This window comes from Equus przewalskii, chromosome 10, assembly GCF_037783145.1.
Source record: "Equus przewalskii isolate Varuska chromosome 10, EquPr2, whole genome shotgun sequence".
NCBI classification, from domain to species: Eukaryota; Metazoa; Chordata; class Mammalia; order Perissodactyla; family Equidae; genus Equus; species Equus przewalskii.
The window spans coordinates 29,026,319-29,170,497 of record NC_091840.1 but is presented as its reverse complement, the minus strand read 5'-3'; the positions used below and the strand labels follow the sequence as shown (position 1 = coordinate 29,170,497).

Sequence of the window (144,179 nt, the reverse complement as noted above, 5' to 3'; positions counted from 1 at the left end):
TCAAGATAATTTACTACGCCAGTAAGAAAATTAGGTATTCACAGCAAAGTTAATTCTTACCTTCTAGGTGTTTTCTGCTTTGCAGGGGAAAATATTATGATTAATGCCTCTTAACCTAATGATTATTTTGAGCTATGACGAAGGTAAAGAAATATGCAAGATTTTCTTGAGCTGAATTACTATCAAATAAAGACAGTTAAGCACAGTACTTTCTCCTTCACAGTTCTGTAAACTAAATTGAAGTAAAGAACATCAAAGCAACTTCTAAATGTGTTTTGTTCTCAAGTCACGTGATAGGAGCACCCTCTCCTTGTTTGATGGTGTGATTCTTAACATATGGTGTTTGCTATTTCCAGTAGTATTTCCAAAACTTGAAATCAGAGAAAGTGGCAGTTTTGTAGAGTGTCAAGCTGGCTCAGGTATGAAAAAGCATTGTTTCCACATCTGGTATAATGGATCTGAAACAGAGAGGTGAGTGGAGGGTGGAAAATTCTTATTAGTTTCTCCCGAGTCTGGCTCCCAGCAATGTCACTTGTGGTTTATCTATCTCAAAATGTTTGAATCAACTTTCTGGATCATGGTCTAGTAATCCAGGCAAAAACACATATGCTTGTTTACCCCGAGGAATTGTCAAATAGCTTGGACTGCCCTCCTAGGACTTCATATCCTCCTCATTATGTTTCACAGTCTGCCAGGCTAGCGTCTCTTGATCTTCAGAGCCCTGGTTTTGGTTTTTCAGATGTGCTTTGGCTCAACAGCACATTCTACCAGGCAGTGCAGATGAAAACTCCTTAGTTAAAATATTCAGGAGAGAAGGGAGAATTAAGCCTACAGTAGCATTTTCCAAGCTGACTAGAAAATGCTAAGAATAAAATTTTGTGGTATTTTTGCTCCTAGTAATTTTATTTGGAATTTATGAGGAGAAACACTAATACTTATTGAATGCATAGATCATTTGTTTTTTAAGCACTTCAGCTTCATTCATTTCACAAAAGATTATTGGGAGGCTGTTGTATAGCAAGCCATGTTCTAGGTTCTGGGGTTCCCGTGGTCATCTAAAGAGACATAGCCTTTGCTGTCATGGAAATTATGTTCTAGAAGTAATAAAAAGAAAATAAGTAAATAATTAAGCAAGAGAGAAAAAATAAACAGGTAATCTTCTAAAACAAAACAGGTTTGCAGGTTATTTGTGCCTGGGTGGCATGAGTCAGGAATATACCAGCAGCTTCCTTAAAAAGAGGGACCTGGGGATGGCTTGGCAGCATAGTGTGGTTAAGTTCGTGCACTCTGCCTTGGTGGCCCAGGGTTCACTGGTTTGGATCCCAGCTAGGTATGGACCTAGCACTGCTCATCAAGCCATGCTGTGGTGGCATCCCACTTAAAATAGAGGAAGATTGGCACAGATGTTAGATCAGTGACAATCTTCCTTAAGCAAAAAGAGAAAGATTGGCAACAGATGTTAGCTCAGGGCCAATCTTCTCATGCAAACACAAAAAAAGAGGGACTTAGGTTCTTTGGGGCAGGCTGAACAAATGGGTCAGGCTCCCAATACTTAATGATGCTTCTGTTTGACCTGGTATGACCTGATGACTAGAATCCTAATCTCTCCTCCACCACAGAAGGAAGGACCCATTTCTCTGCAATCCGACAGGCTGTTGAAATAAAAGACTGCATGGGTATGCATCATACTCCTTGAAGGTTGAGTAGGGGATCTCTTTATTCCATCTTGTAGCTTTTTCTTCCTCACTACATCTTAAGAGTATAGGAGATGAAATTAAGGCTTGGCTTGTTTCACCCATAGGTTTTGAGTCTATTTTGTCCTCTGGCAGATGAATCTTTAAAGTGCTTACAACGTGCTTACTTGCCTCTTTTCCTAGGCAGATTTTTTTCTCTTATAGCAATTAAAATAATAGAAAGTTATTCCTTAATAGGACTAATATGCCCATGCATCCTAAGAAGGACCAACCTAAAGCAACTACAACAATTCAGCTGATGCAATCAACCTGGTCCTGTGAATGGGCATCTCCACGTTGATGAATGCCCTCTATTTAATTAAAATATATTGATCATGGCACATTTGTCTTTATTGGAATGGCCATGCATGGTCTTTTGAGGAGTTATTGTTTATTGGTTTGAGAAACTAATAGGCGGCTTTAAAATAATATGTAGGCTTTCAAATTTATTTTCTGTCTTCTAAGTAGTTACATATTGCTCTCAGGTAAAATATGCTGTCTTGCTTGCTTAAAGCTTCCTGCCCTCAGAAGATATGTAGGCTGTAATAAACACTAATTAGTTTGTGTGACCATTCAGCAAGCTGCTTTGGAAGAATTCAATGATTCGCCGTACAAATATCAGCTCTTTAATGGAGCGTCTGATGTGAAGGGATTACAGATTTATAAAGGATGTGGACTTAAACCAAAGTTATTAAGTCGCTTGTGATCAATTCACCTGATGTCACAAGGAAAACAATTTAAAGAGAAGCTGTCCTAAATTAATATGTTAGCAGAGGTCACACTTACCAGAATTGGCAATTGTGCTTGGTTCGTTCTTTAAGTGGAAACTGGCTAATAAGAAGGAAATTATAATTCACTTTTTGAAATAATTCTGGAAAAAAAATGCACCACTAATATATTTTTCTGAACACATTAGCATCTAGCTTGATTGCTCAAATATCAAATGAAACATCTTCCAAGTACAATATCTAAGCTATATAAGGTAAACAATATTTTATGGCACATTATATATGCATAGAGAGCTGTAAAGAGCCCACACCCTTACAACATGACCCATTCTTACTGTCTACCCCAAAACACTATCTGATAAATATCCCCAAATTTTAAGATGTCCCTTCTTAAATAAGTATACATCATAACTGTGATAAAGACTATGGGAAGCAATCTGGTTTGCTGTTACAACATATAAGAGGGGGACCTCACATAACCTGGAGGGTCAAGGAAGTTGTCACTTGATTTAAGAGATAAATCATCTCAACCCCAGCCAAGTAACGCTCCTCCTTAGGCTTATGTAGCAGTTACCGTTTACTGGCTACCTAAAAGCCATTTAGAATACCTTCCCCCTTGCTGCCTCTCTTATAGTGAGTGGTGATAATGTTGCTCAGATCCAGCCTATGAGTCAAGAATAGAAATCTAGGAAGATGTGTTTTTCCAATCAAAAAAAAGATGCAGCTGGCAAAGCTCTCCCTTCTTTTTCTAGCTTTCTGCTTTTTTTTTTTTTTTTTGATGAGGAAGATTGGCCCTGAGCTAACATCTGTGCCAATCTCCCTCTATTTTGTATGTGTGACACTACCACAGCATGGCTCGATGAGTATAGGTCCACACCTGGGATCTGAACCCACAAACCCTGGGCTGCTGAAGAGGAGAATGCGAACTTCAACCATTATGTCACAGGGCCAGCCCCCTGGTTTTCTACTTTTAACATGGCTGGTAAGGCAGCTATCATGGTCTCCTAAAGCAATATGTAGGAGAGTATGGACAAGGAAATTGAGAGATGTTGGCTAGAAGATTGTCAAGCCACGAAAACAGCAGCAGGAATTGCCTACCTCCCAATTTCACATTATTGATGTTCATTTTCCTATTTATATGAGCCTGCATCAGATTTCCTGTTACTTGCAGAGGAAAGCATTCCTAAAGTTTACAACTACAGACCCAGTATAGGCCACAGTGTGATTGACTCTAACTATCCGACGTAATCTTAGGCTGCATTAGTAGAAATAAATATGTCTACATGACAGATATTAATATCCTAAGAGCTGTTTATCAATTTTCCAATTCAACATTGGAGGAAGGAAAAAAAGCCGATAGAATAAAGGAGGTGGGGGAGGAAGGGCACGAATAGGGGGTGATTGTACGGTGAATTTAAGTGTTTCAGTTGAGCTTTAGGACGTTTCATTCTTGTGAAAATATTTTTAGAATGAGATTTTCATATAAATTGTATTTTTGAATTACAGGTATAATAAAGTTTTTTTAAAAAACCAATAAAAAAAGAAGGTAGTGGCTTATATTTTATATCTCTAAATTTCCTGAATGTTGGGGCATTACAGTTTCTCGGAAGTCGGGTCATGGGGATTTGATCCCTGATTTCATTATTAGTTGTGTAACCTGGGGCAAGTTACTTAACCTTCTTGAGCCTGAAGTCTTTTCACTTGTAAAACCGGAAGATTAAGAGTGCCTGCCTCTGACCATCACTGTGAGGATTACCTGAAATTAATTTAGCCGAGTGCCCGATGCGCTGCAAATGCTCAGGTAGCGTCAGCTGTGATGACGTGGACGCTGCTGTCGTACCCGTACAGGTAGTAATGCTGTGGTAGCCTTCTTTATTCTGTGGTCAGTGTCAGTATCTGCCTGTGGTTGTTCTCATGTATCCACTTTTCTGGATGGGTGGGTTGTTTTTAAAGGTAAGGGAATCGGTAACCAAGGGTTCAAGTTAAGAGGAGTAATGAGACTCAAAGTCTTCAGCGGAGTATCCTCCGGGTTCCATTTTATCCCCTTTCCCAGTATATTCAGTATGTACTAATCATTCCTGCAATTTTCTTTTTTCTCCCTCAAATTCCTTTATTCTGATTACTCAGTATACATAATGCACATGCATCTTCTAGAACATTCAGGGGAATAAATGTATATAAGATATGGCCCCTGCCACCTGGAACTCACAGGTTACTGAGAGACATGAGATAGGTGCAATAACTCCAGTATAAACAAGGATAAATGCTGGATGCCTGACCCCTCGGAAGCTCTACAGGAAGCCGGAAGAAAGAACGGATACCATCAAGGCTGGTCTTGGAGAACTTCGCAGAAAAGTTACATAATTGAATTACAGTGATTAGAGTCTAATAGACACACATAATATTGGAGGAAATAACCCAACATTTTGAAAGAATAAAAAGGGTAAGGAAAGGAGTGGGGAAAAGAGAGAAAGGAGTCAACACAACAGTGGCAATTAATGTTCTCCCTTGGAGCTTCCTACAAACGTATTTGGTATGAGGAGGAGAGCAGACCTCATACCTGAGGTTTTCTTCTGAACAGATAAATCTTTCAAAGAGTTTGCCACATGCTTGTTTACCTTTTCTCCTAGGCAGAATTTTTTTCCCCACTGAATCTTCCTTTGTAAAGCAAGAGAAAGTTGATGAGGCCATTTAGTTTGTCAAAAATCTACCTAAAATGTAGAAATTGAAAACACATCTGCCAAAAATGCAAATGGAGTTTAATTAAGGTAAATTATTGTGTGATAGATCTTTCACACTTTGGGGGAGAAAGATTCTAATATTGAGCTTGGCTCTATTTCAACATAATTTAATCACAGATTTCACTTTGAGGCTTTATGTATAAAAGAAAGTCAAATCCATCATTTTATACTTTTTATTTTTACAGTGTCTATTTTTCTTCTGGGAGCATTTGTCCATTTATCACTTGATATGTAATACGCAAGCAATTATGATACATGAATAATTAAAATTAAATGTTCTGCCCTCAAGAAGCTCACCCTAAGTGGAAAAGATAAGCTAAAACAACACCCTGTTATATTTTCAATGATAAAAGTTTTAAAGGATGCAAATATAGCATGTCTAACCTTCTTTGCAGTATAATCTTATTTGGAGGTGGGAGGAGTGATGCATTGGGGGATCTTGAAAGCCATCTTGAAGTAGGTGCTAACTGAGCAAAGCTTTGAAAGGTGAGCAGATATTTTACAGGCAGTGGAGGTTGCAAGAATGGTGTTGAATGGGCAGATATAAAGGCATGGAGGAACTAAATTGCAACATCTGTTTAGGAAACCATAAGCAGTTCAGCTCATTTGAGTAAGAGGAGAGCGGCAGCAAATGAGGCTGAATAGGTGGACAGAGCCTCAAGAACACACAGACAGTTCTGCAGGCAGATCTTTATACTTAAAGTAGATGGGCCAATGAAATTAGCTCAATGGAGCTTCAGGCTTAGAGTGAGATGCTCACTCTGGATGAGCTGCTTTGGGGATGGCTCGGGTGTAAGTTCTTGATTGTTTAAACCAAAATGAGTGCATAGGATATGTGTGTGTATAATTTTTATTTCATTTAAGAATGAATCCTGAAAAACTTTTATTGTTATAAATTTACATCCAAACCAACATTCATCAACATTGTATAATAACTGTGTGGTGTTCCATTGTAATGTATATACCAGAGTTTACATATACTCTCCTCCACTGTTGGACATGGAGATTATTCAGATTTATGTTATTATAAGCAATGGTGTGATACGTGCTTTTGAATTGGCATAGTTTTTAGGATATGTTTTTAGAAATGAATTGCTAGGATAAAATTTCAAAATTTTTATAATATTGACAAATTGCCATTTATTTATGTTATATATCAACTTATATACCGTACAGCACTATATCTAATAGAATTTATGTATTTTTTCTCTTTCCAAAATAAATTATTGCTTTCTGTATTATAAATAGGCATAAGTTATTGTTCTAGTTTGTCTTGTAAACAACAACTTTTCCCACAAAATCTACTGATAAAGAAAATGTTATTAAAAAGACCTTTTAGGGGCCGGCCCGGTGGCACAGCGGTTAAGTTCGCATGTTCCACTTTGGCGGCCCAGGGTCCACCGGTTCAGATCCCAGGTACAGACATGGCACCACTTGGTAAAAGCCATGCTGTGGTAGGCATCCTATGTATAAAGTAGAGGAAGATGGGCACGGATGTTAGCTCAGGGCCAGTCTTCCTCAGCAAAAAGAGGAGGATTGGCAGTAGTTAGCTCAGAGCTAATCTTCCTCAAAAGAAAAAAGACCTTTTAAACTGGACCTTCTTTAAACACCAAAAACAATATCATAGCAAAAAAAAAAAGGAATAAAAAATATTCCATTAAACTTTATCTTGGAAAATGCGACTTAAAAAGATTCTATAAAGTAAATATATTTGAACTTATATTTAACTGAAAGAGATTTTATTGTAAGTATTAGGCGGAACAAAAATGTTTATGTTTTCGTATTTAAAATGTATTATAGCACAAATTTGATTTTTGTAGCAAATTCACATACAATACAACAAAATCATACAAAATACAATAGTTACTTTCATCAGTTTTCTCAAAGGCATCTCTATCTTTTGCTATTCACCTTCATTCTTTTTCAAGTGGCTAGCTTGCAAAAAATATCATTGAGTTTCTCCTTTTTGATCTGGTCTGATTTTCTAGATTCTTATTTAATAAGCGTCAAGATTTGGAATATGGATAATAAGATTAAGGATCTTTATTATTATTTTGCAGGTGATTCCAGCAGTTCTCCAACCCTTCCATTGCTTTTACAAAATCCACTGTCTTTGACTGAATATTTCACTTGGTTATTGTTTGGTATTGTATACGCCTTATCCAGCAGTCAGCAAGAGACTTTACCAGAGAAACATGGAAAGAATTGGAGGCATACAATTCCCCTCCTAAGTGGCAGCAATGTTACTGTAACTTACTCATTGTTATATAAATAATCTTTATAAACATAAGAAAAAAATATATATACAGTTCACCTTTTTTTTTTTTTTGAGGAAGATTAGCCCTGATTTACATCTGCCACCAATCCTCCTCTTTTTGCTGAGGAAGACTGGCCCTGAGCTGACATCCATGCTCATCTTCCTCTACTTTATACATGGGATACCTGCCAGAGCATGGCTTGCCTAGTGGTGTGTAGGTCCGCACCCGGGATCCAAACGGGCGAATCCTGGGCCACCAAAGCAGAATGTGCAAACTTCACCACCGTGCCACCAAGCCAGCCCCCACAGTTCACCCTTTTAAACCCAAGTTGAGTAACATATCATAAACATTGTTCTCTACCTTGCTTTACTCTATTAAAATATGTCTTGGAGATCTTTCCATAGCAGTATCCAAAAAGCTTCCTGATTCTTCTTATAAGCCAATATTATACCAAAAGGCATTTAAGATATTTTGAATCTTTTGCAATTACAGAAAAAATATTGTGATTAATAACCCTGTAGATTTATCATTCTACATACGTGCTAGTATATTGGTAAGATCCAAGGAAATGGAATTTCTGACTCAAAAGGTATGTGCCAACCTGCCCTTCACAAGAGCCATAAGGATTTATCCCCCTAACCCTACAGTGGGAGAAAGTGCCTGTTTCCCACCTGCCCCTAATCCAGTATATTATCTTTTTTATTTTTGTCACTCTCAAATGTGAAAAATGATATCTCAATATTCTTGTGATTTGCATTATTAAGAGTGAAACTGAACATCTTTCCATACATATCAGAATAATTTAATGTTCTTTTCTCTTAACTTTCTGTTTAGATCCTTTGTCCACTTCTAGATTGGACTTTTGGTCTCTTCTTACTGATTTAATAAGAGCAATCTTTATATATTAAGGAAAAAAAAATCCTTTGTCTGTGATTTAAGTTCCAAATATTTTTTTTCAGCTTCTAATTGGCCTTTGTACTATTTATAATGCTTTTTTAATGTCAAAAAGTTGTTTTATGTAGCAAAGTCAGCAACATCAGAAACAGCTTTAATTCGTATCTTCCTCTTTTACCATGGATAGCATATGGAAAGATAAGCATAAATCACAAAAGCAAAAGATGTGAATTAGATATAAAGAAGGTTTAAGGAAGAGGGTTATCATTTGAACTGATTTTGCAGAAGGTTGTTGAGTAGCCTACTCCAGAGATATTTTAGATTATAGTAAAAGAATGGTCATAGTCTTTGAGTGTATCCAGCCTGAATTCAGCTAGATTAGATGATGTTTTATGATAACACGTGGCCCTGTAGATAAGAGCAGTATTCAAGTAAGTATTGAATAATACAGCACCCTCCTCAAATTCCACAGAGATCCTTTGGTTTATTTTCCCCAATGTACCAATTAGGAAATGGGGACAAGAGCTGAAGCAACTTGTCATGCTTCTCACAGTGAATAACTGGCAGCATTGGGACCAGTTCTCTGAGACATGGCCACACTGCTGTTGTCATCAGCCATATCTTTGCTTCTCCTCGACACAGAGTGCTTTCTCCCAAGCTGAAACCAGAAGTAAAGTAAACAATGATGAGCTCAAGAAAGTCACACCTGCTGAAGCCCAACTGGTTGGAAACTTTCATTTTAAAATTTCCTGTGATTTGGCCTTTCGTAACATTCAAATCAACAAAAGAAACACACATATACAAAGAACTTGAAAAGTGTGCTTTTGAGATGAAGTTCTCTAAGCAACACTTTGGTGTTCTCATAGCATTGATGTGTCCTTTTCGGCTAATTAGCTGACTTAGATAAAGAAAACGCTTCTAATAAAAATGTGTGTGTAGAAAATAAAAGAATAAAAAGTTAAAGGCCAGCCCTGATGGCATTATGGTTAAAGTTTGGAGCTCTTACTGCTACAGCAGCCCAGGTTCAGTTCCCGGTCATGGAACAACACCCCCTGTCTGTCAGTTGCCATGCTGTGGCAGCGGCTCACACAGAGGAACTAGAATAACTTACAACTAGGATATACAACCACGTACTGGGGCTTTAGGGAGAAAAAAAGAGAGGAAGATTGGCAATAGATATTAGCTCACAGCAAATCTTTCCCTGCAAAAAAAGAAGTTAAAACACTTCAGGGCTTCATTCACCTCAAATCTATTTCTTAAAAAGTTCTTGGGTTGAAAGTCTTGAATACATACTTGAACATGCACTTACATAAGCTTGTACATATCTTAAAAAATATCCATAAAACTCGATCTGAATTAGAACAAGTCACTAACACTACTTTAGGACAGTAGTTACCTGTAAGGGGTAAATATCCAGACTTAACATTTATTCTAAAGTCAGAAATATCTCAGAAATAACTGGTGAGGGATAGGCTCAACATAAATTTTATAACTGAGTCCTAGGCATGCCAGCAATCTTGCAATGCACATTAAAGGAAACCCTTATTTCTTACACAGAGTTTGTTTACCCGTTGAGAATATTCAAGAATGTACAAGAAACTTTCATTCTTGGTCAAGGATGCCAGATTCCTGAAAAAATATTAAGTCAAAGTATGGAAATAGATAAATGTAATGATTCAGTGGACAGAAGGAGAAATGGCAGACATGCCATAGAATGAAACTATAACAGATGGTTAGTAAGAGAAGTTCTGGTAGATAAATTGGAACAACTATAATTGGATGTTGACTGGTAGGGAATGGGTAGGAGTTAAGAAAAAAAGTGGGGGAGGAGGGAGGGAAATAGTTTGTAAAGCACAAAACAAATGAGAGTTCATACCGTAGCTATACACACTAATGAAAGCCAGAGTAATGGAGGTCAGGCCAAGGGTTGGGACACGTGCGTGTGACAGCATGGGTGAGATGAAGGGGCTGCTAGGGCTTCATAGTCTACTTTCCTTTCTTCACAGACAAACACCACCAATTTAATTTTCCAAATGCCAGTTCTGTTCTTTGCTGCCCACAATACCTGTTTTTATTCTACTATTGCATTTTCATTTCCTTAGAATTATTTTTTATCTAATGTAGTCTCTTCACTTATCTGATTATACATTTCATATAGATTTCGCTTCATATTTGGTAAATACCAAATCTTCTTAATGAAGCTACGTTGTTTAAGAAAAAAGTTTAATATTAAAATTATATTAAGGGATATTATCTTAATCTCATTCTTAAGAATAATGTGAGATTTTCCTTTTTCTGCAGTAATTTCTCAACAGCCCTAAAGCTGAATGTTTGCTTATTCATCATCAGATACGAAGTGATCTTTTCAGACCTAATGGTCAACATTTACAAGAGTGAATGGATTAGTGTTTATCTTCCTAACTAATCAAGGGAATGTAAATTAAAACCAAAACAAAGTACCATTACACACCCAACAAGATGACACAAATTTAAAAGCCTGACAAGGCCAAGTGTTGATGAGGATATGGAACAATGGGAACACTTTAATATTGCTGTACAAATTGGTATCACTGCTTTTGAAATTAGGTATTTTCTAACAATGTTGAATATATGATCAAGGGCTCAGTAATTACAATCTTAGATACAGAAAATTTATATACTTGGACATTGGGTCATAAGTAAAAGGATGTTTATGGGCCTATTCATAATGGTCTTGGATTTGAGACAAGTCAAATGTCCTTTAACAGAGGAAAAGATAAATACATCGAAGTATATTCCAACAATAGAATATTTTACATCTAGGACATTAACAAACTACACTTACAAACCACAACATAAATGAATCATACAAATAATGTTGAATGAAAGAAGCAATAAAAAATAATACATACACTAGGATTCCATTAACAAAGTTTAAAATAGGAAGACAAATTAATTTTTCAGCGATGCATACATTGCTGATAAATATCTGAAAAAATAAAGAAACGATCCATCACAATGTCAGGAAAATGGTTCCTTCTGTTAGGTTGGGGAAATGGAAAAGCTGGGGACTTCTGGAATATTTGCAATATTCTATTTCTTTATACAAGTAATGGGAACATCAGTGTTTACTTTGTACTTATTCACTAAACTGACATTGTGTTTTATGTACTTTTCTCTATATATTAAAAAATAAAAGATAGATACAACTAAATATGTATTAGAATGGCCAAAATCTGGAATACTGATAATACCAAATGCTGATGAGGCTGTGGAACAACAGGAACTCTCATGCTTTGCTGGTGGGAATGCAAAATGGTACAGCTGCTTTGAAAGACAATTTGGCAGTGTCTTACAAAACTAAATATACATACAATCCAGCCATCATTATCCTTGGTATTTACCCAAAGAAGTTTAAAATGTACGTCCACAAAGAAAACTTCACACAGATGTTTATAGCAGTCGTTCATAATTGCCAGTTCTTGAAAGCAGCCAAGATGTCTTTCAGTAGGTGAGTGGATAAATAAATTGTGGTCCAACCACACTATGGAATATTATTCAGCACTAAAAATAAATGAGCTATCAAGCCATGAAGAGACGTGGAGGAAACTCAAATGCATATTACTAAGAGAAATAAGCCAATCTGAAAAGCCTATGTACTGTATGATTCCAACTCTATGACATTCTGGAAAGGGAAAACTATGGAGACAACAAAAAGATCAGGGATTTCTAGGGATGAGGAGGGGGGAGAGATGAATAGGCAGAAAACAGAGAATTTTTAGTGAAAATACTCTGTATGATATTATTATGATGGATATATGTCATTATATTTTTGTCCAAACTCATAAAATGCACAACACCCAGAGTGAACCCTAAGGTGAACTATGGACTTTGAATGATTATGATGTGTCAATGTAGGTTCATCTTTGGTAAAAAATACACCATTCTAGTGAGTGATGTTGGTAATGGGGGAGGCTGTGCATGTGTGGGGGCAGGGGGTACATAAGAAATCTCTGTACCTTCCTCTCAATTTTGTTGTAGACCTAAAACTGCCCCAAAAAGATAAAGTCTTTAAAAAATAAAATAAAAGCAAGAGTGCATATACTTCTTTGATCCTATTCATTATCAACTTAGGAGACATGAACAGATGGATAAATCGAACAAAGTAATCAGCGATGCAATAAACGGTAATTATTTGTTGATGTATTCAGCTTTGCCACTGAACCTCACCTGACATTGACCTGGAGTTCAGTTTGATTCAAGTGTCCAACTCTCGTGCCCAGCCCTGGGCCTTGTAATGACCAATGGTCAAAAATACGAGCTAAAAGTACGTGTGAATGAGTAAATGAATTTTGGCATAATTGTCTGTGTTCAGCTATTATGAACTTTAGGAAGTGTGTGTGTGAGATGAGGGAGAGGCTTGTTATTTCTGTGATAGTACAACCAGATCTAATTTAGGGTGTAATGATAGTCAACAAAGTAAGAGACTGCAAAGTGTCAGCGAGTCCTCCATAGCATGGAAAGACAGTGTTTTCATGCATCAATAAACAAATTCTATTGTATATATGTAGAAGTGGGATGGATGGAGATGTCAGATAAATGAACACATCCAGAGATAAGCTGAAAATGAAAGCACAAGGCTACCTGTGGATAAGGGGAATTTCGGGGATCATCTGCAGAACTGGGAAGTGGGGATGGGTAAAGCAATAGGGAGCATATGCTCAGCTGGACAAGTTTAGAATCATTTTCTGCTAGGAAGCTTACACATCCCAAGCGGATAGCCTTGGACCCATGCAGAGGAGTGTTTAAATATTTCCGAGAGGAGGCAGCACATGGTGGCAATTGTTCCAATTTCACTGGTTTCTGGATAGCATGTCCATAATAATTGGTTCTGTTTGTAAATAATATGAAGATAAATCTGTATTATGTTGCTTAAAGTACTCAGAAACATTCTGGAATAATATTCAAAATATTATTCGCTTTTCTCTTCTCCTTTCCTGAATATATTCATCTTCTCCTTTCTTCCTGAATAATTGTAACCTAAAGTCAGTAGGTGGAGTGGAGCAAGGTAGACATTGGTTGGGGGTGGGGAGCCCAGTGGCTTAGAATGGGGGCAAGAGGACATCTGCACAGGAGGGCTGCCTGGCATGGATAGCAGAGCCCCAGTAGGGTGAGCAGGGTGTCCCCTCTGGGGGGCTACTTGGTGTGGAGGGTCAAAGTGTAAGCAGGACAAGGAAGGCAATTTTGTGGAAGGGAGGCTGGGTGAGGCACTAACACCCAAGCTGGGTGAGGAGAGTGTCCATGCAGGAGAGTGGTCAGTCACCTCATGTCAGAGACATGCGGCCTGAGAAGGGTGTCTGAATCATCATGAGAAAACACACAAACCCAAATTGAGGGCCATACTACAGAGTAACTGGCCTGGCTGTTAAAGAAAGTCAAGGATACAAAAGTCAAGGAAAGACTGAGGAACAGCTCTGAATGGAATGATGGGGAAGTGATACGCCAGCTCAATGGAACAGATGATTTTGAACAATGTCCTATTGTTATAAAGGAGATTATTGGGACATTTGGTGAAACTTGAATGGAGATTGAGATAATAATATATCAATGTTAATTTTCTGCTTTTGATGGCTATACTGTGGTCATGTTGGAAAATGCCTTTAGTTGTAAGAAATCCACACTATAGTGTTGGGGCTGATAGGGTATCAGGTCACAACATGCATTGCTGATGAAACTCAAGGTCAGGGACCAACTAGTGGTTGTGGAGGGATTTGAACCTACAGCCGTCTGGTTCCTTTCATTGGCTCTCTCTCTTGCTCCTCTAAGAACTCAATACCTGGGTACATTGTGGCCACTCTCCATCTCAGTTTCTCCAACTGGGAATGTTCACCATAAAGAAAAGCTGAAGATAAAACATGAGATTAATGTAGGGACGTTTACAAATGGCACATGTCATTAGGTATGGCCAGGCTCAGCCCAAATGTAACCACCTCAGACAGATGTCCCCTGGTGTCTGTTTCCCCCTGTTGGATGTAAGTTCCATGATAACCGACACTGTCTGCTCATTTATATCTTCCATAGCCAGCACGGTGCCTGGCACAGAGGAGGTCCTCAATTAAATTTGTTGGATAAAGAGAAAAGAAAGAGAGTACAGTTTACTTCAAGAGTATAGTTTACTCCATAATTCTCCAGACGTCTCCATTTTGAAGTCATCCAATATCTGATGGTCATTTACCAGCAGTCTTCCTGGAATAACTTGAGCTTTTGTGCACCTTCCCAGTTGTAACCCCCTGAGAAGCCTGCCATTGACCCTGCCATTTCAGAGCCTCGAACTGGGGAAATTCTCTTGCCCTGGCTCTTCATCAAACTAGAGCAAGAATAAAGCTAAATATGTTATCGTATGCATTTTCAATAACAGCAGTATCTCTCTTTGGTCCTGGATGACCCACATTATGCTTCAACACTGTGGTGGGAAGGGTAGAGGTGGAAGTCAGACAGATAGAGGAGCCCAGCTATGAGCATTCCTTCCCTGAAAGGTTAACACTGTTCTCATTTACAGCCTGAAGAAAAGAGACAGAGTTTTGTCTCTCATAGCTGGATTCACAGAGAAGAAGTTGAATTACTGGATTTCGAGAGTATAATCGTCTCCACGGCAATGGAACTCTATTGATGATGGTGATTTCACTATTGCATCAAAGATGCACATATGATTTTTATTTGTTTTTTTGGAAGGCGACAGATTTTTATTCTGATATTCCATATTGGCACCAGATAAAAGGAAAAACTCAAAGTTAGTGATTAGGTAACAGACGTTTTGAACTCAATGTTCTCTCTTGTTAGTCAGCCCCAGTGAGAAAGTTGCTCTCTTTTTAGGTTTAATTTTGAAGCTTTCCTTTTCTCACATTCTGATGTGGTAAATGGCTGTATCCTATTTCTATCAAACTGACATGATCAGTCAGCCTTCAGATCCCTAACATGTTTGCAAACCATCTGTTACATTTACTAACAGAGTGAAACAAAAGCTCTGGCACTTGACAGTGTTTCAGATATTAACTTTGAAGCCTCACGAATTTGCTTATATCTGCTGGCATGTTACAGTCAACTATCTACATTCCAGAAACTCACACAGAACCTCTACCCAAAGCCCTATTATTACTTTCCTAAATGCTATCATTAGCATGCAGAAGGCAATCTGCAACCAGCCCATCGCCTTTAACACAGAACAGTGTATCGCTCCTGGAAAGGGAACTGGATTGGTAAATATTTTATTCTATTCTTCTTGAACATAAACATGCAATTATTCAAATCCACCCCCTATGCTTGTACACTTGAACTGTGTTATTTGCCAGAGCTCCATAAAGTGATGTCAGATGAATAGAATTAGGGAATTAGAGGGTAAACAGCATTTGGCAGTAATTTGGGGGGACATGATACTTCGTGCTTAGCTAATGGATTCTCTACAGTACAGCAGAAAGTATTGTTATGAATGGAAAGAGATGAGCAATTGGACAAAGCTTTTCATCATTTTATGACTGTTTCTTTGCCAGAGAGTCCAACTGAGTAAAGCATAGGACAAATATATTGTTAGCAAAGGGCAGCCATGAGTTATGATGGTACCAAATCTATACATTTATACAGTGCGCCACTGTTTACAAAGCATTCCATTTGCATAATCATACTTATTCCTTTCAATGACCCTGCGAGGGGATAGAACAGTTATTCTCTACTTTTTATAGAGGAGGAGGCAGACTCAGACAAGTGATAGGTTTTACTTAAAATCCCTAAATTAATAAGTGGGAGAGCTAGAGTGCGGTGACCAACCATTCTGGTTTTCCTGGGATATGGGTCTTCAGTTTCAACCTTGGGACCAAGAGGTTTCGTGGGTTGTGAGACTTTCTTTGTTAAAACTAGGAAAATCCTGGACAAACTAGGACAAGTTGGTGACCACAGTGGAGGAAATTGAATCAAAGAGTTCTGACCTCATTCTCTTTTCCTTCCATAATACTTCAGAGTTTCAATGGTCATTATCAACTCATTTTACTCAATGTATTTTTGATCTCTCAGGCTGGGAAACTGAGGCTTCTAAGATTGAAGTATTTTGACATGGTTTTCACAGTTTTCATTGTTTTAGACTGTGCACAACAAACCAGGATTCACCTTCGGTTTTCGAATTGCATTCTTCCTTCACAAGAAACCTCAGGAAATGTGCCAAGGGAAAATTTCACTTCAAAACCTGCAGTAAAATTCTGCAATTAATCAGAGAAAAGAAGTAATTTGTAATGCACAGCTTTCATTTGGAAACAAACCACATTATTTACACATTGTTTGGTCTCAATGAAATACTTGTGCTGCCGCAAGTCCATTAGATAGTGATAGTTTACACTGTGAGCAGGAAATTAATTCCAGTAGGAGCCCTGATGTCCAGATTCTCATTTTTCACTGCCAAGTATACTTTTGGTGTCAAAAGCTCTGCATATAAACCACCACTTTCCATCAGAATGCTGTCCTAGCACAAGGTGACATAATCAGGAGGCTTGAAAAATATTGAGGTCTGGCTTCCCATCTAAGTGGGATTCAGAAAACTACAAATTCTAAGACTTTGAATGTTACTAATGCTGCTGGAAGGCACCCTGTGATGAGAAACAATCGAAAGAGATGAATCTTGACAAACTCAGTTAATTTACAGCCTTTGGTTTCTCTGATTCCATCAGCTATATCAACAATTTTTGACATGCTGCATTCAGAAGATATTGTTTCTAAATCGTACTCACATAATTTTACGAGTTTTTAACAGATTGTCCAACTCATTAACACTGAATATATAGAAGCATAGAGATAAAAATGATTAAAGTGATGTGTTCTCAATAAAGAAATAAAGATCTCTGTGGCCAGCCCAGTGGTGTAGTGGTTAAGTTCACGCACTCTGTTTCAGTGGCCCAGGGCTCACAGGTTCAGATTCCAGGTGTGGACCTACACACCACTCATCAAGCTATGCTGTGGCGTCATCCCACATACAAAATAGAGGAAGATCGGCACAGATGTTAGCACAGGGACAATCTTCCTCAAGCAAAAAGAGGAAGATCGACAACAGATGTTAGCTCAGGGCCAATCTTCCTCACAAAAAAAAAAAAAGCAAAAACAAAGAAAGATTTTTATTGCATTCTGTTTTTTAAGAAAGTAATACAGCTCTAAATCTGACAAAACACATAAAAATTGTATGCTGAAAACGACAAAATGCTGATGAGAGAAATAAAACAAATTTAAATAAACAGAGAGACAAACTGGTTCCACGGAATGGAAGACTTAACCTAGTAAAAATCAGTACTTTCCAAAGTGATGTCAGGTCCAGTGCAATTACCATCAAATCCCAAGCAAGAGATTTTGTAGGTATAAACAAGATTATTCTAAAATGTACATGGAAATGCAAAGGAACTGGAATAGCTGAAATAATTTTCAAAAAGGAGAATTAAGTGAAAGGAGTCACGCCACCAGATTTTATAACTTCTTATGCAGCTACAGCAATCAAGATCGATATTGGTTGAGGGATCAATGGAATAAAGCAGAGAACTCAGAAATAGATCTGCACAACCGTATCCTGCTGATTTTTGACAAAGAGACAAAAATAATTTAATGGAAGAAAGACAGTTTTTTGGCAAATGGTGTCAGAGCAACTGGACATCCATAGTCCAAACAAAACAAACAAACAAAAAGCCCTGACCTAAACTTTATAATTTGTTTTTTAAAAAAACCTCCACAAATATGTGGAGATTAAACAAAATGCTACTGAACAACAATTGGGTCAATGAAGAAATCAAAAAATACCTGGAGACAAATGAAAATGAAAATAGGACATGCCAAAATCTGTGAGATACAGCAAAAGTGGGTCTAAGAAGGAAGTTTATAGCGATACAGGTCTATCTCAATAAATAAGAAAAATCTCAAATAAATAATCAAACGCTGTACCCGAAGGAACTGGAAGAAGAACAAACAAAGCCCAAAATCAGCAGAAGAAAGGAAATAATAAAAATTAGAGCAGAAATAAATGAAATAGAGACTAAAAAATAATAGAAAAAATTAATGAAACCAAGAGAGGGTTCTTCGAAAAGATAAACAAAATTGGCAAACTTTTAGCTGGACTCACCAAGAGAAAAAGAGAAGGCTCAGATAAATACAATCAGAAATGAAAGAGGAGAAATTACAATGGACACCTCAGAAATACAAAAGATTATAAGAGAATGCTACAAAAAGCTATACGCCAACAAATTGGACAATCTAGAAGGAATGAATAAATTCTTAGAATCATACAACCTTCCAAAACTGAATCAAGAAGAAATAGAGAATTTGAATAGACCAATCACCAGTAGGGAGATTAAAACAGTAATCAAAAACCTCCTAAAAAATAAGAGTCCAGGACCAGACAGCATCCCAAGTGAATTCTAACAAACATTCAAAGAAGACGTAATACTTATCCTTCTCAAACTCTTCCAAAAAATTGAAGAGGAAGGGAAGCTTCCTAACTCATTCTATAAAACCAACATTATCCTGATACCAAAACCAAACAAAGTCAATGCAAACAAAGAAAATTACAGGCCAATATCACTGATGAACATCGATGCAAAAATCCTCAATGAAATACTAGCAAATTGAAGAGAACAATATATTAAAAAGATCATACATCATGATCAAGTGGGATTTATTCCAGGGATACAGGGATGGTTCAACATCTGCAAATCAATCAATGTGAGACACCATATTAACAAAATGGAGAATAAAAATCACATTATCATCTCAACAGATACTGAGGAAGCATTTGACAAGATACAGCATCTATTTATGATAAAAACATTGAATAAAATGAGTATAGAAGGAAAGTACCTTAACACAATAAAGGCCATATATGACAAACCCACAGCTAATGTCATTTTCAATGGAGAAAACTGAAAGCTATCCCTCTCAGAACAGGAACCAGACAAGGATGCCCACTATCACCACTCTTATTTAACATCTTGTTGCAAGTCCTAGCCAGAGCAATCAGGCAAGAAAAAGAAATAAAAGGCATCAAAATTGGAAAGGAAGAAGTGAAACTGTCACTATTTGCAGATGACATGATTTTATATATAGAAAATTCTAAAAAACCCACCAAAAAACTTTTAGAAATAATAAACGAGTTCAGTAAAGTTGCAGGATACAAAATCAACATACAAAAATCAGTTGCATTTCTATACACTAACAACAAAGTGGCAGAAGGAGAAATTAAGAATACAATTCCATTTACAATTGTAGCAAAAAGAATAAAATACCTAGGAATAAATTTAACCAAAGAGGTGAAAGACCTATGCACTGAAAACTATAAAACGTTGTTGAAAGAAATTGAAGAAGACACAAAGAAATGGGAAGATATTCTGTGCTCTTGGATTGGAAGAATTAACATCGTTAAAATGTCCATACTTCCTAAAGCAATCTACAGATTCAATGCAATCTCTATCAAAGTTCCAACCACAAGTTTTCACAGACATAGAACAAAGAATCCTAAAATTTATATGGAACAACAAAAGACCCTGAATAGCTAAAGGAATCCTGAGAAAAAAAGAGCAAAGTTGGAGGTATCACAATCCCTGATTTCAAAATATACTACAAACCTTTATTAACCAAAACAGCATGGCACTGGCACAAAAACAGGCACACAGATCAATGGAACAGAATCAAGAGCCCAGGAATAAACCCACACAGCTATGGACAGCTAATTTATGACAAGGGAGCCAAGAACATACAATGGAGAAAGGAAAGTCTCTTCTATAAATGGTGTTGGGAAAACTGGACAGCCACATGCAAAAGAATGAAAGTAGACCATTATCTTACACGATACACAAAAATTAACTCAAAATAGATTAATGACTTGAATGTAAGACCTAAGCCATGAAACTTCTAGAAGAAAACTTAGGCAGGATGCTCTTCACCATTGGTCTTAGCAGCACGTTTTTAAGCACCATGTCTGACCAGGCAAGGGAAACAGTAGAAAAAACAAACAAATGGGGCTACATCAAACCAAAAATCTTCTGCACAGCAAAGGAAACCATCAACAAAATGAAAAGACAACCTAACAATTTGGAGAAGATATTTGCAAGCCATATATCTCATAAAGGGTTAATATCCAAAATATATAAAGAACTCATACATCTCAACAACAAAAAAACTAACAACCCAATTAAAAAATGGGCAAAAGATCTGAACAGACGTTTCTTCAAAGAAGACACATAGATGGCCAACAGGCACAGGAAAAGATTTTCAGCATCACTATCTATCAGGGAAATGCAAATCAAAACTACAACAAGATATCACCTCATGCCCTTCAGAATGGCTATAATTAACAACACAGGAAATAACAGGTTTTGGAGAGGATGTGGAGAGAAGGGAACTCTCATACACTGCTGGTGGAGTGAAAACTGGTGCAGCCACTATGGAAAGCAGTATCCTCAGAAAATTAGGAATAGATCTACCATATGGCACAGCTATTCCTCTTCTGGGTATTTATCCAAAGAACGTGAAAACCTGAATACTTAAAGATACATGCACCCCTTTGTTCATCGCAGCATTATTCACAATAGCCAAGACTTGGAAGCCACCTAGGTTCCCATCAAAGGACAAATGGATAAAGAAGATGTGGTGTATATACACAAGGAATAATACTCAGCCATAATAAAGGATGAAATCTTGCCATTTCTGACAACGTGGATGGACCTTGAGGGTATTATGCTAAACGAAATAAGTCAGAGGGAGAAAGTCAAATACCATATGATCTCACTCACAGATAGAAGATAAAAACAACAGACAGACACATAGATACAGTGGTTGGATTGGTGGTTACTAGAGGGGAGCGGGGAGGGAGGAGGGCAAAAGGGGGGATTAGGCACATGTGTATGGTGATGGATTGTAATTAGTCTTTGGGTGGGGAACATGATGTAATCTACACAGAAATCAAAATATAGTGACGTACACCTGAAATTTATATAATGTTATAAACCAATGTAACTACAAAAAAAAAAGACTAAAAAACAAAAACAAAAAACCCCAAACTTCAGAATGAATCACAGACTTAAAGGTAAAAGAAAAGCTATAAATCTTTTAGAAAAAAAAAAAATAGGAAAAAATCTTGGGATCTACAGTTGGGTGAAAAGCTCTTAGACTTAACACCGAAAACGTAATCCATTTAAAAAAATGATAAATTGGCCTTCATACAAATAAACAAAAACTTTTGCTCTGAGAATTGCCCTGTTAAGAGGATGAAAGCAAGGTACAGCCTGGGAGAAAATATCTGTAAACCACCTGCCTAGCAAAGGCCTAGTGTCTGGAATATATAAAGAACTCACAGAACTCAAGAGGAAAAATGTCAAACACACCCATTACAAAATGGGCAAAAGATTGGAGGAAACATTTCATTGAAGAAGATATACAGATGTCAAATAAGTACATAAAAAGATATTCAACATCATTAGTCATTAGGGAAATGCAAATAAAAACCACAGTGTATATTGCTATAGCCCATCGAAATAGCTAAAATAAAGAATAATGACAACTCCAAATGCTGTCAAGGATAAAGAACAGAGTAGTGTTTGCCAGCAGTTAAGTAGGGAATAGGGGCAGGAAGGAAATGGGGATGGCTATAAACGGGAAACATGAGGGATCCTTGTGGTGATGAGAATGTTCTGTGTCTTGACTATATGAAAGTTAACCACCTGGCGGTGATACTTTACTATAGTTTTGCAAGATGCTACCATTGCAGGAATCTGGGTAAAGGATACATAGAATTTCTCTGTATTATTTCTTAAAACTATGTGTGAATCTACTCTTATCTGAAAATTTTTTAAAAATGCAAAAAAAAAAGGTTCAGTCATAATCTTACAACATGTTCCATAGCATAACCAGGGCGACGGAGCCTCAGGTGGTTTTAGTCACACAGACTATCCCAGGTAGGTACTCGGTACTCGGTCCTTGATCTGAGGTGGTGCTTTCTTCCAGATGGCAATGAAAGAAGAGGATCAGTGCTGAGTGGGAGGCTGTGATGTTTAATTTCACGTGTCAACTTGCCTAGACTTTGGTACCCGGGCCTTTGGTCAGACACTAGTCTAGATTTTGCTGTGAGGTGTATTTTAGACGTGATTAATATTTAAGTCAGCAGATTTGAGTAAAGCAGATGATTCTCCATAATGTGAGTAAGCCTCATCCAGTCAGTTGGAGGCTTAAGAGAAAGGATTGAGGTCCCCCAAAGAAGCAACTTTACTTCCACGTCACTTTTGGCCTCAAGACGGCAATATCAACTCCTTCCTGGGTCTCCAGCCTGCTGGCCTGTCTGTAGATTTTGGACTTACCAGTCCCCGCAATTGCATGAGTCAATTCCTTAAAATAAATCTCTCTTCTCTCTCTCTCTTTAGATACATAGAGAGTGAGAGAGAGAGAGAGAGAGAGAGATCAATCTCCTTTGGTTCCATTTCTCTGAAGAACCCTAGCTAATACAGAATCAGCCTAAGGAGAACTTTTGTAAAAATAAATACCTTGAATGCCCTCAAGTCCTCTGTGGTCACAATGTCTGCTGTTTCTCTGAGTCTACCCCCTTCCTCAGTGCAAGTTCTCACTTGCAAGTGACTTCATTCACGTCAGGAACAGTCATCTCTAAGGGATTTGATCAGCCACAGCCAACACTTCTAGTCTATAATGGAGATATGGAGAAGGCCAGTTATTCTCAGGACTTATTGATCTTTTTGTCAGGTTTTTCTAAATACCTTTCTGAGTTCAGCGGAGTTTCCTTAGGGAACAAGTAAACCCTCTTTATAATCAAAGTCGTGGAAGGGATTACTTTGACAGAGAGGTAGAATGGGGAAGACCTATTGCAAACAAACAGAGACAAAGAAAACCCACCAGATGTATTTCTTTTAAGACGTATTCACATGTACACCCTTGGGAGCTTGTGTGCATATACACGTACACACTTGTGCGTATCCAGGAGGAAATGCTATTCCACTAGCTCTAGCCTGGAGGAAGAGACGTTGTTCAAGTGAAGGACACTCCTTCCTTCCTGAAAGAAAAACACTCAACACTATGTACAAACTAAAACCAAGAGCTCCAATAAGTATATATCATTTAAATGCTGAGGATCTCTCTTCTCTAGCAGGTGGCAGTAAAGGTTATGTTTTTATCTATATAAACAAAATGTTGCTAAGAAACATCTTCTTTCTAGAACATCTTGCCAGTTGGTTCTGAAAGGAAAAAGTCAGGCAGCTCTGGAAGAGCGGGCAAGAGAACAAAACAATAGGGATTTTATCCATGAAGCCGAGGATAATAACAGTAACTACCATTTTTGAGTGCTTACGTCAGGCAGTAGTCTCAGCACCTTATACGCATCTTGAACCTCACAACAACCCCATGAAGTACATACTATTAATAATCTCCACTTAACAACCTAGAAACTGAGGCTTTGTGAGAGTAAGTTATCCAAGATCACGACTTAGGAATTGGCAGAAAAAAGAGTTGAATCCAGTTATCTCTGACTCCTCCCCTAAGTCCATATTCTTAACCACTATATCATAATACCTCTCAATAATTAAATTGACCAAAAGTGGTTAAGTGCCTGTATTGCTGTGTACATGGAGTAGATATTCAAAATTAATACATAGCACCTCTGCTCTCTTTTAGAAGCCCATGGATGATTGACTGGATTTATGAACGATTCTTTTCAAATGTAAAAATGACTGGAAGCAATGATTAGCCTTAGGTAAATTTCTTTGCAGTTGACTCTGAAAACAAGATACTCAGGCAATTAAGGGAATCCAAACAGGGCACAAGTAAACACAGTCAGGCGAGTCTACTTGGCTTTCCACCTACCTGCCTTTGTAAACAAAGACGGAAACGTCCTCTTTCCTTTCAGCTCCTCTCATAGGAGTTAGGCAAGTGTAATGGTTCTCTACTCTCAGGAGGTCTGTCCACCCACTGGAACACGTAATTGGTCCCCTTCATATATGGGACTGCTCCCTGGCTTTATGCATTTGTAATCTTGGTTAGCTGGAGATGACTCCTGTGTATATCTCTGAGTAAACAGAAAGCAGATCCTGAAGTCACATCTTTCAAGAACTATAGGTACTGCCTGTGATAGGAGATAGCGGTGGGTGGTGGGAGGTTTCATGTCTTACAATCTGGATTGATTTCACTATTATTCAAAGGTATTGCAATAGTAAATTCTGAGAGAGTTGATGTGATTTGCGTAAGAAATAAGGAGTACTTCCCAAGGGAATGGATGCCTCATCACTTGGAAAAGGCAGCGGAGTAGAGTGAGACCCTATTCTCCTTACATAAATGGCTGGTGGTCAACAGGTACTTGGGCATGGCTCTACCAGTTGTTTATAGCTAGCAATCCCCTGATTAGTTAGTATCTATGCCTATAGTTAAATGTTTTGAATGTGAGTGAATGCTGATAGTGCTTCTGTAGCCAAAGGTAGCATTAACCCCAGATGAGAGTAGATTACTGGCTATGAAGCAGTGGTTAAGCTATAAAATATGAGGACTTTAACGAGGATGACAATTGCATCTGCCCTGTTACTTTACTTCTATTCTGCTAAAGGAGTTACACTCCCTACTTAGATCAGAAAAACAGCTCCCAAAGTCCCCTTCTTCTCACTTACAGCACAGAGAGAAAGCTATTGCTACTTATTGTCAAATGAAAAAAGACACTGGTTCCAGAAACAGTTAGGGGCACTAGTGCAGCAGACAACTAGCAGAGTGGGAGCCACACCGGGAATGGAAGGGGAGCAACACACATTGTGTGAGACACTGGGAAAGCAGAAGAATCACGTCACTGTGACACATGCAGTCAGTGATTCTGGTGATTTTTCTCCAACCCAAATCAGAAAGTGACAGTGAGGAATTCTAGTCTCAGGTCATTTGGGGACTTTAGGACATATATGTTGAAGAATAGTTAATATTTACAGCTTTCTTCACTGCAATAAAAATTTATTTTTAAACCAGTATGGTTTAACTTGGGGATGCTGTGATCAGCATACTGAGTTGTCCACTAGGGTTATTTCCTAGTGTATCTGAGTGAATGTTCAAAGACAATAAAATGCGTCACTTCATAAAGTAACTTGGGCCATGGTCATTCATTCTACCAAAATCTTGCATTGTAAAGCTGGTCCAACTCATTTAAAAACTGAGAGTTACGTGGCCAGGATAAGCTGATACTGATGCATCAGTGTTTGATTTGGTATCTTCCAGGAAATTACGTAATTCCTCTTGTGAATCTGCTCTCCCTCTTTTCTCATTCTCTTTTCAATCCCACTGATGCCCTCTGTATTTATATGTTGATCATGCTCACGATCCCTTTATCACCATAATAGAAACCTAGGATCGCATTTGGAATAACATGAAATCATCAAACTGTGCTAAATGTGGTGGAATTGCAAAAAATTCTTTTAACAGTGGTGTGTAGCATAAGCAGTCTAGAGCAATGGAAGAGGGTGGGCTTTGGGGTCAGTTAGACTTGGCTCTGTCAGCTAGACCTCATGCTGTTACATTTGTAAAATTGTAAAGAAAATTGTACTTTATTTATTTATTTATTTATTTATTGAGGAAGATTAGCCCTGAGCTAACATCTACTGCCAATCCTCCTCTTTTTGCTGAGGAAGACTGGCTCTGAGCTAACATCTATGCCCATCTTCCTCTACTTTATATGTGGGACATCTGCCACAACATGGCTTGATAAGTGGTGCGTAGGTCTGCGCCCAGGATCTGAACTGGCTAACCCCAGGCTGCTGAAGTGGAGCACGTGAACTTAACCACTGCGCCACCAGGCCAGCCCCAAGAAAAGTGTAATATCGTGAAGATGAAATGAGACATGTGTGTGTGTGAAGCTCAGAGAACAGAGTCTGGCACGTAGTAAGTGGTCAACAAATGAGAGTTATTTAAAGATGATCAAATCTTGCTTATTGAAAAATCATGAAACATTTATTCTCGTTTAGTTCTTCCAAGATTGTTACTGCGCCTTTAACATGCCACTTTACATCCCTAAGGATTAATTTCCTCATCTGTAAAAAGGTAGTTCAATTAATCAGTTCCAACGGTTTGTGATTCTAGTGACTATGACTATTAACTATTTCCCTCTGGGAAATACAGAATCAATATCAGAGGGGATTTGCAACAAGAGAGAATTCTGAGATGATTCACAGAATCTAGAAATGGGACCAACAAGAGTTAGTTGTTGAGGTATTTTGAAGCCCAATAATGTAAAGCATTAACTCATAAGTGCCTGTAATTAAAAGGATGAATGAAAAAGACAATGAAGAATAACAGGATCTTTTCCTACTTTCCTGACCCTCTGCTTTCTACTATAGCCTTGACTTGGATTTCACGATTTTTAGCTATGGTCCTAAACAAACTCCTTAACAAAATGTAATCCCAGCAAAAGCAAATAAAAACAAAACAACAAACAAAATCTATAGAGAAAAAATTTATTCAAGAGGCTTCCATTGCTTCCTGGGATCCCATAAGACAAAAAGGCACTATATTCATTCATTCATTCATCCACTCATTCAACAAATATGCATTGATTAATTACTGTGAACCAGGCACTGTGCCAGGTGCAGAGAACATTGGAATGAACCAGATAACCATTGCTCCTGATACATAAATCTTGGTCCAGTTGAGTTACAGAGGAGTCCATCAACAAGTCAATGCAACAGGTACTGTGAAAACAGAAATCAAGCACCACATGAGAGCATGCAGGAAAAGCATATTGTCTAGATGAGCAGTTCTCAGAGAGGGGTGGTTTTGTCTCCTTAGGGACATTTGGCAATATATGGAGACACATTAGGTTGTCACAATTTGGGGGCTGGGGATGCTACTGGCTTGTGGTGGGTAGAGGCCAGAGATGCTGCTAAATGTCCTAAAACACAGAGGACATCCCCCACATCAGAGAATTATCCATCCCCAAATGTCAGTAGTGCCAAGGAGGAGAAACTCTGATCTAAACGTAAGGGTTTAAGGAAGACTTCCTAAGGCAATGATATTTAATCTGAGAATTGAAGGATGAGAAAGCGTCGGCAATCCATTGAATTTAGCAAGTAGAAGGCTGCTAGTGACCTTGGCAGGGAACAGTTGGAAGTGGTTTGAGGAGTGAGTGGGATGTGAGAATGTGGAGAGCCAGAAACAATTCTTTTAAAAAGCTTCGCCAAGAAGGAAGCAGATAGTCCCGAAGCCAAAGTGGGAGTGGGATGCTGATGGATAATTATATTTTGTTTGCTTTGGTTTTAAAGATGGGCAAGATTTGAACATGTATAATGCTGATGGGAAAGAACAAGCGGAGGAGAAGATATTAAAAATACAGGGGTAGAGGGAAAATTGAATGAGGCCTCCATATATTGTATGATTCCATTTATATGAAATGTCTAAAACAGGCAAATCTATAGGGACAGAAAGTAGATTAGTGATTACCTAGGGCGAGGGGCCGGGGGTGGGTGGATTGCATTAATGGGAAGTGACTGCTAATGGGTATGGTTACTTTGGAGAGGGGTGTGAATTGATTGTGGTGATGGCTGCACAACTGTGTGAATATACTAAAAACCATCAAATGGTACACTTTAAGTGGGTTGGTTGTATGGTATGTTAATTATGCTTCCATAAAGCTGCTATTAAAAAAATAGAGTGAGGTGTGGGGCAGGCAGAATGTGGTTCATCGGAGAGAGAGAGTGATGATTTTTAGGTAAGAGAAGGGATGGCTTTTAAGTGACATTAAAGGAAGGGAGTACCTGACAGGTCCTGGGGAAGACTGAGACTTAAGGTGGCAGGAAGCTGAAGGAATCTGATGCCTTTTTTTTTGTGAAGTATATGTATAGAATAGATGATCAGCTGAGAGTGAGTGAGGGGGTGGCAAGATGGGATTTGAGAAGAGGACACAGGTTTAATTGCTGCCATGAAGAGTGGAAACTGATGAGTAAGGAGTCAAAGATCTTGCCAGGGAGCATCGCAAGACTAATTGAATATGGAGACTGTGAGTTCATAGTGGCCCCAATCTGCCAGGTCATGTTACTTCCACCAGCAGCCTTGCACACCTGGTAGTCATAAGACAGACAGTAGCTATGACTCAGACTCCAGGTCTCATCAGGGCAGTGCCATGGAAGGACGATGGGAGGACTGTGCTGAGGATAACAGGAAAAGCGAGGTTGAAGTTAGGGCCACAAATCTTAACTGTGAAGTAGTAATCCCCACATTTTTTTTTTTTAAGATTTTATTTTTTTCCTTTTTCTCCCCAAAGCCCCCTAGTACATAGCTGTATATTCTTCGTTGTGGGTTCTTCTAGGTGTGGCACGTGGGATGCTGCCTCAGCGTGGTTTGATGAGCAGTGCCACGTCCGTGCCCAGGATTCAAACCAACGAAACACTGGGCCGCCTGCAGTGGAGCGCGCGAACTTAACCACTCGGCCATGGGGCCAGTCCCTAATCCCCACATCTTAAGGAGAAGAAATTGTAATATGAGAGAGCTGAAATTCCATTTGTAGAGTAGGCCAAATTCTTATGGCCTACTGTGTATCTCCTGTAGCACCTGGAATCGTAGTAGTTCAGATTTACCTGGCACACGGCAATTTATAAAGCATATATGAATGCTTCATTTTGCCTTTCCTAAATAAGGGTGTCAGTTATGTTTTATGTCTATTATTATTTATGCATGCAACCATTATCAAATATGGAAAAGGACCCTATTTTTTCGCCCCTGTGTATCCACCCTCCTAACACATACACACGGAGTCTTGGCACAGCATACGTTTCATGAATGAAGTACAAGTTTGCTGAGCAGAGATGACTTAAACAAGCTCAGAATTTGGTACCAAATCATCTATATTCAAGTATTAGTCACATCTCTTCAAGTTGTATAGATTATGGCAAGTTGTTTAATCACTCCTGACCTGGATGTATTAATATTTACAGCGAGATTATGTCGCTTATCCTAGTTTTCACTTCTTCATACGTGTTTCCTGGAAGGATTGCTATTCAGAAGCATAGGCCACTCATCCATCATCATCCTAGCTGCTGCCTTACCGTGTGGTCTAGCCTCTCTGCTTTGAACATAGTATTTGATTCCTTTTCTTCTTTGTGTTTTTTCTAAAAGCAAAAATAATTACCCCAGTTGCCTGTTACCTAAACAAAAGGCGATGCATTATTTTTTACTGAGAGGAATTGCTATACAGCATTAAGATGCACATCAAGTGAGCCAGTCCCAGCTGAGCTCTTCTTACATCGGCAGGCTTCTCGCCAAGGTCTCGCTCCCTCTGCAGTAACTGATGCGCAGCTGTCGTTGGGCCAGGATCAGGCCTCCAGCGTGTAGCCAAGAAAAGAAAGTCAGAAGCTGGTGCTCTGCTGGTGAGGTGATGTATTAGGCTGTACATCCTGAGCCCGACTTCTCTGACCTGCTTCTTTGTTTGTAACCATTTTACAGTGTCTGTAGAACTGGAAGGTGCTCATGTAACATGAACCAGGGTCTTTGTTAGTGAGTCCAGGCTTGTAATAACATGGCCCTTTCCATGAAGGGAAAGGAAGATAAAGGTGGTGAATTCAGCTGTGGGCATGGATTTGGAAGGCAAGGTCAGGAAGGTGATAGCTACAGTCACAGGATACTGGTCAGCATTCTAAGCCAGAAAGCTTGGTTTCTAACAGGGAGCCAAGAGGACATGTCACAACCAAAGAGTGCAGAAGGGAGAAGAAGAAGATGTCGCCATTTCTTGTCTTTGCTGAGTCTGGCTTCCAAATTCTTTGCATTAAAAACTAGAGTTATTTCCCTGGTTATAAAAACCCACTTTTGGAGCCACAGGGGAGATATGTCTTCCTAGCATTTAAAATAACTAGTGACAACCTTGTGTGTCTGCATGTGAGTATATGTGTGCACCAGAAAGTTGAAAGAGTCCTCATGGAATAAATTATGTGAGAGCGCTTTGAAAACGCAAAGCGTTATAAACTTGTAAGGGATTATTATTTCTTTAATTGAATTGAATCTTCCATACATCCACTTCACTTTCTCTCTGCCATCCTCCCCATCCCTATGCTGAGCTAATTGTCATATTCCTTTCTAATGTGCCAGCTAACAATAGCTAGAGGTGTTATCTCTCCCTGGGGTGTCTGGATACATGCTCTCATATTTATTTAATTATAATTATTCTTTTAAAATAATGAAAGTAATATACACTCATTATAAAAATTGGAAAATACGTAAAATAATGAAGAAAATAAAATTATCTGTTATCCTCTCACATCAAGATTATCATTTTTATGTCATTTTTCCAGTTTTTTTACTATAGATAGTAGCACATAAAACATATATATTTTACACATTGTGATCATTCTGCACATTAATTTTGAATATAGCTTTTCCATTTTAAATTATATGGAGAGAATTTTATCTTGTGATTAAATGTTCTTCAAAAATTACTTTCAGGGCTTCATAAAGTTCATCAAGTGAATATAAATCATTTTGAAACTAATTCTCATATCAATGGATATTTTTATTGTTCCCAATTTTTATTTTTTAAAGCTAATTAACATTTTATCATAAAGTTTTGATTTGTTTTCTTCAATTTCTACTTATGTTTTTTTTTAAAGATGTTTTTATTTTTCCTTTTTCTCCCCAAAGCCCCCTGGTACATAGCTGTATATTTTTAGTTGTGTGTCCTCTAGTTGTGGCATGTAGGACGCCACCTCAACATGGCCCAACGAGCAGCGCCATGTCCACACTCAGGATCTGAACCAGCGAAACCCTGGGCCTCTGACGTGGAGTGCACAAACCTAACCACTCAGCCACGGGCCAGCCCTCTACCTACATTTTTAGGATCACGCCTGCAAATGGTATTATAAATTAATGGAATGTCAAATGTGTGCATATTTAGTAGGAAATTCTTTAAGGTACAAATGACACAGTCTGGAGTGTGAAATTTTAGACCTTTTGTCAAGAGTAGCGATGAGGAAGATGTGTAGGAATCAAAGTTTCTCATACTGATCTAGTCACATCCTACCCACCAAAGAAAACACAATATATATCCTTGGCATAATCCAAATTTATCTGACTTAACTGAAAGCTTTATATGTGTTCTTCAATGACATTCTATTACCTTGGTATGGCTTCAAGACTTCTCAACCTACAAGTTCACTTTGGATAAATTATTATGAGTACTTGGCCTATATATCAACGCATACATTATGCAATCTTCTTCTTTTTAAGACGTTCAATCCCTCTGCAACTAGGAACTAACATTATTTACTATTTGTAGCTTGCACAATATACTCTCAGACTTATAGCTCCTAAAGGTGATAGAATGTGTTACTTGTTTATTATAATTGCCTCTGGCTAGGTTGAGAAGCTACATATCAACAGAATAAATGCTATTTTCAAAGTATCTCTTTGAGTATTCTATTTGTATGTTGATATTACATTGATGATTTTCAGTTGCCCAAGGTTAAAGAGCTTAATCTCCCCCCTCCTGTTGCACTCCTGAACCACTCATCTCTCCCCAACACACATTGTTTGATATAGCATAAACTTAAGTAAATAAAATGTGGGAAAGTGAAAATACTGGAATTCTCGACCTGTTATTTATTTCAAGATGACTCTATCTAAGTAACTGTTAGGGTCCGGCCTCTAAGGCCTATTGGCCATCTCACTCTTTGGCTGACATTTCCTTCTCCCAGGCTGATTCTGCTACTGAGTGTAGCAAGTTAATCACACTTTACCTAACCATGCATAGGTAAAACATGATTAAACTGAGCAGTGGAGTCGGGGTACACATACTTCAAACTTGACAGTAGTGATGGTCTGTCTGTGAGATATATTGCAGCTAAACAAAAATTTTGATATTGTTTCTACCTCGTCTCAAATAGAACCCTGACTTATGTTTCACAATTTGGTTAATTCATTACATATACCTTTGACAGTTCTATCTTATTTTGATCAGTTACAAAGCCTTTTCCCTGAAGGGCCACTGGATCGTTGCCTCAGGATGTTAATTGCATGAAATTGGGACAACCAAAGGCCCAAGTGGACCAGCAGATCTTTCTACTTTTATGGATAGGGAGCAGCTTCTTACGCGTTTTCCTAGGCATTTGAATTCTGCTGTTTGCTGGTCTCTTCAAATTCCCTTCTGTGGGCCAAGTGTATATTCTCGCTCTGGTTTCAATAAATACCTGCTGACCCTTGTCCTGTCTCAGTCCTCGGAATATGGCAGGATCAAAAAGCCTGGTCATGCTGAGACTGGGGAGGGATGTCTGATGTCAGAGTTTGATCCCAGGTTGGCAGCAGAGGGAATTTAGAGAGTCACTAAAGTCATGTCTGTGGCATGAATCGAAGGTGGAGTCAGACCACAGTAGACAGAGAATCAAAGTGCAAGATGTGACAAATCTGAGCAAAGCTGTGCGTGAGGATGAGTGTCCTTGGGCAAAACTGAAGTCTAAACCTACCAGAATTGACAAGAAAGTCAGTATGCTGTATTAGGGAGAGCTGGGGAAGATTTAAAACACAATTCTTGGACTGTACCTTGTTATGGCAACGTATGAATTTTGAAGTCCCATGCTCTCTGAAAGTCCTCAGCCGATCTTGAAGGCACACTGTTTTGAAACCAATGCCTATCAGTCCGAAACCTGGTATTTGCACTCTGAGTCAATAAGCAGGATCAAACCCCCCATCTCCCAAACTGGTCTGGTCGAAGCTTGGTCTCCAATGCTTTATCTCTCTGAGTTTGAAGGAAAATATGGAGGAAGCTATAAAAATGCATCAAGACAGCCAAAGGAGAACAAATAGAGGCTATTTTAAGTTTTCTATAGCAAGTGCGTCAACTACCGTCACGTGTTTGGAAGAGACTCAAAAACAGGTAAGGGAGTGGAAAAGCTTTATAGTGAAAAAAAAGAGAGAGAAGGCTTCAGGTATGCTTTTATTGGAAGTGGCCGGCATGGGGAAGCTGGAGTCAGGCTAACTAGAAGCATGGCATCGTACGCGATTGCTTTGTAGAGCATAGATAGCTTTCTTGGTTGGTCCTGAGTTGGAAACAAGCACAAAAAATTAGGGAAGCCGGCAGTCATTTGCCAAGTCCTGACTGTTTGAGGCCAATTACTGCAGAGATTTCTGGGCCGGTTGCTGCAGAGGTTGTGGGTCAAAGTTTTATTGTCCTATATGGTCTAGTCATTGTCCATGTATATATTCAGTCTTTCAAAGTATATATATTCTAAATTCTTGTTAGGCAATTTTGTTGTATTCATATCTTAATGTGAATTAATTTCAGTTAAACCAATTGAATGTTAAGGACAATATCTTCCTTCCAAGAGTTTATAATCGAGTGGGGGAATAAATAAGGATTAAATGGTAAATTCTACAAGCAAAAAGCTCTAGGAATCCTAGTATGGCTATCATGTCTACTCAGTTTTGCTGAGTGGATAAATTTAAAAAGGGCTACATGGGGTAGGCAGAATTTGAGCTGAGCCCATAAGAATGTGAGAACAGCTCTGTAACATGGAGCTGGGGAGATGGCCTCAGGGTTGAGAACAGTTGAGTAGAGAAGTAGGAACCCAAAGACAAATTAACTGACTTCACTAGTTTGTATTGATCTAAGCAATTCTTTGTTTTGAATCTCGTTATTGATCCTTAACTCCTACACTGCAAGCTCTTGTTCTGGATTCCGTTCCCTCATCATATTGTTCAGCTCTGATTCATCACCTGTCACTTTATCTATGAAAATATGTTAATGGTAAGGCTTCAGTATACCTAATATTGCTTAGGTAGATTCTTACCAAACTTTTTTCCTAGAAAGAATGGAAAAGTCTTCAAAGTATTCCACTAATGCAAGGGTTGGCATGAATCTTCTGTAAAGGTCCAGATAGTAAAATTCTTGGCTTTGCAGGTCATACAGTCTATGTTGGAACTACTGAAATTTACTTTTGTAGCACAAAAGCTTCAACAAAATTGGTGTGAACAGATTTGTCCCACACCATGTGCTGAATTTGGCCCGAGGCCTATGCTATAGTTTGCTGATCCCTGTATTAGTGGGTGGAAATTTTCTGAGAGAGATTGGCTTTGTTAAAGCAGAAACAGGAATTGAAAGAATGCCATAGCACTGGAGGCATTCCAGAAAGATTCCAAATATATGCACCAATTGCCTTTATCTTTCTATTTCCATAATAAAATACACAGTTCCTTATAAAGAAAAGCAACGAGTTAGAATATTCTTTTCTTGTGAAAGATACACTTAATTCAATTACATTTAACAAATGTTTACAGGGCCCCGACTGCTGTTGTGGGTGCCAGGAAGAGTAAGACATAGTCTTGCCTTTAAGGATCTGAAAGGCGGATTAATAGTGAAACAAGACAAGCATCAGGATAGAAGTATAAACACAGTTTATGGACGTTTATGGCGAGAGGTTAGACAAATGGCCACATCATTCTTTTTCTTCATGATCATTTGAGATAGAATTAGACATTTAGATAGAATTAATGAATGAAAACATGGGAATGCCAGACTTAGACAAGAAAATCAGGACGAGCTGTAGGAAGTAGAATATGGTCTGCTTTAAGTTCTCTCAGGTCTCTAACCTATCATCTCTCAACCTTCCTCTTAATTTTTCCCCTATGTATCTGACTTCTTCTCTTTAACCAATATGCCTAATATTGCTTAGGTATATTCTTACCAAACTGTGCCAAGAAAGAATCTGAAGAAAAGATCTTTCACCATGTCATCAGTTGTTCAATCTGGAAGCTTAATAAGTCTCTTTTCTTGAATCCATTAATGTATTTTCTCTGCATCCAAAAATATGTTTATAATCTCTCTACTTTCCTCCATCTACACTTCCAGCCCATTAGTCCCAAGTTATTATCTCATGCTTGCATTCCTGAAAAAGTACCCTGATTATTCTTACTACTTCCACTCTTGCCTAGTTCTGATCTCTTCCTCACATAGTGGTCAGAATATATATATATATATATATATATATATATATATATATGTAGATTTAATTGAGATAATATTGGTTTATAACATTATATAAATTTCAGGTGTACATGATTATATCCCCCCCCTATATCTACACAGAAGACTGCATCATGTCTACCACCAAAAGTCTAGTTGCCGTCTGTACAAATGTCCCTCTTTCCCCCTTTCCCCCTCTGCCACCCCCGTCCCCTCTGGTAACCACCAATCTGTTCCCTGTATCTATGTGTTTGTTTGTTTATCTTCCACATATGAGTGAGATCATATAGTAATTGCCTTTCTCCATCTAACTTATTTTGCTTAACATAATGCCCTCCATGTCCATTCATGTTGTTGCAAATGGCAAGGTTTAATCTTTTTAGTGGCTGAGTAGTATTCCATTGTATACATATATCACATCTTCTCTATCCAGTCATCCATTGTTAGGCACTTGAGTTGCTTCCAAGTCTTGGCTATCGTGAATAACGCTGCAATGAACATAGGGGTGCATGTATCTTTTCAAATTAGTGTTTTTGTGTTCTTTGGATAAATACCCAGAGGTAGAACAGCTGGATCATAAGATATTTCTCTCTGAGCTAACATCTGTCACCAATCCTCCTCTTCTTTTTTTTGCTTGAGGAAGATCACCCCTGAGGTAACATCTGTGCCAGTCTTCCTCTATTTTCTCTGTGGGTTGCCTCCACAGCATGGCTTGATGGGTGGTGTAGGTCTGCACCCAGGATCCGAACCCATGAAAACGGGCTGCTGAAGTGGAGCACGCCAAACCCAACCACTATGCCATGGAGCTGTTCTGAATTTTTAATTTTTGAGGAATCTGCATACTGTTTTCCATAGTGGCTGCACCAGTTTACAATCCCACTATCAGTGTATGAGGGTTCCATTTTCTCCACATCCTCTCTAACACCTATTCCTTGTCTTTTCAATAATAGCTCAGAATAAAATTTTTTTAAATCATAAAATGGTATATTTTAACGCCCTACCTGAAAGCCTTTGAGACCTTCCACTTATGTTCAGGCATACTAGCAAACTTTTAATTCTTCAAGCTTGTAGCAGTCTTCTCTACCTGAGGACCTTCAACTGTGTTCTTCCCTCTCTTTGGACCACTGTTATTCTCACTTTTTGCATGACTGATTCTTTTGCGTCTTTCAGGCCTCAACTTAATTTTCTTTTTTTTTTTTTAAGATTTTATTTTTTCCTTTTTCTCCCCAAAGCCCCCGGGTACATAGTTGTGTATTCTTCGTTGTGGGTCCTTCTAGTTGTGGCATGTGGGACGCTGCCTCAGCGTGGTTTGATGAGCAGTGCCATGTCCGCACCCAGGATTCAAACTAACGAAACACTGGGCCGCCTGCAGTGGAGCGCGCGAACTTAACCACTCGGCCACGGGGCCAGCCCCGGCCTCAACTTAATTTTTAATGCTTGAGGGACTCCTTCCCTGATTACACTGTCACCAAACCCTTTTTGTTCGTGGATTTCATAACAATATGTCTTGCTTAACTCTTCATTAGCCTGAGAGTCTCTGAAGGCAGACATAGACTATTTGGTTCACTGTAGATATCCAGAACCAAATACAGTGCCTGGCAATTAGGTACATATTAAATAGTCATTCCATGAGTATTTCTTGAGAACATCCAAGACAGTTGCAAACGCAGTTTAGGGTTGTGAGATATTGAGGAGTGGTAGATGTAAATTTGGTAGTCACTTGCATGGAGATGATTAATTAGTTGAGACTTGGAAATGAATGAGATCATCCAAGGAGATGAGAAAAAGGCTGAGAAAATATTTAGGGTGTTTGTATGACTTTGAGTAAGTTTAGTAACCACCTTGTTTGCCTGTTTTTTGGTCTCTCATGTAGGTATAGCATTACACATCCTGTAGGCTTGAACTGAAGGTACGTTCATAGGACCTGACACAGAGTAGGGCCTCAATGAACATCATTTCCCTTTCCCTTCTCGTTGTAAACTACTACCCGCCATGACATAGAAATGGAACTAAATATATGATTGTATTTATGTCACTAAAGGAGAATAGAATCTCCTTCAACAAACGTTTAATCAACTACCTCTAATTTGTCATCTACTATGAATATCAAGTTTTACGCCAACTTCTGAGAAATTTTTTTTTTTTTTAAAAAGAGTTTATGGGGGCTGGCCCAGCGGCATAGTGATTAAGTTTGTGCACTCTGCTTCAGCCGCCCGGAGTTTACAGGTTTGGATCCCGGGCGCAGACGTAGCAGTGTTCGTCAAGCCACACTGCGGTGGCACCCCACAAAAAATAGAGGAAGAATGGCACCGATGTTAGCTCAATGACAATCTTCCTCAAGCAAACAAAGGAAGACTGGCAACAGATGTGTGTGTACACACACACAAAAAATGGTTTATGGTTTATGGTTTGGAGAAGCTTACAGACTTTGGGGAAAAATAAAACAGATAATTAATATATAATAGGATAGCACAAGAGCAAAGGTGCAATGTTAACCATAGGAAAGTGTTTTGCTCTCTCCAAGAACTTGGATATTCCAGCAGGATCTTGTATAGTCTTGTCAGAAACCTGGATCTTTCCTTGGCTTCCATGTAATAAGAATTACATCTTTCAAGACTGTTGTTAAGTGTCAAATAGGTTAAAGCAAAGGACTTGATATATTCTAAAGGGCTTTCGGTGAGGATTTATCAATGTAAGTCAAAGGAAGTTCTTTAAAGCCATTGCATTTGGTACAGGACTTAGTATCAGCCCAACAGAGGAGTTATAGAATTTTCCTCACATACCCATATTACCTGGGGTTCCTACCATCATGAAAATGCTTGTGTATAAACAAAATGATGGCCTCGTTAACTAGAATCCCCAATTAAATGGAATTTTTAGGCATGCTGTTCTTCAGAGAATGAAGAAAGTGATAATGAAGCAAATGATAATATAGAATCAGCAAGGAAAATAGCTCCAAACTAGGTCTTGGAAATAGTACACGTTCAGATTAATCTTTCATTTACTTTTTACTTAGTTTTTCTGTTCTACACAGCGAACACTTTGAGAATGGTGACCCTTAGGCAATAAGAAAGCATCATCAAAGTACATTTCTGCATGTTCACTATACATACAGTATAGCAAAGGCAGAAAAATGGGTAGTTATATTTAGCACAGACTTTTGAACAACGCAGTCTGGGAGAAATGCTATACCGATCATCTTTTAGTTAAAAACTTTGATTTATCAGCACTGAGAATTATAAGTAATAAGTTTTAACAGAGATGGATTTTAGACAGCTTAGAAAAGGAAAAACACTGCATCACTTGATCTCAAATTAGATCTCCTGTTTTTTTCTTTAATGTCAGCAGGTTTTTAAAAAATATGTTTTAATATTAATAAAAATATATCATTTAAATAAGTTGCCATTTAAGTACAGTATCTGGGTGAAATGATTATTAGGTGGAATATCCTTGACAAATTAAGACAAGCAATCTTGAAGCAAGAGAGAACCTAATTTTAACAATCTGACTAATGTCATTGGAACTTCTCTGTTAAGTTGTATTTTCATGTTTCAATCACATGTGAATGTTCATTGAATATTTCTTTTCCTATTTCAGACTTCTGCCTTCTTTTGTAATAATGCTGTCTTTGCTATTATCAATTCTAGTTTAACAGTTTTTGTGAAAGATAAATATATCTTGGGCAAAAAAAAAATATATCTTGGGCAAAGGATACTGAATTTGACCAATTTAGAATTGAATTAATATTAAGTGAATTTATATTTTGTGGAAATGTGGCAGCAAAATCCAGCCAGTTAGTCCAGCAGGTGGCTCCATAGTACTGCCTACTGATTTATGACTTTATGTTTAAAGGGTTGTCAATATAAGTAATAAAAATTCAAATGGAGCATTTTTAAATGCGCCTGAGTTCTCCTGCCTCTCGGATTCTAATAAGCTGCAGCCCCAGTGCCAGTTTGCCACGTGATTTCTTTGTTGATACAGTCTCTTCATTTAAGAAGCAAATGACACAAAGAAGTCTGCTAACAATTCGACAAAATTACAACTAAATAACTACCTTTGTGATTGTTTGGGAGGACTTAACTGACACTACACGTTGCTTAAATAGGGACAATAAATAGCTTGGGGGTTGTTTTCTGCCTGATTTTTTATTTAAGGATCACAAAATTCTTTCAATACTTTGCATTGTTATCAATCATTAAGAGGAAAAGAAAAATGTGAGAACTAGGATTAGAAATTGCCTGTTTTTCTTCCTATTTTACTTCCCGTGACTAATTGTCTGTCTTTTTTTTTTTTTTTTTTTAAAGATTTTATTTTTTCCTTTTTCTCCCCAAAGCCCCCCGGTACATAGTTGTATATTCTTCGTTGTGTGTCCATCTAGTTGTGGCATGTGGGACGCTGCCTCAGCGTGGTTTGATGAGCAGTGTCATGTCCGCGCCCAGGATTCAAACCAACGAAACACTGGGCCGCCTACAGCGGAGAGCGCGAACTTAACCGCTCGGCCACGGGGCCAGCCCCACTAATTGTCTGTCTTTGCCTCAAATCCTTTAATAAAGAAATTTGCAGATAATAGAAAGTACTTGTTCTTTGGTAATTTCCTCATTGTTTCATGGGAGACAACATGATAGGCTGGAAAGAGTCAGAGAGACAAAGATAAGGATTTCATTTCAGGTCCAGCAAGTATTAGCTGTGTAACCTGAGAAACCTTCTGAACTTGGTTTTTCATCTGCAAAGTGGAGTTTGCAGATATCAATCTGGAGGGTTGTCAGAAAGATCAGAGACAATTTCTGTAAAATGTTTGGGATATGTTCAATGTTCAACAAATTATAGTTATTATTTTCATAAGCAGTCATTTAATTCTCTCCATAATCCCATTTTCCTGCAATTCATTATTTCAACTAGCTTTGAAATGTGCAGAGCCAGACATTATTAATTCCATTTGCTGATGAGAAAAAAGAGAATCAGAGAGTTTTAAGAGACTCACTTCTAATCACACATCTAGTTTGTGTAAGGTTCATTATTACGTTACTGTCAAACAGAAATCAGCAAATCTGGGTCAACTGCTTTGTCTTCAATCTAAGATTTTGTTTTGTTTTTCATTTCAACCATTGCTAGTAATCATAGAGATATTTAAGAAAATAAACTTTAGCTTTGAGGACAAAGAAATTAATACAATTTCTCAGAGTGAGAAATTTCTAGAACTCCTGTTTTTGATTCACTACTATCTTATTGAGGGCAACCACCATTGTTGAAACAACTTTGACAAGAGCTACATAGGAAACTTCAGCTACAGCCTTAGCATAGCCCAGGGAAAGGATTTTATGCTATAAATTTTATCTAAAGTAGCAATTCCTCCATAAAGAAATATAAAAGCATATAAATCAGCAACTTTTCTTTTTGAATTTCGTATTCATGTATCCAAAGAGAGTTTCTTCAATCACCTTTTTGGTAACAAGTATTTTTATTCTTTTCTTCAACTTTTTTACCTCTTAAAATATATTTTAAATAATAAGTTTACAGTTGGAAACTTACAGCAAGTGGACTTTGGAATCCAGAGAACATCTCCTTTTATTTTTTAAAACTTTTTATTATGGAAAATGTCAAACATACGAAAGTAGAATAGTAAAATGACCCACATGCACACTGCATACGTCTTCAACGCTTAGCAACATTTTATCCATCTTTTCTCTTTGTTGATGATGGCTTAGTTGGGTTTTATGTATATTTCTGGTGGGATAGAGTATTTGAATGGACGTCAGCACATAACCAAAGATCATAACAAAAATAGAAAGTTAAGCCTCGTGTTCTCAGACTGTTCATATTAAATCGTTTGGATCCACTGTGAACTTTCTCCGTGGTATTTTGTCTCTAGCCTTAGATGCCTCACCTGGAAGAGAATCAGACACTATATTTTCCATTACAACCATCAAGCTGTGCCTCATCCAATCCTAAGTGTGCTTTTTAAAAAAAAGGTCACTGGCTTCTTTAGATCAAGCCCTCTTTTAAGTAGAAGAATTGGGATTGTACTTAATTCAGAGTAATACTGTCTGTTTTCAAGAAGGTAGCATATTTTCCCTGGAAACATCCCAGAGCCGTTAGTCTACACTGGATAAAAGCTGCTTCTTATGCATGGAGCTAATGCTAAATGTTTGTGAATAATTTATATTTTTGTTACTCTTATCAGCAACAAGTTTCTTTTATAAATGAATGCTTAAAACTGAAAATTTATTTTTTCTGCTACCTGGTACATTACGGGGGTGTGTGGGGAATTTGTCATCCCTCTGTATTACTAGCTGTGACAATAATGTTATACATTGAGGCAAAGTAATATAATTAGTCAAATCTGGATTTAAAGTTAGAAGACCTAGATTTGAATCTAAGCTCTGCTGCTTATTTACTACTTTGGTTAAGGTCTTCAGACTTCTGTGTCTTATTTTGACTCTCTGTAAACAGGGGTATACCCATTACCTTATGTATCTTTCAGCTTGTCTGCAAAAGAAAAAATAAAATATAATGTATGTAAAAGCTATGAGGTTCAAACTGATGTGACAAATTGGAACTTGAAGGAACTTAGGGATGAGAAATAAGGAAGGAAGTAGCCAAAGAGCTGTACCCGTTGTTTATGAATCAACAATGACCTATCTTTAGATCTAAGAGCAGGAATCAGGACAACCTGCAGAGAGAAAACCAAAGAGGTACCAAAATCATCTTCAGGAAGGGAATTGGATTAGGATTTAGAAAATTAACCCCAGATGTAGGTCCGATTAGCCTGGGTATTGGTTTGGCTGTAGGGTTGATAATGAAATTCCTCCCAACATCCTTCTCCTCACACCCAGAGTCTTTTTCTTTTTTTGGTAGAATCTTAATGGTGATGTTCCATCTTCAACACAACGTGAAGTGCTGAGTGATTGCTAATGATTGTTATTACTTTTAATATTTGTAATTGTATATTTTGACGAATAGAGTTATCCTGCTAATAATGATTAAAATGAATTTGCATGAAGATATCACATCTTTACATGCTTCTGAACCTCTTAGTTTTCTACCTCACATCATTTTTTACTTTCATTCTATGCTTTCAAAACAAAGGAGTAAGCACCTACTATTTATTAGGGGCCTACTGGGACTGTGTGCTCCCCCAGGTTTTTTACATAAACTTTCTAGCTTTTACCCAAACTTGGAGATGACGAAAAGGAGCCTCAAGATCATCCCTTGACTCTGACCCGTGTCTCTAAGAGCGGGAACCTCATTTCGGGCCCAAATGAGACAGATGTACAGCCATAGATAATTAGGACAAAATGTGATAAATACTCCAATAGAGATACATTATATATATATACACTATGTGCTATGGAGAAGATAAAGAGATGAATGTGTTCCTTTTCTTTCAGCTTTATTGAGATATAATTGACAAATAAAATTATAAGATATTTAAAGCATGCAACGTGATGATTTGATATATGTATGCATTGTGAAAGGATTCCCCCATTCAGTTAAATAGACATCCATCGCGTCACATATTTACTTTTTTTTTGAGGAAGTTTGGCCCTGATCTAGCATCTGTTGCCAATGTTCCTCTTTTTTGCCTGAGGAAGGTTGTTGCTAACATCTGTGCCAATCTTTCTCTATTTTATGTGGGATGCCACCAAAGCATGGCTTAACAAGTAGTGTGTAGGTCTGAGCCCAGGATCAGAACCTGTGGACCCTGGGCTGCTGAAGCAGAGTGCACAAAATTAACCACTATGCCACGTGACCAGCGCCTACTTTTGTTTTTTTTTTTTTTTTGATGAGAACTTTTAAGTTCTACTCTCTTAATAAATTTTAATTACACAATACATTGTTATTGACTATAGTCAGTATATTATACATTAGATCCTCAGACATTACCCATTTTACAGCTGAAATTTTGTACCCTTTTACCATCCTCTCCTTATTCCCCCCCATCACCCACCCCAAGCCCTGGTAACTGCCTTTCTACTCTCTGTTTCTCTGACTTTGACTTTTTAAATTTTTATTTATTTATTTATTTATGATTGCACATAAAAGTGATACCATCTAGTACTTGTCCTTCTGTGTTTGGCTTATTTCACTTAGCATAATGACCTCCAGGCTCATCCATGTTGTCAGAGATGGCAGAATTTCCTTCTTGTTTTAAGGCTGAATAATATTCCATTTTGTGTGTGTATCACATTTTCTTTTTTTTCTTCCTTTTTTGATGAAGATTCACCTTGAGCTAACATCCATTGCCACTCTTCCTCTTTTTGCTTGAGGAAGAGTGTTGCTGAGCCAACATCTGTGCAAATCTTCCTCTATTTTATGTGGGACGCTGTCATAATGTGGCTTGACAAGTGGTGCTAGGTTCATGCCTGGGATCCGAACCTGTGAAACCCAGGCTGCTGAAGTGGAGTGCATGAGCTTAACCACCATGCCACCAGCCCAACCCCTCACATTTTCTTTGTCCATTATCTGTCAATGGACACTTCGGTTGTTTCCATATCTTGGCTATTGTGAATAAGCTGCAATTGAACATGGGAGTACAAATATCTCTTGAAGAAAACGTGTTTTTTTCCTTCAGATATATACCCAGAGATGGAATTGTTGTATCATATTATGGTTCTATTTTTAATTTCTTAAGGAAACTCCATACTGTTTTCCATATTGGATGTATCAGTTTACATTCCCACCAGCAGTGCACAAGAGTTGCCTTTCTCCACATCCATGCTAGCATTTGTTTCTCTTGTCTTTTTTGATAATAGACATCCTAAAAGGTGTGAGGTAGCTCATTGTGGTTTTGATTTGCATTTCCCTAATGATTAGGGATGTGGAGAACCTTTTCATGTACCTGTTGGCCATTTATATGTCTTTTCTGGAAAATGTCTATTTGGACACTTTGCCCAATTTCTAATTGGATTATTCGGGGGTTTTTTGCTATTGTGTTGTATTAAGTTCCTTGCATGTTTTAGATATCAACTCCTTACTGGAGATGTTGCTTGCAAATATTTTCTCCCATCCCATATGTTGCCTTTTCATTTGTTGATGGTTTCCTTTGCTGCGCAGACTTTTGGTTGATGTACCTCCACTTGTTTATTTTTCCTTTGGTGCCTTTGCTTTTGGTATCAAATCCAAAAAATCATTGCCAAGACCACTGTCAAAGAGTTTACCCCCTATGGTTTCTTCTAGTAGTCTTTTGATTTCAGGTCTTATGTTCAAGTCTTTAATCTACTGTGCATTGATTTCTGGGCATGGTGTAAGTGATCCAGTTTCATTCTTTTACATGTGGCTGTCCACTTTTCCCAAGACTGTTTATTGAAAAGACTATCCTTTCCCCATTGTATATGCTTGGCTCCTTTGTCAAAAATTAATTGACCAGATAGGTATGTGTTTATATCTGGGCCCCTTATACTGTTCCATTGACCTATGTGTCTGTTATTATGCCAATACCATACTGTTTTGATTACTACAGCTTTGTAACATAGTTTAAAATCAGGTAGCATGATGTCTCAGATTTTGTTTTTCTTTCTCAAGATTGTTTGGGCTAATAGGGATCTTTTGTGGTTCTACATGAATTTTAGGATTGTTTATTCTATTTCTGTGAAAAACGCCATTGGAACTTTGATAAGGATTGCATTGAATCTGTAGGTCACTTTGGGTAGCATGGATGTTTTAACTATATAATTCTTCTAATTCATGAACACAGGATATCTTTCTATTTATTTGTGTCTTCCTCAATTGCTTTCACCAAAGTTGTATTGTTTTCAGTGTACAGATCTTTCACCTCCTTGGTTAAATTTATTCCTAAGTATTTTATTCTTTTCGATGCTATTATAGCTGGAATTGTTTTCTTAATTTTTCTTTCTGATAGTTCATTGGTAGTATATAAAAACAACCAATTTTTGTGTATTGATTTTATATCCTTCAAATTTACTGAATTCTTTTATTATTTATAACATTATTTTGGTGGAGTCTTTAGGGTTTTCTACATATAGGATCATGTCATCTGCAAATAGAGACACCTTTTCTTCTTCCTTTCAGATCTGGTTGCCTTTTACTTCTTTTTCTTGTCTGATTGCTGTAGCTAAGACTTCCAGTACTATGTTGAATAAAGGTAGTGACAGTTGGCATCCTTGACTTTTTCCTGATCTTAGAGGAAAAGCTTTCAGCTTTCACGATTGAGTCTGATGTTAACTGTGCTCTTGTCCTATATGGCCTTTATTATGTTGAGTCACATTCTCTCTGTATCCAGTTTGTTGAGCATTTTTATCATGAAGGAATGTTGAATTTTGCCAAATGCTTTTTCTGCATTTAGTGAGATGATTGTATGATTTTTATCATTCATTATTTTAGTGTGTTGTATCACATTACTTTGTTGGCAGATGCTGAACCATCCTTACATCCCTAGAATAAATCCCACTGGATCATGTTATATGATCCTTTTAATGTACAGTTGAATTGAATTTACTAATATTCTGTTGAGAATTTTTGCATCTGTGGCCATTCAAGGATATTGGCAGGGGAAATGTCCACTGGTTTTCCCAGTCTCTGGGGAGGATTCAGCCAGCCCCTAAATTGGTGTGCTAAATTAGATGCCAGAATCTCAGGCAGCAGATGTAAAGCATGCAGTCAGAATCGTTTCAGGGAAAGACTGGGAGATGGGAGTTTATGCCTGCTCCCTCTGTGCCGAGCAATGAGCGGTTATCTGCAGTGAGTGCTCATGTGCCTGAGCCAGGTAAGGACGACTTCTTTATTTGGTCCAGTCCTGTGGAACTCCTGCACACAAGCCTCAATGACTTTCAGAAACAGATGTTTTGGACAACAGATGTTTGGATGAGAGCTTTAAAAGTTAGCATACTAGATCTGTGGTCCAAACCCTGCACTCCTCCGGGAGAAGTTGAGAGTTGGAGATTCTGTCCTGATTCTCTGGCCCTATCCTGGGGGCGGGGTTTATGGGGAGCATGTGTCTTAGCCTTTCCTAACTGTTTCAATGTGGGTATTTTCCCATTCACTCCATGTGTAGGAGTCACTCAGCTAATTTATGAATTCCTTTCAGAGGAAATTTCTGCACGTGTAGCTGTACATTTGGTGCATGTGTGGATGGAGGGAAGTTCAGGAGCCTCCTGTGTCGCCCTGTTGGTCAACTCCAGGTCTGTTCCTTCTTGAAGGAACATTGAGATGGAGACACTTGTGCCACTTCTTGAAGGGTCAGAAGTATTTTAGGAGACAAATGCCAAATAAACATTTCAAGTAAGGGATATGGAAGGTGATCTGTTACTTTGAGCTGTCATTATACTTCCTATATAACTCTATTGTAACACGTGTCCATACTATGTGGTGTGTTTCTACATATACCTATCTTTCCTTGTATCTGTTCCTTCCTTAAGTAAGGATTCTGGCTTATCCACTTTTATGCTTTTAGCACCTAGTATACAACATCACATATAGTGTGTATTGTCAAATATTTTGCTGTAGAGATACCTATCCCAAAATCACAAAGTTCCAAAGATACAGGTTGTTCAGGAAACACATGGTGCTGTTGGCCAAGTGGTTGGAGCAAGAGGCCAAACTGAGAAGGGTCATCAGTTCTATGCTATAAATTGAAAATCAATTTTGTAGACATTGACTGGCCATTGACAGTTCTTATCCAGGTGGGACAAAAAGCTTTATTAAACAAAGAAAGTAGAAAACACAATCCTTCATTTAATTAAATTGCTACTTTATTGAATTTAAGAATATGTTGGATCAATATACAAAGATCTGCTTTTTATTTTGGGAATAACTCAGTGTTAAAATGCCTGAATCCTATTTAGTTCTTTTAATTTGTCTCAAATCTAGAGCGGCTGGCTTGGACTAAAGTATTGGTGTATAAATAGGATATTAATTTTCTACACAAGACAAGTCTAACTGGTGAATGAGCACAAATCCAAATTGGAGTCTAATTAGAAGGCAAGGAGTAAAGGGACAAAATGCACCTTCAGGATGACATACCGGATGTGCTTTAATTATACCCTTTGCTCACATCAAGGCACATTGGTGATAATTTGCCTCCTGCACTCGAAATCTATCAGGTGTTCTCAGGGTGCACATAACTAACAAAACTGAAACACACCTGTGAAAAATCTATCTTAGTCCTTCTGGGTCCGGAAGAGAATCTTAGCAACACATCTGGACATCTTTTTATTTTTGTCTTAAAGAGTAAAAAGTTAGTAAAATTCCCTTATTCTACTAGGTATTATATTTTTATCCTATTTGTGATTTATACTTGTTGTAATTTTATTTTTATAATACTTTTACAAGATAGTGATTAGTATTATTTTGGTAGTACAATCTTTACACCTATTTAGTACCTCTGAAATTTTAAAATATCTATGCATTCACAGTAAATGGGACAGCTTTATAAGTGTTTGGGTCCATAATTAGAAAATGTCACATATGAAAATGGGTATGGCTATTTTCTTTTGGGTCCCTGGACCAAGCCCAACATGGGGAGATTGGGGCTTCCCCCACACCAACAATAAGCAACACTCTGATACCAGCTGTGTGTCCTCCAGTTTAACTCAATTCTGACACTTTTTACCCAGAGATAGCATCAGATCCCTCAGGTTAAGGGTTCAATCCCACAAGACTGCCCTGCCCCCTTCAGGCCTCGGTTACCTGTGCTTCTGACCAACTGGCTAATCAGAAGTTCCCTCGACCTCCTCCTTGGGTTTGATTAATTTGCTAAAGCAGCTCACAGAACTCACAGAAACATTTTACTTACCAGATTGTTGATTTATTAGAAAAGGGTATAGCTCAGGAGCAGTCAGATGTGTAGGGCAAGGGATGGGAAATAGGCGTGGAGCCTCCATGCCCTCTTCAGGCACACACTCTCCCAGAACGTCTGTGTATTCACCAACCCAACAGCTTTCCAAACCCTATTTTTTGGAGGTTTTATGGAGGCTTCGTTACATAGGCTTGATTGATTGACTCATGGACTATTGGTGATGGATTCAACTTCCAGTCACTCTCTTCTCCCCGGAGGTTGGGGGAGTGAGACTGAAAGTTACCACCCTCCAATCACATGGTTGGCGCCACTGGCAACCAGTCCCCATCCTTAGGTGTTTTCCAAAAGTTGCCTCATTAATGTAACAAAAGACACCTGTTTGGGGCTCATCCCTTAGGAAATTCCAAGGGTTTTAGGAGCTCTGTGCCAGAAACAGGCTAAGGACCAAATTTTTTTTTTTTTATTATAAATCACAAAATCACATATTTATAACCAGATCGCTTAGAGAGAACAACTCAGTTTCATTCAAAACAATTAGATGTCAACACATGCTGAAAAGGGTTATTAGTAATGCAAAGACAGTTTTTTTCTGTGTCTAGTCACTTGCAGATTTGGGGTGGGTGGTGAGGAAGATTGGCCCTGAGCCAACATCTGTCAGTCTTTCTCCTTTTGCTTGAGGAAAGTTGTTGCTGAGCTAACATCTGTGCCAATCTTCCTCTATTTTGTATATGGGACACCGCCACAGCATGGCTTGATGAGCAGTGTGTAGGTCTGTGCCCGGGATCCAAACCTGCAAACCCTGGGCTGCTGAAGAGGAGCATGCAAACTTAACCACTATGCCACTGGGCCAGCCCTCCAGTTGCGGATTTTAAAGAAATGAAACTATTAAGAGTTAATGTAAGAGAACCGGGAGTCTTGAAAGACAATGAAAGAAGGTGGAACTAGTAGAACTGAATACAGATATTTTTGTTTGTTTTGCTAAGTCCTGGTGGTTACCAGAGCAGAAGGGGGTGGGAGTGGGGTGAAAGGACTACAGGAGCACAGATGTATGGTGACAGATAAAAACTAGACTACTGGTGGTCAACATGATGCAGTCTGTACAGAGGCTGAAATATAATAATGCACACCTGAAATTTACACAATGTTATAAGCCAAGATGACTTCAGTAACAAAAAAAGAAGATTTAAAGTCCTAAGAGTTTGGGTTCTGAATATAAGCTCCACTTTAAGAATGGTAGAGTGGACAAAATATACATATTTGCAGGTTTAGAAATATATATTTGCATAATGATACTCCTAGAAGACATATTTGAGACCAAATTCAAATTTCTAACTATTGCATTGAGAGCCTTTATGACATTTGGCTGTCCAGTCTCTGACTATGATGGAGGAACTCACCTCCACCACTGCGTGGGGCAGCTTATTTCATTTCGGGGAAAGTGTAGCTATGAAGAAATTAATTTTATACTCCAGAGGGAGTATACACATCAAACCCGCACTAGCGGTTACCTTTGACAAGGGTGAGGATTGGGTTTGTTATATAAGAGGGGCCTTTGTTTTACCTGTAATGTTTAATCTTTTAAATTTGCTGATTTTATGTATCTAATTAAAATTGATATTAAATAGATTATTTGTTCTGTTAATCAAAATTAGTCTTCATTTATTTTCTATAGTTTATATCTTTACAAAACCAAAAAACAAATATATACCCATATGAAAACGATAGCTTTTAAAATATATTAAAAGAGTTATATCTCCCCTTGATAATCTTTCCAGAAGAAATATTTTTTTTAATTTAACTATTCTTTATATTCACTATAATGATATTTGTTGAATAGGAATAAGATACTGTTTTCAAGAGATGGACATAGAAACAAAAAGTTAAAATAAATAATCCAAAATCTGTTACAGAAAAGCTGTCAAAAGACAAAGTCCAAAGACCAAGGTACTCATCTGCCTGGGAGAAGAAGAGAAAGCTTCCCCAAGAGGTGACACTTAGAAAAGTTGATGAACTGAGACAAGAGCTGTGGAAACAGGAGAGAGATAAAACAGACTCAAAAGATGGTTCTAAGACAGAATTGGCAGAATTTTGTGATTGATTAAACAAAGGTGACTGAAAAGAAGAGACAGGTGTCCGTGGTGAATGACACCAAGATTAGTATTTTGTGTGGAGCAGCTTGGATAGAATTTTTTAATTGATTACGCTTTGAATGGGAAGAAACATTTGCATGATTCAAATCCAAAAGTATTGAAAGGGAGCACAATAAAAATCTCCCCCAGTTCTCATTTCCATAGGCAGGACCAATGTTTTCACGTTTATTTTGAAAATAACTTGTCTTTTTAATAATAGCCATTCTGATGGGTGTGAGGTGATATCTCATTGTGGTTTTGATTTGCATTTTGCTATAACAAGTGTTGGAGAAGAAGTAGAGAAAAGGAAACCCTCGTACACTGTTGGTGGGAATGTAAGTTGGTGCAGCTGCTATGGAATATGCATGCAAAGTCCTCAAAAAATTACGAATAGAACTACCTTTTGATCCAGCTATTCCACTTCTGTTTATCCAAGAATATAAAAACACTAATTTGAAAAGATACATGCACGCTTATGTTTATTGCACCACTATTTACCATAGCCAAGACATGGAAACAACCTCAGTGCCCACTGACGAGTGAATGAATAAAGAAGATGTGGCATGTATATGTGGTGGTGAACACGATGTAGTGTATATAGAAGTTGAATTATAATGATGTGCACCTGAAATCTGTATAATGTTCTTAACCATTTTTACCCCAATTTAAAAAAAAAAACAACTTTATTGAGGTTAATTGGCCTAGAAACTTAGAATAAACTACACAATTTGACAAGTTTGACATATGCATGCACCTATGAAACCCCTCACCACAATCAAGAGGACAAACATATAAATCATTCCCAAAAGTTTCCTTGGGTCACTTGATATTCTTTCTCTGCATACTCCCAGCCTCCAGCAATCCCTGATCTGCTTTCTGTAACTATGGATTAGCGTTCCATATTATATTTTATATATATAAATTTTATATTATATTTATATATTATATATTAATATATATTTTATATTATATTTTAAATAATTATAAATAAGTGCAATCCTACACAATGTATTCTTTTTCATCCGGGTTGTTTAACTCGGCATAATAATTTTAAGATTCATCCACATTGTTGGATGTATCCATACTTTATACTTTCTTATTACTGAATAATATTTCATTGTGTGAATACATCACAATTTCTTTATCTGTCAACATTTTTATATGCATTGGACTGTTTGTAAGTTTGGACATTAAAAATATAGATGCCATAACATCCTTGTTTATGTTTTTATATGGACTTTTGCTGTCATCTCTTGTGAGTAAATACCTCAGAGTAGAATGGCTGAGTCTGATGGTACATGTATGCATAATTTTTAAAGAAAGTGTCCAACGGTTTTTCAATGTGTTTGTACCATGTTACACCCCCATCAGCAGTGCATGGAGTTTCAATTGTCTCATATCTTTGCCCAAACTTGAAATGGTCAATCCTTTAAGTTTTAACCAGTTTAATAGATATTTAGTGGCATCTCATTATGCTTCAAATTTGCATTTTCCTAATGACTAATGATGTAGAGTACCTCCCCATGTACTTATATGCCAACTGGATATCTTGGTGAAGTTGCTGTTGATGTCTTGTGCACATTTGCTCTTGAATTGTGTGCATTTATTATTGAGTTTTGAGAGTTATCTTTCTGTTATAAAAAATATTCTGAATACAAAGCCTTTATGAGAGATGTAGTTTTCAAATATCTTCTCCAAGCCTGTGGCTTGTCTTTTAATTCTCTTAAGTGTCTTTTGAAGAGCAAGTATTCTCAGTTTTGATGAAAGATTATTTATTAATTTTCAGTAGATCTTGCTTTTGGTGTCATATCTTACATATTCCTTAAAAAAGTTTTTCTCCTGAAAGTTTTCTAGTTTTAATTCTTGAATTGATGTGTATCATGCACTGTAAGCTAATTTTTGTAGCTCATGCAAAATATTGATTAAAATTCAATTTTTAAAAAATACGGATTTCCAATAATTACAGCAATATTTATTGAAAAGACTATTCTTCCTCCTTTAAATGGCTTTTGCACCTTTGCTGAAAAACAACTGACCATATACGTGTGGGACTATTTCTGGATTCTCTATTCTGTTTCCTGGATTTATTTATCTCTCTTGAGGCCAATACTGCACTGTCTTACTTACTTAAGCTTTAAAATAGGTCTTGAAATTGGGTAGTATGAGTTTTTCCACTTTTTTCTTCTTTGTCAAATTTATTTGGGCTATTCCATGTCCTTTGCCTTTCGACATGCATTGTAGGATTAGCTTTCCAATTTTTTACAAAAACATCTGCTGGAATTTTGATTGGGATGACACTGGACCTATAGATCAATTTGAGGAAAATGACATCTTAAAAACATTGAGTTTTCCAAAAGAAAAACGAATTGTCTCTCTCTTCTCTCCGTTTATTTATATCTCCTTCAATTTCTTTCAGTGACACTTTGGAGTTTTCAGTGTACAGTTCTCAAAAATCTTATGCCAGATCTATCCCTAAGCATTATTATTATATATTATTTCAATATTTTACCCACTAATTTTAGTTATTGGTGGAAGGGTTGGTCTGTATTATCTTGTCCTCTGTGACCAGAAGAAACCTTATGGTCACTTACTTTTCCTCATCTTACTTAACCTCTCAGCAGTATCTTACTTAGCTGGTCATTTCTTCATTCTTGAAACTCTCGCTTTTCTTGGCCTCTGGAGCATTATGCTCTCCTGAGGTTGTTCTCTTTTTCCTCCTTCTCAAACTGCTTTGCTGGCCCTTCCTGCTCTGTTTGACCTCAAAATATTGAATTATCACAGAGCTCAGTCTAATTTCTTCTATTCTTGTACTTCTACAGTTCCTCATAAAGTATTCTCAATGTCATTAAGTGTCATCCATTTGCCGAACATCTACAAAATCTATTTATCTAGATCAGACCTCTCCCATGAGCTTACTTTGTACTAAGTACATTAATAATGAATACTCTTATTTAAAATATACATTTTTTATTTTAAATTTAATATATCCCTTCCCTAAACTTCCCTAATTTCAGTAAATTCTACCACAATTTACCCTGTTCTTTAATCCCTATGACCAAGGGTCACTCCTGACTCTTCTCTATATCCCTATGTTTAATTTTTCATTAACTCTGTTTGATTCACTCCCAGATTATATTCTAACTCCATCCACTTCTTGTCATTACCATTGACACCATACTAATCTAAGCCACAACTATCCTTCATGAGGATTACTCTTAATAAGACTCTTGGTTTCATCTCTTGGCCTCGTACAGTCCTTTTTCTACAAAGACTGAAATGATCTGTTAAAAATGCAAAATGGACCCAATCCAGGCATATTAGTTCCCTACATAAAATGCTCCAAAAACATTCCATTGCACTTGGGGTAAAACCAAATTTTTTTTTATGACCTGATTAAATCCTTAACTGATTGGACTCTATTCAACCATTACAATCTCTTTATTCTACCACTTGCCAGTTGCTTATGTTAGTCTTTCCATTCGTTGAGTTGACCAGGCTCATCCTCCCCCTTAGGGTCTTACCTAATGTTTTCTCTGCTGTTTTTCCTATGTTTGAACCCTTTTTCTTTTCAATCCTGAGCACAAACACCATCTCCTCAGTAGCCATTCCCTGCCTAGCCTAAATTAGTCACCCATCCTACTCCATCCACTTAATTAACATATTTGAATCTTATTTTTACTTGAAATTATCCTATTTACTTTCTTATTAATCTTCCACCACAACCTACTGGAACATAAGCTCTAGAAGAGAAGACTCCTTATTTGTCTGATTCACTACTATATTTCCAGTATTCAGAATAGGACCTGGTGCATAGCACACTTTTGATAGATATTTATTAAATGAATAAATGAATGAACACATAAATATTGTTAATAAATAAATCCTCTCGGTCTTTTTTTATAGGACCTGCTATGAAAACATATTTTTTACAACTTACTGTATAATATTTCTTGGTTTATTTTTATATCGTTTTTAGCAGTGACCCTGTTGATTTTGGTTGGAGGAATTTTAGCCATTCTAGAATATCACTCTAACAAGTGTTTGTAGTATTTGATATCTAATTTTATATTAAAAGGGTGTCTGATTTGAAAATAATTTTTCTCATCCAATCAATGATTAAGTCATGCTAAATAGAGGCAGAAAACTACAGAGCTATAGTAGAAGCTTTATTCAGGATGATAGAAAGCCATTAATCAATACGTAAGTAATCCTCTTAAGAGTACTATTATTTAGTTAGTGTTTATTACTTTATTTCCAAAGGTATCATATGATATTTTTCTTTGCTGAAATTAATATATCACATTGGCAGTGTTGTGCTAATCAGTAATATTAAAAACTTATCAGAGACAGGACATTCTGTTACTTTTATTCACTTCCTCCCAGGGAACTCATGTTGATTTTCAATAATCCTCACTTTTTATCCTACATGGTTATTGCCCATTGCTTTAATAGTCAGTTCTCAAACTTATTAAAGATATAACATAAATGACCAGAATCTGCCATTTTAGAAATGGAAATATGTATCTGTCTTTGATTATAGCATGCTTCACATTTCCATCATTTCTCCAAGAATAATGATAGTGGCCATGAAATTACACCTTTAAATTCCTTCATCATTCTGAAAAGCAATTTGTCAAGACTGGAATGCATGGACTCATTTAAAGCCGACAGGTGATTTCTTATGAATTCTCAACTTACTTTGAGCTGGCATCCTCTCTTTCTGATGTTTACTCTTTTCATTCCTGTTAAAAATCCTAGGCTGCAGCATGTCATAAATCTTCAAAGTGAAAATGCTGGCATGGATGCTATACAGATCTTATTTTGAACTTTATTTTAAATTAAATTTCAGGTTTCATTGCAGGCAGAGGATTTGAGGAAATGGGACATGTTAAAGATAAGCATATTTCATATGTGACTTATCTGCAACTTTATACATCACAAGACAATTATGAAGGATGTTGAGAGCAATGAAAGAGGATAAGCTGTTTGTTTTCATAAGTAGTTGTGACGTCAGGAAAGAGGCATTAAGAATATAGAAATAGAAAGTAATGTTAAGGGATTAACCTGGATTCATTGATCAGGGAATACATTGAAAAAGTTGGAACAATAATCAAGAATGAATTATCGAAGTAAAATTTTTCCAAATTAAAAATTTCCTTTGGGCTTTGGAAAATGTTCTCAAAAACAAGAGTTGTAAAATTATTCACGGGAAATTTGTGTTGACAAAGAAATAAAATACACATGAACAAATCAGTTATCATTGAATGTAACCCTCTCTCTAAACAAACAAGTAAACAAATGTCGGTGACTGTAGATAACACCAAATTACTACTAACTACATACAACGAACAACTAAAAAGTGTTTTCTTTTAAGGAAATAATTTTACACTTTTTATTCTTGTGACTATTCTTTTTTCCTAAAAATACCCAATGTGCTGAAATGTTTTCTTTGGCTATTTGGGCACTGATCATCGTGATAACTCCTCTTTTCTTTGTGGTTATGAACAAGATTCTTTGATTAAGAATATGCACTAGAATTAACCTATGTATAAAAATGAAGTCTGGAAGGGTATATTCAAACATAGTAAATGTATGGAGGATTTTCTAAAATAATTCCTAGGAAATATTTTTGTTTGTTAGAATTTATTATGAATTATATTTTAAGAAGGGTTCTCTCTCTACATCTGCTTTTCGGTTCACACACAAGAAATTTATGCAAAGGCTAAGAATTCTTATATTATTTGTTTATAAAGCTTTTCATGCTTATCTCTAATGAACTTGGCAAAGCCGAAGATATGCATAAAATAAAACTGCCAAATAAATCATAGGTTATAAAAAATGTGCAGAGAGGTAGGTAAATATACTGAAAAGTAGAGTTGAAGACTCCAATAAGTTACTGGTCTCCTGGAAGTGTTATGGAACATCTGTCCGACCCAGAATCAGTTCTCACACAATGTAAAAATATCCAGATATTTAAAGCTTTTGTGTGTCTAGTGTTAAGACTGGGCTTATTTTGATCAAAAAAGATAAACTAGTATAAGTATTTCCTACAAAAACCCCTATTGTAAAGTTGAAGAGGATATTTCGTTTTGCATTGATTATACACACTGATTAACTTCATGAGATAATTACCCTTTAATTTTAGCAAGGATGAAAAAGTCTTACCTTTGCTACATTTATTATGAAGCCTTATTGCTGAGAAGGCTCACTCTCTAGCTTCTGACCCTTAAGTTGCCACTTAATGGAAAGCTTGACAAGGCTAAATCTGTTAAACGGAAACAGGAGAAGGAAAACTTAACTCCATGAATTCAATATTGAGAATTCAGTCTGGAGCTTGAGAGAATAATGTGACAAGGTCCTTGGAAAGAACATGCCGTTAACATTTGAAAAAAATAAAATAAATAAAAACAAATGTGGTCCTGAATTTTCCAATTCTCTTCATAACAGAGATCCAGAGGATGACATACAAGCTGGAATAAACTTGCACTATGACCATCAGCATTCTAGTGGTTTTCTAAACTGCCCTACAGAGCTTGTCACATTGTGACAGATTTTCATTATAGAGTGAACAATAAATGCTATCAGTAGGGAAAGATAAGAAAAATCAGAAGACACAAGAAAGCTGGCTGGTTCTGCATGCTAATATCTTCCACTTGGATAGAAATTTATTTACAAAATGCTTCTACATAAAAATTTTCAGTGTTGTTCAGCTTGCAAGAAGCCTTATATAGCATCTTCTATACTTAAACCACAACTGTGAACAACCTCTAAAGAGCCACAGCTCTGAGAATCAATAAAAAGAATGTTACTTTCTTTGGTAAGACTTTTTTTTCAGCTTCTACTGTCTATTCTTTATTTAGAATCATTTTGCCATAAACTAGACCGTGGGTCAATGGGAAGACATTATGAGATTTTAGGTAAGGGAGCACAGAATCTAGTTCAGAGTGTCTACCAGGAGTCAGATATTATTCAAGGTGCTGAGATGTGATAGGAAGAATTCTAAAATCGATCTACGATATTCCTAGAATAGCATCTGGCACATGGCAAGTGGAATGAATGGATGAATGAATGAATTAATGAATATTCGTGCTTTAATCTGGTGTTCTGATTTCCATCACACGGCTTTGTACTGAAATTGTCCCTCTCTTCCTAGGCCATTGGGCTGATCGTTTTTGATCAAGATATTACCTCAACTTCTGCCAAAGACTTCTCTTCTCTGTTGCTTTCTGCTCATTAAGATAAGAGCCTCTGCTCCCAAGCCAAGCTCAGGATTTCCAATATTATCACCCAATTCAGCCATAGTCCCTTACTTCCACATTTGTGAGTAGAGTATCTGATACTCTATCAATACAATTGGTCCAGTAAAGAGAAGAAAATATGAAGAACTAAGCTGGGGGAATGGCAAGAATGGAAATCTAATGTCCCTGGAGAAACCACATAGGAAATTGCAGCTCAGGATGGGAAGACTGGAAGAGTAAACCATGAGAAAGTGGCACCTTGAGTGCATCTAAGAAGATACAAGGCCATAGACAGAAGAATAGAGTTGTTAGTAAGAAATGTATCATAACTGGGAGGAAGTTTGATTGACATTAAAGTTAGCCAAAATGTAAGAACCTCAATTTTTCATCTGTAAATTGGAGATTATAATAATGCTATCCTTATAAGAATTGTTGTGAGGCTTAAATGAGATACTGCATGGCAAAAGCATAGCGCCCTTCTAGCATTTATTAAGAGTGCTATTTTTATCTGTAAAGTGTGGAATTCTAATAACTGTCTTAAAAGATTTTTATAGGGAGTAAGTACGGTAGGCTACCTAAACAACGTTTGGATATTGTCAACATTTGAATGCTCCTTTTAAACTGATCCTGCTTCCTCATCCCCAATACATACAAACACATATTCATTGCTTTTAAACTGCAACAACAAAATTGACCAGCAGTGTATTTTACCTCCTTAGTGGAATCTGCTATGGAGCAGCATACGGACATAGCAGTAGCCTTCCTTACTTTGTCCTCATAATAATAAAAACGTAAATCTGTTATTGTTAGTGTGTACTTGATGAAATCTATGGCAGGAAGTTCTATTTCTATGTTTCTTGCCCATTATTACAATTTTTTATTTTAACCAGAATAAAACAGTATTACGGCATGGGAATGTATCCAATAGTTGCACTCATGCTAACTTTATGATTACCACACTAGATCTTCTAAACTGGTGCGAGTAATTTGTTCAGAAGGAATGCTGGAGGCAGGTGCTATAAGCAGTTCACTGTTGGGAACTTGTTGCCTAGGTGGCAGGAAAGTCCTCATGTGTTCCCGCTGCTGGAGCTGTAGAAGGACCTATGGCTAGAACTCTCATTGTTTCAGGAGATGAAAATTTCGCTTTTGGAGATGTGATCACAACCAACCCTTTCTGATCTGTTTGAGGGGATTATACCATTTTTCCTGATGCTGATGAAAGGGGAGGAGTCAGAGCCTCTATTCTGGGTACCCATTTTTGCATTGTGTAGCACAGGGGCCCAATAACATTTACCCAATTTAAATGCTTACTGTTAATAAATCAAGTACAGTCCTCTAAACATTTATCCTTTCTGCTAGCAAGAACTTCAAAATCAAATTGAAAATGAATATTATTTTTTCACCCCCAAAACTTTAAAGCCAATTAAAACTGCTGTATTCCAATATTTGAAGAATGACTGGCAATGTGAAATTCAGCTAAACTTTTAACAAAAGATGTAAAAATAGGGTTTACAAACCTGCTAATTGGCTTTAAAAACACAGCCAGGGAGAGCATTACAAAGTTTCCTCTGGGGAGCATATCAGATTACCAAGGGGGTTTCCAGTATCGCACCAAGGGTCTACAGTCAAACAATTCATGTGATCCCGCCAGCTAAATTGTATGGACTTTCCCCAGTTATGCCCTGCCTGTTACACACACATGCATATATAATTAGATAGCATGTGTGAAATAGTAGGCCATAAGGGCTTAATCATTTATGTACCACTTACCGTCTCTAACTGCCACCAGGGTTCTGGCTAATAAGCTTGGCTCAGCTGATAATTATAACAGAAGGATGATGTTATTAATTAAATAGTCACCATAGCATAATTAATAATTGGTTGACTCTGTGGGTTTTAGTGTCAGACAAATCAGTGATTGGGATCACCATTAATAACTGTGTCACCTTCTATAAATTACTCAACTTCTCTGAGCTTTAAAGTTTTTCACCTATAAACTGAGAATAATAATATCTTTGTATGGGGTTGTTGTAAAGTTTAAATAATGTTGCATGGTAAATGCTCAGTAAATGTTCATCGATATTTTTATTAATCATAGTCAAATTTGGAACCATGCAAATTCAGTTGCAATAAAATTACATTAAGAAATTAAAGCATTGTAATGGGTTATTTACAAAAGTAAAATAGGTCTGGATTTCCTGATTCCCAAGAATATTGAAAATTTGAATTTCACGGCAGAAAAGGCAAATGTATATTTGATAAAAGAGATTAAGTTCTGAATCTGATTAGATGTATCAGTATGGATATGTATTTCTGATGTATTTTATGCTTATGGAGGAAAACATATTTCTTAACTCTGTACACACTGAAAAGGTTTAGAACCAATTATCAGCTCAGCAGAAACGAGCAACCTTAGTGCACATACTATGGTCTCTAAGTATGGTTTCCCGCTAAAAGGAACCAGGGGTCATTGGAGGTCTGGCACACAAAATAAGTCTGTATTTTGTAATGACCAGAATGCAAAAAGATTATCATAGACTGCTATGATTGTATTAAAAGGACTTATGAGCCCCAGGGAACCTTCTACTGGCCAAGAATGGGTCAAATTGAACACCAATAAGTCTAGTAAACCTAAAGGATGAAACATATCAGATATGTTAAAACCCCTGAAATCATAATGATATTTAAAAAGGGGGTGAAGTTGGTTAATTGTGATTTCACTTATTTTAAATTTGGCAAATAAAGTGAAAGTATTAAGAACTTTTCTTGACTATTTGTAGATACTCTTCCACTGGGAAGCTAAAATGTAAATGAGGAGATTTTCTCTTTACGGAAGTATTCTAGCTAATAAAGGAAGAAGGAATGATGGAATTAGAATATCACCATTCTCAGCCCTAATGAATGAATGGATCTAGGCATCTATTAGCAATGGCTGCTGATATCATAAAAAGAGAAGGAACCAGATATATATACCTTCTGAAGAAGGGACACAACGCTATCTATGATGTAGCCTTGCCAAAAAAAAATCAATGAATAAATAAAACTTGAATCTGATCAAGCTCTAGATCCAATTTAAAGGGAATATGGAGACTCCTGTGGAACAACAACTACAGGACCATAGGGATGCGGTAAGCAAGACCCAGACTGTGGAAACCGTACAAGACAAACAACCCTGTTTCTTCAACAAAGAAATGGCGAAGTTAGAGAGAGCGGGAAAGAGAGATAGAAAGAGAAAGAAGGGAAGGGGGGACATCTATAGACTAAAGACACTTAATAGTTATATCAACAAATCAAAATGAACAGACTTTCTTTGGATTCTGATTTTAAACAACAAATTGTGAAAAAAAAAATAGACATTTATGGGAAAATTTTAACCACTAGCCCAAACTGACCCCATCTTATCAACAGAGTAATTGAGAGTTGTTCTTCAGAAAATTCGCAAAGTCACAGAGACAGAATATGCAGAAGAGAAAATCTTGACCTGAAATGAAACCAGAACCAAAGATTCTTCCCCTGGCAGAACCAAAAGGACCAGGACGTGACCTAACTTGAAAGTTAGACTAGCATTACAAGCGAGGGGTCCATTGTGTAGGAAGATCCAGTGTTAAAGCCTCTTCCACAACTTACCATAAATGTTTAAAACGTTACCGTAAATGCTTAAAGCCCTCCCATCAAAACCTGCCCCACCAGTGTTTCTGCATACCAGCCTGTTCTCCATACTCTTAAATTTCGCCCCAAATTTGGAATTGGGGAGACAGATCTGAGAGCTTATGCCTCCTGTCTCTTTGCAGGTCGATCTTGCAATAAAGCCTTTTCTTTACTGAAAAGCTGATGCCGTAATAATTGGCTTTTTATGTGCATCAGGTAGGAGAACCCCATCTTTGTGCTGTAACACAACTGGGAATTTGAGCACTGAGTAGTCAGCAGGAGATGGTGGGATACATGTTAATGTTTTTATATGTGATAATGTTGCTATGGTGGTTTTATTAAGAAGGAGTAATTATCTTGTGAAATACATATTGACATATTTGTGGACAAAGCGATAAAAAATACATAGTCTTCCTACAGACATGTATTTGGCACTTGTGTTTTTCAGTTGCTTTTTTCATTTAAATTTATTTTTAAAATAATAAAAAACATTAGTTAACTTTTTTTAAAATGTGGAACTAGCCTTCAGATCATGTGGCTGTAATTGAAATAACAATGTGACATTTCTGCCTGAAGCCTTTCCCCAACTGGACTATGAGTTCTCTGAAGGCAAGGACTGTAGCTCATTAGCTCTATATCCCAAGGACCTAGAATAATGCTGGTTCATAGTAGATGTGGAAGAAATACTTATTGGAATTGGTATTGAACCTAACTATATATTAATCATGTTATCACAGACAGTAAAGATTCTCCCATATGAGTGAAGCACACACTGATCTTTCCCATTCATTTGGTCAGTCACAGGACAGTAGGATGCATAAAAGTATTGAGGATCATCATCCATTTCACTCTAATTTCACCCTAAGTCACAACCATTTCTACTTTCTATAAATAGGATTTTTGTGGAATACTCTTCTTTTGGAATAGTCACAACATAGCAATTTGGACCCACTACTCTCTTATCCATAGATCAGTTGCTTTCTTTAGATTCAATAAGGCAGAGCTTGATCAGATATGTGATTCCTACAACACTAAAGAAACAAGAAACCTCATTTTCCTCTAATTTTTTCTTTCTGATTTTGGCCAATATTGAGGAAAGAAGGTTATCTTAAACTATCATCCTAAGATTCTCTGAGCTGCTAGGGAGAAGGAGGAGCGTACCAAATTTAAGAATAATTTCTTGCATTGCTTGACTTGGCTACAGACAAGGTTTGAACATCATGGAAGTAGCAACACCCTCTGTTGTTACATGCTTAGGAAGTAAGTTTTGACGTATTTCATTCTAGATGGTACAAATTTTAAAGACAATTGGCTGGTTTCTTTTTGAAAAGTCAATTGTTTGTTTCTGTTTTGTTTTTGATTTAGGGAGTTCTCCAGTAGAAAATAAAACCAAGCATATAAGGTTTACTACAAGGAAATTTCTTTCAACTGTGTGGCTGGATTATGCTTAATTTCATCTCATGTATTTTTCAGGAAAAAACAAGGAAGGGGAAAGAAGATTCACTGAAGCTTTCTCTATGCCTGGTCCTTTGTTTGTTATCATTTAGTCCTCAGTGCCGCCAGGGGTGGTGGATGGCATTTTATCGATTTTAGAGTGGAAAAAATGGTGGGGTGAGTATGGCGTACCACAGAGGTGAATAGACTTATTAAACTTGTTACGGAAAGTTCAGTCTCTGATCCGGATGCCAAGCCAAATAACGAGAACAAAGTCTTGGGAGAAAAAGGAAAGCTTTACTTTGCCAGGCAGAGAGAGCAAATCAAGGGCTAGTGCCCCAAAAGTTGCGTGCTCCCCCTTAAGAAATGGGTAAGGGGTTTTATTTGAGGTTTTAGGTAGGGGAGGGGGGCCCGTGGATTGCTTGGTCAGCATTTTCCCGTTGGCTTGTGTCTGGGGCTGCTTCCAGCGGAGGAGACAAAGGATTTCTCAGATGAGCGTCCTTGGCTGTTTATCTCCATGGTGGAAGGTGGACTCTGACACTGGGAAGCTGAGGAGTTGGGCTTGGGAAGCTTTGGTTTCTTGATATTCTCTGGACGTTAGTTTCTCTGTAAAAGAACTTCAAGGTCCTGGGATTAGCTATAACTTTAACAGGAGCCCAGTTTGAGGCCATCTAGGGTTTAACAATTTGTATCTTCTATTTGGTTGTAAAGCTCAGGGAGTCTTAGGTTAAAGAAAGAAACATTTACATATGAGTGTAACTAAAGACCCAGAGAACTAGGAATGTAGGTTTTTAGTTTTAACCCCATACCTGCCAGTTTCATTGTAGGCGAGCCAGTATCAGGGCTGATATTAACTAAGAGCTGGTAGCAAACTTAGTCGAAAATGGTGGAATAGGATTCCCACTGCTTTGTCTGATTCCAGTACCTATCTAGGCTCCTTCCAATTGCAGTGAACAACATCTCTTGGAATAGAGAGAGAGGTGACTACTTTTGTTGTGGCAAGCCAAAAGGATCTGTTAACAGAGTCTTCCATGGCATATTAGATATCTATGCATGACACAGAACCCAGGAAAACTTGGGTTGTGTTTCAGAGGAAACCTTTTCAAAGAGAAATTGAAGGTGATTCTATATTCAGGTAATTTATAGCCATGATATCATTTCTTCTGAAGTATTTTTTAAAATCACAAATGCAAACCAGATCAGGAAAATGTGTATATGGCCCTTTATGAGCACTAGAAAGTGGGCATACTGATCTCTTAAGGTCAATTGGGTCATGAATGAGTTGAAAATATGATCTTACAGAGTCCCATATTTAAAAGCTGTGTTTTCTGACAAATATCTGACCTGTTCACAACATAGCCAACCTTATCATTTGAACACAATTCTCTAGCTAACCAACTCATCATTTATTAATTTAACTAACTTTTACTTTGCCTTGCTTGCAAAGAATTTTGGAGTGCATTTATTAAATTCTGCAGTACTCTCTCTCTGGCAAATAAAACAGTTTGTGGTGTTATCTTCCTGGGGCAATGTTGATTGTTATGAAGATGTCTCTATATTAAATTCCTTTTATATGAGCTGGCTCTATGGTATATCTAAAGGTTTTATGTACACCTATTTTTGTTCTTTGTCCATTTCTCTATGGTACCATTAGGAAGAATATTATTATGGTATGTTCCCCATTTTGGTGTTTCTGCACAAAGAAATACCCTAGCTTCTTTTTAAAGTGCACTTAACAGCAACATTGTTAGTTGCTGAATGCCTCAGCTTGAGCAAAAAAATATAGTTCATAGTGTAATAAAAGCAACATTCTTAATTTAAATCTGAAATCCCTGGGGCTGTGTGTTATTGTTATCATTTCTGGATACACCTTTAAAAGCTAAGTTTTTTTTTTCTTAAGCGTTATTCTTTTGGTGTATATCCACAGATTTGATCTTCCTGAACAGAGCAATCCCCCATTATAGTTCAAATAAGATAATGCATGCTGTGAAGTTTCATAATGAACGATTTGTAATCTCAAGTGTTTGTCACATCTTTCGAAACGCTTCTATACCTCAATCAGTGGCTGAGGTAGAATTGTAAGAAATGCCATATGGAGTTGTCAAAGGAAACGATGCCTAAAAACTGGATAAAAACAAGGCAGTCCTAAAGGTTACCTATTTAATTTTAGTAAGGGTTAATTAAAAAGGACTCATTGCTTAACAGTATGGACTTGTTTGGCTTCAATTTAATGATGTGATTAGCTGTATATTGGTATTTTCTTTTAAAAGTATCTTTCTTCACAAAGCTCACACGTAGATCCTAGTATCACACCATAATCACTTCTCAAGGTCTGTGACACAATGGCTACATTTGAGGGGCATCATCTTCTACAGAGAATTTTCAGTAGTAATTCTGACGACTTGACTCACCGGGGAGACAAAGCTGTTATACCCATAGCTACACTTCGATGCACGAGAGAAATTTGGTATCAAGAGCATCCCCAGCTACTAGTTTTAAGTTTGTGTAGCAAAACAGGTCTTTTGTTTCAAACAGCTTGCACCAGAATTCCTCTTAGAGAGAGAATTGTCTTTGATTATGAACGTATTTTGGTCAGCCTTTGTAATTGTGGACATAATGGTACTGAAAGCATGATCTAGAGAACGACAGCACTGGAAGAGGTGGTTAAACCCTCTGCATAAGAAGCTCACAGGAATATTGGGGTTGGAAAGGAGCAAGAGAGCACAGCAGAGAAGATGGAGGGTAAGGCGGTGACAGTGGGAGGAAGTAAACCCAGTGACAAATGGCTGGAGCTTGGAGAGAAACTATGGAAATACCTCGTGCGTGGTAGATATAGTATTTTCAGGGCAGGGATGTCATCTTTTCTGGGTGGCAATTTAATCCTTCTCTACTTACCAAAAACTTTGGTCAAATTTGCTACACATGCCCATTTTTGAATCAGAGCTACGTTAAGAAGATACCACCAGGGAAATTGCCAAGCAGCTGATTCCGAGATGAGAAGGGTGATTCACATACAAAATAAAGCAAAATAAAACATTTGCATTTATTCCTGCAGCAAATGTTTATTGAGTTATTTATCAAACACTTTTCTAAGGGCTGGAGACAGAGCAGTGAATAAAACAGATGAAAGTTGCTGCCCTTAAAAGGAGCTTATAAGGGCTGGCCTGGTGGCGCAGCAGTTAAGTGAGCATGTTCTGCTTCAGTGGCCTGGCATTCACTGGTTCAGATCCCAGGTGCAGACATGGCACTGCTTGGCAAGCCATGCTGTGGCAGGCATCCCACATATAAAGTAGAGGAAGGTGGGCACAGATGTGAGCTCAGGGCCAGTCTTCCTCGGCAAAAAGAGGAAGATTGGAAGCAGATGTTAGCTCAGGGCTAATCTTCCTCAAGAAAAAAAAAGATAAAAACAAAATAATACAAAATAATTTTAAAAAGGAGCTTATATTCTAGTGGAAAGAAAAAATAAACATGTTGATCAACTAGTAAATTATCTGATAGTGCTATGGATAAAAATAAAACAGTATGGATAATTGGAGATGGACAAAGGAGAGGGATGCACTTTAAGATAGTGTAGTCAGATTAGATATCTCAGAGAAGGTGAAGTTTGGGTAAAGATTTAAGACGGAGTGCAGGAGTGAGCCATGCTACTTGTTGGGAGAGAGCATTTCTGGCAAGGAGAACAGAAATCACAGTCTTGTAAGAACGTGGTCAGGGGACAGCAAGAAATCAGAGTGGTTGGAGTGAGGGGAATTCAGAGCAGTAACAAGGTCAGATGGTACAGGGTTTCCTAGGTCATTGTAAGAACTTGGGCTTTTACTCTGAACGAAATGGGATGCCGTCAGAAGATGCTGAGTAGAAAACTACCCTTTGTAGTAGTCCCACAGCCTTCGGATATTCTGCTCTGTTTCTTTCAGTCTTTGTTGTCTTTGCTTTTTGGTTTTTGAGGATTCCATTGATACCTCCTCTAGCTCAAAGATTCTTTCGTCAGCCACGTCCAGTTTACCAATGAGCCCATCAAAGGTAGTCTTCATTTCTGTTACAGTATTTTTGATCTCTAGCATTTCTCTTTGGTTCTTTTTTAAGATTTCCATCTCTGCTTATAGTGCCCATCTGTTCCTGCATGCTGTCTACTTCATCCATTAAAGCCCTTGGCATAGTAATCTTAGTTGTTTTAAATTCCTGGTCTGATAATTCCAACCTCCTTGCTACGTCTGGTCCTAATGCTCGCACTGACTCTTCAGATTGTATTTTTTGCCTTTTGGTATGCTTTGTAATTTTTTGCTGATAGTCAGATGTGTTGTCCTGGCTGAAAGGAACTGCTGTGAATAGGCCTTTAGTAACGTAGTGGTGAGGTGTAGGTCAGAGGAAGCCTTCTATAGTCCTGTGATTCGGTCTCAGGCTTTTAGTAATTCTGTGCCTCTGGACTTGATCTTACACAAGTGTTTCTCAGTTTTTCTCCTCCCCTTAGGTGGGACAGCATGGCTAGAGTGGGCTGGACTTGGGTATTTTCCCTCTCCCATGTGAAATACTAGAGTCGGCTGGAGCTGAATATTTCCCTCCCCCCATGTCAGTTAGCCTCTGATAGTACTCCAATAGGTTAATATAGTTACAGTGATAGGACGGCTAACTAGTTTTCCCTGAGGTCAGACTTTGTTAAGAAGAACAGAGTGCCCTGGCATATTTCAAAATGCTTACTTCTCCCTCTCCATGTTGGAAGCACAAGGGGATTTTTCTCTGATATTTACTGTGGCACCTGGTCAGGCTCCAGGAGGTAAATCTCACAATATCATGGGGTTTCCCCTCTGACTGGGTCCCTCTGGAGTTTTCAATTCTCAGACTTGTCCACATCGAGCCTCCAGCAAATCATCACTTACAATTCAGGTTTTTCTCCCCCAGCGCCGGTTCCCGAGGTGGTTTCTGGTGGTGAGTCTGTCTTCTTGTAAGCTCGGACTTCCTGTATTTGCCTCCATATAAATTTTAGAATTGTTTTTTCTGTTTCTGTGAAAAATATCTTCGGGATTTTGAAAGAGATTGCATTGAATTTTTAGATTACTTTAGATAGAATGGACATTTTAACAGTATTAATTTTTCCAGTCCATGAACACAGGATATCTTTCCATTTATTGGTGTCGTCTTCAATTTCTTTCATCAGTGTTTTATGGTTTTCAGTGTATATATCTTTCACCTTCTTGGTTAACTTTATTCCTAAGTATTTTATTCTTTTTGCTCCTGTCATAAGTGGGATTTTCTGAAACAATTATGACTGTAGTGTTTGACTTGGGTATATTTCGAAGTGAGATCATGCATGTATTCTTGATAGGTTGGTTGATGGGCATGAGAAAGAGAGGATTCGAGATTACCCAAAGATCATCCTAAGATTTATATTATGAAAAAGTAGATGGTCTGAATTATCATTGAGTGAGATTTGGAAGAATGAGGCTAGAACAGCTTCGAGAATGCAGTTTATGATTAGAATCTTGACTATGTTAACTTTGAGATAACCGTTAGCTATTCAAGTGGAGGTGTCAAGCAGGCATCAGGTAAATGTGCCTGGAGTTCAGGGAGCTGAACAAGATAGGGATATAAATTTGGGGAGAGGGATGTGCAGATGATATTTAAAGCATTGACACTGTATAAGATCGCAAGGTAGTGTAAATAGAAGAAGAGGAAATCCAATGACTGTACTTTGAGGGAACCCAAAGTTAAGAGATCAAGAATTTTGCAAAATCAGAAAGTCAGAATGAGAAATGATCATAATAGTTTAAGATCCTGGGAAGACACAGCTTGATAAGAGCACTGGAATTCCAGAAAAAGAGGATGGGAAGTTTGAGACAAGTCTCAGACATGGTGACAGTGTTTGATCTCTTGGTCCTATGAGACTAATACGTAAATTTCTTGCTAGAGTTTCTTTCTACACAAATCATTTGAATTCAACACCAGTGGGATGAATACAAGTTGTTTGCAGTATTAACCCTGTCTAAAAGGTAGGGTTATAAGAATTTGTCAAAGGCAGCAGTAGTAAAATCCCCAAATGCCAGAAAAATGCCAATTTCCCAGAATTTAGGTCATGTTTCTTTTTTCATCAGAATAACAAAAGACGTCAATTACTCAGGAATCCAGGGGACATAACTTGCTGTCCATCTGGGTTAAGGATAGATAGTTTCATTGATTTATTGCTTATCAATTTCACAAAATCAAATGGCAAGGGAATGGGGTCCAGACATGTTGTTTCACGTAATATAGGAGCCCCACTTGATCTCACAATGCTACAGAATGATGAGGTGCTGCTGATTATATGAAAGTTTGTTGTCATTATTTTAGCATTAACTCAAAAGTTTTAAATTTATGATTCTTTGGGGGAAAAGGAATGACTGTGGTTTATATAACTTGAGTGAATTAATCAATAATCCAACTATTATTCAACTCTATCATTTTAAATTCAATTTTAGTTTTATTTCTTATTATTCATCTACAAGACCTTGCTACTCTTCAGTTTAAGGACGAAGGAATAATGTATTTTGGAATAAGGCAAGTTTCTGGACTAAATTCACAATATGAAAAATAAAGCTTTAATGTTTGAGAATCAATATTCTTCTGTTAGGCAGAGGGATAAATTAAAACTATCCTGAGGAGGTTAAAATGGAATTGAATAAAATCATTGCTTTTTGTTTACCATGCATCCTCAACCTTCAATTGCTTAAATTTTCCGTAATTTCTCTAATTGCCCGAAGGAAACCTAGGGACATGACCAATATTAGTTTCTAATATTATGAAGCTGAAAATAAATATTTTTTACTATTTTATATTTCTTTAGTATGTTATAGCTATTTGATTCTATGTTTTAAAATGGACTATCTTGTGAAGATTTTAGCATGAAATTGTTTTCTACTAACATGACATACATTCATGCATACATATTTTCTCTGATTACTTAAATTTGTTAAAGTAGCATATCAGGCAGATTGGTGGATAGATGGAAATCTCATTGAAATATTCACCCAACCTATTTTATCAAAATCTCCCTTTTGCAGATTACTGGACTGATTCTAGCAGATATGCATCAGTGGGAATGGAGTTGGGCTCTGAAGAATTAATTAGGGCAGAGTATCCTCCTAAAGAAATTTAAATTAGGACAAATCAAGAGAGGTGACTACAAGCCAGTGTTTTTGGAAAGAAATTAGGGTCACATACAGGGCAGTCTGAGGACTGGAAAAGACTATGCCAATCTTTTAAAACTCTATTTCCAGGTGTTTGACACCTAGTATGTGGTCCCAATAAGTAATTGCTAATGAATGAATAAATGAAGGAATGAATACAATCACACTGAATCCAAGGAATGGTAAATGACGTCTCTATGGAATTCGGAAACAAGAGGGAAGGCTAAACATATGATCCAATCAGAAATGGTAATTAGAGACCGCCATGAAAACCACAAGGATATCCATGGTTTTATTAGTCTATGTGTACTCTGTCAGATACCCTTGGAGGAAGAGGGCCAATATAATTAAATCACGCTACTTGTTTTGTATACTTTTTTCCTTGCAATGCTGTCATTTCAATATAGAGAGAATTTGGAAGAAGTTTTTCATATAATCAGGACATTATCAGGTATATTAGCCTTCCAGTTAGTCCGGCACTGAAAATAAAATACTCATTGAAGTATAAATGCTGCTGTGAATTCAAAATATGCTCCTTTAAAGAATCACAACTTTTGCAAGTATTCTTTAAGTTCTTATTATGAAATAATTTCAGACCTACAGAAAAGTTGCAAAACTAGCACAAAGAATTCCTGAATACCCTTCACCCAGATTACCGAAATATTTTAGATTAATTTCTTTCTCTTCTCTCAGGTCTAATGCCTCTTTACCTCTAAATACTCCAATGTATTTATTCTAACCGCAGTGCAATGATCAAAATCAGGAAATTAACATTGGCAGAATGCTGTTATTATAGTCCTTATTTAAAGTTTACCAATTGTCTCACTATTGTCCCTAATAGCAAAAGATTTTTTTCTGGTCCGGAATCTAATCTGGATCACACGTGGCCTTTAGTTGGCGTGTGTCTGTAGTCTCCTTTAGCTGAATAGCTCAATACTACTACTTTGTCTTTCACGACCTTGATATTTTTGAAGATATAAACCAGTTTTTTGGTAGAATGTCCCTCAATTTGGGTTATCTAATGTTTTCTCATGATTAGATTTCAGTTATACATTTTGACGGAACACCAAAGAAAAGATGTTCTATCCTTCTTGCCACATCATATCAGGAGACACAGGATGTCATCTTGTCTATTACTATTTGAAAAGTGAGTTGGATTGGTCCCTTACTTTGCCTTTTTCAGTGTGGTCATGTTATGCATTTGAAATACAATTAGGTTCATTTGTTTCTGTTGTATTCCATTTGGTACCCCCTCCATTTTTCTTCTTTTTATTTTTAATATAGATACATTTGAAAACTATACAAAAGTCAGAACTACACACAAATCTATAAGTCAAGGAACCAATGTGAAGATTCTACCAATGAGTTGTGGGCCAGGACTCTATTCATCACCTGACCTGATACCCAGACATCCCTGTTCTAACTATAATAGCATGACCTTGAATCCTATATCCATCAACACACACAAGATCTGGTATTCCCCTTTCTCCAGTGCATGGCTAGCTGAGTAAAAAGTCATAGGTCCCTTTGGGAGGATACCCTACTGCACACTCTTGCCATTGTTCTGTAGGGTCTTTCCTCATTGGAAGGCAGCCACATTTTCAGCTGATTGGCTCTGGTCTGAAGATGGCTCAGGTCTGGAAATTGGGCAGGAGATTGTGGTTTTCTATTGGACAGCTGACCTTAGCTTTCTGCCCAACTATTCTTGACGTCTTTTGATTCTATATATTAAACAATGCTCTTATTGGCTGTTTATCTATCATGCTCCTAAAGGAACACTGTGTTCTAATAACCATCTCTGTACATCTCTGTAGCTAACCTAATGCTTTCCAGCTGCCATTCTGATCTTGCCCATTGTAATTATGCCCACCTTGCTTCTGAGAGTTAAGTGCTGCTACCTGGCCTCTGTTTTCCCAGCATCCTATCATACCCATTGCTATTAGAGAGCCCAGTTTGTAATAGTATCCCTGCTGTCAGTACTGCTTACATAGCTCAGCCACCCCAGGCCTCTAAACGATGCTGGCCCCCATCTCCTGAGTCCATTCCTTATCACATTTGTAAATAGAATCGAATGTACTCTGGACCCTCGTGAGAAATGTAGTTTGCTGATGCTGTTTGTTTTTGTTGGTTTTTTTTTTTTTTTGTCTATATAGTAGATTTACTTTAACAGGGCCCACTTTCTGAGCCTTTTGATCTTTTTCTTCATGGTCTGCTATGGTAGTTCTAGGATCTACACTTCTGCTTTCTCCGAGCTCCCAAGAGCCATTCCAGATGCATATTAGAATCCTCTCCTGGGGCTCTTGCATCATGATAGTGGTCCCATGTTAACAAACTCTTCCTTGTCCAGTTTATATGTCTTAACCTCCTTGATCTTGCACTCTTAGAATCGATTTCTTTCCATAATTTCTTGTTTCTTCACAGTGTATTAGCCAGGTCTGGAAGCTCATGTGGTTATATTCACTCTTATCCCCTAGCAGACCTGGGTAATGCTGAGATTTGACCCTAGTTATGAGTCTAGTAGCCAGAACGGAGGTGAGGGAATCTTGAGGAGGACAAGTATTATGCTATAAGGCACCTGTCTCATTTGAGGCTTCTGTTATAATTGCTTAGTAAGGGGCAAGGGCTTTATCTTCCAACAAAAGAGAGTGGGTCACTTATGCAGATGCAGAAGTATCAGAGTAATCAGGGGATTCAAGTTTAAGTGCATCTACCCATATATCCTTCACCCTTCCTTATCAGGGCCCTGACTTTGGCACAGGAGACTTAATCATGGCTCAGAGTTCAGCCTTCTCTGAGGTTCTACCCCTCTTACAATGACATCCTGTGCCTAATCTTCAGCTCTGTCTGTCCCCCAACTGCAGAAGATGGGGGATCTCTATAACGAAGCCAAAGAAACCCTTCTGACCCTCACCCTGTGCTATACAATGCTGATAACTAGATCTGAGCTTGTCATTTGTACTTTAAATGAATCGGCAGCACTTAGTAACACACCCTCAGTACCACAGTCCTTATTCTCTTTCCTCTTTACTTCTCAAACACAAGAGACATTTCCCAGATAGTACATTCCCTTCCACCTTTTCCCAGCCCCTTTACACCAGAAGTGAAATCAGAAAAATTGCACTGCTACGGCATGCCAAGGCCCATCAATACTTCATCTGCCATCAATGACTGGGTTCTCATTACAAGAGATCCAACTCATCATTCGAGTCTGCTCCTTAAGATCAATCTTGGTCCCAACTATATTAGGTCTAGTTCCTTAGAAGCAGAGCCTGAGACAGGGATTCTTGTGCAATTGATTTATTGAGAGAGTGATCTTAGGAGAAGGTGAGCAAGAATAGAACAAAGAAGGAAAAAGCTAAACAACTATGGTTTCAGCTGGAGATAATCTTCAATCCAATCCCATGGGGAGGGCTGGAGTACTAATTATCCCACAGAGCTGATTCCACTCAGGGGAAGGAGGGGGAAACTTGTGTATCCCATGGAAGTCAGTGATTGCCTTTCAGCTGCCCCTGGGGCATAGCCATAGGTTCCTTGACAAGGTGACTCCCATTTGGCCAAGGCCAATTCTGGAGACAGGGGCTGTCCAAAGCAAGCAACTGAGGGATGGCCACACCATTTCAGTAAAGGGGATCCGGGAGGTATACCGACAGACTCCACTACTTAGAGGAATACATCTGATACACGGTAGACAGCAGAAATGCAACTGGAGAATAAATGGCTTAATATTACTCCCACCACCCCATCTTCTATCAGTGTCCCTCCTATTAGCTAAATGCAGCTGGATGCAGAGAAGAGGGTGCCTGTTGATGCATTCCACAAAGGGTAGCATCCCAGGGCACACAGCAGAGAGGTAAAGTGGAGAGAAGTGATTCGAGGGGCAAATGAAAAATATCTGCTACTTAAAAGAATATTACAATCTAGACTCGCTTGAATATATGTCTTACCCTAGTAATCAAATATATGAAAATTAAAAACAAAATTTAAGTACCTCTTTTCAGCCTTCAAATTGCCAATGGAATTAGTAAGTACATGGGAATTAAGCCTTCTTATACATTGTTGATGGGAGGGTAAATTGAAAAGAATTTTTTTTTTCTGGATGAAAATGTGGCAATTCATTTCAAATGTTTTAAATTTACATACATCGTTTAACTTAGAAATTACACAAACAGAAATTTATCCTACAAAGATGTTGTAGAATTTCAAAAATATTTATAAAAATTCAACCTAAGAAAAATATCATAGAAGTTGACAAAGATAAACTCTAAGAGGAGTCATATTATTGTTCATAGCAGGAAAACACTTTACAGTAGATGTTTAAGAGGACAAAGCAGGTTTTAAACAGTCTGCATAGAATTATCCAGTTTTATTCATTGAAAACATTTCTTTTAAACAGCAAGATTTTTAAAAAGCTAATGTTTGGCTTCCCTTTGCAAATGGGGAAGGTAAATTAAGTTTCAGGGTGTAAACTTTAAAATTCAGATATTAGAAGGAAAAAAAGATAAATGATCATGACAGAAAATAAATTGAAACAACTTTTGAGGCCACTCAGGCTCCAATTTAACTTTTGATCAATTCTCTCTCACAATATGTGACTTAAACAGAAGTCCCAATATACAGAAGCTTTCATATATGGGCGTACCCTCATCAGGATGAGTGCAAATAGTACTTTCTAATCACAGAAGTCTACACAATGCCTTCTGCTCTTTCAAGGTCTCAAGACATCACAAGAGCAATGATATTTATATGATGCCCAGGACCATTTTCCAGGCTTTGCTCAGAAAGCAGTTACACTTCTGTTCTGCATCCCCTGACCTCCTTGATCCTGCTCTTTGTCTAGTGGATCCGTTTGACAACAATCATATGGCCTTTAATCAGAACTGTTTTTAACCAGTGACGTCCCAACCATACGGTATGAAAAACTTGAGATCCACCTGGTTTCCATTCATCCAATTCCACATACATTTAATAAATGTCGGCTATGTTGAAGTCGCTGTCAAAATACTATGAAAACTTAGAAACGATCAAAGAGATTGTTGGGTGTTGTTTCAGTGCAGTGCTCAGCTTGTCATTTTGATTGACTTTCTAGTATTGACTAGGCTATTTTACAACTCTGAAGGGGCAGAGATTAATTTGTAGATTTATGCTGGGTAGAGATGAAAATAATTGCTTTACAGTAGAATAGATAACCACAATGGTTACAGTTTATTAACCTATTCTGCATCAACCAGTTTTGTATCTCATCCAGCAATCTTATCCTAATATTCCTTTATTAAATTTTCTGTTGATAGCTCCTTAAATTCTCAGTTGAACCAGTTTTAACGTTGTTTCACTAACTAACGAGTTAAATGATATCTTTGACGTGTTTATTTCAAATTTTTATGAGAGGCATATTATTACCTTTTAGAAAGTTATACATTAGCATCCCTATCCTAGATGCTATGTCTCTGATCCCTTATTTAAATTGTGAACAACTTAGAAGCTATGAGTGATAATGGAGGAAAAAAACCATCGTTATGCTGAAGATGGTAGTGTTAGCGGTGTTTGCACGTAAGAAGAAGAAAGAGAGAAACTAAAATGATAATTGATAGAGGTTTAAAGAAAATATTCCAGGTTAGAAGAAGTAGTACATCTCTCTCATTAAAATTTTTTAATGAGTATTATTCTTATAATATACACATGGACAGTTTTTCGTAGTTATCATTGAACTTTTACAAATCTTATCTTAGATTTATTCTTACAAATTTTCCTGTGGCTGCTTTCCTCAAAACTTTTAAGAGATGTAGGAAGAGTAATTATATCTGCATATGGATGAGGAAAGTAACGCCATGATATAAGGTGTTTGTCCCACCCACACGAAGGACAATTTTGTAAAAGGATAATACTCTCTTTAAGTCAACAGAATTCACAGTGACAATGAAAGTGTTCACAATTAAATTCCTCAATGGGAAGTTGTTAAATTACTAGATAATTTTTAAAGCAATAACCAGAGTTAAAATTATAACCATTGAAATCAATTCTGTGAAATAAACGCATAGCCCTCTATCTAATGCAAGATAACAGAAATACGCACCCGAATCTAATGATGCCTGAATCTCCATCAAGGGTAACAGACTGAATTTAATGCAAAGGATTTTACTACATTGTCAGCCTGTCCACTTTGCCAAGTGTTTAAGACAAGAGATTTTTCCATAGAGTGATTACAGCTGTGTTTCAAATTTAGATTTCTGTTTCTGGATAGTTAACTATCAAAATTGCTTTTAATTGGATGACCTGCCAATGTCTGGATATTGCATTTGTTCTTCTCCTAGTGGAGAAGTAGGGTACATCTATATAATCTCATTTTTTTTTTCATTTTAATATTCTTTCAGGATAAGAGAATTTCTGCAAACATTTGCCTGAAGATGTGCTCAAGCAGAGTATTTCAAAATTCTTATTCTGCAAAGGTTTATGGGTTTTTTGGGACTTTTCTGTTTTTTCAGTTTGGTCACCTCTTCCTATTGGACAACTCTTTAAGTAACAGCTTTTACATTTAAAAAGTCCCAAGTGTGACGTGACTAACTAGGATATTTTGATATAAATGCTTGATAATTTTCTTCTGTGTATCCAGGTCAGCCTTCAGAGTCTAAAGATTTAGTTTTAGGACTAATCTCACAGATCGTAATATTATGCATCTAGGAGGATACTGACCCGTTTCATGAGACCTTTCCCCCTTATCTACCATTTCAGACATTTGGTGAAGGTAGATGTTGACTGACTGACAATTATAATTGTGAAAAGAAAAATGTCATTGATGATAGCATGCTGTCTCCTAAAGAACAGAGGGTGAAGAAGAGCCATCTGGGTGACAACTGTTATCAGATGTGTTACTGGAAGTTTTTCTACTTACAAGAAAAGCTGTCAGAACAAAATAACGATGATTATTTAGTTCTTCACATTCAAATTTCAGAAGAACAATCCTGAGACAACTTCTGCTATTTGCAAAACATCTGGCGTTGATTCCTCCTCTCTCCTCTGGTCACAATGACTAATTAATCTTGATAAGGTAAAAGGGAATGATAAGTGACTGGAATCCCTTGTCGTCTTTTTTTTTGGCACTCACTCCAAATTCTTGTCCTAGAAGAAATGCATTTTAAGCTTCTTCCATGGAAGTTGAGTAATATTCCAATGATTTTGGATGCTTCTAACATAAGCTGAAATACTTAAAAACCAAGCTGTCAAGGTTAAACCTAAAGATCCCATCTCATGTCGTGTTTGGATCTCTTGTAAAACATCCCAAATAGTATTTTTTTCAGTCATTCCTGTGAACCAAACTCTATCTCCTTGTAAATTCTCTCCATTGTTTCTGATTCTGCTCTCTAAGTGCTTTCCTACATCTGTACTAGATTCGTGAATCAAAGTGCTTGCCAGATTCACAGCACCTTTTAAAGAAAGTTGCATCCCCTATGTATTTACTAAGGAGGTTATCTAGAGGACCATATCTTGAAGCTTTAAATGTTTGCATACATGATCACTGGGCAACCTGTTCATAGGCTAAGCTGTCAAATTTGTTATAATGACCACCATCCCTATTTTACTTTAGTTGATTTAAGAAAGGATCTCTTCTTTTTAATCACAAATACCTAACCAAAACAACATCAGAGCTACCATAACATTGGAGGCCAGTTTTTATGTCTCTATGGATTTTCTCTATCCCATCCTAAATATTTCCTGTTACTCTAATCATTAGAGACAGTTTGATAGTTATTGAGACAGTCCCTCATGGGTACTGTTTGAGAATACCAATGAGAGCATCGTAACAAATTAAGACACGGCATTTCATGTAACACACCACAGAACTTTATGCTCCTTGAAGACTAAATTCTTGCTTGCAAATTGTGATACAAAAATAAAAGCCTTTCTGAAAAGCAAAAGAAAACTAAAATTATTTTGAAGATATGGAATACAGAATTTCAGGTGAGTTACAAACTAGACCAAGAAAGTCCAATTGTAAAACAAATCAGTGATCAAGTATCTTCATTTATTTCTAGCCAAGATGGAGTAATGGATACGCAATTTATCCTTCATCTCAAGCAATCAAAAAATTGGGCAAAATATGTGACACAATGTTTTTCTGATATGAGACATCAGACAACTCAGGATAGTGATTAGTGACAGAGGGAAGACAAATGATTGTCCCAGGTTACTTCCTGGAGAGAGTTTCCAGGAAGAAGCACAGGGAGGAGGAATGTGGACAGAATATGGGATTTCCTTGAGTTGAGGAGACAGAGCTCGGAGTTCGGAGAGCCCGAGGAAGCTTGAGGTCAAATGACGGTGGGTTGAAGAGAAGACAGCAGCGCAGAGAGCTCCAGAGATCTACAGAAGGTCCCACTAGAGTTCTCAGCCAAATTTGCAGTTGCTCACTGCCTATGTATGATGAAACTATCCAAGACTGGGGAAAGAACCATCCACAAGGAGAAAAGGGAACAATTCTCAGAGTTCCCACAGTACCAGTGTTCCCAGCAGCCAGAGTAAAAATCTCATTCCTCCAGTGGCCATCAGGCAGAGTACTTCAACTGGGTATTACCTCAACTGTGAAGCAAAACTAGCCCTACAATAAAAGCTTCTGTGACGTCACCTAAAAAAGCTGAAAGACAAGCTTTAGAATGGTCAAATTGATTCCACGTAACTTAACGATGTCTCAGAACAAAGCTAAGTATATTCATAGGAACACAAAATATCCAGCACACAAAAGGGTGAAAATCACAATGTGTGTCATCCAGTCAGAAATGTCCAGGCATAGAAAGAAGCAGGAAAATAGGACACTTAATAAGAAAATTCCATCAGTGGAAACATATTCGGAAATGACAGATGGTAGAAGTAGTAGATAAAGACATTTAAATAGTTATTATAATTTTATTCTATATGTTCAAAAAGGTAAAAGAAAGATCGAGGTTGTTAAATAGAGACATAGAAGCTGTCAAAAGATCCTCATAAAACTTCTGGGAATGAAAACTACAATGGTTGAAGTGAAAAATGCATCGGAAGGTATTAATAGTACATTAAACATGTAGATGAAAGATTAACAAACTTTAAGAATAAGCAATACAAACTGTCTAAAATGAAACATGCAAAGAGCAAAAAACTAAAATGTGAAGGCTCCACCCAACGAAAGCATAAAATATACATTCTTTTTAAGTGCACGTGGAACATTTACCAAAATGGACCATATTCTGAGCCTCAAAATGAGTCTCAATCAGTTTAAAAGTACTTAAATAGTACAAAACATGTTCAATGACCAGAAAGCCAATAAACAAAATATATTGGGGAAATGTCCAAATATTTGGAAACTATTTAGGACATTTCTTTTTTCTTTCTTTTTTTTTTTTTTTTCTTGAGGAAGATTAGCCCTGAGCTAACATCTGCCACCAATCCTCCTCTTTTTGCTGAGGAAGACTGGCCCTGAGTGAGATCTGTGCCCATCCTCCTCTGCTTTATATGTGGGACACCTACCACAGCATGGCTTGTCAAACGGTGCCATGTCCGTACCCGGGATCCGAACCTGTGAACCCTAGGCCACAGAAGCGAAATGTGTGCACTTAACCGCTGTTCCACTGGGCCAGCCCCTAATTAGGACATTTCTAAATAACCCATGGGTCAAAGAAGAAATCAAAGGGAAGTTACAGAATTTTGAAGTGAATGAAATGAAAACAAGACATCAAAATTTGTGAAGGCAGATAAAGTAATGTCTGGAGGGAAAATTGCAGAACTAAACAGTTCTGTTAGAAAAAAAGGGAGGGTTTTAAATGACCCAAGCTTCCATCTTAAGAAACCAGAAAAAGTAGGGAAAATTAAACTCAAAGTAAGTAGCAGAAAATAAATTTGAACAGAAATCAGTGCAGCTAAAAATAAAGAAACAACACAGGAAAAAATCAATCAAATTAAAAGGGGTTTCTTTGAGAAGACTAGTAACATAAACCTCTGATCAAACAGATTAGGGAAAAAATGAGAGAAAACACAAGTAACCAAATATTAAGAATGAGAAGGGTGATACCACTGCAGACACTGTACATATTAGAAGAATCCTAGGGAAATGTTATAAACAACTGCATGTCAATAAATGTGACAACTTAGACGAATGGGAAAATTTCTTGAAGACACAAACAACCTGGAGGGCATTATGCTAAGTGAAATAAGCCAAATAGAGAAAGACAAATATCGTATGATATCACTTATATGTGAAACCTAAAAAAAAAAAGAAAAGTTGAACTCAGAGAAACAGAAAGTAGAATGGTGGTTGCCAGAGGCTGAGGAGTTGGGGAAATGAGGAGACGTTGGTCAAAGCGCGCAAACTTTCAGTTAGAAGATGAATGAGTTCTGAAGATCTATGCATGGGAACTATAGTTAAAAATACTCTGTTGTATGCTTGAAATTCACTAAGAAAGTAGATCTCAAGCATTTTCACCAAAAATAAATAAATAACTATGTGAGGTGATGGGCATGGTAGTTAACTTGATTGTGGAAATCGCTTTGCAAATTATACGTATAGCAAATAATCACATTGTACACTTTAAGCGTGTTACAGATTTGTCAATTACATCTCAATAAAGCTGGCAGAAAAGGAAATAGATAACTTGAATATGTGTTTTGGAATTGAATTTGCAGTTAAAAACCTTCACAGCATGAAAACTCTAGACCCAGACGCATCACTAGCGAATTCTTGATTGCAGTGTTGTTTCAGCGAGGTAGACACGTGTCAACATTTCTCACATTGTACACTTTAAATATGTGCAGTTCTTGTATGCCAATTATACTTCAATAAAGCTGTAAAAAGGAGTCAAACATTTCTAAAAACAGAAAATTAGAGATTAGACTCAGGTACAGGTAATTACTTTCACTTTGGTACTTAACAGAATATCCTTTCCTTTGTAGGTTTCACTGTAGGCTTTTCCTCTAGGCTATATATATGCATTCTTACATTTTGCAATATATTTAAATCTTCAACACCTACCACATTTTCCGCAGTAGGCACTCAAATATTTGTTGAATGAAAGGATGAGTGGATAAATGCGTATTTAACTGGTGGCAAAAAGTATTCATTTATATATAAAGTCAGAAATAAAGATACATAATATATATGATACTATATATACATAAAATACTAAATATATATGTGAATATATGTGTTTGTATGTATATATGTGTGTGTGTATATATATAGATATAGATATAGATATAGATATAGATATAGATGTAGATATAGATATATAGGCTTTCACAATAAAAGAACTCTGAAGAAAGGTGTTCTTGGGGCCAGCCTGGTGGCATAGGGGTCAAGTTCATCCACTCTGCTTCAGTGGCCTGGGGTTCGCTGGTTTGGATCCTGGGCCCAGACCTAGTACTGCTCATCAAGCCGTGCAGAGGTGGCATCCACATAGAAGAATTAGAAGGATGTACAACTAGGATATACAACTATGTCTGGGGCTTTGGGGAGAAAAAAAAAAAGTTTGGCAATAGATGTTAGCTCAGGGCCAAACTTCCAAGAAAAAAAAATAAACAAAAGGAGGGAAAGAGAAGCACTATGAAAAAAAGAAAGGTGTTCCTTTCCTCCAACTAGTTATCTGTCTATCTAGATTGTTATCTCGAATAAATATTGCCTTTTTTTCTCCACTATTCTTTCCCTGGGATTTTAGATTGTTACTCTGTAACGTATTTTCTTATTCGTTGAGTTTGGGCATATCTCCATGCCTTAGGTTTAACATGGAATATTTTATTCCATTGGTTTCAGGTTACTGGGTGATCTTGCATAAGTGGTATAGGTTTGTGTTTCAGCTGCTAGAAAAGCAAATACCCACTCGGGTTTCTCAAGAGAAATAATTTATGTCCGGTTCTCATGTAAACTCTAGAGAACCAAAGGAGTTTTTTTTAATTGAGGTCATAATAGTTTATAACATCATGAAATTTCAGTTGTATGGTATTATTTGTCAGTCACCTTATATATGTGCCCCTTTACCCCTTATGCCCATCCCCCAACCCCCTTTCCCTTTGGTAACCGCTAAACAGTTCTCTTTGTCCATGTGTTTGTTTATCTTCCACATATGAGTAAAATCAAATGGTGTTTGCCTTTCTCTGCCTGGCTTACTTCACTTAACATCATACCCTCAAGGTCCATTTGTGTTATTGCAAATGGGATGATTTTGTCTATTTTATGGCTGAGTAATATTCCATTGTATATATATACCACATCTTCTTTATCCAAACATCAGGCAATGGGCACTTGGGTTGCTTCCACTTCTTGGCTATAGTGAAAAATGCTGTGATGAACATAGGGGTGCATAAGTCTCTTTGCATTGTTGATTTCAGGTTCTTTGGATAAATACTCAGTAGTGGGATGGCTGAATCGTATGGTATTTTTATTTTAAATTTTTTGAGACATGTCCATATTGTTTTCCATAGTGGCTGCACCAGTTTGTATTCGCACCAGCAGTGTATGAGGGTCCTCTTTTCTCCACAACCTCTCCAACATTTGCTATTTTTTGTTTTGGTGATAATAACTATTCTAATAGGTGTAAGGTGATAACTCAAAGTAGTTTTGATTTGCATTTCCCTGGTGATTAGTGATGCTGAACATCTTTTCCTGTGCCTAATGACCATCTGTATATCTTCTTTGGAAAAATGTCTGTACATAATCTCTTCCTATTTTTTGATAGGGTTGTTTGTTTTTTTGTTGTTGAGTTGTGTGAGTTCTTTATATATTTTGGAGATTAACCCCTTTTTGGATATATGATTTGCAAATATGTTCTCCCAGTTTGTGGGCTGTCTTTTCATTTTGTTCCTGGTTTCCCCAAAGGAATTTTTAAAATGATTTTTCTTCCATTCTGACTTCTCTTGTGGGTCTGGCATAGGAAACACGACTTTTGGAAGTTTCAGTGTGCCTAGAAATGGTATGAGTGGTGTTTGAGAAAAATGTGAAATATATTTAAGTGACAATGGAATAGCAAGAAATAGTATAATTTCAATTTCAGAGAAAGTACTCTCATTAAAAGTTTATAGAGGAGATTTCATTTCATCAAACATTTATTGAGCATCCAATATGCAGGACACTGTGCTGTTTGCCATGGATACAGAAAGATAAATAAGATCTTTTCACTGCCCTTAAAGACTGACAATCCATTGAGGTGCAGTGGGTGATAAAATGAGGTTGCATGGAAGAATGGAATCAGCGCAGGTTGTGGAATGAGAAGACCTGGGTTTGAGTCCCAGCTCAAGGGTTCAAACATATTTCTTTTTAGGATAGATGTGCTTTGCAATGAAAGTGATGCTGGGTTCCCTACTGAACTGTAGTTCTGTTGAAGGATGTCATCTTTCCTTTCCAGGGAGAAGAAACTGAAACACCAACAGGGAACCAGCAAAGGGGGATGGACGTAAAATTGATCACAGAAGCCCCAGTCTGTGAATAAGCCTTGGGCATTTATAGGGTACCTACCCACCATCCCTTTCTGTAGATCAAGCAGACGCAGTGAGACAGCTTCATGCTATTGGTTGATTGACTGTCTTGTTTGAAGGTGGGAGGGACATGAAGAGAACAGAAGAGAGGAAGACCAAGTCTAGCTACATTATTTTACATAAGGAAACCAGAGTAATAAATCATGCTCTTATGGCTGAATTTTTGAGTCATAATATATTTTAAGCTTATATGTATTCATTACAGAAACAGTGAGATTTGCAGAGAAAAATTCCAACATATAAACTTGAAACTGTTGTTCATTTTTTTCTTCTCATTCACAGGGTTGAATAACCACACACAAAGCAAATATCTTTAACACATACCTTCTATGTTTATTTGCCTTCCTCAGAAAACTTGAAGCTCTAGGAAGCCAGTAAGACTATCTTGACATTTTAACACCCCTCCTTGTCAAAATACCTGACTTTGAGTGGAAATTCAATAAATGTGTGCATTAACAAATAAATGATTGGTCAAAGTAAAGAGCCTTGCTAGTTTCATTGTGCTACACCAACATTACAAAATGTACTAAACAAGAGGAGGGTTAAAACCAAAAATGCTTTATAAATGAAATATTTTTGCTGTTCTCTAAAATGTAGAAAGAATTTGGATAGGCGAAAAAAGAGCCGAAGGAAGGCAAATTCTGGCCACGGGAACAGAATGTTGAAAGAGCGCGATGAGGACGTGGACTTGTTCACGAAAGAGCATGAGAGCCCTGAGGATCCTAATGTTCTAAATTATATGTTCCCAGAAACATCAAATACCATAATTGATCCTTAGTCTGTTAATATCTCTAACTGAGGTTCACTGCTGAAATGGAAAGAGAAGCTTTTATTTACTTTCAGATTAAATCTTATTTTTTCAGCGTAAATCATATATATGGTCAAAAAACCCAAATCATTTTAAAAGGCTTGTACCAAATCATAGATTTCCCTGCCCCACCTCACAATGCTGCTCCCTCAAACCAACTGTTTTTCATTCTTTTTGTGAGTTTAATTTTGCTGTTTCTTCTTGTAATTACTCTATTTTATTCTAAATGATGTGCCTGTACTGTAACTTTTTGATTTATCAGTTTTAGATACTTATCAGTTTGACATTATCCAGAACTCACAGTCTATTTGTAAAAATGTGGATAAAGATTTAGCTCCTATACCCACCTCCATCCTAAATTCCCTTTTCTGTTTTTCTAATATGGTTATCTTCTAGGTTTTTTGTTATATCAAAAATCAATGTCTGTGTTATTATGATTGTTGTTTTTCTGTTCAGCCAAAAAGTATGCTATGAAAACATCTCCTTTCTTAGTTAAAATTTTTTACACTATTTTTTCCATTTGCTCTCTTATGAGGCATCAATGTTTTGTTTCCCCACGTTCCAACAGCTTTGTCCAATATCTATCAATAATTTTCTTTCACAAAAAGCATTAGTTCATAGCTTACCTGGAGACTCAGACACCTCTTACCATCTGCTCCAACCTAAATTAGGTGTTCTCTAGGCCTTGTTTTACAGTCGTTCTTCTAGAACTTTCCTTTACTATTCCCCTGGTTTCTTGAATTTTGTGTCTTTCTGTTTTTTAACTAGGGATTCCAGAGAGGTGGCTTTTAAAAAGTAGGTCTAGGGGCTGGCCTGGCAGCGTAGTGGTTAAGTTCGCATGCTCCACTTCAGGAGCCCAGGGTTCACCGGTTTCGATCCTGGGTACAGACCTATGCACTGCTCATCAAGCTATGCTGAGACAGTGTCCAACATACAAAATAGAGGAAGATTGGCATAGATGTTAGCTCAGCAACAATCTTTCTCAAGCAAAAAGAGGAAGATTGACAACAGATGTTAGCTCAGAGCCAATCTTCCTCACCAAAAAGAAAAAAAAGTCAGGTCCATACAAAAGATATGAGAGATGCAAAAGACTTCACAAATAATCTAGCCCAATTCTTTCTTTTTACTGATTAGGAAACTGAGGCTTAGAAAAGCAAAATGATTTGCCCAAGATCTCCCAATTGGCAGTGCAGAGTGGAAATTGTAACTTGTCTCTAGGCCCAGAGTTTTCTGAACAGTGTTAGAGCACAGAGAACTCATTATGCATGTAGGGAAAGAAACATACATTTTTCTGTCTAGTCCAGAGCATGGAGGTTCTTATCTCTTCTCTGGAACTTATTACTTTTTTCTATCATATATCACATTCAATTCTTGAAGGATGCTCTGATAGATATAAGCTTTTAAAGAAGGTAAAAGAAGGCAAACATGAGGGTAAACAGCCCTCATGTTTCCACAGTGAGTGAGTTTCCTGAAACACAGTGATAGACCCTCCCTTTGAGTGGTTTGGTTGTACGTTTCAGGAAATGATCTGTTAATGTTTCTGGACACAGATATGCTTGGAGATTGATGAATTGAGATTTTTATTAAACTTTATTCTTTTTGCACTTTTGATTTTTCTTTGTATGATGCTCAGTAAGGAAATATACAATGTGACTTTCTAAGTCAACAACTGTCGATACTCATGCATTGGCCTCTCCAGTGTAGCTTTCCAATAAGCATGAATGCAGCCATGATTAACATAGCCAGAAATGTTACAAACAGCTGTGCAACTATTACAACCAGCAATTAAAGTGCAGCTCCAGATGTCCCATACTCAGAACTACAGCCCGAGGTGGCTGCTGCATGGAGCTGATTACATGAAAACTGTCAGTTTTAGCCTATCTTGTGAGTGTTTATACCTGGTAACCATTAGCTCTCACCCGCTTACAATGTTGATGTCCAATCTAATTGCAATCATAGTTCACATAGCCCAGAAAAAAGGAAAAAAAGGCAGTCTTAAATGGATGCAGCCTTCACTGAGGCTCATGAGGATTTCCAGTAAAGACGGAAGCAGGTGGAAGCAGCTTTCAAGTCCCTTGATGTGTTTCCTGCACACTGCATCTGCATCTTCCTTCCTCACCAGTTATTGTCATGATGTCAGAAAATAAGCAAACTGCTCATCAGGAAAAGTTTGTCAGCATTCTGCTTCCATCTGAAAGAATATTCACCCATAGAATTAGAGAGATTGTATAACATATTCTCATATACACCCTGCCCTACAGTCAGCTGAGCATAGGGTTGTTGACTAGAAATTTATATCACCTGAGAAGAGAAAAATGTCAATTTGTAAACGTTTGCCCAATATTTATGTAAACATCAGTGGATGCACATTCTGATACCAGTAGGTCCCAGATCCCAGCCTTGAATTCTGAAGATTAATAAAGAGATTCAGAGAGGGAGAAATGTACTTGCTGGTGTTGGAAGGACACAGAATTCTCTGGATAATACTATAAACTATGATTCCTATTGTGAACAGGGATCTGAGTATATCTGTGGCATTAATAAAAATTATTATTTTTCTGGACTTAGATTGCACAGGCACTGAGAATGATTATTTGTTGTACAAGAGCTATTTTTATGTGTTTTATGTTGAATTAAATATTTACCCATTGGAGAGGCAGCAAGAATCCTCACTCTGCACTTTAAAGAGGGCAGAGCGGCTTTGCTAACATCCACCCTGGACTGTTCCGCCAAAGCCTTGGACCCCCTCTCTCTCTCACCACCTTCGGCATAAGTATTGGCCGAAAAACTTAGATTTGCTTTGCATTGGGTTTCATTCATGCTATGAGGTCGAGGTGGGTGTTGGAGATATTGTGGGTGGGAGAGTAACTAAAATAGGGTAGAGATTTATTCTGAGTTGGCTTGAAAAAGAGAAATGAGTTGCCCTTCTAGAAAAGGAAAATATGGCTAACAACTGGGATTAGTTAATAAAGGGACTTGCTTAAATTCGTTCATTGTTTTCTGTTTTTCCTTGTCACCTGGAGGAGGGCATATTAAACAGTTTTAAATATATCTTTTGTTATTGCCTCTTGGGGAAATCTGGCATTCTGACGTGGATTTGTGTCTTGGGAAACAAAATATCTGAGCTACAAAGAAGAGGGATGTCTGCCCCATATTCTGTGTTCTCTTTCACACAGATGTCCATCTGGAGGTAACAATACCCTACTGAGCGGGCAGTTTTATAGCGGATTTAGGCAGCGACCAGCAATAGCTTGAGAAATGACCCTCCGTGGAGCTGGGTCAATAGGGAGGTGCAATTTGCTGAGATATTCCTTGTATCCAGTGAGGCCGCAGACAATCCTGCTTCTCCTTCTGCACTGTGGACCAACACCCACCTGGCACACAAATGCAACCCATGGTGATGCTATGAGATGTTAGAAAAGCTGGGTGTTTCCAGAAAGTAGAGTGCCAGTTTCAGAAGAGAAGGAGCTTGAAATTTTCTCTACTCTCTATTTCTGTTCTTTCAGTGGTTACGTAACTTAAAATGCCTGTTTGATCAATTTCTCCTCCTTCCCAAGATGGAATTATTTATCCCACATGCACGATGACTTGGGGAAGAGGGGGATCCTGGAATGGGTTAAGATAATTTTTGATCATTTCTTTTTTGCTTTTGGATGATTCTAGATTCTATATAGCAAATGAAATGATTTGTACGCTCCTGAGGTTCCAGTAATCTGGTCTAAGAGCAAGAAATCTGTGCACCCATTCTAAGGGCTTACCACCTCCTGCTTGCTCGATAAGCTGCAATCAGACACTTTCATGAAGTGTCAGGACTCACACCATTTCTGGTTAGTTTCTCCACCCCGAGTTTTCCCAAGTCACTCTGTGTTAGCTCTCTATTGCTGCTGTAAAAAATTACCACAGACTTGGGGCTGGCCCCGTGGCCGAGTGGTTAAGTTCGCGCGCTCCGCTGCAGGCGGCCCAGTGTTTCGTTAGTTCGTAATCCTGGGCGCGGACATGGCACTGCTCATCAAACCACGCTGAGGCGGCATCCCACGTGCCACAACTAGAAGGACCCACAACAAAGAATACACAACTATGTACCGGGGGGCTTTGGGGAGAAAAAGGAAAAAATAAAATCTTTAAAAAAAAAAAAAATTACCACAGACTTAATGGTTTAGAGAAGACAAATTTATCTTAACAGTTCTGTAGGTTAGATATCTGATCCAGGTCTCATTGGGCTAAAATCAAGCTGTTGGCAACAGTGTTCCTCTGTGATGGCTCTAGGGGACAAATTCTTTTCTTTGCACTTTCTGGCTTCTAGAAAGCCTGTATTCCTTGGCTTTTGACCCCCTTGCTCATCCTCAAAGCCTACAGTAGCCAGTTGGGTTCTTTTCACATCACATCAGCTCCAAAATTCTCTTCTGCCTTCCTTTTTCGTTAAGGATCTTTGTGATTACATTGGGCCCACCCAGATAGTCCCAAATAAACTCCCTATTTTAAGGTCAGCTGATTATCCACCTTAATTACATCTCCAAATTTAATTCCCTTTTGCCATGTAATCTAATATATTGATTGGTTTTGGGGATTAGGATGTGGACATCACTAAGGGTCTATTATTCTGGTCTACCACATACTTTCTCGTCCCTGCCTCTTTCCTATGTCCCAGATGCACATGTTCAGCTGCTTGCAGATAACTTACCCAGGATGTCTCACCAAAACCTTGAACCGAACCCATATTCTTTCCCAAGAACTTTTTTCCAGATTCTCTTTTATTGATGGTGGTAGGTTTATTCTCCTAGTCGTCTGAGCTTTAAGGTTTCGGAATCATGATTGAGTTTTCTTTTCTCTCCCTTCTTCATCCAAATCAAGTGCAAAATCAATTTGTTTCTGAAATCTCTTTTTATTTCAAGTCCAACTGCTAGAAATAGAATTTGGGTCCTCATTATATCAAAACCTATTTAAATAAACTCATCTGATTTCTTGGTCTTCACCCCTGCCTCTCCATACTCCAGTGTATCCTATACCTACTTCTAGATTGAGCTCTTGACAATTCTGGTCATGGCGCTCTCTCATTCTCCTTCTTAGAAGTCTTCAGTGGCATCCCCTCAGTGTGATAGTCACATCTTTCCTCAATATGGTCACAACCTACTTTCCACCCAGATTTAGCTTCAGTCAACATTAATTTGAATTTGCACTCTCATTTAATCCTCAAAACAACAGTGTTAGGTGTACTTTTTCCTCCTCTTTGAGGCCCAGAGAGATTAAGGATCTTGACCAAGGTTGTCTAGAACATAAGTGCAGAACTGAGACTTGGATCTCTTGATCCCAAGTTCATTGCTATTTGCATGACTATCTTGGTGCTTCCTCTCCTCCTCATCCCCTAACACGCAGACCAAGATGGGCCCTCATTTCTACCCGATCTTCCTCAGGTTCTCAATTTTTTGCTATTGCTTATGATGTCTATTCTTCCCAGACTCCTTTGTCCTCAAATCATTCCTACCTATTAAAATTAAGTCCATCCTTGAGGCCCATTTCATATGTTGTGATCTCCATGAAACCTTGGCTATTGCTCCTTACTTTGATTATCTTTTGGTCCTTCTTTGTCATGTTGTTTTGTCAAAACTTCCTGAGACTTGTATTAAAGTTATTTGGTCCCTTGACTTAAACCACTATATCCTTGTTGGCAAGTAGTCTAAAGATTAGTACGTGGACTCTGGAGCCAGACTTCCTGGGTTTAAATTCTGACTTTACTCTTACTGAGTCTGTGACCCTCAGCAAATTAGTCAATATTTCTGTGCCTCATCTGCACAATGGGGTGAGTTAATAGTACTTATTTTCTCGAATGTTGTAAAGATCAAGTGAATTAATATTCATAAGGCACTTAGAACTATCTGTCTCAAAGTCAGCACTCAGTGATTTCAGCTTATGACTGTAGTTATTACCGTGTTAGTTTTTCACTACACCCTCCCTAACACACACAACAGTGTCTTCCCTATAGGGATGAAAAGGTAAAAATGCATGTTTATGTTCTCATTTCATATGAAGGATGGACGTGATTTTTAAAATATATTTCAATCTAATTTGGAAGTAGATGGGGATAATCATGCAAGTCAATAAAATATAAATTTTAAAAAAGAGATAATGTTGTATAATTAGATCTTGTTCTTCATCCTGATTTCTCTGCAACTGCACTACCATTATACTCCAATATTCTCTACTCAATATTTGCCTTTTTGGCTAGCTCCCTTTTTACTGTCATGTGACTATAACTCTATCAGTTTTGTGATGTTGATAGAGATACAAAAGCACCTATAATTTTTGCATATGATTCCAATTTAGGAAGTTACCACTATGATAGAAAAATTAATCAAGGTTCAAACTTATCATTAAATAAGAATGCTGGTCAGAATCCAATAAGGTTTTCTTACAAAGGAATTAAAAACCTTACAATTGTTATTCCATGATCAAATTATATATACACAGACTGAAAGGCCTTGGCTCAGCAGAAGCTCGTTGCTGTAAAACTGATGTATTTAGAAAATTAAAATGATTATTGAGGTAGGCACCCTTGGTTGACAAACCCAACATCCATTCTCAATCCTTTCTCCTTGGCTATGCTTTGTTAGCAACCCTTCTTGCTGTGAGTAGGCACATGGGGGACACTTCTGGCTCATGAAGTGTGAATACAGGCATACCTCATTTTATTGTGCTTCACTTTGTTGTGCTTCACAGACATTGCACTTTTTACAAATTGAAGGTTTGTGGCAACCTATGTCAAGCAAGTCTATTTGCCTTATTTTTCCAACAGCATTTGTTCACTTTGTGTCCCTGTGTCACATTTTGGTAATTCTTGCAATATTTCAAACCTTTTCATTATTATGTTTGTTATGGTGATCTTTGATGTTACTATTGTAATGCTTTTGGGGCGTCATGAACCACACTGATGTAAAACAACAAATTTAATCAGCAAATATTATGTGAGTTCTGATTACTCCCCCAATTGGCTGTTCCCCCTTTTCTCTTCCTCTCCTCAGGCCTTCCTATTCCCTGAGATACAACGAAATTGAAATTAGGACAAATAATAACCCTACAATGGCCTCTAAGTGCTCAGGTGAAAGGAAGAGTCGCACAGCTCTCACTTTAAATCAAAAGCTAGAAATGATTAAGCTTAGTGAGGAAGGTATGTCAAAAACTAAGACAGGCCAAAAGCTAGGCCTTTTGCCCCAAACAGTTAGCCAAGTTGTGAATGCAAAAGAAAAGTTTTTAAAGGAAATTAACAGTGCTACTCCAGTGAACACGTGAATGATAAGAAAGTGAAAGAGCCTTATGGCTGATACGGAGAAATTTTTAATGGTCTGGATAGAAGATCAAACCAGCCAAAACATTTCCTTAGGCCAAAGGCTAATCCAGAGCAAGGTCTTAAGTCTCTTCAATTCTGTGAAGGCTGAAAGAGGTGAGGAGCTTCAGAAGAAAAATTTGAAGCTAGCAGAGGTTGGTTCATGAGGCTTAGGGAAAGAAGCTGTCTCTATAACATGAAAGTGCAAGGTGAAGCAACAAGCGCTGATATAGAAGTTGCAGCAAGTTATCCAGAAGATCTAGCTGAGATAATTAATGAAGGTGGGCACACTAAATAACAGATTTTCAATGTAGAAGAAACAGCCTTCTATTGGAAGAAGATGCCATCTAGGACTTTCACAGCTAGAGAGGAGAGGTCAATGCCTGGCTTCAAGGCTTCAAAGGACAGGCTGATTCTCTTGTTAGGGGCTAATGCAGCTGGTGACTTTAAGTTGAAGCCAGTCCTCATTTACCATTCCAATGTCCTAGGGTCCTTAAGAATTATGCAAAATCTGCTCTGTCTGTTTTCTATAAACAGAACAACGAAGCCTAGATGACAGCACATCTTTTTACAAAATAGTTTGCTAAATATTTTAAGCCCACTTTTGAGACCTATTGCTCAAAAAAAAGAGATTCCTTTCAAAATATTACTGCTCATTGAGGCCAGCCCAGTGATGCAGTGGTTAAGTTCGCACGTTTCGCTTTGGCGGCCCAGGGTTCACCAGTTCGGATCCCGCGTGTGGACATTTGCACTGCTTGTCAAGCCATGCTGTGGCAGGTGTCCCACGTATAAAGCAGAGGAAGATGGGCATGGATGTTAGCTCAGGGCTAATCTTCTCAGCAAAAAGAAGATTTGCAGCAGATGTTAGCTCAGGGCTAATCATCCTCAAAAAAAAAATTACTGCTCATTGACAAGGCACTTGGTCACCCAAGAGCTCTAATAGAGAGATGTACAAAAAGATTAATGTTGTTTTCGTGCCTGCTAACGCAGCATTCATTCTGTAGCCCAAGGATCAAGGAATAATTTTGACTTTCAAGTCTTATTATTTAAAAAGTACATTTTGTAAGGCTATAGCTGCCATAGATAGTGGTTCCTCTGATGAATCTGGGCAAAGTCAATTGAAAAGCTTCCAGAATGGATTCATCATTCTGGATTCCATTAAGAACATTAACAAGAATTTGGAAGAAGTTGATTCCACCCTTCACAGATGACTTTGAGGGGTTCAAGACTTCAGTGGAAGAAGTAACTGCAGATGTGGTAGAAACAGCAAGAAAACCAGAATTAGAAGTGGAGCCCAAGGATGCGACTGAATTGCTGCAATCATAATAAAACTTTAACGGATGAGGAGTTGCTTCTCATGGATGAGCAAAGACAGTGGTTTCTTGAGATGGAAACTGCTCCTGGTGAAGACGCTGTGAAGATTGTTGAAATGATAAAAAATGATTTAGAATAAGACCTAAATTTAGTTGATAAAGCAGCAGCAGGGTTTGAGAGGATTGCCTACAAATTTGAAAGAAGTTCTATTGTTGATAAAATCCCATCAACAGCATCTCATGCTACAGAGAAGTTGTTCATGAAGGGAAGAGTCAATCCACGGGGGAAACTTCATTGCCATCATGTTTTAAGAAATTGACACAGCACCCCAGCCTTCAGCAACCATGACCCTTATCAGTCAGCAGCCATCAACATCCAGGCAAGACCCTCCACCAGCAAAAAGATTATGACTAACGGAAGGCTCAGATGATGGTTAGCATTTTGTAGCAATAAAGTACTTTTTGATGAAGGTATGTACATGTTTTTAGACATAATGCTATTGCAAACTTAATAGATTACAGTAGAGTGTAAATATAACTTTTATATGCACTGGGAAACCAAAAAATTTGTCTGACTCACTTTAATGTGATATTCCTTTATTGTGGTGGTCTGGAACCAAATCTGCAACATCTCCGAGGTATGTCTGTGGATGTCTGCTAGGGCAGGAGTTTCCTCAGAAACCTTTTCTTTTTTTTTAATAGAATAGTTGTTAATTATGGCATCTATTTCTCTCTTTTTATGCCTCAATGATTATGATGCTTGGAACTGTGGCACTAATCTTGTGAACATGAGAAAAAAGCGAAGAGAATCAGAGATGTGGGGCTGATATTTTGGAGATGCTTAATTAATGCTAGGAGGTGTCTATCTTTAGACTGATTGTTGCATAAGAAGGGAAAAAAATCTCTTTTTTAAAGCCACATTTATTTGAATTCTTCAGTTACTTGCTGCTAAAAACATCCCTAGTCAACACAACTATTAAAATCAAAATAAACTAAGTTGTCAGCTGCTAAAAATCAAATACAACCTTAGGTTGTGCTGTTGGAAGTAGAATGTACAGATCTTTGAAATTAGTACTGTAATAATCACAACTTCTTACCGTCTGCAATATTAAAAAAAATGGAGTATTAGTTTCCATATCAAGAGAAATAACAGTGGGAAGTCAAGGACTTGTGTTTGAACTTAGAATATTTCTTTCTCTTACTAATTTTTCAGAATGAGGGTTCCATCAAATACCTTTTTTTAACAACCAGATGTTATGTTGATATATTCTGTCAAACACCATAAAAGAGAGTCAACTTGTATTTTTAAATTCTTCTAAGACCCTTGCATGCCCAAGGGAACATGGAGAGGCAATGTACGATAATAAAAAGTGTCATGTTTGAAATCATATAGGATGGATTTGAATGTTGATGTCATCATTTTCTAGCTATGTGACTTAGGGTAAGTCATCTATTTTCTAAGAGACTCAGTTTCCTCATCTGTGAAATGTGAATGCTAACAGTAATGAACTCACATCATGGATATGGAGATTAACTGAAATATGACAGTAGAATACTTAGCACAGTAAAATCTTATTAAGTGTTGGATATGAGGATGATAATCCCTTCATGCTCTCACCTTTTAGACACAAGGTTCATACCTCTTCCTCTCTCCTAAACCCTCACACTTCCCCTACCCTACTCTTAGCTGAAGACCTTTCTTCCTACATCACTAAGAACATTAGGTGATGTGAAGAGAAACTTCTATAGACTTCCATCAACACATCTACCCACCATCCAGCATCTGTTTCCACATACCCTTTCGTGACTGTTAACATAAATAAACTATCTTTGCTCCTCTTTAAAGCTAACCTTCCCACTTTTATACTTCATGCCATTTCTTTTTGCATCTTCCAGAACATCGCATAAGCAATGTTCTCTTCTCTCCTATTTTCTCAAATTTTCATTCTCTACTGGATCATGCCCCCAAAAATACACACCATCTTAAACAAAACTTTCATGATGCCTCTTCCAATGCCAGCTACCATTCCAATTCTTTGCTTCTCTCTGCAGCTGTTAGCTATAGTCCTTGTCTTCAAATCCTCCTCCCCATTCTTTCTTAAATGCACTCCAATAGGGTGTTTATCTCCCTCCACCAAAACCAGTGTGATGATGGTCACCAATGACTTCTGTATTGCCCAATCCAATGATCGATTCCTTATTCTACTTGACATATCAGCAACATTTGAGCCAAATGCTCACCACATCCTCCTTGATACACTTCCTTCATTTGGCTTCCAGGCCATCGTGCTTTCCTAGTTTTCCTCAGAACTTTTCCCCTTACTGTTCCCTCTTCTTCTTCATTTCCTAAACTCCTGAAGTAGGAATCATCACAGACTTAGTAATTTATTCTGTAATTCCCACTCCCCCCCTTTTTTTTCAGGGAAAGGTTTGCCCTGAGCTAACATCTGTTGCCAATCTTCCTCTTTTTGTTTCCTCCCCAAAGCCCCAGGGCATGGTGATATATCCTAGTTGTAAGTCCTTCCAATTCTTCTGTGTGAGCTGCTGCCACAGCACAGCAACTGACAGATGGGTGGTGTGGTTCTGCAACCAGGAAGCAAACCTGGGCTGCAGAAGCAGTGAGAGCACTGAACTTTAAACACTAGACCATCAGGGCTGGCTCTCAAGTTTTTGCCAATGCAAAAATGTGTATGCTCTTAGACGGGTTCAAGTCGTAACTTGACGGCGTAGCAGATGTCTAATTTCTGAGCAAGTCATTTCAATTTGTTCTGTAAAATTGGGATAATGAGGACAAATGTGATCAAATGAGGTAGTGTGTGTGCAAATATCCTTATATTACAGTCAGTCTATTTGTATTTTTTTTTTACATGTCATCATAGTACAAGGCAATGCTTGTAAGTCATAAGTTTGGTAAGTCCTATTGGAGTTCAGAGGAAAGAGCTCAGGGAAGTATTTGGACTGAAACTTGGAGGATAGGTATATTGATAGGTCTATCCTCCACGTTCCACTGGAGAAGAATAAAAGGGGAGAATTTCCAAGATAAAGAGAATATATAGTAGAGTGAAGAACAAATAGATTTTGTTCTCAGATATACATGGCTCAAATCAGGGAGCTACCACTTAGAGTCTATGTGACTTCAGGCAAATTTCTTAATCTTGTGGCACCTCAGTTTTCTCATGTGTAAAGTAACTATAGTGGGGATTTACAACACCAGAGTGAGATGTGCTTTGTTAATGTCTGAAGTAGTGTGGGCCATCAGAGAAATCTTGGAGGAGTCAGCAGGATGTCAAGGATAAGGGTCCTGGCTTTGAGTTAGAGTCAGGTTCGCATACGAGTTGTATCTCTACAGCCTTTCCATACATTATTCAACCTAAATCTATTCCTACATGGACAATTATCTCATTTGCTCTAAGGGCTAAATATGATATTATGTGTGAAATACTACACATGTGTGAAATACCAAGTGCAGTGATTGGCATGCAAAAATAATTGGAGCCTCAAAAATATTATTTAAATGTTACCAGCAAAGTACAGAAAATGAGAAACAAACAAGAAATACGGCATTAACACTCTTTAGAGTAGAGACACTGGACTTGTCTCTTTTGATAATGGGGACCATTGAAGGTTTGGAGCAGGCAAAGGAAGTGATGACTTTCCCTGCCAAAAAATGGAAGCAGTGAAGAAAAAAATAGAACTAAACTCTGTTTGGGATACATAAATCTGGAAATAACATATAATAGGTCAGCTCTGCAACATTTGACACAAAAGCCATTCATTCAGATTGGAAATGTCTGATTATTTCACCCAGAACTCACTGTTACAACGTCATTCCAATTAGTTATCTCTGGAGAGGAAATTTCACAAGACAATACAATTAGACCCAATCAGTATAGGTGCCAAGCACTTGGAACATATTAAAAATGACATTTCCACTTATTTTATAGCATAAATGTTTTCTTCTGGCATTTATCAAATGTAAGCATTCAAAGGAAATCTTTGAAACAGCATTTCAGGATGGAAGGTTAATGATAAAGAATAAACTAGACACAGGTTACCTGATGTAAGAAAACCATGTTTTAACAATTACCTTTTGATGTCTCAAACGGTGACTTGCACCTTACTGCAAATTTATTTCCAAATACCAACCTTTCTACCTGAATGAGGCAGAAAGCAGTGAATAAAAGTCTATAATACCTGGAACAATCTTTAAAGGGATGTAATTACTGCTACCAAACGTAACGTACCCCATCCAACAAAAGAGAGTTCAGTCAAAAAGGCATAGAAAGTACCTACTGCGGGCCAGGTCTTAGGGAAAACATGTTGAACTAGACATATAGTTTAACGTAGTTTTTTGTTTAATTGTAATTTTTCCCACTCAAATGTGATAAATGGCAAGATAAAGGAAATGAGGAATTCAAAAGGTGCACAGGAGAGGGATCTTAAAGGAGTATCAGTGATGAGATTTGGCTTCCCATATATATCCCCATATATATATATATATCAGTGCAGACTGATGACCTTCAACTTCCAGTACCTGCCGTGCTCTAACTTAGGGATTTCTCAAGACTGCCTGCTCTGTCCATGGTCAGGTTGGACAACTGATCCTTCTGGAAATGCTCTTAGCCAAGGAGGGACAAGACATGGAGGATGAGTAGCCCAGCTACCTTGCTTCTTACGTGGGACTATTCTAAGAGGTATTCCACATTATATCCCAAAGCTTCCCAGTGGATTTGAGTTCCCATTGCCCATAGTGGTGACATGCTCACTAATACACCCAGTTTTGCCTTCCTTCCCTTCTGTCTCACTCACTTTCCTACCATTTCTTCTGAGATCATCTCCTAAATAAACTACTTGGTCTCAAATCCTTATCTAGGATCTTAAGGAGGACTAAGCTAAGCCTTCCTGGTAAAAAGAATAAATAGATTATTCCAAGGAGAGGGAAAAGCGTGACTAGAAGCCTAGAGGTAAGAGAAAGTATAGCACAATTGAGAAACTTCCAGTATGACTGGACTGTTGAGGACTAAGAAAAAGTAGCTAGAGTTGAAGCCAGAGTGGCAAGGACTGGCTTACTGCAAAATGAATGGTGGCCCCTGGAGTTCTTCATTGCAGGGCCCATTGACTGTGCTAGGGTGAGCTTAGGAACAAAGAGGATACCAGCCTAGGGAAGCAGTAGATGAGTTTTAAATTTGATATGTGTTGAATCTAAGATTCCTGTGGAGATTTTAGTAGCTGAATCGATCTGGTGCTCAGGAGACAGATTTTAGCTAAAGACAGAGATTCATAAATAATCAGCAGGTATATTGAAGGCATAAGGATAATGAGATCAAGGAGAATATGCATAGTGATAAGAGGACTTAGAAGAGAATTCTGGAGAACTTGACATTTAAGACTTTTAAAAACACTTACAATGAAAAAAAAAGAAATGTGTAAAATATAGTAATAAGGAATACCCCAAGGGTAAAAGAAAACCCATAGAGTGTGACTTCACAGAAATAAAAAGGATAGACTGCTATAGGAAGTAAGAAGTGATCAGCGATGTCAAATACTGCTTAAAGTCAGGTAAGATAAAGACAGAAATACCTGTTGGATTGAGCAAAAGTCTTAATAAGAACATCTCACCAAACGTTTGACACAGCTGCCAGATTGCTGAGAAGTAAGAGGGAGATAAGAAAGTGAACACAACTTTTATTAACGCTCTTCTCAGGAAGTTTGGCTTAACTAACAGTAATAAATATTATTATACACAATACTTTATTTTCTGGGCATTTACAAATGCTTCATATTTATTAGTATTTAGTCTAATCTATGAGGTAGGTATTACAGAGGAGAAACCACAGTTAGGTTAAATTAACTGTTTAACGTTGTATTACTCGTAACTAACTAGGGAGTGGCCAATCTGGGATGTGCACTCAGATAATTTGGCTCCAGAGCCTTTCTATGAGAGAGAGGAGAGAAAGAGTGTAGCGTTAGAGGAAACCTGGAGTCAGGAGAGACTTATGGGAAGAGAGACTTGAATATATTTAGAGGCTAAAAGAAAGAAGCCATTCCACAGAGAGGCAATCTTTAGAGACAGAGAAATCAAGAAAGCAGTTCACAGTCCATATCATGGGTGGGATGATGAAACTGGAGCAGGAGAAGCGACACATTCCATTGTCATGGGAGAGACGGACAAGATGGGTGTTGATTTTGGTCAGTTTGGTGGAAGCAATTGAAATCTTATCAGTTGATGACTGCCATTCAGAGAAAAGGCATTGACTGAGTATGAGATAGTGAGGAGGGAGTCAGGGATAAGAAGAAAGTAAATATATTTGCTATAGTTTCTGTGGTAAATGAGAAAGGAACATAAAGAAACACAGGAATGTTGTGACAAATTGAAGCCTCATGGGAAGTTGGGAATCGTAAACAAATTTCAGCACCACTAATCTGAGTAAGGTACTATTTTTATCCCATGTTTAGCAGCTTCGTGCAGAGGAGGCAGACAGATGGAAACTGAATATTATGTTTTATTTTGTTGTACCCTACCCTACCAAAACAATTCAAATAAATGAGGTTGCTGATGGTATTGAAAAGAATATTCTTGAAATGGAATCTCTGCACAGCAAAAGGAATTCAGTCAGAAGGAGTTGGTAGGGAGAAAGAGGATGTATGTATGCATTAGAGGTCCCAAGGAAGTCAAATGACTGAAGATCTGGAAGTCGTTTAGTGAAAGTACAGGAGGCTGTGTTTGAAGACCTGTGTGTCTGAATTTATTATTTAAGAGGCAGAATATATTTCAAGCGAAGACAAAATTCAGAGAGTAGCGATAAAAGTGAGTCACAGGCCTGAAGAACAGAAAGCTATTGAAGAAAAAGCAAATCAAAGAACTGAGGATCAGTATGTTTTATGTCACTAGATGTACACTGAGTTCTCTTAAGATATTGATAACCCAGAGGATAAAGAATAAGTCTACAAACAAGGGGCTAAATTTTTCAATAAGTGAGAGTGGAAGATCAGGAAATTGTTTACTGACTGTGATGAGGAATGTTTATATATTAAAAAATAGCTCGAACATAAAGGAACAGGGCATTTTATACTTTACAGAGGCCCTGAGATAAGTAGAGTGATAAGAAAGAGCAGCTTTAGGACTTGATCTTCCAGCCATGACTGAGTTCCTGGTTCCGTATGAGTTCTCCCCCATAAACAACAAAAAACCTCGGCCAAATATATGAAACAACTTGTTTCAGACATTGGGGAATAGGCAACATAGAGCTGTGATTCCAGAGACGAGGAAAACACATGAAGTAAGTACTACAATTGCATTGGTTTTCTGCCTGGAGAAACTTCTGGACCTCAGTGCAGGGAGGTGGAGCCTATGTTGACCAGAGCATCTTTCTAAGCTGAGAAGACAGAGATCAGATTTTGGAGTGACTGAGAAGACAGGATATCCAGCTGTTGGGCAGGCTACCAGAAAGGAGGAAGTTGCACAGAGAAGGGGGTCCAGAAATCTGCATAAGAATTATCTTGATTCTACCATGAACTATTAAGCTGTTAATGCTCAGGGTGATTCTCTGACTACAGACTTTGCGGGTAATAGATAATGGAAGCTATGAGATGAATTAAGATTCTAAGATGAACACAGATTTGAACTAAGACATTGGCGTTCTAACTAACAAGCTTGAAAAATAAGACAAAAAAAATAAAGCTGATGTGCTAATAAATTAATTTTGTAATAAATCAAAATGTAAGAGTCTGTAAAGGAAGGCAGCAAATCTATATTCTCAACAATGTAGCATATCAATGTGCATTATATGATCAAATATTAATAGATATGTGAGGAAGCAAGAAATATGACTCAAAACCAGGATTAAAAAATCTATAGAGGGGCCAGCCCAGTGGCATAGTGGTTAAGTTTGTGTGCTCTGCTTTGGCGGCCCCGGTGTTCTCAGATTCAGATCCCAGGTTTCAACCTACCACTGCTTGTCAAGCCATGCTGTGGTGGAATCCCACACACAAAATAGAGGAAGACTGGCACAGATGTTAGCTCAGGGACAATCTTCCTCAAGCAGAAAGAGGAAGACTGGCAACAGATCTTAGCTCAGGACCAATCTTCCTCACCAAAAAACAAACAAACAAAAAATCTATAGAAACATGCAGCAAGGTGACAGAAATCTTGCAATTATGACAAAGACCTTAGAATGATTATTATAAATATGTTTAAGAATTTTATAGGAAAATATGAATATAATAAGTAACTAGATAGGTGATATCAGTAGTGAAATGGAATATCTTGACCTGAAAAATGTAAAATCTAAAATGAAAAATTTACTGGGTGGGCTTAACAATAGAGGGGCAATCCAACAAGAAAAGACTATCAAACTTGAACTTGAAGACAGAATAATAGTAACTATCCAAACTGAAGCATAGAAAGAGAAAAGGCTGAAAGACCCTCAGTGATCCATGTGACAATATCACGTATTATAATATATGTATAATTGGAGTCACAGGAGAGGAGAGAGATTAGAACAGGAAAATATTTGAAGAAATAATGGCAGAAAATTTTCCAAATGTTATGAAAAATATCAACTCACAAAACCAAGAAGAAGCCCAGCAGGATAAGCACAAAGAAATGCACACTTAGGCGTATCATAGTTCTTTTGCTGAGAGGCAAAGATAAATTGAAAAATTTGAAAGCAGCAGAGAACTAAAGACACATTATTATATTCCAGGGGGAAGCGATAACCTTGGCCACTGGTTTCTCATCAGAATGCAAGCCATAGGTCAATGGATCATTTTTTTAATGCTGAAAAAAAGATAAATATTCTCCAACTAGAATTCTATTTACTGTATTGATATCCTTCAAAAATAAAAGTGAAATAAAAACATTTTCAGATGAGGGCTGTGAGAATTTATCACCAGCATACCTGTACCATAGGAAATGTTCAAGGGAGCCCCTGAGCACGGAGAAAAATGATTTGTACAAAGGAATGAAGAAAGCCAGAACTGGTGAATATGTGGTTGAATATAAAAGATATAATTTTTTTGCTTTTTAATTTATTAAAGAGACAATTATTTAAAGTGAAAATAATCATGCATTGTTGGGTTTAAGACACACATACAAGGCAAATGTATTTTAAAATTAGTACAAAGATGGTATGAAGATGTTAAATTGAATTACACTGTTGTAATATTCACAAATTATATGTGTAGTGGCGTAATATCAACTTGTAGACAGTGATAAGTTAAAGTAATATATTGTCAGCTCTAGAACAAGCACTAACAAAAAAGTCGATTGGGGAGATAAAATGGAACACTAAACAAATGCACACTTGATCAAAAAGAAGGCAGGAAAGAAGGAAAAATGGCACAAAGAACAGATAGTTTACATAGAAAACAATTAGCAAGACAGTAGTCTTATAGTCAACCACGATGCTACTTATATTTAGATGTAAATAGATAAAATATTATAATTAAAAGGCAGAGATTATCAGGTTGTCTTAAAAAGCAACACCCAACTAACTATGTGCTGTTTACAAAAGATAGTCATCATATATAACATCACAGGAGGTTAAAAAGTTAGGAAAATATTATCATGAAAACACTAATCATACAAAAACTGGAGTGTCTTTATACCAGAGAAAGTAGGCTTCAAACAAAAAGTATCTCCAGAATTAAATATAAGCATTTTGTAATGCTAAAACAGTTAATTCATCAGGAAGATAAAATAATCTTAAATGTGTATGTACTTAATAACAGCTTCAATATACAAGAAGTAAAAACTGACAGGACTGAAGGGAGTAATAAATATATAGTTGGAAATGTTAACACTTCTCCCAGTAAGTGACAAAACAGACAAAAAATCAACAGGGATATGGAATATTCAAATATTTTCAACCCACTTTACCTATTTGACATTTATAGAACATAGTAGCCCACATCTATAGAATTCCAGTGTACATGGAACATTCAGTAAGATAAGACCATATATTGGACTAGAAAAGGCAGCTTTGTCTTGAGAGGGCTTCAGTATAAGGGATGCCCTTTGTGGAGAACCAAGTTTCAGACAAGGCCATGTGAATGAGCTAATCTTCGGGGAGTAGATTATTTCTGATATGTGTTTTTCCCATAATATGAGCCTTCCAGATATCACTGGATGTATTACTAGGAAGCAGAATAGTAAGAGATTGGATGTGGAAAGGAGAAGCTCAGAATAACGTAGTAATAGAGGGGAGAGATGAAAGTAAAATACCAGATGAGCTAACAGGTTGAGAGGTGAGCAAGGATAACTGGGATGTGTAGCATGGCAAAATGGAAGACATAGGGGCATTTCAAGTAAGGCTGACTCACCTGTACATTGTAGCATTAAAATCAAGACTTCAAGGCATCTGGTGACCACTGCCCCCTGCATGCTGGCTGATGACCTTATCTTCCTGGTCCTGAAGCTTTTGTAGCATTCTCTGATTTTCATCAGTACCTATGGCTACCCCTTGGTTTATCTCTCAGCTCAAGCCTTCTTTCTGACACCTGGATCTTAGTTCTGGTGCCCATTTGTTTTAAAACTCAGTCTACACCTCAGACATTTCCGAATACATTGGATAAAAAGTTGCTGGTCTTCAGCACTATATCTAATATGAACCCACTCTTGCTATATTTGTCCACGTTCAAGTGAGAAGGAACGACTTAAAAAAATCCACATAATTACTGGGAATGGTGACTCCTGGGGTCAGAATGTTTCATTACTTCCTTCACCTTGGGGGTGAGGAGTAGCGAATGTCATTCAGTAATAGAAAAATTACAAATACCTTCCATTTCAAGATAGCGTCCCGAGCATACGAGCTTAATCTATCTGCCTATTCTCCTCAGGAAGAAAATGTCAAAATTGGAATGTCAGAAAAAAGATAAGTGGGAAAGAATAATTTCATAACCATGCTGAAACACTGGGAAAGGAACAGCAGACAGGAAAATTTAAAATAGACAATTTGAAAGAATAGACAGCAGCTTTGATCTGATTAAAATAATCATAATAATGATAATAGTGTATTTTAACAGTAATAGCCAACACTTATATAACATATACTATATGCCAAGTACTGTTCTAAATCCTTTTTATATATTAACTAAGATTAAATTAAGAACAACTTTATAAGGTAGGTAAAATTTCCATTATTTTGAAGTTGAAGAAACTTAAGGCTCATAGAGGTTAAATAACTCTAAAACAGTAATAATAGAGATCAAGGAGAAGATTATAGTTCAGTTATGCTTGATTTTTCCTTCCCTTTTCACTCACCTGTAATGTCAGAAGTCCTATTTGTTCTATTTGAAAATATCTCTAAACTCGCTCCATTTCTTGCCCTCTGCAATGCCACTCTTCTTGACTTTTATTGCTTGACTAAGCTAAAGAAAGAGCATCCTGCCTCTTCTCCTTGCTTTATTCGTATTCCCCTAAAACCTAACCTCCATATATTTTTGAAACGTCATTCAGATTGTAACATACCCCTCTTCCCCTTAAAAATCCTGATAGCTTCCTCTTGTGCTTAGAATAAAATCAGCTCATTGCCATGGCCTAATCATTTTGACCTCTGTAGAACTTCCCCATCTTAACGCCATTTCCTTTTGTCCTTATGCCTTCATTTCATAAGCCTTCTATCACTTTCAAGAACGTTCCAAGTGTGTATGACTTTATAGGAACTTTGCATCTGCAGTTCCCTCTGTCTAGAAAGGCCTTCTCAACTATTCACATACTTGATTCCATCTTATTTTTATTTTTCAGATCTTAACCCAAAAGTTATCTCCTCTTCTGACAACCCCGTGTAGAGTATGTCCTCCTTATATTTCTACCACAATCTGATTGCTCACATGATTAATTAAATCTGTTAATATTTTATTTACTCGTTTCTCATCTGTCTCCCCTACTGTCATTTAATCTCCCAATGAACAAGGCCTTTATCTTGCTCTCTCTCTCTCCAAGCCCTTAGCACAGTGTTGGTTCTTAGTGAATACACGATAAATATTTATTAAATGGAAAAATACTTTGAGAGAAGGGAGCAATATTCTTCCCAGAAGAATCCTAGAGAAATTAGTACATTGAAAGGGGCCATCTCTCATATGGAGTGGGGAGCTTTGTGATTAGAAGTAGTTTGGGTAAAGCGACATTCATTACCAGGTAATATAAGATGCTTGGCAAAGTCAATCAGTCCTCAGAGGAGGAGAATTCTCTTTATCATAAAAAGACCAAGGAAATCAGTACACAAGAAAAAGGATCAGAGTGCCTTTAATTAGAGGAGTAGAAATTTTTGTTGTAGACCAGATGCGAATTTTCTGAAGGAAATTTATCTTCTTTCTAACAAGATGCTTGATTTTGGACACGCTCAGAGACACTGACCGCAGAGCTGTGTGGAAGTTCTTCCCCGTGGTCCTCAGGGAATGAGCTCCCTCCTCTCTGCATACCCACTTGTGTGTGTGCTTGTGTGTGTGAGGGGGTAGCCGTGCGAGTTCACAGGCAGGAAGACTGCAAAGAAAAGCGTTCACTATGCTCCATTACAACTAATGCCCTCCTCCATTTAGAACAGCTGACTGGGCGAGGGTAAAAGTCACTGGTGGTCCTGATGTTCAGGGGACTATTTGGGCTATGGAGTTTTGAGGAATCAAAAAAGAGATTGGATGAGGAATAAAAGAAACCAGAAAGCAAAGAGAAGGGAAGAGGTGGAAGAGGTGAGATAGAATGGGGAATGCTAAGGAAATGAGTGTCCTCATGAGATGCCCTTGTAGGCTAGAGGAATCTCCAAGTGGTACATCATCCTCTCCTACCCCAGTCTTAGGTAAAGAGCCTTGTACTGTCCAAGGTACCCAGTAGGCAAACCCGTCACAATACCTGGTCTTTTCTTGCCAAACTCCTACATACTCCTTATACTCTGGAATACGTATCAAGGTCTCTGGTGATGAGCTAATTAAGTTTTTACAGGCATCCAGGGAGCATTCAATTTGGAGAAAGGCAGCTCAGGCAGTAGCCAGAATATTAAGAATTTAGCTCCTGAGCATTGGCAGAACCCTCATCATGGACGACTGTGCACAGACGATGCCCAGCTTTAAAAACGAAAGGATTTGCTTCTCCCTCCCACCCATTATCTTCTTCTTAAAGCTATTGGTGACACACGTGAGGCATAAAAGGAGACAAAACACTTGGCTTCCATAGTTCAAGGACCACCTGCTGAATAGCCAGTGAACCACGCCCCACCCATCCCTGAGCACAGAGCATGTGGAGTCTGCCCCTGTAACGACAGTTTCCTAAATAAGTAAATACCTCTTTGAGAAGGGTCCATAGCATGGGGTTTAAAAACTAAACAAAAACAAATACAAAGCAAATACCAAAACATATGCCAGAATTCCACAAGGGACAAAGTTACTTCTGCTGAGAAGTTAAATGCATTAAAGCATTTTACCCCCAGAACAAGATGTCCCTAAACTGACAGTCAAGGTGAACCCAGTGTTGCCTGCCTACACTCCACCAAGGCAGCTGGAAAGGAGAGCTGCCCTTCTGAATGTGTCTGAGTCCTTTAGAAAGAGTTCACAGGTAGCACTCCTATATAAAGAGGCCTGTTGCAGAATTCAGCTGTATAACTGCCCAGGAGACACACACCTGTAATAATCAACCCAGAACTTCATTTATAAATCTGATCAGAGAAGATTGGGATCATCATACAATTTAGAAAAAACAACATGAAAGAGCAGAGCCAACATGAACAAACAGAACAAAAGGAGAGAAATATTAAAGAATCACATCTTAATTACAATTCATAATTCATATTTTAGTGGCCACAGTGATTAATTCGGGAATGGGCACATGATTCAAGACAAGCCAGGCTTCCTTGAGACTTTTCCTGGAACTGTTGGGAAAAAAAGGGTCACTTCTGAGTTAACAAGTTCTAAGGACGTGATAGTCTTAAATGTCTGGGGAACATGTTTTCCAGGATTTGAAAAAATAAAAACAAGAAGACTTGCCTCTGAGTGAGGACAAAGTAGAAGAAAATGAAGCCTAGCCATGGAGAGAGAGAATGGGAGAATCTCGATGACATGGTTTGAACTGCTGAATATAATGGTTCTGAGTGAGAGTCCCTGCTGGGCTTTTCAGGGACAGTCATACATTTATTGGGGGTGGCAACGGATTTGACTAGGTTTAATCAAGTTTTTGCTGTTTGTAACAAAAATAGACCTTACTGTTCAACTATCCCCTTATTGCAGGGGCTGTTTCCGACCACCCCTGATGAACAACCTCCCTTACTTCCATTACTCTCTTTGTTGTATCTCCTTTGTACAACTTAGATTGTTATTGACCATGTCTCCCCACTAGAACGTGAGCCCCAGAAGGGAGGTGATCGCGTCTGGTTAGTCCCCGTTGTGGCCCTAGTGTCTAGAGCGGTGCTCAGTTCCTGTGGCGAATATAACGAATACTTGTCAAACGAACTATCTGTTTGAACCATACAGCAGCCTTCTTGTGTAGGAGGAGTAGTACAAGTTTTACAAGGCAGAAAACTGAGATTTTAGAAAGGTTTTACAATGTGTCCAAGGTTACACATTAGTATATTGTACACTTAGAATCAGAATCTGGGTTTTTGGATGCCAAGTACAACATACGTCCATTATTCCATGCCCACGCAAAATAGACAAAATAGACTTGAGTTGGGATGAAACTGAATTTAAAAAATTAGAAGTGGGTTTTTTGAGTGAAAAGATTTCTTATGTTCAACAAGGCTTCACACAATTTTGCTTTAGACTTAATTGCATTTTAGCTGAAGATAAGAATTATTTCTTACCGAATGATGACCCAGTTTAAACATTTCTGGAACCGTGTTGCACCACAACCTAGAGTGGTGCACTTACACTCGTAGTCCTCACCAATCTCCCCAAAATCAAAGAAAGAGATTAATTTAAATTGCTTTTACTAATGATAGATGAGTGTGTAATAAGGTTATGTGGCTTTTAAATCAGTACTACAAATCGAAAATAAGATGTGAAATGAAAAACGGGAGACAGAAAATATAGTTATGGCACCGCATAACAATGTTTTGGTCGACAACAGACCGCATAGGTGATGGTGGTCTCATAAGATTAGTACCATATAGCCTAGGTGTGTAGCAGGCTATACTATCTAGGTTTGTGTGAGTACACTCTGTGATGTTTGCACAATGATGAGATGCATTTATAAGAATGTATTCCCATCCTTAAGCCATGCATGACTGTCAACTGGCATTACAAGGTTATGCCTGACTGTTGGCATTATTTTTGAGCCAATGGCACCATACCCTATTGTTAGGAGATGCAGAAGCTGCTGCTTGTCCCTTCAAATAGCATTTTTTTAAACAAATAAAAAATAGAATTTGCATATTAAAAATACAAAATTGTTTTCTCACTTCTCCCTAAACTCTGTCAGAATCTTAAATTTTACTTTAATTTACCTACTCCCACCTCAAATATTAACTAATATCACTGTTTTTGTTGTCAAAACCAAAAAATTGAGCATGCATATCTTAATCTTGCCATCTGTTTTGCCTGCTTATTATTTCTATGAAAGGTAACATCTATTAAGCACATAGTACAGCACATGTAACTTTAAAAAGGGTTGAAAACCATTGATCTGGTCCCATGTCCTCAATTTAAAGATGAGGACAGTGAGTGTCAGAGAAGCTGTGTGACTCGTCCCAGGTCACACACCTGGTGAGTGAAGGGTGGATCATCATCTGAGCTCCCCATTCTCTTATCTCGTGGTATCTTACTCTGTTTTGCTACCTTCCTAGTCTCTTACCTTTTGAGCTTGAAAGGAATGTCTTGAGTCATGCACACTTGGTAGGGTTCAGAGAAGTGAATACCCACCCACATTATCAAGTATGTCTCTTATTGCTGACTAGAGAAGTAGTCACTTGAACTGTGCCTGCGAAATAAAGTATCAAGCAGGTAAAACCTGAAGACCAAGGGCCTTGATAGCTTCCAAGTCCTAGAGCCACTTTGTCTTTTAAGATTGAGTAGAAGTGGTTTGAACCTGAAGACCACCTATGGTTGAAGCTTGACATTACTCCAAACAACTCCAGGGACAAATGGAAGACTTCTGGCCTCAATAACTTACCTTCTGATTTTTTTGTTTGTTGCTTCTGCTAAACTCTTGTTCTCCTTCAACTCTCTCCTCTTATGGATCTTCTGTCCTCTGTGTCATCATTAACCTCACCCTGGACCCACTCTAGCAATGAAGTGCCATGGCCTCCTGCCTGTGGCCGAGCTTCTCTTTCTTTGTACTCACTTCCTCTCTCTAGCAACTGTTCTCAATCCTCCCAAATCATTTGTGATACTGAACCCACCATAAACCATCAATCCAATTCCAACTGTAGGCATGGTTTTAAATAGCAGTTGTCTTCTCTTCCCTGCATTAATAAAGTAATTCTTCAAGACTTCATTTCCTCTGTCTGCTCTTTTGCTCCCACCTCTCTATTTTGACCCCTTTGCACTTGAAAGTGCTTTTCTCCCCTGGCATATTTATTTTTCAGCGTCCTAATTTAAAAGGATAAAATCAGATGAGTAGAGGTAGATAGGGGTGGTGGTAGGGCTGTTTGATTGAAAGATCTGGGCTCTTTTATGATCTTGAGTTCCTAATAGACAGAGAAGTTTATAACACATATATTTTTATAATATATTATTCCTAAATGGCAACTTCCCAACCATAGTAATCTATCCACTTTATCAGGAAGGACTCCAACTGAAGTTCAAACATATCCATGGTCAGGTTAATAAAAACACGAAATTGAATTTCTTCTGGGGATTGAATCTTCTCTGAAAAGTAAATTTGCTTTTAAAATTGTAAAGAGACTGGAGAATTTTTAAATTTTTTTAAGCTCTGATTATTTTTAAGATTTATCCCATTTTAGGATAACAAATCTTCCTTAACTGTACCGTTTTGACCCTGTTGAATTCTTCTAATTCAGCTATGCCATTGCTGTGTGACTTTAGGCAGTCCATTTAACCTATTATGATCAGTTTCCTCATCTGTAAAACTAAAAGGTTGGATAAAATTACCTCTAAGATCTGTTCTAGCTATAGAGACTTCACGATTATTATTTATCCATAGTTTTTCTTTTTTGAGGGGTTTACACTGTTAATGATAATAACTTTAACATTTTATACTTGAAAATTCATTGGAAATATTTCATAAGTTTATCACTTTACAGTTTACAAAAATCTGTGGACACTATATAATGTTTGAAGTCACTGTGAAGTAGAGATTAATACTGTCAAGTTTCAAGTAGAAAATTGTTTCTGAAGCACTGGTTGACTTGCAAGAGCTCACATAACAAGCTAATAAGTGGCCAAGCTGGGACTCAAAGCCTGGTTTGCTAATGCATCCGGTACCCCTTCCAAAATCTCATGATTCACTTTCCACCCTAAGTAGAGTATCAAAAAAAAAAAATACAATATACCTTCACAATACAGTGAGTGGGAGAAAAAACAAACAAATACTGAAATGAACTGGGGTGGATACTATCAGAGGCATATGCTATGGTGCTATGGGGATGTCCAGGAGACAGGTTATTCTGGAGATTGAGAAATCCACCAGAGAGAGAAAGATGTTTGAATAGGAAATCAAGAGGCTGACAAAATAGGGATGGGGATGCTATGCCCAAGGATCTGCAGACCCCAGAGTAATAAGAGCTACATGCTGGGAAAGCAGGTCTTTTGCTAGGTCTGGAGGGCAGAGGGTACAGATGGTAGAGTGGTATGGTATAAATGGGTAGAGATCTTCTGGGAATTGATGATAAAAATCCATTTATATTATGCTAAGGATTTCAACTTCACTGAGAACATTCTGAGGGCTTTCGGCTGGATGGTGACAGGTTTACATTTCAAAAAGCTCACCTTGGTGGTGGAGTGAATGAATGAAGGATTGTACTGTTTCAAACACTGGAAACTAGATGGAAAACTATCATAACTTACAACAGGAAAGTACAACCATACGAAAGTCTGCACATGAATGTTTATAACAGCTTTATTTGTAGTCGCCAAAAACTAGAAGCAAACTAAATGTCCCTCAATAGGTGACTGGATAGGCAAACTGTAGTACATCATGGGACATTATTCAAAAACAAAAATAAATGAGCTATTAAGCCCCCAAAAGACAAGGAGGAATGTTAAATGTATATTTCTAAGTGAAGGAAGCCAGGATGAAAAGGCCACATACTATATAATTCCAACACTATGACATTCTGGGAAAGGCAAAACTTTAGAGACAGTAAAAAGATGCTGCGGTTAGGAGAGAGGCAGAGATGGAAAAGCGGAGGGCATGAAATTTTTAGGGCAGTGAAATTATTCTGTATGATACCGTAATAATGGTGGATACCTGACATTATGCGTTTATCAAAACTCATAGAATGTACAACATAAAGAGTAAACCTTGATGTAAACTATGGACTTTACTCAACAATAGTGTATCAATACTGCTTAATCAGTTGTAACGAATGTGCCGCACTAATGCAAGATGTTAATAATAGGGGGGACTATGTATGTGGGGACAGGGGATGTGGAGAACTCTGTATTATCTGCTCAAAAATATGGGCCAAATATAGGGAATAGCAGTAAAACTGGGCAGATTGTGCTTAATTTGAGGAGTGTTTGTAAGGAAGAACTGGATTTCAGTAGAGAGAAAAAGAGGATTATTGAGATAAAGGGAGGATTTTCAGGTTGTTCATACCACCAGTTAAAACTGTGCAGGAAAATAAATGTAAAAGCATGGGCAGATCAGTTGTGAACTGAGGAGAGACACAGTGGAAATTTCTTTATTAGTTGTATTTTCCTGTGGTAATTTATCCTAATTGGATATAATAACTATTACTACTTCTAATAAGAATCTATTATATAGCATTTTCTAGATTATAATATATTGCCTTATACTATTGTTCTGTGAAGAGCTGATCATATGGATACAGAAAGTATTAGCATTAAAACAGTGTCTACCATCCACTTGCTTTGGATTATCCTGGGTTACATGTTAGAAATTCAGTTGCGGGTCCCCTGACATTACAGACTTTTAAAATTAGTTTTCAGCATTGGGTGTAGGAATATGCATTTTAAGCCTGTATCAAAGATATTTCTTATGCACATTATGTTCATTATGCACTAAGAGCATTTTAGGTGCTGTGTATATACCAGTGAACAAGATAGCAAAAAGTTCCTGCTCACGTGGTGAAGATTCTAGAAATAAGATGAATAATTAATACACAGAGAGAGAGATAAGGTAATTTTAGGCTGTGAAAAGCACTGGTGATGGTGTGGAGGGAGGTTACCTTGGGCAAGGTGGTTATTGGGAAAACCTCTCTTAGGAGGGGCCATTTAGCTGAACCATCAAAGATATTAAGTAGATATCCACACATCAGTGGAGGGAGTATACGGGAGAAAGGATGCTGGGCGGAGGGCACAGCAAGTGCAAAGCCCCTCAAATAGGAAAATCTTTTCATAGTCAAGAAACCAAAGAAAGCCATGGTATCTACAGCATGGCAAACGAGGGAGAGAGTCAGAGAGGTGGGCCGATCTGGTTACTTATGGCTACATAACAAAGCGTTCTAAAACTAGCAGCATATAACAAGCATTTTGTTATGCTCATGGATTTGGTGGATCAAAGTTGCAACCAGGGGTTAGCAAAGATGGCTTATTTCTGCTCCACCATGTCTGGGGCTTCATCTTGGAATCATCTGGAGGCTTCTTTCCTCTCCTGCCTGGCACCTGCACCAGGAAGTCTTGGACCCGTGGAGACTGTTGACCAAAGGACAAATTCATGTGTCCTTTCTATGTGCTTTGGGCTTTCCATAGCATGGAGACTGATTTCTGAGGAGGGTCCCACGAGCAAGTATCCAGAGAATAAGCGTTTCAAAAGGTCTAAGATGACGCAGTGTGGCCTTTCATGACCTAGCCTTCAAGGTCATGTGTGTAGCATGACTTCAATGTTCCATTGGTTGAAGAAGTTATTCAGATTCAAGGGGAGGAGATAGAGACCCTGCCACTCAGTGGGAGAAGTATCAAATAATTTGGGACCATTTAAAAAAAAAACATATACATAGCCAGGATGTAGATAATAAAGGGCCTTTTAGGTCACTATAAGGAGTTTGATTTTAATATAATCTCAATGATTCGATATAACCAGATTGTCATTAATCTAAACAAACTACAAATCTAATTTTGCAAATAACCATATTTTAATGTAAAGGAAGCTCACATTATTTCCTAACGTGTTTTTCAAACAACATCCCATCATTGAGTTTTTTAAACTTATATTGTTTTATCACAGAAGTTTAGAGCATAGCAAGGTCCCAGATATCATCTAGTAAAGTTCCCTCATTTACATGATGAGAAAAATGTGATCCAGAGAGGTGAGTGACTTACTAAAGGTTATGTAGCCAATCATTGGGAGATTCTCGTGTAGGTAATGAATGAGAAATTGGAGTGTATGTGTGTTGGGCAGGCCAAGGAGGGGGCAGGGAACAGCACTTAGATATTATGCCATAATGATATAGTAATGCAACTTCCCCTACTGTTTTTCCAGTTATAAAATGCTTTCATGTATATTATTTGACTTTTGTCCTTATTACTCTATAAAGTGTCAAGGATAGGTATTAATGTCTGCAATTTACAGATTAGGTAATAAAGCCCTAGAAGGGCGGAAGAGCCTGGATTAGGCATGTCTGTCATCTGATTTCAAGTTTGGGATTCTTTACTCAAATGGAGAGAAAGAAGATATCTTTATCAAAATGAAGTCGATATTAAGGCTGTTACTTAATGCCTAACATGCTGATGTAAAGCAAAGCAATTTGCCAGGGATTCAGATGTTTCCAAATGCCTGGTATTTTATATACAAAGCATGGAGATAATTGGCTGAGTTTTCCCTTTCAACCCAGCTTTCTGGCATCTTATGACTATCTTCATGCCAGTATGCAATTAAAATAGAAATTGATATGCACACGGGGGAAAGTTCATTCTTCCTTGCAGAGGTTACCGCTTGACCTTTTGTTGTGCATCAGACACTCTGCATCTGCCTTGGTGAATACACAGCATCTGCTCCGTCCTAGATTCTCAGCAGATGTCATAAATGAGTGAAGCAGACATTTTACAAAGAAAAAAAAGGCACATCTGCTAAGAATGTTTATTACAAGTATCTTAATGGCTACTGATTCCTCATCTGTCAACATCTGGCCAATTCCCACGTTTTACCAATTTTCATTCTCTACTCTTTTGAGCGACCTAATCTATTAAACTGCTTTTCTTGGGCTCCTTAGTTGAAAATCAAAATATTAGGGAAAATGGCAAATTACTTTGAAATAAATGAAGAGGTAATGAGTGTCTCATTTTGCATATTTTTATAAATAAAATCATGAAAAATTATATGCAACTGTTTTATGGAAGATGTCTCATTTTGCATATTTTTATAAATAAAATCATGAAAAATTATATGCAACTGTTTTATGGAAGAAAACTTCAATGTGACATACATTTAGGACGTAAGGACAACCTACGGAGGGATAAAGCATAAAAAAAATAGCTCTGGTCCTCAAGGCGTTTGCTCTGTAGTTAGGGAGAACAGATAAACATTCAAGAAGCGCTTAATAAAATCCTAGTGAGTATAAGATTAAGTGCGACAATATGTGTTGAGTGAACAGGTACTGTCTGAATTTAGGAAAATCAAGAGCTATCAACTCTCTTGAAAACAATTTGGATATAAGCAATTTGGACCAGAGCTGCAAAGTCATTCTTATTCAGAGTAACAAAAAAATCCTGAACCTAATATAGAGCTTATGCTAAGCCTTGAAGGATGAGCAAATCTCATTGGAGGTAGTCTATACAGACGTTGAAATATAATGATGTTCACCTGAAATATATATAATGTTATAAATGAATGTTACCTCAATAAAAATTTTTTAAAAAGAGGTGGTTTATGTAACTCTCTGGCTAAAGTTTTAATACTAGTGAGTGGTAGAGAACAAGGTCAAGAGGAATTGATTGGGGGAAAACATTTTAGGTCAATGTTAATAGTTTAAACTTCATCCTAGATTAATGGGAAGATGGAAAGTTTTATCAAGAAAACAGTATCCTGAGAGCAAAGTTCTCCCTTCTTTGAACAACGTGCAATAGAAGATATTTTGCAGCTCCACTCATCAACTGAAGGAGTTTATTTTTCTACCTTTTGAATCTGGGCTTGGCCACATGGCTTGCTTTCGCCAATAGTGAATTAACAAATTTGATATAAGTAGAGGCTTAAACAGTTCTTGCAGATTTGGCCTTGCCCTCTCTTGCTGTTGGGAATCCTTAGGTTACCATTTGAACAAGCCCAAGCTAGCCTATTGAAGGTGAGAGACTAGTCATTCTAGACACTCCAGTAAACCTCACTGAAACCACGTGAATAAGGCAGCCCCAGACAAGCTGCCTGCTGACAGCAGAGCTGAGCCAGGATGTTCAAGACCAGAAGAGCTACCCAGTTGACCCATGGAATTGTGAGGAAAATAAATAGTGGTTGCTTCAAGTCCCCAGATTTTGAGGTGGTATGTTACATAGCAAAAGCTAACTGACACACAAAGAATCATAGAAATGGTAAACATGTTAAAGTTTACCCAGACACTAGCAAAGTGAATAGTTTAAAGAACTATCAGCAGGATTATTGACCAGACTCCCCTCCATTCCAAAGACGAGGTGAAGTTATCAGTCTTCTGTACTCTTATTGTACATATCGTACTATGTTGTTATTTTCTTTCATTGGTGTTCCCTCACTAAACCCTATACTCTGAGGGGCAGAGATCAGTTATATCTTGATTCTTGTTCTATCTCATTATGTTTTACAATGCCTGGTATACAGCAGGCATTCAACAAATGTTTGTTGGATAAAACGACTAAGATAACTGCCATCATTTAAGATGATAACAAAAGACATACTGGTCTCTGAAGATACTTTAAAAATAGCCGAGAATTCTAGCTATATAGATGACTTACCCAGGGCCATCAGGTAGGACCTGCACCCTTCCCTATAATAATCTATCTGACTCTGGCTGTTGTATTTCCAGCTGCAATCTTGACTTCTCAACAAAGATGAATCCAGTGCTCTATCGTGGTTAAACCATCTCAGGCTTTCTCAGGTAACTCTCCTTCAGGTGTGACCCACCTGGGCACTAGTAGTTTTCAATGACCTCACAGATAGACACTAGATAGTACTTTGAGTGCAATGTGTCATGGTAAAATGAATATTAGTATTCTTATTAAACTGTTTCCTGAACGTATGTCTTTGCTCCATAACCAAAAAGTCTATATTATTTTCCAAATACTGTGTGACAACATGTTGAGATTAATTTCTTATCAATCATAATTAACATTTTTTCAACACAAACAGGAAAACATCTCATTCCACTCGATAGCAGCATAATACCAAAAACAAGTCTATCTGACTTAATTTTACTGAAATCTAATTTCTACTACATTGCTTTTTTCCAGAATGGATTCATTTTCACTCTCAATTATCTATCCTTCCTAAGGAAGCGTCAGTAAGTAGACCTAAAACTGTGGTTCTACTTGAAGCACATGCAGAAAATGTATGTTAAAAATATGAAAAAAAGGTGGGGCTGACCTGTTGGCATAGTAGTTAAATTTGTGTGCTTTGCTTCATCTGCCCAAGGAGTTCACTGGTTCGGATCCCAGGTACAGACCTACACACTGCTTATCAAGCCATGCTATGGCAAGTGTCCCACAGATAAAGTAGAGGAAGGTGGGCACAGATGTTAGCTCAGGGGCAATCTTCCTCAGCAAAAAAGAGGAAGATTGGTAGTGGATGTTAGCTCAGGGCTAACCCTCCTTAAAAAAAAAACTATGAACAAAGGCATGAAAATATTGAAGTACCTTCCTCACTTACCTCTCCCCAGCCTACACCCCAATCTATTGCTAAAAAGGGCTTGCATATTATGTGACTTGAACCTAAGGTTACATCCATATTTTTTTTAGGTTAAAGAAAAGTCCTTAGTCAGTCAAAGATAATAAACATGAAATTGGAAAATACATTTCCTCAATTCTGTAGCCTGGAAAGTCAATTGTTCTCTGTGATTTCAGGTTTCTTATTACTTTGAACTCATTTTGATTGGGTCCCAGATGTAATTGCCCTGCTTTGGCTCCTACCAGCTGAAGCTGAACTCCAGCACTTTTCCAAAAACAGCTCTGCAACATCATCTTTTCTGTGCATGGGCGGACTATCCCCTGAAGACAACATGGAGGCCCCCTTCTCATTTGTATGCACAGCTTCTGTAAGGAAGCAGCAGTGTAAGATCTCATCCAAACATCTTATTTTTTTTTTTTATAGCTATAGTACATTTGATTTACAGCTACTTCAGCAAACTGTTGTACTCGTTATCGCTGTAAGTCGGGGCACTTATATCCTTTCACTTTCCACATGCCCTGTATCATTGCAACTTTTAAGAGACTCTAGCAATATATCATTGACAAAATCAGAACCAATTTAAATTTTTCAGTCCATAATTATTCCAAACTGGATAGAAAAGAGGTTTTGTCTCAATGCTGCCAAGGTACTCAGACTATACTGATAAAATTCTTAGGAGTTAATTTAAACAAAAGTTAGGCAACTGTTATTCTAACAAATTCAATGCCAAATGCACATTGTCTGAAATATTGCATGGACTAACACTGGGAATAAAAAGTACTGCCTAAAACTTTAGAGATGCTTAAAGCTTGCCTACAGAAACATGAATCTAAAGTTTCGAGAAATGTCTGTATTCACAACAGAAATAACTTCATTAATTAGTTGACATGCATGTTGACATTTCGTCAACTGAAAGGGTCAAAGTTAAGCAACTAACAAACCTTGAGATGTATTGATTCACATACCAAATGATCTATGGGTAAATCTTAGGAAAATCTGATTGACTTGTTTTTTTTTTACTTTCTCTCTTTCTTTTTTCTTTTTTTCTCTTTTTTTGAGGAAGATTCGCCCTGAGCTAACATCTGTACCCATCTTCCTCTATTTTATATGTGGGATGCCTACTACACCGTGGCTTGATAAGCAGTGTGTAGGTCCACACCCGGGATTTGAACCAGTGAACCCCTGGCCGCCGAAGCGGAGTCTGCAAACTTAACTGCTATGCCACTGGGCCGGCCCCTGATTGACTATTTTTAATTATCTCACTCTCCCTACTCAATTTATAAGCAAAATCACAAATCTACCTATAGATGGATTGACTCAGAGAACTAAGTGTTCTATTATGTGTTCAGACAAAAGAGCATCCATGCCTGAATCAGTTCCAGGAATCTATCATACTGCACGGTGACTATAGTTAACAATACTATATTGTATACTCGAAAGTTGTTATGAGAGTAGAACTTTAATTTTCTCACCATGACAACAACAACAAAGTGATAATCATGTGAGGCAAAGGATGTAACTAATCTTATCGTGGCCAATTAGTAAGAATCCCAATTTTAGTATTTTAATCTCATTAATTTAAAATTTTTTATTGTGATATAATTGATATATAGAATTATGTTAGTTCCAGGTGTACAACATAGTGATTCAATGTTTGTATATATTGCAAAAGAGTCACTACAATAAGTCTAATTAATATCCAGCGCCACACGTAGTTATAATTTTTTTTTGTTATGAGAACTTTCAAGATCTACTCTCTTAACATAATTTAATTTGACATTTTATCAAGTTCTTCCTGTGTTATTACATGGCACCACATTTTATAATGAATATTAAAGGCATTGCTGAATTGAAGTTGCTGCTATTTTGGAAGCTGACTACAGAATTCTTTTGTGGAATGGAAATATTTAGGTATTCATCTTTGTGGAGCTATTTGCTTACACTGATGGAGCACGCTGGGATATCTGTAATGGATGTGGCATTTGGCATATCAGTATGGAGAGCTATGTAAAAACATACAAGCTTTGGAAGGATGAGATTGGCCAGAGACAAAGGTGGTACAAGAAGAACCTGGTGGCACAGGAGGTTTGTAGGAGGCCAGCAGAATTTAGTAGAAAAATCTGCCAAAAATATTTGGCTGGGGAAATTTTCCCAAGAACAGAATGTCTATTTGATCCAATAGTTATCTTTTCTATTGTGCTGCAATAAAATTGCCCCTTCTCCACTCCAGTGCTGTTTACCTCAAATTTTATTTAAAAGTTGTACACACCTAAATGGCTTCTGAGTACTATTGGGAGTGGGGAACGATAAAGGAAGATGGTCTGGGGACCATGTGTCAACTCAGGAGACACAGGAAAAAGGAGCATCTACAATTTTTTTAAAAATTATTTTTCGTAAGTTTAAAAAAATCTTAAACTTTCAGAAATGTTGTACAATATGCTATATGATACAAGGAAGACTTTATTTTTTGGAATAACTTGAGTGTAAATTACCATATTTCTTCATCACTCTGGACTATTTCGTGCATATTTCCTATAAGCAAGGTCATTCTCCCATATTGCCCATACCAACATCAAAATCAGGAGATGAACACTGATACACTGTCACCAAATAATCACTAGATTTCATTCAAGTTTTGCCAGTTTTCACAGCAATGTCCTTTAAAGCAGAAAGATCCAGTTCAGCCTCACGTTTTGCATTTAGTTGCCATTTTCCTTTAGTCTTCTTCAATCTAAGACAGTTTTTCAGTCTTTCCTTGACTTTTTATATCACTGAAATTTTTGAAGAGTCAAGGCTACTTTGTAGAATATTCCTCAGTTTGGTTTGTCACAATTATATTCAGATTATACTTCTTTGGTAGGAATAGCACTGAAGTGATGCTATGTTCTTTTTCTCTTAGATCCTGTCATGTGTCACACAATTTAAGTTTGTCCCATTACTGATGATAACTTTGATTATTAATCTAAGACAGAGTCTGCCAATTTTATGTATTATAAAGCTACTAATTTTTCCTTTGAGATTAATAAGTATTTTGTGGGAGATACATTGAGACTATGTAAATGTCCTCTTTCTCACCAAAATTTTAATACATTAACGTGTTTATTTACTTCTGTATGGAATCAAGGATTCTGATTTTATTCAATGGGTTACACTTGTTATTTATTTTGGTGTCAAAATGTCTTAGACTTGTCGAGTAGGAGCCCCTTTATTCTTGTTCCTGTGTCTTTAGGCATGTCCACAACAATATAAGAGGACATTACTTTCCAACACCATTAGATTTTCAGGATTATTGTGTATTTTCTTTATCCCAGGCTGGAATCATCCATTTCTACAAGGAGGCTTGGTTCCTTTTAAGTAGACCATAATATTTAGAAAACAGTATCTGGGCTAGATATGCTTATTGAGATCAGGGTATCACGGCACTCAGGCCCTGTCAGTGTACAGAGCCAGGGTCTGTATGTATACACAAACACACTCACAGTATCTCTCTGTCTATCCATCAGTCATATTTCACTCATCTCATATATGTAGAGAGAGAGAGAGAAAGTTCACAATCATATTTCCAATTTAATCCAATGTAACTCCAACATCACATTTCTAGGGGTACATTCTAGTTTTCCCCCTTCCGTGTTTGTAACTTCCTTCAGCAGTGGGGAAGCTGTCTCTCATTAGCTCTAATTCATCCATGACTTGCTCACTCCACCATTACAGAAACAACCTCCTCTTGCTATCGCAAGTCCCACCCCATCCCATGTGGACACCCTCTTCACCCCACTGGAATTCTGACACCCTGCTCTGAGCCTCTGTGCCCCCATCTCACCTTGCCATGTACTCTTAACCTACTGGCTTGGACACTTAATTGTTCAGGAAGGAAAGGGAAGGGAAAAAAGAGGAGGAAGAGAAAGTAGAACAGAGACAAATGTTTAAATAATGAGGTCAAAATTAACTGAATAGTAAATCACCATGAGAGGGCATCAGGTAAAACAGAAGCTGTTTGGAAATTTCTCACAAGATATGAGGTAGGAGGAAATCCAAAAATAGTAGTTAGTATATGAATTAGAATTAGAATCAAAAAAGTTTCTATGAAGAAGTCTTCTCTGAAGCAATGGAACAATTAGATATTATGCCTGGGACATCTCTAGACACAAATATGAGTGAGACAAAGACTATCTTGAGCAAGTCTCTTTTATTTATTCATGCATTCATTTAATTCATATATTCATTCAAGTATTTGAGTGCTTATGATTTGTCAGACATATCACAAGACATGAGGAATACAAAGATTATGATTGAGTGGCCTTTCTTTCCCCTTCTAATTATTTTCCTTTCAGCCCATTCCCCTCCCAATAACTTGTTGTTGATGAATCTCTCTGCTCAAAAAGAACAAGGTTTAATAAATTGCTTATATCTTGGCAAACGTTCTATTAATGGTTGACCTATTCCAGATGGATTCAAATTTTATAATATGATAGCAGGAGGAGGATGCAGAGAGAGATTGTGGAATATCAGCCACTGTAGCATTATTGTTATTATTGAAAATATTTAGCAATCAGTACAGCAGAAGACCAATAAAAACAGATGGCAGTTATCAACAACTGGTACAGCCACATGAGTGTACTGACTAAATGTTAACTCTGAATTTGGGGTAATTGAGAAAGGAAAGCAAAAACTCAGACTACAGTATAGGTTGGAGACTGAAGTATCAATCTGGGAATACATGAGTACAAAGCACACTGTTTGGGCTTGGGAAAAGCCAAAGAATTGAGAACATGACTCCTGAGGCATGGCAGGTAGATGAATGAAGTGGGGTCTAATGGTGGAAGGGTTTATTCAGTTGAGGAGATGAGCTTTTGGGCCCAGATAGTAAACTTTCTACCTGTGCAGTGACAGAGCAGAAAACAGATACTGGAATTTGGGGTTGGGAAAAAAGTTTTCTTTCTTTCTTTTTTTAGCTTTATCAAGATGTACTTAATATAGAGAAAAACTGTGCATATTTAATGTGTACATTTTGATGAGTTTGGACATATGCATAACCTGTGATATATATCTCCACAATCAAGGTAACAAGAACATCCGTATCCATCACCTCCCAAAGATTCTTGTGTCCCCTTGTGCTTTCTTTCTTTTGGTGGTAAGAACACTTAACATGAGATCTACCCTCTTAACAAGTTTTTAAATGCACAAAACCGTTTGTTAACATAGGACTTATTCATCTTGTATAATTGTAACTTTATACCCGCTGAACAACATAGATGGACTTGGGGACATTATGCAAAGTGAAATGTCAGTCACAGAGGACAAATACTGTATGATTCCACTTATATGAGGTATATAAAATAGTCAAACTCATAGAATCAGAGTGGTGGTTGCCAGGTGATGGGGGAAATGGGGAATTGTTGTTCAAATGGAGAATGTTTTCCATGTGAAATTTCCAAAAGTGTTGCTGATAGATTATTTGCTATTAATTAAATCTCTTCCTAAAACTTAAGTTGAGTGTTTCCAGCAGGGAAAATAATATCGGTTGTCCTACATTCTATGAAACCCACATCCTGTGGGAGGTGTCAATGCTGAGATGCACGATAACTTCCCAAAGAGCTACTGGACTCTTGTGGCAGAGGCTCATCTGCCTTATATAAAAAATAGCATTCATCTATTCTTTCAACAAATACTGTTTGAGTGTGTGCCAGGCTAAGTGGTAAATGCGTATCCTTCAGGGAAGATAGTGACCAGATCTGTTTGATTCTTGGGTTCTCTCTGTTCCCAACTCCAACCAATCTTCCTTTCCTAGAAACAAGGCTGCTGAGACCAGCAGGCAGCTGGCTGAGAGGGGAGTCCTGGCCTCGGAGAGTCTGGGTCTAGGGTAATACTGGTTTTCCCAAGACTAGCCTGATTTTAACACTGAAAGCCCCAGTCCCAAGAAACCACTTAGTCCCGGGCAAACTGGGACAGTTGGCCACTGCAGTGGGGAGAGCTGGGCAGAGATTTTTCCCCTATGGGCCGGGTTGGAGCCTGGAAGGTGATGTCAAAGAGCCTCCTGGATGAGGCTCTGAATAGGTCCCTCAGGAAGAGCCTGGCCTACAGAGATCGACGTATCTCCAGACATAAGGCTGATATATTTAACTTCGCAAAAATTAAAAATCTTTGCATTGCTAAAATATCTTACACAAAATTGGTAGGCAAATATTAGACTTGAGAAAACCATATTTCCAGTTAGGTGCCAAAGCATTACAAGCTCAGCTCTGGGAATACAATATTTAGCATGTAGCCTCAAGACCAGTCAGAGAGAATGAAACAGCCATGTAATATTAAGTGCACGAGTTCACTACTCTGAGAAATTGTATAAATGAAACATTGGGAGAGCTGTGTAACTAGATGGTTGAGACTGGTGGGTTAGCCAGGGCTTCTCTGAAGAGGTAACACGTGACGTGATCTGAAGGATAAGTCAGAAGGACTCTGGTGGAAATTTCTGGAGCGGAGTAGAGGAAAGCAGGAAGGAGAGAAGTCTAGGGTGATGAAAATGCATAATCTGAGGCCCACAGAATCCTGCTCTATTAACAATGAAATACATGAAAGAACATGATTTGGTGATTTCATGAATGCATAAACATTTCAAAATCATTAAATTATGCAATTTAAATACGTGCAGTTTATTGCAGATCAATGACACCTGAATGAAGTTGTGACAAACATTTGGCCCAGATCACAGGATATCAGGGTGAAGGGCTTACATTAAAGCTTTGGGTTTAAACCAAAAACACTGAGAGGTCACCAGCGGCCTTTAAAGAGAGAGGAGACCCAATTACTTTTGTGACCATATCGTGCATATACTAATAATGATGGCTATTTTTTCACCTGTGCTACTTATCTACCAGAGACTGCTCTAAGCACTCAATTCCTTAAATTGCTCACAACCATAGAAAGTTCTATTCTCCTCATTTTACAGTTAGAGAAACTGAAGCAAAGAGAAGTTATGAAGCTTACTAAGGTTCACTCTGATTTCAGAGTCCACACGCTCAACCATTGAGCCCCACTACCTCTCAACTCTATGTTAGCCACTGAGAGCAGGATAAAACTCTCATGAGCAAAGCATACAACAGTTTGCAAGATGCTTTTACAACATGATCTCATTGAACGCTTCTGATGACATAATAATGTAGGAGTTTTTAATGCTCTTTTTACAGTTGAACAAATTGAGGATCAGAAATATTGAGCAGTTTTCCTAAAGGAATAGAGGTTACATAACTTGAATCTTGGTCTTGTGATTTTGAATACAGTACGCTGTTTGCAACCCATACTTGCTAAGGTCAAAGGAAAATTACACTGGATGGAGTAAGTAGGTAAGGAAGACTTTATTTGAGACTATTGCAATCAAGGTCAAGACTTGCAATAGAGGAGAGGGATTGAACTCAACTTCACCGAGACAAAAAGCAGGAAGTTTTTAAGCTCTGGGGTAAGGTAGTAGAAGAGTACTACAGGGAATTAGGGGGTGGGTGGTCAATATAATTAGGGCATCTGGCTTTGCTAATTGGCTCTACCCTCCCACAGAAACTGGAGGTAACAGGCACTATTTTTCTTGATGATTAAATTTAAAAGTGATGACTCCCAAGTCCTTGAGAAAGACATTGCTGGGTTGTAAAACTGGCAAGTGACTGGAAGAAGATCTACATTTCAAAGAGGCAGAAATGCTTTAAGAAAAGGGAGGTCAGGGGCCTCTATTCGGGAAGAAACCTGTCTAAAGTTTAGTCAAGTTGGAGAGACCATCAAAGCCATCTTGGTCACTAAGTCTACTATCTACACTATAGTTAAAGGTATTTACATTGAATGATGCTAAATAACAGTCAGAGAAGGTTGGTGAAACATCATCAACACAAGTAAGTACTCTACGGGTCTCTGTTTTCTTTCTAGGTCCTGCTTAATTCACTTCCTCCAGGAAGCCTTCCTAGTCTCACATTGTAAAATGGTCTTGTAATAGCCTCACTTCTTTCAAAATATTTATCACATCTGCAATTAGTTGTTTTATGACATCTTGTTAGAATGTCTGACAGTGTGGGCCTGGGAAGATCTGGTACACCACTGTGTCCCCAGTGCTTGGAACTGTGCCTGGCACTTAGTAACTGAGCCATACGTGTTTCCTTAATGAACAGATGAGTAAGTGAGTCAGGGAGAGATAAATGTGAGAAAAAAGCTGAGAGGAAATTCTTAAGGATATAGTAGACTTTCAGCTAAACCATTAAGGATTTCTTTTGGCACCGATTTAATTGTTTCCGTAAACTTGTGCTCTTGGGGGTGCATCCTATTGTCACTGGCAGACTGAAGGTTCTACAGAAATAGGAATGACACCATTCCCATCAGGATATAGGTTCACCAAAGAGAGGGGCCTTATGCCCCCTTATCAGACTCTTGTAGGCAATCTATAAAGATGAACAAGGCTTATTAAGTTATATGACTGAACGGACTTTTTTGAAAGGAAAAGTGATAAAGGTATTTATATCATTTATAGGGTTGCCTTTCTACTCCTTTTGGGAATCTTAGTTCTTCATGAAAGTAGTTTCCAGTTAGAAGGTAATATACATTCGAATACTTGTGTTGGGGTCATTCTATAAAGAACATTCTAGAAAGCAAGACCGTTACAGGGCTGAAATCTAAACACACATCCCCACTGAGTGTCTTATTGGATGTAGGCTAATGCAGAGACGTGATTATTAGTGACAGCCCAAGTCACGTATAAATTCAGGCTTCTGAACCATAACAACAAATACTGATTTACCCTATGGAAGGTTCAAAGCACTATACTATTGATGAAAGGATACGTAGAGTAATAAAATTGGGTCTCATTGGAAAGCCTGATTTTCCAAATGTTCCAGACAATCTGGCAGAAATTTAAGAATTTCTTCAAACATTTCCACTGTGCAACTGGCACAGGGAGTGTTGCCTTGGTTCAAGCAGTTCAGAGCTGCAAATATTTTGCTTTTTCCATTCTCCCCCTGATCCCCACCCACAACACTCAGCAGTTCATTGAGTCAATGAACAATTCAACACCTCTCCACAGCCACAGAAGTTTCTCAGTATTTGGGCATGATAGGAAGTTTAATAAGATAAAAACAACTAATTAAGTAAAACTACCACAAAAAACCACCACACAATTGACATCTGGCACTTTCATGGTTGTCAGGTATCAGCTAAGGCAAGCGAGTTTTATATTCCGGTTTTAAAAATAGCAATAGCAGAAATCTCTCTTATTAGATCAGGAAAGATGCTTTTCATAAAACGACCTCATTTCTTCTTCCCCTTATCCTCACATTAAATGAATCTAAAATTGCAGTTTATCAAGAACGATCAAGTAACCACAGTTAAGAAATATAAAGGAAACTTCTATGCCTTTTAATTTCAACCCAGGATATTTAAATCAAGTTGAATAGGCCCAGATTTAAATTGAGATGACTGAAAGCAATATATTTTAGGTTAGTATTGTATTTTTGTAAGTATTAATGAGGGCGTTCAGTATATGGGTAGGAGATTTGGGATTTCTAATAATAGAATACCTAACTGACATTGGTTTTAAAACTATGGACACATTATGTCATGTAACAATCGATCTTGTGGTAGATGGCTCCTAGGGTTCATGGATTTTGTAGTGTAATGGTATGGAGGTACTGGTCACTTTCTGCACAAGTGCCTTGGTTTTCCCTTCATGATCTCAGGATGGCAGTTACAACATAACCATTGTTGGTTCTATATGATAAGAGCCAAAGGCAAGAATGGTCATGTCATAGTACCCAATTATATTTACTAGGGAGGAAAAAATGTTTATTCTATAGAAATCTCTGGAATATTTGCCCTCCTTTCATTCACCAGGTTTGTAGCACATACCCATGCATAACACATTCACTGGAGAAGCAGAGAACGGCCACGAGTGACTTAGTTGAGCCATGATCATTCACTTGCAGGGACTGTAGAGGGTCACGATCTTTGATCATATGGAAATAAATGGGGGTTCTGTTATGAAGAAAGAAGGGATGAGAGATAACAGCTGTAAGATAGGCAAGCAAAACAGATTTTTGGAGTATCAAATGAAATGGTACATGCAGAAATGTGTGTTAAAATGTAAAATCACTTCAGATCCATAGTCATATTATTAATGACCTGAATTAGCTAACAGATAACCAGACTCAGTAGTGTTTTACTAGACATGTGCCTACAAATAGATAAGTTATTTAAAACTGTAGTGTTCAGATCTCACAGGGTGTGGAAAACTTTTCCAAGTGATTTTGATGAAAATCCTTTCTTAAGAACTATTGATTTAGATGACAGTGGTAGAGAAAGAAGACAGAGAAGGTACGTGTTCTAGCTGCATACAGTAGATTAAACATACATCATTTCTCTGTTCCCTTTTTGAGCCCCAAATAAAACAAAGATGTATAAACAGACAAATAAAAAAGAGAAGGATTCAGAGATGAGAGCTATCTATAACATTTGGAACAATGGCAAGCAGATGGGAAAAAACAAAACAAAATAGAGCAGGAAGGGTTGTAAACCAACTGCCTACAGCTCATCTACAGAAAGCTGCAAAGATACAAGATTTACAGAACAGAAGCATGAAGAGGCTGAAGATTAGAAATACCATGTAGTGCTGAAGTCAGGGGTGAGGAATGGGTCCAAAAAGTGAAACATTAGATGCAAGTTAGTATGGAGCACAATTAGGTGCCCAAATCCTTTCCCATTGAAGCCAGGCAACTACTTGTCCCTCAACTTGATACAAGAATGGATGATCTCTGGTTAACCGTAGAGATTGTGGGAACACCAGGCAAAGATGAGTAACAAATAAAGATGAGTAACAAATGAAGCAAACTTAGAAACAAGCAAATAAATTGAAACTCTAAATAAGTGACAGTGATGTGCCCAGTTCCCCTTATCCAGTCAGCTACCGAGATGTTGCTAGACATGCTAACACCTTCCACCACTACCCCACCTCAGACAGGAAATTAGAGGATTGTTCTTTGGAAAAACAGGCTAGACTAAGAGAAAATACTGAGAGGTATTGGCAATATGGCTTCAGCGCTCACCCACCCTTTGGTGCAGTCTTCCATTGACCGAGTTCACTCCAAAAACACAGCAGCTTTCCAGTTCCTCACTCCTAAGTGTCATTCCTAGTTATGAGCAGGCACCAATAATCATCAGCCATTAAATAAAGATTTTTACAAGAAAAAGATCAAAGCAAAGAAACACACAACCAAACAAAAAATGAAATCAGAGGAAAGAGAGTCAATGCATGGAGCAGAGAAAAATTAAAAAAAAAAATAGGCCACCAAGAAATAAGAAGATACTGTAGCCGTGAAATAGGATAAAGTGTTGTAATTTAAGTTAGCTACTAGAAAACAAGAAAAGGTTCTAGGGGCCGGCTCCGTGGCCGAGTGGTTAAGTTCGAGCACTCCGTTGCAGTGGCCCAGGGTTCGGATCCTGGGCGCGGGACATGGCACTGCTCGTCAGGCCACGTTGAGGCGGCGTCCCACATCCCACAACTAGAAGGACCTGCAACTAAGATATACAACTATGTACGGGGGGGTTTGGGGAGATAAAGCAGGGGGAAAAAAAAGAAAATGTTCTCAAGTGGAATATACTTGTACATAATATATTGATAATCCAAGTAAAAAATATAATAGTAGAACGATTAAAGATAAAGCTGAGAAAACATCACAAAAAGTCAAAAAATAATTAGCTAGAAAATAGAATAATTAGAGGTTCGCCAAAGAGGCCCAATATCCAACTAATAGAAATTCCAAAAAGATAGAAGGGAAAATAAGGGGAGGACGATGTCCATAATATAATTCAAGAAAACTTTGCTGTCCCGAAAGCCAAATATTCCCAGATTGAAAATATCTACCAAATGTTTAGCATGTTGATTGCAAAATGATCACATAAGTTTACATGAGTGTAAATGCAAAATATTGGAAATAAAGAGAGTGTACCAAAAGCTGCCTGAGAGAACACAACCAACACCACCACAAAAGGAATAAATAATATGTAAAGGATCTCAAAACAGACTAATATCAGGTTTCTCAACTACACATTGAACTCTATGATGGAACACTGTATTTAAAAATCTGATGGAACATAATATCCAACCTATACTTCTATAAGTAAATTATGAACCAAGTGTGATGAAAGAAACGAAGATATAAACAGCTAAATCTCAAATAAAGGTACCCCAGATGTGTCCTTTATCTGAAAACTTTTGGAGGATTTCCTCTATTAAAATGAGGAAATGAATTAACCGAGAAGATATAGGTTCTAGAAAACAGAGAACCAATAAAGTAGAATGAGTCCACAGTGATCGTGAAAGTGAAATCCAGGATTACAGCTATGTTGTAGTCCCATAGAGAAACCAGATCAGATTGGAATAGCATGATACAGAGATCCAAGAGAGTTCTGTCAAGGAAAAAAGGCACCCCATAAATTATCTGATACTTTGGATTATATTTGGAGATGTTTTAAAGTTCTATTAGAGAGCTTGGTAGATACAAAGTAAAGTAATAAAACGAAAAAAAAAGGGGGAGGCTAATGTGTTTGAAAACCAATACTGATACTTTTGTAGGGAACATGGAAGAAATCATTTAATATGGGATAGAAGAAATAAAAACAGTGATTTAATTTTATGTTTCTTTTATATATAGCTGATTAACTCTAAATGCAATTTGTGAACCATTGCTCTCTCCTACCCTGGTTATATACTTTGAGACTTCACTCAATGTACTAAAACAGTTTTTGGCAACTTTGACCTTCATATTAACTTTGATGATTACATTCCAGAAGGACAATGACAGGCTTTGAACTAAAACAACTTGATAACAATCCTTTTCTAACATACATATATGACTAATATGATAGCTCTATCACTTATCCTGTGGAAAAGAGAAGAGTCAAATTCAACTTATTTGGTAAGTTCAATGTATTCATGTCTTTTCTGACCCTTTTAATGGGTGTCTGGTTAGTTCACAGGCCATCAATTCAGTTTTCTTATCAATACAAAATGGGATATTTAAAGCCCACTGCTTAAGTTGATTTGCTTCTTAAAAAGAGTCATGTCTCTGATTTTGTACTTTTCTTTCAAAAGAAAGACTTACATTGTTTCCACACATAGTAGTAATTCATTAACAGTGTCTAATATTGAAAATATTGAATTAACAACATTAGCATGGTACTTGGAAATATGCAGGTGAATACATACATACAATAATTGAAAACAGATTTCCCTGGACTGCTGTTTGCTCTCCATAAGAGTCGTGAATGCTATCTAGTTTTTAAAAGTGTCTTACACATATTATCTAATAAATGCAAAAATTAAATTTAAAATAGAAAAAATGTATAAGCAATTTCAAGGTGAAAAGCAGACAATTATATTCCTACAATACAGAGATAACATCTTGAAGTATTCTATCATTTCATGTTTGTTTATATTCTTTACAAAATTGAGAGCTTACTACATATTTGATCCTGGTGTTTCAGTTCTTATATTTGGAGTATTTTCCTTGGCGTTATTCATAAAATATGTGACAGTTCATAGAAATTGGCTTCTTGCTGCCTTATATAAGAAAGCCTTGTTTCTTCTGTGTATTCTTTCATTCAACAAATTTTTTTAGTCTTACAAGATGTCGGACACTGTGCTTGGCACTGGGATAGAGCCTTATATAAGAAAACTGGTCTGAGCTCTTGGGAAGCTTACATCCACTGAAGAAAACAAATGAATAATTACCAAACATGAATAATTACCCAAGTGCAATTGGGCTTTGTATTCATTCAGGGTAAGTATATGATATTGGTAGTGTCTAGTAAAAGAATCTAACTAACCTAGTTTGAGAGATCAGAGAAGATCTCCTAAAGAAATCACATTTAACCTGAGACTTGGAATAGGATTCTGGACAAAGGAAACAGCGTAAGCTATTGTTTATGAGCCAAATATTTTAAGCAAAGCACTTATTTGAAGGAATTCGGAAAAAATCACAAATTATGTATATTCCATCTTAATTATACCTGAGAATTGCCCTTGGAATTGAACTGACACCTGGTCTTCTCCTATTGCCTTGTCTCACGATTCTTGCTGGGTGCTTAATAATCTGGGTTATTATAGAACTAAGTAAACTCAGAAACACTTACTTAATTGTAGATCCAATTTAACTCATAAATACTTAAATCTTACCTTATATTGCAAGGCATGGGTTACGTAATGTGAAGGATTAAGAGTTAAATATGATATGTTTCCTGATTTCAAGGAGCTTAAAATCACGCTTTCTAACCAAAAGAGATGAAGTCTAATAGAATCATCCCATAGTTTAAATCAGACTTCATAATTTGTGAATTTTTATTTTATCTGTATTATTCTACTGATTATCATAAAAAAGGCAACATATTTTCCCATAATGAGAAAATTTTGTCATAATCATATTGCTCACTTTATTTCTTACCCATTCAGATGAATTTATACTCAGTTTTAAAGAATAATTAATACCTGAGATTTACAAATGATATTCAGATCCATACTCATCATGACCAAGTGAATTAGCCTACTTCAGCAGAGGACAAAATAATGAAACTAATTTTGCTTCTTGAAGTTTCAGTGCTAAATATTAAAGAAAGAAATATAAAGTATTAATTCCGTTGATTTGCTGCTATTTGGATCTTTCAAAATGTTTCCCCATAAATCAGCAACTTTAATTAGCATTCTGCCTTTATCCGTAACCTTAGATTTAAAAAATGTATAATTCCACTTAGCTCAGGCTGATAGATGGCACAATTACTTTACACACATTCATTATTTGCCATATGGAAGAGGAATGTTTGTAAGCTTCTTGAACATAGGGCCAAGTCTTCTGCCTCCTTTTCATTTCGCTGAATAACCTTGACAGTGGAATGGTTAAAATGGAAAACCCCAGACAATGAAGTCCTGGTGGAAAATTTAACAGTGGGCACATAATATGAACATTAAGTAATTGCTACTTCATCCTCTTCTTTCTCCTTTTCTTTTTTTTTGTCCTCCTCCCTCTCCTCCACTTCTTTTTTTTCTTCTTCTTCTTCTACTTAATATAGTAGTGCAGCATGACTATAGTAATTTTAGAAGATATATTGAGGTCGTCCTCAGCTTAAAATATGTTCCTTTCCTCATAAAACCCATACCTGCCTCTGTCATTTTAGGAACTGGAGGCAGAGGGGAGAGGAGAACAGAGAGAAAAACCATCCTTGAGTATTGGGAGGTAATTGGAGCAGGCGATTCTGTATTGTATATTTATAAAGAAAAAGAACCATAACAGCTTCTAGCAATATTTATATATATCACACATATACTACATACATACACACATATGTATACATATCTGAACTAGAACAAAATAAATGTAGCAAGGATAGATCTCAGTTTATACAAACTAAGGTTTTCAGTACAATATTTTTTCATTATTTTTCTAAGATATGCTGTATTCGTATTGATTCTTTTCTCTACAAGTTCAGAAAACCTCACGAGAAATGGCTTAAATGATGCTGAACTTACTATCTCCATACCAAGAAGTCCAGAGGTAGGCGGTCCAGAGTTGATTAATTCCGATCGGAATGGTGCTATCACATTCTTTCCTTCCTTTTGCTCCATTTTGTCTGGAGTTGGCTTTTGTCCTCAGCCTTTCTCATGATCAAAATTCTAAGCAGAAAATCCTCCAACAGCTGAAGTAGAAAGAGAGCAGTTTCTTCTCACATGTTGTTTTTCAGCAGGGAGGCAAACTGTTCCCAGACTTTATGGACATTTGTGTGCATTCTGTATAATTTATGTATGGTGACCTTCTTGAGGAAGGAAGCTCACATGGGTGCTTACTTTCTGCTCTTACACTCCTTTGCCCCTTGTTTAATTTACGACCTTTTCAGCAAACAGGAGCATCATACCCCCTTTACACGGGAGGACAGCATGCTGTGTCTTCCCTCAACCAATTAAATCCTGCACGGTTAAATACTGACTCATCACCTTCTCGATAATAAATCAGAGTAGAGTTCATATGTATTGCCTTTCTGTTAATTACAGTAGTTACAATGGTTCAAATGCCCAGAAGAGTACAAATGCAATGATTATTATAGAAATAGGTTAGGTCCTTCCTACATATTGTCTTGCTTTGATATGTGACATCAAGCTGGGAATAAAGAAAACATCAATCTAGTAAGAATACATTATGATTTGTTTGATATTTGGAAAGATAAGCTCAATGATTTTCCCTAATGAATTTATGTTAAAAACCAAAAAGAACTTAATAGTACCACCTTCCTAAAATAATTTAAAAGTAACTAGTTATTCTTTTTCTGTTATTATTAGTTTTACAACCATTAACAGATAAAAATGTTATCTATAGTTTCAATGTCTTTATAAATTGTACAATACTATACAAGTATGTTGCAATTACTATACTAAACAATATACAAAATCACTCCCTTTTCAAAGCTTTCCTTCCTTTTAGCAGGAAATGATGAGTTTTGCTTCCATTCATCTCAATAAGATTTCAACATTTTTTTATACACATGACCTCTTTATTTTTAAAGTCTTTTTAAAGCCCCAATTATTGAGGGTTTCTGTCCACCCTATAACTGGAGAGTAGTGGAGACATAGGGAATATTATCTAACAGTGTTCAGCTTCTAACTCAACTAGGCTTCAAACACGAATTGCATTTCTGGTGAGAGCAACCCGCTGCTTCTCAAGTCTAAGGAACAGTGACGGGTGCTCAGTAAATGTTTGTTGCAAGGATGAGAATCAAATATCCATAAGCAAATGGAATATATTGTATAGGTATGGGGGCTGGGTATGAAGAATGGCGTTATACTGGAAAATAGGACAGGAGAGGTGGAAGACGTGGCTATATACCAATGCTGGTTATTCACTACTATTTGTATGACATTCGGGAAATTAATAACCTATTTGAGCTTCTTTTTTTTTTTTTTAGATTAAAACAACAACCATTTTACTATTATTTCTCACAGTTTTGTGGATCAGGAATTTAAACAATGAGGGAGACTTGTCTCTGCCCTAGGGTATCTCGAGATACAGCTGGGGGCTGAAACAGCTGAAGACTGGATGGCATCTCCCTCTCTCTTTCTATGTATATATGGTCTGTCTAGCATGGCAGCCTCAAGGGAATTTCACTTCCTATATAGTGGCTCAAGACTACAACAGCAAGTGTCCCAAGAGACCCAGGCTGCGAGGCTTCTTATGACCTAATCTCAGCGATCCTAGAACATCCCTTTCATCACATGCTATTGATCAGGCAAGTTTTTAAAGCCAGCCCAGATGCACTGGTTGGGGAATTAGGTTCCGTCTTTCAGTGGGAAGAGTATCAAAGAATTTTTGGCTATCTTTAATCCACCAGAAAAACTTAGTAAAATGATGTTATATACTAATGTTAATATTCTAAGGCTCATTTAAGAAGTATGAAAACTTCTGAAGAAGTTAGTAAATTTAGTTTAAAAAAAGCTAAGAAACTCTTAATTTCTGCTTTATTTTTTTTCCAATAATTTCTGCTTTATTTTTATATTGAGAATGTCTTGGTATTTTTAAATTTATAGTCTACATCAAGAGACTAGAGGAAACATGTAGACATTGTCAGGTGAGTTAAACTCCAGCTACAATTTGATCTTTGTTAATAAAGTAAAATGAGGCAAATGTGACCTTTGTTCTAATGATGTGTCTTCGGAGAAGAGTTTCTTTTTAAGAACTGTCCAGCCGTTGGACTATTTCACAAACTTTCTCCGCATTTAAGAAATCTCAAGTATGTAACTGTGATGGATCTACACGTGTAAAAGTTGCATCTGAGTAGTGTCTGGTGTGAGATCATGAAACTGTCCAGCCCACCTGAATTACATGACACTAGGAGAAGAGCATACACATACCAATGTCCTCTGTATTCTTGTGCATACTACTGCAGGTTTAGAATATTTAAACTCTATCTTCTTAATCCAAACTGAGAAAAATTCTTCACTTTTCATTTGATCCTAAGACTTCCATCTAACTAGTCTTTGTAAAATGCCAATTCTGGCGTGTCATCTGTAGTGTGTGTGTTTGTGTGTCCGTGTTTTAAGACTTTTTAAAAAATTTTTTAGAGCAGTTCCAAATTCAAAGCAGAAATGAGAGGAAGATTCTCTCTCAAAACAGATGTTTCCCACATTCCTTCTGCCTCCACACATGCACAGCCTCCCCCATTATCAACATCACTCACCAGCGACACATTTGTGGCAATCCATGAGCATACGTTGACACATCATACCACTCAGAGTCCATAGTTTACCTTAGTGTTCACTCTTTATGTTGCTCATTTTATGAGTTTGGACAAATGAATAATGACAAGTGTCCATCATTATAGTATATCAGAGAGTTTTCTTTGCCCTAAAAATCCTCTGTGCTTCAACTATTCACTCCCTACCCCCTTCCAGGGTCCATTTTTTTAAAAAAATTCTATAAAGTGGGTATAATTACCACTTCCTTGCAGGGTTGCCCATGAGCATTAGCTGTAATGTTGCAAGGCACACAATAGGCATTTACTGCATGGAATCTACTATTATTGTTGTTGTTGTTGTTATTCAATAAGCAAAATTTAGCAGTTTTCTGTTGCTCCAGCTTAGATCATTCAATTTCACTCACCAAAGGGAGATTGAAGAAAGATGGATTTGGGTATTAGAATGAAACATTGGTAGGACTGAAAGGGATGAGAGACCATCCAGTCTGTCCAATCTGAGCCCTTTTATCAGATAAAGAAACTGAATCCCAAGCTTGTTAAGTGTCTTGCTCTAGATATCGCATAGAAAAATACTGCTTGCAAATTACATTTCCTACAAGAACACACTGTAATAAAATAAAATTACAGTGTAATGTTAATACCCTTTAAAACATTAAAATAATAATTATATTTTTATCACAGAGGTGGTCAGTGGGAAAGTTAGGAGCTTATTCCTCAAATCTTCCACTTCAAATTTCTTTCCACATGAATAAAAGTTCTAAAATGGGCATAATGACTTAACATTCCCCAAACACCAACTTCACATAAACGGGGATAGTGTTAGCCTACTCTCTCATATAGAATTCTTTACAAATTTAAATAAACTTGTTGGGAAATAAACTTCGTTCAAATTGTTTAAATTTCATTTCTACCTAAAGAATATATTATATATTCCCTTAGGAATGTGCTCTACTAAAAGAGAAACTAGTGTCGACTCCAAGATTTTAGCAAATTTAGGAAGGAAGTACTTTGATTTTTTTATGACGTACACTTTTGTATCATAATTTGGTAGACTTGAAATGACAAATCAATATTTTTTCTTCCCTAAAATAAAACTCTATTACAGTAAAGTAGAAATCATAGACCAAGCAACTTGTTTTTCTGATCTTTCACTCAAATTCAGTGTTTCTCTAATTCTGTATTCCAATTCAGTAATTCTATGAGGCAAAGGATATGTCATGCACATAACTGAGGAGCACAGTTTTTCATAATCGTTTCCTTGGATAACTGACATAGTCCATTCTGGGTACATCTTGGGTACGGTCAAAACAGTCAGGCCTAAAGGGAGTGAATTTACATCTGTTTATTCTTGTCAACTGATAGAAAAATTTCTATAGAAAGTGATCTGCTAATATGTTTAGCACTACCTAAATATCCAGAAAAGCAGAGAAGACCCCTGCCAAATGTAGCCTGCTTCCCCTGTGTGCCCCACCTTTTTCCTTCAAATAAATCTGCTAATAGAAAAGTACGGTAAATAAAACTGAAGACCAGGAATGTTAACTTGTATCTAAGTTCTCATAAGCTATCAAAATTGGACACCCATGACAGTGGATCACACTATCAGACAAATGCGTTTGTAAGAGTGACTCTAATTAGAAAATAACCAAAGGAGGGGAAGTTTAGGAAGATATATCATATTATTTTATTTTATATGGAATTTGTGTGTGTGTTTGTGGGAGAGATCAATACTGAAAAAGTATGGAGAAAAACATTTTTAAAAATATATGAAGCATCAACAAAATAATATTATATTTTTCCATGGATGCATATAAGTGTAATAAAAGTATCAATAGGATACATAGTAAATTTATGATAGTGGTTTCCTGCAGAGCAAGAAGGGACCAGAAAAGTGAGCAGAGAGGATTTCAACTCGATGTGTATTTTATATTTCATTTTGTGTAAAGAGCATATGAAGCAAATATATTTGTGTAGCCAGTTTCTAGAAAAGTTGATAAAGATTATCTAATTATTTTTGTGGTCTTTTTCATTTTGGATTGAGATTTGAAGTTCCATGCCATTTTGTTTCTTAGCAAGAAAAAGTCTTTGACTTAATTCTTGAAACTAATGACCCAGATATAGACAGAAAATAAACTTGTCTGTCTATTTATCTATTTATCCATCAATCATTTATTATTTTCTATCTATTAACTTATTCACTTTAATGTGGGTTTTACATGTACGGTTTGTTTTTTTATATCTTCAGCTGCCTTTCTTCTGTTGGGACATAGAGCAGCTCCTCATTCACTTATAAATTCACTTATCACTCAGCTTCCTTGAGGGGGAAACAGGGCCCAAAAGGATATTGGAATAGGTATGGCCTTCACTTCATCCATGTCCCAGTGGATGAGCTGAAGGAAGAACTAATTCAATAGTCTCTGTTGTTACTGGAGGCACTGCGGGAAATCAGTTCCTATTGAGTTATCTATGTCAAGAGTAAGTAGCAGGGAGGAATTTTCCCCTCCTCCCCCAAAATTGCTTCTCTAGACAAAATTGAGAGGTTAAAGAATTCAGTTGGATCCCAGGAAGGCCTCCCACTCCTAATACCCTACTTTAAAATACTTAAAATGGAAGAATCCATTCATTCACAAGCTGCTTTTGACAAGTGAATATGCTTCATTGACTTAGTACAACTTCAAGTCTCCATTTCCATGGTAGTGTGAATTGTCTAAGTTGGATCACATTTCCTTAGTCAGCTAGATGAAATTAGCCGCCCTGAAGAAAAAGAAAGGAGGAATGAGAAGTAACTTTGTTCAAGTACTTACGTCCTATGTCCTCTCCTTATTTTATGAATCCCGCGTCTCGCCCAAACACTATACAATCAGATAAGAAACAATAATCTTGAAGGGTAGTTTGGACAGAATATTTGATATCAGGTTTGCCTTCCTAAGCCTAGGATAGTTAAGATAAGAACAGGGCAGTGGTTTTTAAAGGGTGGCATGTGGACCAATGGCCTCATCATCACTGGAAATCTATTAGAAATGCAAATTCTTGATCCAGAATCTCTGGGATAGGTCTAGCAATACGTATTTTAACAATATGAGGCAGATGTTAAGGCCAAGTTTGAATACCACTGGTACAAGCTGTTCTGCTTTCAGTGGGAAGACCTGAGTCCACAGTGGACCATAAATAATAAAAGGAGCTCAGTATTGAGGAGAGAGAGGATGTGTTGGAATACAAGAGGCAAAGAGTAAGGGAGGTGGGTGTATATGTACTCTGTTTTAACTGCAAAGCCTAGTAATTAGATCAAAATAACCAACCCTTGCGTGTATCTTAGATCTCCTGCTTCTGTTGTCATATCAGGCCATTTATCCCATTTTTTCATTTTTATAACATGATCTTTTTATGTTTCGGTTAGGAAGTAATGATTAAATCATAACTTTTTAAGTTCTTGAATTATTTTAAGGATTTTATAATTTGAGATGAATGCAAAATACCATTGCTGCCATTTGAGGGCTTTTTCTTCTTTTTCCAGCCCTAAACATACATATTAATGAATTTTTACTGATGCATCCAAAATTTTAAGAGTGACCAGGGATGTATATCTGTGAAAGCTAAGCTCGAAGTACAACTTGACACTGTGAAGTAAAGTGAAGAAAATTGTCACATATGAATGGAACTGGTAACCTGAACTCATTAGGACCATGCTCTATTTAATGAAGGCAATGGTAAAGACTGATGGAAACATAGGTTATAAGTAGATTGCTGTATTTTGGGAAAGTGCATATAGTGGCAATAGGAATCTTGCCAGACTTATTTCTTTTGCTATCCTGTTATGCAACGTAATCCAACGGAGTTTTATCATTCCAACACTCACCCTTTTTTGCCAATACAAAAAACAAAACACAAAAACAAACATGCAGAAAATAAATAATAGAAGTTTAAAAAAGTGAATGTCCTGTGATATCTTCTTTTCTTTTTGGCAAAGTATTTTGCATTTTTTAGAAGATGTGAAGATTCATCTTCAGAGTTTTCTGAATAAGTCCACTGCAACAAGGAATTTCTATCTGAAAGCTCAGCTAGAAATGCCATTTGATACTACTTAGTAGAGTGAAGAAAACTGTCAAATATTGAACACCACCCATGTCCCTATATATTTAGGCTGCTTATGCTAATAGTGGAATTATGTTTTATGTATTTGGAAAGTTTTTGAGATTTTCTTATGACCAAAATCCTACTATGAGTTTTTGTGACCAGGAGAGTTGTATATTTAACAAGTTAGATGATTATAAATGCAAACGTTTAATTTACAAAGGTAAAAAGTTTCCCACATTAATTATAACATATTTTAGACTTAAAGCTGATTTGCTTTTTGTAAACAAGTATTTTATTTTCATTTATTTTTAGCTGCAAATGAACCTTAAAAGACAAATTGTTGAAATGTCTGCTATGGAACCATTTAAACTTTTTTCAAGTTAGAAGGAGTCATCCCATTACACTAAGAAATGAAATAAGTCCTGTGTTATGACCAAGAAGAACCACATATTTATTAGCTAAACATACGCATCAAGGCAAATAGGTCTATTTGATGTACTGAAATGCAATTACAGTAGTGTCACCAACTAATTGCTCTGAGGAACTTAAAGGAGTATTCAGAAGCATTTAACTGTTTCTCTGAAATTTTTGTTGTTACGGTTACGTTAAGAGATGCAATCACCAAACATCTTGAACTCCACTGAAAAAGCAGCACCTGCACAGGTGAGCTGAGAGATGCCAACTGAGTGAAGTGCAAGTGAATACCCACCTCTCCCTTTTGAAGATTCATTCTCCATCTGAAATAAAAGGCCCCTGGTGTCCTGTGTTCAAGGAGAATTGATTCCACGTGGGCTCCTATTTGCTGCAAATAAACTCTACTTTGTGTGACAACTACTTCTGGTGGGGAGTCTGATTTTAAGTCACCAGAAAGTGAACCCACTTAGTATGGTAACAGTAGTAGTTTATATTATAATTATCTAAATTGTGTTTATCAGCATTTAAGAATATTAATATTCACATAAAAATCTGTAGCTTTTTACTCAAGGGTGAAGATAAGGAAGAAACAGGATGAATCTGATGAATAATGAGAATGGTTGATAAAAAGGCATGAAAAAAATATTCACATGTTTTATGAATGATGGCAAAAGAGGGTGAACTCAAGCTTCAGTAATGACTTTCAATATTTCCTGGCTACTAATATTCCCTGTATCATCTTCAATTTGGTTTGGAAACTGGTAGTATTATGGAAACATATTTGTCTGCTGATAGATATTTTTTAATCCACCTTCAAGGTCAACCCAACTATTTCCCAGGTATCCAGGAGTTTTCAGATTCATTGGTCTGCATACAATATGAAAAAGTAATATATTTCCTCTTAAGATCCATCTTCCCATTCTCATCAAAAACAGATCTCAAGAAAATAAAAATAAAAATGTGGAAGAGAGGAAACTTGAACATTTAAAGTTTCTATAAAACTAGTTCAAAAACTGGGTAGAACTTATAGCCAATTCCAGCTTCTTGTTACGTAGTTAATCTATTCCCAGGGCCTTTTTTCTTTTAGATAAAACATTCTTTTTCTTGCTTACCTCAACACCTTAAAGTGTATCATGATCTGTCATTGTGGTGACTCTTATACTATGTTTTAACAAAGTACATTTCATGTTACCAATGTCCAACTATTAACCACAGAGCAAACTGTCAAATACTTAGTGAAAACGTCATTGTGTATTAGAATTTACTGGTTTGATCATATGCAAATTTCACTCTGGTGTCATTGAAAATCATCTCTGTATCTGGCAGAATCCTGTTCTCAAACGAAAAGAAACTGACTGCTCTGTGGAACTTGACAATAATTTCACTCTGCTTCCTTGGGCCTTGCACTTTTGAGATAGTCAGAGGTATTTGGAATAGCCTCAGGCCTCTAAAAGCAGCAACTCTCCATAAGAAATATTGTATTCTAGACTCCCCGCTACTAAAATATTTAGCTAAATTGCTGACAATTTCTTTAGCAAAGGTCAGCTTAATAAAAGCATGGTTGAAAATTACCCCAAACTAGGAGTGACAGAGTACTGCTTAATAGACCACAATATCGGTTCCTTATCAACTACTTTTGGGGTGATTTATTTAAATAGCACAGCCAAAAAGCCTTTTGTTGGCTTGCAGACAGTGAAAGGTCAGGCTCAGAGAAGAAATGGCGAAATTAGACAAGCTCCCTCATTACAGGAAGATTAAAAGAGAAATTTGTGTTTGTGTGGAAACAAGGGATCAGCAGTAGTGAAATTTCTGGTATCAGGATGGAAGAAGTGGTGAATGAAATGGGAGTTTCAGAAACATCCACAGAGCTTTTAAGTCTCACTGCTCTCTTAATGGTGTAACATTTATTGTGAAGTTCTATGAACCGATGATGGCTAGTTTGTGATTTGGGCTTCATGGGAAGCCACATACATGAGTACAGAAAAAGTTTCCCAAATAAACGTGTGCTTCCTGTGGTATTTGTGCTGCTCAGTGGAAACTGAGGGTGCCCATTAGATACATCAATTGCTTCCCCATCCTAGCTACTGTATCAGTCTCTTATCAGCTGCTGTTGGTTTTGGCCTAGAACTTGCCTGCTTATTTCAGTTAGACACCTGCGTCCTCTTTGGAACAGGCATTTCCTATTTTGTTGTCCTGTGCAAATACATAGTTCTACTCCTGTCATATGAATTAAGCTTTGGATGCCTGTCTGCACTCTCTTAGCATCCAAACCCTTGCCTGTACAGTTTCGCCTTTGTCTTCCTTCTCTCATCTCCATCGTGGCTGTTCCACGTAGGGCTTGTCACCGGAGGGATGAGATAAGGCATGAAGGAGGTGTCTTTAGAACCACACGACACAAACTTAAGTTAAGGAGACTGATTGACGAGGAAAGCATCATGGAAATGGACATCATTATCTAATAGAATTTTCCAGACCCCCAACTTGTTAAAATGACTGTAACTTTGTATAGAAATAAAAATGAGATGTTGGGGAAGCAAGGGACTTCAAGCTTTCCCTTAGTCTTCTTGACTGACAAAATTTCTGTTGGGGTCAGGGTCATTCTAAGGAAGCACTGGTGACAACAAGGCAGTTTTCATAATGTTTTACTGAATAGAAAATAAATACATGTCAGTGTACTCTTTTTTGAAGCTCAAATCTGAATGTCGTGCTTCACTTCTTACAAAACACAAATCAGGTATATTGTGAAATTATTTTGAATGCTAATTATATGTTTTCGAGTGTATCCAGGGGCTCTAAATACCAATGTTTAGCAAAAATACTTAAAATTCCTGCTATTCTGTTTGTTTAGTTCCCTCTGAATTAAATCTATCCAATTAGATGACTGGGTATAATAGCACACTAAAATAATTAGCAGGAAAAACACATACAGGGATAGACCATTTCAATAGAAGTATGTTATCCCTTATATATGAAAATGGTCTGCTGATTAAACGACCTTGAGATTTCTTTCCCCTCTGTGGAAGCTGTTGCCCACTGCTTCCCTCTGCCCAAACCTTGCCATATTTTGAAGTAATGGTAGGTGTTTGCAATGCGGCTGATTGCGTGGGGTGGGAGGGCTGAAAACAGCTTTGGCTTCCTCTTTACATCACTTCAAAATACAAGCATTCAAGAGAGAAACTCTTCCAAGGACTTAAGGGAAACTGCCAAGGATATTTAAAATCACAAAATCAATAAATTCCTCAGTAATTTTCATCAGTGTGTAGTGAGTGTGTTTGATAAGAAAGAGAAATACAACATCACACGTAATTTAAGAATGACTGGCAATCAATAAATCTCAACTAGAAAGAAGAAAAAAACGACAAACAGAACAACACAAAAAGATAAGAACATCTCTAATGTCACATATATCCTAGGAAGAGAAGAAAGATACTTTATATCGTGGACTAAAGGATCAGAGATCCTCTAATGTCATTCTCACAATGACCAGACTTTTTTCAAAAGTCAGGGTGTCTTTCGAACTTGGATTTAGTTCAGTTTAGTTCAACACACACTTACTGAAAATCAACGGAGGGGGTGCTAGTTACATAAATACGACGAAGATATGATTCCTACCTTAAAGGAGCTTAAAGTGGAAAGACAGATGCATAACACCCAGGAAAGACAGAGGTCGTAGTGGGTGTCAGGGGATATAGGAACAAGAAAGGGGCACTCAGCATAAAAGGTTATTCTAGGTAGTTTTAATTACTTTATCACTTGATGCAGTAATCAGTGTCCATTCAGTCGGCCAAGGAACCGGTGGTCAGAGCAAGCTATTGTGGCTGGTATCCAGCCTTGTGGCCCATAAAGTATGAAGGTAGTTCTCTTCACTGGGTGGAGTGAGCCCACACTCCACCCCAGGTAAACATACAGCGTGCTCTGACAAAAGCAACCATCATTGATACTGTTTCTTTCACTCTAGAAACCAATTCAAGTGTAGTAGATTAAAGGGTGACTCTCCCAAGAAGATACATTCAGGTCCTAATTTCCAGAACCTGTGAACCCTTATATGGCAAAAGACTGAATACTTATTACCTTATGTGGCAAAAGATGTGATGAAGTTAAGGATTTTGAGAGAAGGCGCTTATCCTGGATTCTCTCGGTGGGCCCTCAGGGTAATCACCTGTATCTTTCTAGGAGAGAGGCGGAGGTAGCGTTGAGAGAGAAGAGGAGGCAGCAGTGTGAACACAGAAGCAGAGACTGGAGTGATACAGCCATAAACTGAGGGACAACCTGGAGCCACTACAACCGGGAAGAGGAAAGGAACAGGTTTTCTCTAGAGCTGTGGGAGGGAGCACGGCCTGCCAAGACTTTGACTGGGAACTTCTGACCTCCAGTACTGTGAGAGAATAAATTTCTGTGGCTTTAACCCACCCGGTGTGTAAACTGTTACAGCAGCTCTAGGAAACTCATACACCGATAAGGGCTGGGTGACATTTACAGAGGGCAAAGTTCCCAAAGAAAAGGGGAAAGTGACATCCTTCTCTTGGCTTAGATCCGATTCCCTAATTTAGGAGAAATGTGGGAAATTATTTTAGCATGTCTCAAGGGTTTGGACAGGTGGAGAAGAGTGGAGGAATTTTAGACTTTAGGGTCAGTTTTTCCTAGTGACTCAGGGTTTTTGAGCACCATGTTTAAAGTCTGCTAGTTCTACACCTTCAACTTCTACCCCAACTTGTACTGCCTGCCTGTTTCTATATGTATTCTCTCGTCATATCACCATCTCTCACATCCTGAACTGGAAGAGACTGATGTAATTCATAGTCAGATTTTTTCCCCCTCTTTTACCAGAATCCTTATAGATTACATATATTTTTTCCAAACACGTCTTGAACATTGTCTAGCAGAACCTTATAATTTCCATTAAAACTAGAGTAATTAAAGTGGAAATACTAACTGTGCTATCTGAA

General features: G+C 37.5%; 1 long non-coding RNA gene across 2 annotated transcripts; it reads right to left on the bottom strand.

Annotated features, from left to right (window-relative positions):
• Positions 1-83,306: 83,306 nt before the first annotated feature.
• LOC139074185 (uncharacterized) lies at positions 83,307-132,280 on the bottom strand. Of its 2 annotated transcripts, none has more exons than XR_011523723.1 (3): positions 132,035-132,280; positions 126,367-126,492; positions 83,307-86,145 (listed from the first exon to the last, which is right to left on the bottom strand). It is a non-coding gene; the product is annotated as an uncharacterized lncRNA (long non-coding RNA). The 2 variants fall into 2 exon arrangements; XR_011523722.1 differs by having other exon boundaries at positions 132,046-132,280.
• Between the last annotated feature and the right edge of the window lie 11,899 nt (positions 132,281-144,179).